Below are 144179 nucleotides of genomic sequence, written 5' to 3'. Positions count from 1 at the left end.
GGTGGTGCCAACAAGGACTTGTGTGGTATCGTAAGAGACATAAACTGTGTTTTGTGAACAGTGGTCTAAGGAGACCTGTAGAACGGACATGGGGAGATCCTGAAAGGGGGTGGAGTCCCAGAAGGGGGCGATGATCCAAATCGGGGTGGTAGCCCAAAAGGGGGTGGAGTCCCAAATTGGGGTGGTAACGCAAAAAGAGGTGGAGTCACAGAGGGGGCGGTGACCCAAGTTGGGGTGGTGACCCAAATTGAGGTGGTAGCTCAAAAAGGGGTGGAGTCCCAGGAGGGGGCGGCAACCCAAAGTGGGGTGGTGGTCCAGAAAGGGGCCGAGTCTGAAGAAATGACAGCACTGGGTACCTCAGTGGGTATGTCTGGGGAACCGCAGTGTGTGTGTATGACTTGGTCAGAATGTGGGATATTCTTTCTGGATAGTAACGAAGGGCCGCAGGTGTGTACTGTGATGTTGCGCCGGAAAAGAGTCTCTGGTCGGCTGGACTCAGAGTCAGGTGACTCTGACAGGAACTTCGCTCACTTTCTGGCTAGCCGAGAAAATGGTCCAGGTTCGCTGTAAACATGGAGTCATGGTGAACTATGCGGTAGACAGAGTAATGTTTGACCCGTCCCATAGCGTTGAGTGCCAAGGGGGTGGTATACAACCAGACTTAGTGTATGCCATCGAGATACGCCGGGACGTGATGGTGTTTGATGACGTATGGTCGGACGATGGAGACGTTTCGACTGTGGGGCCAGCAGATATTGAGATGGTGACTGCTCCTGACATGGACAGGTCAGAGGTAGAACTGACCGGAAGAAGAGGTACATCTGCCCAACTTACAGACCTGATGTGTCGTGACATGATGGATGGTGGGCTGGGTGATGAGACGACTGGACGAGACAGATTGGTGGACGGTAACTGGAGGGTTCACTCGACTGATAGGGCTGACCCAGTGGTACCCGTTGAAGATATAATTAGAGAAGTGGTGGTGCGAAACGTGATGGCCAAAAAAGAACAAGACCATGTGATACAGTTGATAAAAGAGACAGTGGAAGAACATCTCGAACGAAAAAGGGTCCTGAGTAGAGTTGAGCGAAACAGGTCGGTCAATTTCAAAAGTCGCCGACTTTAGCAAAAGTCGGGTTTCATGAAATGAACCCAACCACAGCATGAGGTCGGCCACGAGGTCGGCGATCATGGCACCAAAGTCGCGTTTCAAATGATGCTTCAGCGCCCTTTTTCAGCCAATGATGGAGGATGCACACTGTGGGCAACGCGATGACATAGGCAGCGGTCACCGCCATATTTGAGAAGTGCATGCAAGTGATTGGCTTGCTTTGTGTGGCATCACAGGGGCTATAAAAGGGCGTGCACGCCAACCGCCATCTTACTTCTGCTGATCTGTTATGAATGAGTCACCGAAGGAGGAAAAAACAAAAATACAAGCTAAGTCCAGAAAACCGGAGAGGTTGGTAGCTATCGGATTGCAGACCCCTGATCCTATCCACAACAACTAACAGTAGCCGTGGGGGGTTCCTATGATGCCCTAGACCCCTCGAACGCAGCCGGAGAACTAAATAGGCCTAAAGAAAGAAAGGGGAAATCTAAACTGCCCCAGAGCAGACCCCAAAGCAATTGGCAGCCCCCAACATATAATGACGGTGAAGCAAGATGAAAACACTAACACAGATAGAAAGATAGGTTGAGCAAATGATGGGGCCCAAGCTAACTAAAAAGGACAGGATAGAAAAGCTGCTGTCTGCAATCCGTAAAAAGCCCTACCAAAAAATGTCCCAACCGTCTGATAGGAAAAACAGGCCCTGAAGTCGCTAGGACTTCAAAAAGACTATATCTGCACTCAGGTAAATTCTGAAGACAGAGCAAAGAGACAAACTGATCACAGACAAAAAATGGAACTCAGCACACCCCCGACCAGGGATGGCTGAACTCCAAAAAACAAGGTAAGCAAAACAAAACTAATAAGTTCAATAGCAGAGCAAAAACTTATCTTTGGGAAGCAGGAATCAGACTGGTCTCCAAGAATCCAGCAGAGAATTCACCAGCGACTCAGAAGGGCGTCGGCTGCCTTATATCCAGTCAGAATTTCCTGTTACCCAGTCATCATCTACCAGATCAGGTGTTTGGTAATCAGCCTCACTACCTTCCTTCATCAGAAGAGGGAGTTCATCAGACATCAACGGTGAAGGGGAAAATGAACTCACAACACTGATCTCAGAATAGGGAGAGCTGCTGATGATGATTCTGTAAGGAGAGCGTTAGGCAGGGAAGAAGATACAAAAAACTGCTTCTGCTGCTAGCGATTTTGCCTGTACAACACACCAGTTAGTGTGCAGTGCAAGGGGAGGCTATATTTTGGTGCATGAGCTCTGCTGGTTATTAGGCTGCCTTATAAGGCTCCCTGATAGCTGCATTGCTGTTTTCACACTGCTGTGCAAACTGCTTTTTTAAAAGCAAAAATACTTTTCATCCTCTTTTTTGCCCAGTTACCAAGCGTTCATTTTTCCACACTTTTGTGTGCAGCAGTCCTGCTTATTAGGCTGCCTGCTGCCATACTTAGGACTGAGAACATCATTGTCAGCTTGCTAAAATCTCTAGGGAGATTCAAATTCTCCCCAGTCCTATATAGACATTTTATACACCATCCAATTTCAGCCTGTTATATTGAGGTGTAATCTACACTGGGCCTAAGATAATGGTTCAGTGCCCTCAAGTCTGTAGGGAGATTCAAATTCTCTCCAGTCCTATATAGACATTTTATACACCATCCAATTTCAGCCTGTTATATTGAGGTGTAATCTACACTGGGCCTGAGATATTAGTTCAGTGTCCTCAAGTCTGTAGGGAGATTCAGATTCTCCCCAATACTATATACACCTTGTACCTTGTTTTACAGTACCATATTGCCGGTGGTATTTTGGGTACATTTGCCCAAAAATGAGGAAGTGTGTTGGAAGAGGCCGTGGAAGTGGGCAGGGGTTGCCAGCTGGTAATGATGGTGTTGGTGGTGGATCTGCTGGTAGTGGAAAAAGCACAATAGCACCTAATGCAGGAGGTGTTGAGCCTGCATCATCGTCTGGCTCCACAAGGCTTCGAAGGCTCCCCTTTCTGGGAGTAGGTAAACCGCTTTTAAAGCCGGAGCTTCAGGAACAAGTTTTGGCTTACATTGCTGACACAGCCTCCAGCTCTATCGCCTCCTCTTCTGAAGTTTCAAAAAATAAAAGCACTGAGTTGTCATTGGAGGCTCATGGTCAGGAACCACACCTTTCCTTGTGTCCTTCACCCCTACCAAAAGTAAAGGATGCGGCAGGCCACACTACAGATTACTCCATGGAGCTCTTTTCTCATATATCATGCCTGGGTTATCAAGTCAAATCGTGAATTACCCAGTCCAAGAAGAATCTGACATGGAGTGCACTGATGCACAGCCACTGCTAGATTTATCTGTTGGTACATTCACTAAGAGCACTACATTGTCCTCACAGTGTACTGAGCCAGAATATGACCCTGATGAAACTCAGGTGCCCCTTCCCGCATACTATACCACCTTACATGGTGACACAGAGGAAGGTGCACATGACATTGAAGAGGAGGTGATGGATGACCCAGTTGTTGACCCAGATTGGCATCCATTGGGGGAAGAGGGTGCCGCTGCCAATAGCTCAGAAGAGAAGGAGGAGGATCCGCAGCAGGCATCGACATCGCAACAGCTGTTATCTGGCAGGCCCGGAGTAGTCCAAAAACGGGTTACAAAAACCAAAAGAATTGCAGGACAGCTAGGCCAGACGGTTAAATTAGCACAGCGTGCAAGGCCTCAAAATGTCTTCCATAGTAGGAAGAGAGCAGTGTGGCACTTTTTTGAACAAAATCCTAATGATCAGGCAAAGGTTATCTGTAAGAAGTGCACAAAGACCTTTAGCCGAGGGAAAAATCTGAGAAATTTGAATACCAGTTGCATGCTTAGACATTTAACCACCATGCACTTGCAAGCGTGGACGGACTACCAAACCTCACGTACAACATGTGCAACTGCTCCCAATGAAGGTAGTCAGCAACGCTACATCGTTTCCCCCACTGTAAGCCCACCGGTTAGCACACCACCAGCAGCAAATGTTTTAGGTGTTATTGCAAGGCCAAAGCAGGCAGGGAATCACAATGTTATTGCTACGAAAGACTGTATCTAGGCCATCAGAAAGAACACCAACTCCATCACCATCATCAACCCTCTCTCAGTCAGCCATGTCCACCACTAGTTCCACCATATGCAGCTCTCAAGTCCAGCTCACGCTACCAGAGACTATGAGTAGGAAAAGAAAGTACTCATCCTCTCATCCGTGTACACTGGGTTTGAATGCCCACATTGCCAAACTAATCTCGTTAGAGATGATGCCCTACCGATTGGTTGAAAGCGAAGCTTTCTGCGAACTCATGGCCTACGCAGTACCACGCTATGACCTACCCAGTCGGCACTTCTTTTCTCGCAAAGCTATCCCAGCCCTCCACCTTCATGTGAAAGACCGTATTGTCCATGCACTCAAGCAATCAGTGAATGGAAAGGTGCACCTCACAACAGATGCATGGTCCAGTCGGCATGGCCAAGGCCGTTACGTGTCCATCAGTGCGCACTGGGTTAATGTGGTGGATGCAGGGTCCACAGGGGACAGCGGCGGTGGGACAGTGCTGCCTAGCTCACGATATAGGAAACAGTTGGGTGTAGACATTTGACCCGCCTCCTCCTCATCCTCCAGAAGCGAAAGCTCGTCCACAGAGCGCAATCGCACGAGCACTCCATCCGCAGCTGTCAGTGTTGCACACTCGGTGTCCCACTATCGAACAGCTAGTGGTAAGCGTCAGCAGGCTGCGTTGAAGATGATGTGTTTGGGCGACAACAGACACACCGCAGAGGTACTGGCCGACTACTTGCAGCGACAAACTGAGTCATGGCTGGGCAGTCTACATCTTGAGGCAGGCCAGGAAGTTAGTGATAACGGACGGAATTTTGTGGCAGCCATAGCCCTTTCAAAACTCTGACACATACTTTGAGGGTAGACATGGAGTTGTCGGGTGTGCAGTGGTCGAAGCTGAAAGACCTCTGTAAAGTCCTTCAGTGTTTTGAGGAATGCACACGACTTGTAAGCGCAGACAACGCCATCATAAGCATGAGCATCCCACTTATGCGTCTGCTCATGCAAACTTTGACCCACATTAAGGAGCAGGCGTCTGCAGCCGAGGAGAATGAGGAAGAGGAGGAGGGAAGCCTTGATGACAGTCAGCCATTGTCTGCTCCGGGACCTCTCCTGGACGAGGTGGAGGAAGAAGAGGAAGAGGAGGAGGATGATGATGCAGATGATTATTTAGGGGAGGAGGATGCTTCTCGTGGGGCAAGAGAAAATGTTGGCGTGGCAAGGTCTGGTACAGGGTTTGTGCGTGACTGGAGGGATGTGGATTTGCCAGAAAGTGCTCCTCCACCCAGCACCCACAGTGCATTATTGACACCTGGAACATTGGCCCACATGTCAGATTATGCCTTGCAGATCCTAAAAAGGGACCCCCGCATTGCCAAAATGATGAACGATGATGACTACTGGTTGGCCAGCATCCTGGATCCCACTATAAAGGCAAATTCCAAAACATCATGCCACAGGAGAACCTTGACCTAATATTGGCTAACAAACAAGCAACTCTGGTAAACCGTTTGTTTGAGGTATTCCCAGCACACAGCAGCGGTGATGGTTCTCCAAAGAGCCGTAGGGGGCATCATGGAAGAGGTGTTCGTAGTGCACACATCAGAAGTGGCATTGGAGACAGGGGTTTCATGACCATGTTGTGGACTGATCTTTCAAGTCCCGCTCACACGACTGGTAATACTGCATCGATTGAAAGTGACAGGAGACAGCAGTTGTCAACTATGGTTACAAACTACTTCTCGTCCCATATCGATGTTTTCCCTCACAGGTCATTCCCCTTTGACTATTTGGCCTCTAAACTGGACGCCTGGCCTGAATTAGCACAATATGCCTTACAGGAGCTTGCTTGCCCTGCTGCTAGTGTGCTATCGGAAAGAGTCTTCAGTGCTGCTGGCTCAATCCTGACAGAAAAAAGGACCTGTCTGTCGACCCAAAATGTTGATAATCTAACCTTGATTAAAATGAACCATGCATGGGTTTCAAAGGATTTTGTCCCACCTTCCCCTGATGACACATAGGTTGCCAGAAAAATGGCTCGCTTTTGTCCTCTTCCTCGGACTTCTCCAATTCCTCCATTTGCAGCTGCTGAATGTCCAACATCAACATATGCCATTTTTTAAACCTCCCTAACTGGGCTGCCCCCCCCCCATGGCCGGGGTCACCACCTAGCGCACGCAACCGTTCGAGTGCCATTGCCCTGGACAGGTGGGTGGGCCGACTCTTGGTCGCCGACACTGGCACAGGGTCCCTCATAGTTCAATCAAGTATCTCTGACGGTGGGGGTACTATGAGGGCCCCAGTGCCAGTACCAACTCCCACGAGTGGGCCCCCCTTGCTTGGGCAGGGCCCCAGCATTTGCAATATGTACCTCTCCCTGCTCCTCTGCTGTGTAGTCTGGGCTGTCAAATCCTTCCCTGAGACTGCCACTACAAATTTGGTGAACTGATAGATGATGGTTAAGACGTAGCTATGCCCTGTCCTGCTGGCTGGGCTCTAGCTTCAGATGATCAATGGCTTCCATTTCTTATGGACGTCGACTCACAATGAGATGCAGTGGTGGTTTATCATTAGCTTTCACAGTTTTCCTACTCACAGACGTGTGACATTCCTGCCCACATTTTTAAATGTGCCCTCTCATGCCAATCCAATAGAATCGCCTACAGCCTGTGGCTTCTGTCTTTTGCACTCCAAAGTTACCTGACAGATCATGATAGGCAGTGAGGACCATGTCTACATCTCTCCCTGTGATCAAAATTTGATGGAGATGAGTAATGGTGATGGGATCAACGGTACTGCGATACAGCAACCCTTTCTTCACAAAGAACTGTTTTCGCTGTCTACACACACAAAGTAATTGAGGGTCAGCATTGCCTCTGAGAACTCTCCAGGGAGTTTTTCCCGTGATTAGTAATTCCTAAATTTCTGCAATCACTCGACTTTATGTCTGTACTTTTATCCATCTCGTTTCCTCTTGCGGAGAGTCTGGACTGTCTTACTGAGACAGAAATATATATGAAGATTTAAAAATACCCCAACAGTGTATACTGGTGTACGCTTCAAAAACATTTCCTTTTTTCTACTTTTCAGATTGTTGTCTAATCCATACTGAGTCTGTGAGTGTCTTTGTCGTACTCCAGAAATAAACATGGAGATTTTAAATGTTTAAACTATGCTATATATACCTGTTATCCGGTGATACTGTACCCTTTCTCAACTTTCTGCAATCTTGTTGAATCCATACTGTGCCTGAGACTGTCTGAGTCTGCCTCCTGATTACAGATGATGGTGTGTGTTTGAGTGTGGTGTTTGAGTGGAACTGTTGGCCAAGTTCAAATTCTAGCTGTTTTGGGCGGTGTTAGAGCCGTTCGTCGAACTACAACACTTTGATTAAAATTCGGCTGTTCGAGTTTCCGTTCGAGAACGTTTTGTTAAACAAAAGCGTATCTTTTTTTCTCATTAATAATGGTTTTCAATGATAATTGACAGTTTTAGGGCATAGTAGCAGTGTCTGGTATCCAGCGGTGTAGTGCACCTGTGAAAGAGCTACACCGTGTGTGTTTCTAATAATTTTTTACCACATATTGTCCTGAAAATCCTTTTGGGCCTATTAACTGTGTTTGCTACTCAGAAGAGGAGCCCACCCGTGAACCGAGCTATGCCGCCTGTTTATGAAAGAACCAGTTTTTGACTCGATTTACACCACTTAATACTTTGGGCCTCGTAACTGTGTATGCTACTCAGCAGAGTTGGCCACCCGTGAACCAAGCTATGCCGCCTGTTTATGTAAGAACTGTGTGCTACTCAGCAGAGGAGCCCAGCTGTTAAGCAAGCTACAGCACCTGTGGTTTGGACACTTAATTTTTTCACATTCTTTCTGGAATGCCATTTAGGCCTAATTCCGGAATTACGGTTGACCTGCACTTACTGGGAAATGCTTGTTCGCGGGGAAGAATTGTAATCCCAGATCCCCATCACTAATGGGGTTCAGCGTGTTATTCGCACCTGTAAGCGATACACGCTGGTCCTTTCATTGCAGCACGCGTGCAGTCCCGGACATGTAAGGGCATGACAGACCTGTTATTGGCCGATCTCGTGTGCCAGAGCCTCGTGTGTCCCTCTAGTAAGCTGGACGCGGACCGCGGGGGCATGCCTGAGTCTCATTCGTTAACGGAATTAAGCTTGCAATCTGTGCAGCTTTTTTGTGGATGGCATGGTTGAGGTTGCCCGTGTTGAGTCCAGGTAAGCCGCAGGCTCCACTCCTGGTGGTGCCCTTCTGAACATTCCTTTAAGGTTCAGCTTTGCAACCATACTGCCTCCGGAAACCAACCACTTTTCCTGACAGTGACATTCTGGTCAAAGAGCGCGATGACATCACGTCTGTACGCCCTCTGCCTAAACAGTCCAAGTGCAGAGAGATGGAAGATGGGGATGACAAGGAGTCCAGAGTACAGGGATTCCCTAGCGAGGAGACTTATTTAATTGTTTTAAAGGTTGGGAGCAATTTTTGGGGAGCACGATACTCTGGAGAATGATATCTGGGGCCCACCATACACTGGTGCATTCCAAAGGTGGACATCAGTCACTGGAGCAGCATTTACAGGGCCCATTATACACTGGAGCATTAGAAATGGGGCCCATTATATATGGAGCATTATTTGGGCCCATAAGACACCGGAGCTTCATCCATGGTGAACAACATATACTGTAGCATTATGTGGAGCTCAACATATACTGTATGGAACATTATATGGGACCAATGATTCTGTATGAAGAAATATATGGGCCTCATTACTCTGTATGGCGCACTATGCGGTGGCCATAATACTGTATGGAGGAATATACTGTCTGTTTTTGGAGCTATTGGAGAATTTAAAATGGACATCAGTCATGTGATGTAAGAATTAAAGTATTTTTCATTGTACTGTACCGCTATTTCTCTGCCGTATCAAAGGATCATGAATTGTGTCATGTGTTAAAGGAGCCCAGTGACACTCTTTGGCCCTGGGCCCACGAAAATCTGGAGCCAGCACTACCCCCCCACAACTTTAGCCAAATAACCCCCAGTTTTCAATGCCTAACTATTATTATAAAGTAAATTAAGGTTGACAAGCTTAAGGAATAAGAATTGATGTTTTTGGCATTAAAATGGGCACTGTAGGTGTGTTTCCTGTCCTCCACTCACTGCCGACTTTTCTTCCCCATTGACTTACATTGGGTTTCGTGTTTCAGTCGGACTTCGACTTTTCACAATAATCGGCTGATTTCGTTTGACCCGACTTTTGCAAAAGTCGGGTTTGGTGAAACCCGACTCGACCCGAAAAAAGGCAAAGTCGCTCATCTCTAGTCCTGAGACAAATGGCCGAGCACAGGGTGGAGGGGCTCGAGAATGAAGTCTTGGAGCTCAGAGGTCACCTGTCAACGTGGCAAAACGTGAACAAGACCCTTAGGGAAGAGATGGAAGAACTCAGAGGAGTAGTAAAAGGTCTTCGGCAGGAGAGGAAGTTGGACGAAGACCTACTGCGGGTGAGCACGAGTGATAACAAGACGGAACTGCCAGTATCCATCTTGGCAAAGGGTCGTGAAGAGATAAAATCTTGTGAAGTTGGTGAGCAATGAACGGAAGAAGACAGTCACCCGGTCGGGTCAACTGTAGTGAGGGAAGTGTCCGTGGTAAAGCCAGAGTCTTCTGTCCAGGAAGAGAGCAAGACCATGACCTTCAAATCTGTGATCGAGGTACCCGAAGACATGCAAGAAGCCTGTGCGGAGGAAGCTGTACATGAGGCTTTCAAAGAGGCGGTCAAGGCATGTAAGGTGCACTGGGCACATGAGACTCGGCAGTTGGTGATTGTATCAGCCAGAGAAGATACTGCAAACCGCGTAGCTGTCCTGAAAGAGATGCATTTACAATGTCTCCACGCCAAACAGCTGGTCAGGCGGAGTAATATGAAGGCTGCTCGACGCCTAGAGTTAGTGAAGGAGGCTATGGATCGGCTGGGTTTGCGGAAAGATGTGGTTCCGGTACCCAAAGGTCTGATTGGGAGGATCATTGGAAGATTCGGGAAGGTAATGCAAGACCTTGTAAATATCTCCAGTGTGGTGAGGGTGAGGATCCCTCCTGATGATGAAGATCAGGTATCCAGTGAAGAGGGTAGGATTCACATCATGGTGGTTGGCTCCATGAAGAGCCTGAGAGACTTTCGGACGTGGAGTATCGAGTGGGGTACCTGCAAGAAATTGAGCAGTTGAGGCTGGACCATCGGCAAATTAATAAAGAAGTACGGAATACCAGGTGGCGGCCGCCTCCAACCCAAGATGTAAGGACCCGAAGGGTTCCTCCAAGTAGTGACACGGCAGGTGGCTGAAGAATGTCAGCCAGTGGCAGTTCGACGGGCCATATGAGGCTGAGAGACATTAGTTCCTGTGAGACGCTGAATGGGTCAGACTCAGGCCAGACAGTAGGCCCAATTAAGACTGATGACCGCACCAACCGGGAGAGCCGGTCAGTGGGAGAAAGGTCAGGTGACGAAGTGCACTGTAGGAGGGTGGTGACTAAACAGTGTCTGATGACGCAGACAGACTGTAACTGGAGGGCCAAAGATCAGGGCCGGTATTCTGACCACTGGGGGCGGGGGAGGCCTAACGTAGAGATGAGGCTGTATGACAGATGGAGATGGTTCTCTCGACCTGTGGGGCAAGGTGTAATGAGTGCCCGGTCTCGAGATCCTGGTGTAATGTTGTGTGTTCAACCCCACAAGTTTGAACAGAGGGGAGAGGTATGTGGTGTAGTGACCACTGTGTCCGCTAGGGGGCGCTGTGTGGATGTCCCAAGAGAGAGGATGAGTGGCAGAATCCTGAAGGACCGTTAAGTATCTCAAGGTGGGTGGCCTTGAGATGGAGACTTATGTGTGTGTGTTGATCAGCAATGATATTGCTGAGGTGTTGTTTCAATGTGTCAGGGAGAAGTCTCCAGGTAACTGGGGAGATGGGTGGACCCAGTTACCTACAAACCCACCCAGGGGGTGTTTTTGACAATGTTGGGATAAAAGTGTGTAAATGGTTCAAGGACCTGTGATGAAGTCATAGCCATGTGACCCGGTGGGTGTGGCTACGGACCGTATAAGGTGGCCAGGGTAGGTCACATGTGGTGAATGCAGGGACCTGGTTGGTCCGTTTTGGAAGGCCCTGTCTGGGAGAGATAGGGGCTGTCTTCCTGACAGCAAGGAATGCTGTGTTGAATGGCTGCACATGCCAGATGATTCCTAAGAGGGAATGGATGTCTGCAGCATGATGAAAGAACCATGAGGTTACCCTGACATGGGTGAGATAGCTGAGGCTAGAAAGCCTCTGTATGCATAACCTGTAACCTGTATGACTACAGGGTAACAGAGCTGAACTCTGTCATGGACACTATGCTGTTAAGTGAACTTTATGTTGCTGTTATGGGTTTATGCTGCTGATTAAACTGCGTGGACTGTTATGATTTTATGGAAAACCTGTGCCGGATCTGATTTTGTGGCTGCTGAGCAAGTATCCCCTATTTGAATGACAGCGCTACCTCACAATATATACACATAGGATAGGTAGACATATAGATGTTAGTGACACACGTGTATGTATAAATATTATATATATATATATATATATATTGTAAGGTAGCGCTTGTTATTTAGGTTGGGGATACTCGCTGTGCAGCCAAATAACCAGGAGGTCCGGCACGGGTTTTTCATAATACATCAACAGTCCATGCGGTTTATTCATCAGCATAAACCAAAATAAGCATGCAACAGTCTTATAGCAGACAACAGGGTATCTTCATAGTGGAGCTCTGCTTCCCTTAACCCTCTGGTCCCACAGGCTGTGCTTTACCCAGCCAACAGGCTTTACAGTCTCTCAGTTACTCTCCCCGTGTCCGGGTTACCTCTTAGCTGCTTCACACTGCAGACGTCCGTTCCCTCCAGGGAACTGTCAGACATACGTAGCCATTACACACAGCGTCCACACGTGCTGTTCTGGAAGGCAGCCACATCTTCCCGAAGTCGGCCTCATGAGAACTTCCATACGGACCAACCAGGTCCAGGCATTCCTTCATGTGACCTACCCTGGTCACCTTATATGGTCCATAGCCACGCCCACCGGATCACATGGCTATGACCTCATCGCAGGGCCTACAACCATTCACACACATACAGTTTCCTATGGGTGTTTTTAGACACACGCCCCTGGGTGGGTTTGTAGGTGGCTGGTTCCACCAGTCTCACCAACCACCTGAAGGCTTCCCTGACACACTGTAACAGAACATCAGCAATGTACATGTGTTTAATTAATAAAAGATGTGGGTGACCGAAGCCAGAGATCGTCACAGTCGAAGTCTCGCAGTCCTACGCAAGATCTTCATCGCAGTCAGGTGTTCTCCCAGCCTGCATCATCGGATGGTGCCGGCAGCTCTTCAGCATCGCTTTGAAGTGAAAATTCCGGAGTTCCGGTGCACAGAAGAGACGCTTACAAAGCATCTAGCCGCCGCAGCCTTAAAAGCGCTGTGGTGGCTCAGGGATCACCGGTGGCAACAGGTCGTCATATTGGAGGGGGTTCAACATCGGAAGCTTCTGCCGCTCGTGCCGCTGCCAGGTCCTGGAGAAATGCATCTCCTCCATCCGAACAGGAAGATCAGCTGTCTACTCCACAGCCACATTCGCCTGCTACGTTGGGCTTGAGTGCTGGCAATCCCATGGACCAAGATCTCCTATGACAGCCAAGGGGTGAGATTTTAAATGTGCCCCTGTCTGTCCCCCCTCTTAATTTGAAATCTTTAGTTAAGGAAGTTTTGGAGGAATATTTGGGCATTAGTGATTCTTCGATATTGCCCGGATCTTCTGTCATGAATCCCAATGCAGGCAGCTGTAATTTTGTTTTGAAACCTGAGCTGCCCGAAGTTCATTTAAAATAATCGCTTACTTGTGATATATCCCCTTTGGGTTTTCATTTAAGCGTTTCAGTTAAGAAGCAGATTTGGAACAGAGATTATGTGGTTGTATTTTCTCTGTTACCATCTGCCAGGGAACAGCAGTATAGGTATGAGGAAAATGAAGAAGCAGATGATAGGAAGAGAAATAGCACCGTTAAATCATTTAATAATTGGATTCAGGCTTTCTCTTTCTATGCTGCTGTACTAGGTGAAATACCCCAACTTATGTTCTGGTCTTTTTCAACATCTGGATGCAATCCTAGAAGCATACCGTAATTTTGGAGGTATGGCTTGGTTACATTACGACACGTAATTTAGGCAGAAATTGACCATGTATCCAAACCTAGCTTGGGGAAAAAAACATGTAGGATTATGGATAAATTTATTGTTACCCCAGAAATTTCCGACAACCAGACAGGGTTTGAGTGCCCCTAGCAAAAAAGGAGTTTGCTTTGCTTTTAATGAGACGAGTTGTAAGCGGTCTCTGTTACTGTTACCGTGGACGGTCAGGTGAGGAAAATCTCCAGGTGTGGACCCTCTAGATCGTGGCACCGAGGGGACCCCGGGCGAGCCGCCAGGTGGAGCCGACCCCTATACAGGGATCGTTAGGAGCAGGCCCAGGGGTTCGGGTACCACGATAGCCGGTACCAAGAGGGGCGGCTCAGAACGGACTGAAGTAGGACCACGGGACTGTAGAAGACAGGACCAGAGTAGGATTGCAGGACTGGAACACAGATGGCAGGTCGGAGCAGGGACACTGGAGTAGGACTGCGGGAGTAGAGCACAGACAGCAGGACGGAGCAGGAACACGGAAGGCAGGACTGGAGTAAGACTGCAGGACTGGAGTACAGATGGTAGGACGGGACAGGAACACCAGAGTAGGACTGTGGGACTGGAGCACAGACAGCAGGACGGAGCAGGAACACAGAAGGCAGGACTGGAGTAGGATTGCAGGACTGGAGTACAGATAGTAGGACGGGACAGGAACACCAGAGTAGGACTGTGGGACTGGAACACAGACAGCAGGATGGAGCAGGAACACAGAAGGCAGGACTGGAGTGGGACTGCAGGACTGGAGTACAGATGGCAGGATGGGACAGGAACACCGGAGTAGGACTGCAGGAGTAGAGCACAGACAGCAGGACGGAGCAGGAACACAGAAGGCAGGACTGGAGTAAGACTGCAGGACTGGAGTACAGATGGTAGGATGGGACAGGAACACCAGAGTAGGACTGTGGGACTGGAGCACAGACAGCAGGATGAAGCAGGAACACGAAGGCAGGACAGGAGTAGGACTGCAGGACTGGAGTACAGATAGTAGGACGGGACAGGAACACCAGAGTAGGACTGCGGGACTGGAGCACAGACAGCAGGACGGAGCAGGAACACGGAAGGCAGGACTGGAGTAGGACTGCAGGACTGGAGTACAGATGGCAGGACGGGACAGAAACACGAAGATCAGGCGCCTCCATCAAAGGAGGGTGGCCTGATATACCCCTGCCTGGTCTGCCATTTGTGCGGCGTGCTTCCGGGTCAGGGCACCGCCGGAGCACAAGTGACAGGAGGGAGGCGCGGTCCTGTCTGAAGGTGCCACCGCGGCTGCCGAACGGCAGGGGGCTGCGGCGCGGGAGCGGAGGCCGGGTGAGTATACAGCGGCGGCATGACAGTCTCATAATTGTCGCTTTCGACATGAGTGCTCCTTTTGTGGGGGCGCTCACCCAATGTCTAAATGCTTCAAAAAGCAAATGCAGAATAGTCAGCAAGGAATTAGTAAGGAGCCTCTTTCAAAAAGCAGTGACTCCAGTGACCCTGGAAAGAATGGCTCATTGACTAGGAATTTATCCAGATCAGGAGAGTAGCGCTCTTCTATATGAGGGTTCTTATAATGGCTTTTATGTGCCTCCCTTTAAAGGTATGGGGTGTACATTACTCGATAATTTACCTTCAGCATTAAAATTACCTCATATCATTGAGGAGAAGATTGTAAAGGAATTGGAGGTGGGTAGGGTCGCTGGGCCTTTTGATTCCCCACCTTTTGATAATTTTAGGATTTCCCCACTTGGGGTAGTTCCTAAAAAAGATCAAGGGTCTTACAGGCTGATTCATCAATTGCCCTATCCTAAAAGTTTTTCTTTGAATGATGAGGTAAATAGCGATACCTGCTCGGCTAAATATACTTCATTTGACATAGCTCTAGAATTGTTGCAAATATTCAGGCGCAATTCCCTCATGGCTAAATCTGACATCAAGTCTGCATTTAGGCTTTTACCTGTCAATCCGGTAGGATTTACTTCTTTAGGTTTTGCGTTTAACGATAAATTCTTTTTCGATAGATACCTCCCTATGGGTTTTTCACTATCTTGTTTTTATTTTGAGACATTTTCTACTTTTTTACAATGGTTTGTTGAATTTAATTCTGTGAGTGGGGGAGTCTTGCACTATCTGGACGACTTTTTATTCATAGGCCCTAAGGACTCCGACATTTGTTATTTATTGTTAGATAAAGTTATTAAAGTTTGCAATCATTTCGGTGTCCCTATTGCAGACGAAAAAAACATCTCCCCTTGTACTTCTCTTGAGTTTTGGGTATATTAATTGATTCAGAAAACATGACATGTTCTGTCCCCTTTGAAAAACTTTCTAAACTCCATTCATCCATCAATCTTTGTTTAATGAAAGATAAAGTCACTTTAAAAGAGTTGCAATCTTTGCTAGGGCTGTTAAATTTTGCTTTGAGAATCATTCCTATAGGCAGTGTTTTTTCTAGTCGTCTGTATGAGGCAACTTAAGGCCATTCTTCCCCAAATGATCACATAAGGCTAGGCAAAGAAACAAAAGAGGATTTAAAAACTTGGTTGAATTTTCTGTCTAAGTTCAATAGTAAAGCGGTATGGCAGAGCCCCTCTGTGTTTGCAGATGATTTATCACTGTCATTTTTTGCGGAGGAGCACAAAGGCCTTGGGATAGCATTTGCTTCCCATTGGGCTTCAGAGAAGTGGCCAGCGTCATGGGTTCATAATAAAATTACAAAAAATCCAGCAGTATTGGATTTATTTTCAATATTCTTCTGTATCCATCTTTGGGGTCCATCACTCAGAGATAAGCGTATAATATTCCGCTCTAATAATCAAGGTCTGGTTTTCATGATAAATACACTATCATCAAAAAACAAGTGGGCTGCTCCGATTCTTAGGAATTTGATCCTTCTTTGTCTGGAATTTAATATTTAGTTGAAGACTTCATTTTCTCTGAAAGTGAGCAATAATAATGCTAAATTTATTTGTCACCACCAGTGGCTACAGTTCCTGAGTCAAGTTCCAGAAGCAGACAACGAAGGAGCAGTATGCCCACAATGGCTGTGGAACATAGTGCAGGTTTAATCCTGCACTTTATTGAGAAGTCTCTGGCTAATAAAACTTGGACTGATTAGTCGGTCGCTTGGCGCATGTGGGTGAATATTTGTTTGCATAATAATTGCCCTCATACTGAATGTGGTACCGAGGTGACTTTAAGGGTGCCGTCACACTAAACGATGCACCAGCGATCCCGACAACGATACGACCTTTTCAGGATCACTGGTGCCTCGCTACATGATCGCTGGTAAGCTGTCAAACAGGCAACTCACCAGTGATCAGGACCAGCGAGGACGCTCGTATGCAAGATAAATATTGGGTAACTAAGCGAGTGCATCACTTAGTTACCCTCTGTGTACCTTGGATACCAGCTCCCAGCGTGAGCACGCAGGTATCCAAGGTACACAGTGGGTAACTAAGCGAAGCGCGCTGTTGTGAGCTCTCTTGATCCGACTTTTGAGGCAAGGTGCCCTCTGGTGGATACTGCTGGTAGTGGTGCTGGTCAACATGATGTTAACCTAACAGCTGCAGAAGATAATTGGAGGAGAGGTGGTAGTGACTGGGATTACATAAGCGAGCAGACTTCTCTCAGTGACTGCCGGTGATACTCCTTTCTTTGCTTACTGAGGATTTCTGTCTGCTGCCTGATCCTGCATTTTTTCAGATAAGTGTCATTTGCTAAACCCTTTGCATCTGTTTTTTCCTTGTTGTCAGGGGCCAGCTTGCTCCCCCTGGGGCTGCTGTCTCTTGCCCTGTATTTTTGTATCTTGTGTATGTTTGCTCAGTCCCCTGCTGTATTAGCCTGTTGCTAGCTGCCAGTTCACACCTGAGTGCTGATATAGTGGGGGCGAGGTTGTTCAAACCTCAGTATTTTTGTACATCAGTCGTGTTGGAATTATTAGGGTTTTTGCGTGATTGCAGACAGTGCCTTTTCTGTCCTGTCCTATCTAGTCAGTGTGGGCCCCATCATTTGCTCAGTCTATTTTCTGTCTGTGTTTGTGCTTCATCTTGTCTCACCGACAATATATGTTTGTGGGCTGTCTATTCCTTTGGGGATCTGTTCCGGGGCAGTTTAGATTTCACCTTTCGGTCTTTAGGCTTAGTTAGTCCTCCGGCTGTGACGAGGCGTCTAGGGCAACGTAGGAACGCACCACGGCTACTGCTAGTTGTGTTGTTAAGATCAGGGGTCTGCAATCCGCTGAACGACCAACCTCTCTGGTGTTCTGGTGGCATAGCCTATTGCACTCTCCTCCTCGGTGACCCATTCATAACAGCTTAGTTACCCGATATTTACCTTGGATACCAGCTCCCAGGGTCTCAGGGTACAGCATTGGTCTCCCGCTGCCACACGCAGTGATGTGCGTGAGCCAGCGGGAGACCAAGAATCAAAAAATGGCCCAGGACACTCCTGTATGAACAGCGATACCCGGCGGGGGGGCCGGTCGCTGATGCATGTCACAAAGAGCGATATTGCTGGCGAGATCACTGTTGCGTCACAAAATCAGCAATCTCGCTAACAATCTCGCTGTGTGTAATGGTGCCTTAAGATTTGCTGACCACTTAGTATTAAGAGGTTAATCTTATTTAGCATTAGCAAAAAATGTTGCTGGGGTTTCATATTTTCTTAAAATTTTAGGTAAAAAAAAAGTTGTCTGAGTTATTTCCGGTTAAACAGCTTTTGAAAGCCTTTTAGAAAGGCTAATTTTAAACCTGCCGACCGTTGCCCTATATCTTTTCAGTTACTTAGGGACCTTTGCTTGACTCTCTCCTCAGTTTGTATTAATAGTTTTGAATCTTGTCTTTTTTCTGCAGCCTTTTCCTTGGCATTTTTTGCAGCGCTGCAAGTGGGTGAAATCATCTCCCATAAGAAATATATGCCTTCTTGTTTGTTTTTGGATGATATTAAAATGTTGAAATCTCATATTATGTTGTTTATTGGGAAGTCAAAACAGACCAGTTAGGCAGAGGTTCTTCATTATGGCTGAATTCCATCCCTAATAGTATTATCTGTCCTGTGATGAACGCAAAGATGGTATGCAATTAGACCAAAAAAAGATGGCCCGTTTTTTATGCATATTAATAGTGAGCCCGCAACAGTCTTTCAATTTAATTCCATACTTAAAAAATGTTTAAAAAAATTAGATTTGGATGATCAAAAACTTTCGTCGCACTCCTTCCGAATTGGAGCTGCAATAGAGGCCTCTAGGTTAGGCTTAAAAGAAAGTACTGTAATATTAAAATAATTGGAAGGTGAGATTCAAAAAGATTTAAATTGTATATATGTCCAGATTTGTATGACTTTTAACATATTATTCATCTTATAGGTCTGTTTACGGTATGGATCATCGGACAATCCTATATATTTTGGGCCGAAAAAGGGCTAACGTGAGATCTTATTTGGAAAATCTTTCCTTTAACACCTCTTTTCTTCAGATTTTTGGGCGTAGTAGGCGAGGAATGCTTTGGAAGAACTTAATGTCTGATATGCGTAAGTTAGCGCAAATGTTGCCTAATCCAGACCTAGTAATCTTACACTTGGGAGGAAATGATCTGGGTAAAGTTAGCACTCTTGATCTTTTAGCAGTTATGAGAAGGGACATTTCTATATTGAAAACAGAGTATTTCAATTCAGTTTTTGTTTTTTTTGGAAATTATTCCTAGGTTTTTATGGTACAATCACAATATGTTTTTTTTGGAGAGGATTAGGAAAAGGATCACTAGGAATATGGAAAAATTTATGCCATTAATTGATGGTTTTTCCTTTAGGCACACAGAAGATGTTATGCCAGGCATATACAGGATGGATTTGGTGCATCTTTCCGATATGGGCTTGATATCTTCAATCTGGATCTCCAAGCCATTATCAAAAAATGGCTTTGGCGCTTTGGGGGGTGGCGAAGCCCTGTTAACCCCTTACTGCCATGTGACGTACTATCCCGTCCATGTGCACTGGGATTTAATTCCCAGGGGCGGGTTAGTACGTCACAGCGATCAGCGGCGCCCACGTGGTGAGTGCCGCTGATCGCGGCCGGGTGTCAGCTGATTATCACAGCTGACACCCGGCACAATGTGTCAGGGGCGGCCATGGACCACCCCGACACGTTAACCCCTTGTACACCATGATCAAACACAATCGCGGTGTACCGGGGGTTAAAGGGAAGCATCGGTAGCGAGGGGGCTCTCTCCGTGCTTCCCTGAGCCCCCCCACAGCAGCGCAATGTGCAGAGCTGCTGTGGGGGGCTCCATCCCTGCAGGTCCCTGAATCCAAGATGGCAACGGGGACCTTCGGGGGCCTGCAGGGAGCTGGCTTCCTCATGCCTGCAAAGCGTAGGCAAGGAGGAAGCCTGAGTAGTGCCTGTGACAGATTGCTGATCTGTCACAGTGATCTGTGATGTGACAGATCAGCGATCTGTCACAGGACAGTGATGTCCCACCTGGGACAATGTAATAAAGTTAAAAAAAGTGTAAAAATAATTTTAAAAAAATCGCTAAATAAATTAAAAAAAATATTCCCTAATAAATTCATTTTTTGGAAATAAAAAAACAAACAAACAATAAAAGTACACATATTTGGTATCACCACTTCCGTAACAACCCGCCCTATAAAACTGTCCCATTAGTTAACCCCTTTAGCGAACCCATTAAAAATAAAAATAAAAAACGAAGCAAAAAATAATGATTTTGCTTCGTTTTTTACATCATCAGCAAAAAAATAAAAAAGTTATAGCTCGCAGAATAAAGCGATGCAAAAATAATTATTTTTATATAAAATTGTTTTCATTGCATAAAAGCGCCAAAACATAAAAAAAGACATAAATGAAGTATCGCTGTAACCTTACTGAACCGAAGAATAAAACCGCTTTATCAATTTTACTGCAGGCAGAACGGTGTAAGCGCACCCCCAAAAAGAAATTCATGAAACGCTGGTTTTTGTTCATTCTGCGTCCCAAAAATCAGAATAAAAAGCAATCAAAAAATGTCACGTGCCCGAAAATGATACCAATAAAAACGTCAGCTTGTCCTGCAAAAAATAAGATCTCACATGACTTGGTGGGTCAAAATATGGAAAAATTATAGCTCTCAATATGTGGTGATACAAAAACTATTTTTACAATAAAAAGCGTCTTTTAGCGTGTGACAGCTGCCAAAAATAAAAACCGCCATAAATAGTAAATCAAACCCCCGTTATCACCCCCTTAGATAGGGAAAAATAATAAAATTAAAAGAAAATGTATTTATTTCCATTTTCCCATTAGGGCTAGGGTTAGGGCTGAGATTAGGGTTAGGGGTGTGTTGGAGTTAGGGTTGGAGTTATAATTGGGGGGTTTCCACTGTTTGGGCACATCAGGTGCTCTCCAAATGCAACATGGCGTCTGATCTCAATTCCAGCCAATTCTGTGTTGAAAAAGTCAAATGGTGCTCCTTGCCTTCCAAGCTTTGCCATGCGCCCAAACAATGTTTTACCCCCACATATAGGGTATCAGCCTACTCAGGACAAATTGCAAAACAACTTTTGGGGTCCAATTTCTCTTGTTACCCTTAGAAAAATAAAAAATTGGGGGCAAAAATATCATTTTTGTGGAAAAAAATGATTTTTTTTATTTTCACGCCCGGGCGTAATAAACTTCTGTGAAGCACTTGGGGGTTCAAAGTGCTCACCACACAACTAGATAAGTTCTGTGGGGGGTCTAGTTTCCAAAATGGGGTCACTTGTGGGGAGTTTCAATAGTTTAGGTACATCAGGGGCTCTCCAAAAGCAACATGACACCCACAGACCATTCCATCAAAGTCTGCATTCCAAAACGTCACTACTTCCCTTCCGAGCCCTGACGTGTGCCCATACAGTAGTTTTCTCCCACATATGGGGTATCAGCGTACTCAGAACAAATTGGACAACAACTTTTGGTGTCCAATTTCTTCTGCTACCCTTGGGAAAATAAAAAAAATTGGTAACTAGAAGATCATGTTTGTGGAAAAAATACGATTTTTTTATTTTCATGCCCGGGCGTTATAAACTTCTGTGAAGCCCATGGGGGTTCAAAGTGCTCACCACACATCTAGATAAGTTCCTTGGGGGGTTCTACTTTCCAAAATGGTGTCATTTGTTGGGGGTTTTCACTGTTTTGGTATGTCAAGGGCTTTCAAACGCGACATGGTGTCCGATCTCAATTCCAGCCAAAAACGTCAAATGGTGCTGCTTCCCTTCTGAGCTCTGCCATGCCCCCAAATAGTCATTTACACCCACATATGGGGCATCAGCGTACTCAGGAAAAATTGCACATTAACTTTTAGGGTCCTGTTACCCTTGGAAAAATAAAAATTGGGGGTGAAAAGATCATTTTTGTGGAAAAAATATGATTTTTTAATTGTATCACTGTACGTTATAAACTTCTGTGAAGCCCTTGTGGGTTCAAAGTTCTCACCACTATCTAGATAAGTTCCTTGGGGGGTCAAGTTTCCAAAATGGGGTCACTTGTGGGGGGTTTCCACTGTTTAGGTACATCAGGGGCTCTCCAAACGTGACATGGCGTCCGATCTGAATTCCAGCCAATTTTGCATTGAAAAAGACAAACAACGCTCCTTCCCTTCTGAGCTCTGCCATGCGCCGAAAGAGTGGTTCCCCCCCACACATCAGGTATCAGCGTACTCAGGACAAACTGCATAATAACTTTTGGGCTAAGTGCACACGTACTTTTTTGCCCTGTGAATTTTTCCCTGCAGAATTGAAGAAATCTGCAGGTCAAATGACCTGCATTTTTCATGTGGATTTCTTCCTGTATTTTTGCGGTTTTCTTGCAGTTTTGTGCTGTTTTCCCCTGCGGATTTCCCCCTGCGGATTCGGAGAATGGAGCAGGGGGAAAACCGCACAAAAGAAGTGACATGCTGCATATTTTGAACCACAAGAAAACCGCGCTGAAAAATCTGCAGCGTCTGCACAGCGGTTTTCTTTTTCTATTGATTAACATGCTTCTGTACATCACAATGCGGATATGCAGCGTTTCTGTGCGGTAAAATCCGCTGCGGATCCGCTGGAAATCTACATCGTGCGCTCATGGCCTTGCAGTCCAATTTCTCCTGTTACCCTTGGTAAAATAAAAAAAATTGAACCTGAAGTATTTTTTTTGTGAAAAAAAGTTAAATCTTCATTTTTTTTTTTAAATATTCAAAAAATTCCTGTGACGCACCTGAAGGGTTAATAAACTTCTTGAATGTGGTTTTGAGCACCTTAAGGGGTGCAATTTTTAGAATGGTGTCACTTTTGGGTATTTTCTATCATATAGACCCCTCAAAGTGGCTTCAAATGTGATGTGGTCCATAAAAATAAAATGGTGTTGCAAAAATTAGAAATTGCTGGTCAACTTTTAACCCTTATAACTTCCTAGCAAAAAAAAATTTTGGTTCCAAAATTGTGCTGATGTAAAGTAAACATGTGGGAAATGTTACTTATTAAGTTTTTTGTGTGCCGTATCTCTGTGATTTAAGGGCATAAAAATTCAAAGTTGGAAAATTGAGAAATTTTAAAAATTTTGGCCAAATTTCCGTTTTTTTCACAAATAAACGCAAGTTATTTGAATGAAATTTTACCACTAACATGAAATACAATATGTCCCAAGGAAAAAATGTCAGAATTACCAGGATCCATGGAAGCGTTTCAGAGTTATTACCTCATAAAGGGACAGTGGTCAGAATTGTATAAAATTGGCCCGGTCATGAACGTGCAAACCACCCTTGGGGGTTAAGGGGTTAAGGCCTGGCATATAGAAAATCGCCCGTTTTTTCTGGATGGATTTGGTCTTGGTTGGTTATTATTTTTTTCAGTTTTTTAAAGTTAAACGGATTATCTTTTATGGTTGAATGAATTATTTAAAGTAACTCAGAAATAAACGCCATGGCCATGTTATTCTACGATTATTCCTGTGTGCTTATTTTACAATTGGGTGGGGCTTGTGTTACCATGGATGCCCTCCCATTGAAAAAATGAAAGGGGGGCTACATGATAACACAGTTCCCCATAAAGTTTTATTGTCATGATCCCAGTGCAGGTTTTGACCTGCACGTCAGGGGTTAATGTCTTGATCTCAGTGCACACCTGCATACCTGGAGTTAATTATTGTGGCCTCTCTTTGGTTCAGGCAGAGCTTTTTATTGCCCTGAGATACTCCAATCCCTGTCAGTTATACTTTTGCCTTTGGCCGAGTGTTGTGACCACTGTGTGCCTGTTCGTTGTCTTATAGCTTGCTTATATGGTTCTGATTCGGTTCTGTCCCCCGTTGTGAGTTTGCCTGTTGATTCTGTATTGTATATCTGCTTCTCTAGTTTCTGACTTCTTGGCTACGTCTTGACTATCCGTTCTGTCTTGCCCTTTGGTAATTGTCGTGCTATCTCGTGCTTTGACCCCGGCCTGATCTGGTTTATTTCCCTGTCTATGCCAATTAGTAACTTTTTTCCGTAGTTACCATTCTACTTTAGGAGTTTTCCTGCAGCTCCTAGCTCTCGAGAGTCTAGGCCACGCCCCCAGCAGTCACATGCTTCAGGTCCTGTGGGTCTGAAGCACGCATCTTCTCTGCTGCTGCCCGCTCCGCAGGTATCTCTGAGCACAGGTTGCCTTACTCAGGACACGCGCATTGGCTCAGTGAGCAAGTACAGTGCGGTGTTCCTGACATAACTGACCGTGAACTTTTTTTTTTCTTCTCACTTCTGCAGCATGGACCCAATGCATGCCTTATCTGAGCAGGAGAAATGCTTGACTCAGTCGCTGCAGAAGCTAAGTTTGGAACACCAAGCTCTGGCCCAGCCCCAACGGCAGGTTGCGGACTCGGTTCAGGGGGTGCTTTCCGCAGGCTTTCAGCAGGTGGGGAATAGAAATGTCATTTTGGTCCCACCCGAATCCCCGGTTAAGTTACCAGATACGTTTCTGGTGACAAAAATGAATTTAGAGCGTTCAAAGAGGGCTGTAAGCTCTTTTTCTCCTTGAGACCCCGCTTCTCTGGGGATGAGAAACAGAGGGTGGGGGTAGTTATGTCCCTCCTTAGGGGGTCCCCACAAGCCTGGGCATTTTCTCTTTCCTCTTCTGCCCCAGAGAAAATGTCTGTGGATGCGTGTTTTGAGGCCTTAGGGCTTATTTACGATGAGCCAGATAGAGTGCATTTGGCTGAGGACAAGGTGATGAGTGTCTGTCAGGGGAAGCACTCGGCTGAGTGGTTTTGTTCTGAATTTAGGTGTTGGGCAGCTGAGGTTTCTTGAAGTTATGCCGCCCTTCGGGGGCTGTTCAGTAGAGGCCTATGTGAATGTCTGAAGGATGCCTTGGCACTCCATCCTCCACCTGACTCCCTGGAGGATGCCATGACCCAAGTTGTTTGCATGGATCGCAGACTGCAGGCAAGAGGTGTTATGCAACTTGAAACATCATTATTCTCCAGTGGAGTTGAGACCCGGACTCCTCTGGTGGCTATGGAGGTGAGCGCTGTCACCTGTGATGAGAAGGAAAGAAGATGCCGCCGGGAGAAGCAGTTGTGCTTCTATTGTGGGGAATCTGGACATTGGAAGAAGGAGTGCCCCTCCTGTCCATCATCCTCCAAGATGGCGGGAAATGACTAGGTCTGGGTAGTAGTCGAGGAGGCTACCCAGACCTTCAGGTACCATTTTTCCTCACTTGCAAAAATTGTGCTTCGGGTGGAACTGGAACTTGGTGATGGTCCTGTTCAGACTACCGCCTTTGTTGACTGTGGCTCTGCTGTTAACCTGGTTGATGCCCGGATCATGACTCTTAATAAGATAGGGACAGTCAGGCTTCAGGATCCTGTTAACTTGTGGCAATTAACTCGTCCTCTCTTACCCAGGACGGTATCTGTTTCAGGTCTGAACTTTTTTCTCTAAAAGTGGGTTCCACTCATGTGGAAAAATTAACTTGTCTTGTGTTAGATAACTTGCCTGCAGGACTGGTACTGGGGATGCTTTGGCTACAACGCCATAATCCTACCATTGATTGGGTGACGGGGGAGATCACTCAATGGGGATGTAAAGATAAGTGTTGTAACTTGGGGCCTTTTGTTAACTCTGTTAAAACCGTATCTGTGTTGTCTGTCGGTCTGGAAGGTATTCCGGAGTACCTGAAGGATTTCAAAGACGTATTTTCCAAAAGTGAGGCTGAGGCGCTGCCACCACATAGACCCTACGATTGTGCCATTGATTTAGTACCCGGAGCCAAGTTACCTAAGGCTCGATTGTTCAATTTGTCCGGGCCTGAGCGCCAAGCCATGAAGGAGTACAAAGCTGAGAGTCTCCACAAAGGGCATATCAGGCCTTCTGTGTCACCCGTGGCAGCAGGATTCTTCTTTGTGAAGAAGAAAGATGGTGGTTTGCGGACGTGCCTCGACTTTTGGGAACTTAACAAGATAAAGGTTAGGAACACTTATCCATGTCCCCTCATCCCAGACCTATGTAGCCAGTTATCTGGGGCCCAATGGTTCTCCAAATTAGATCTCCAGGGGGCCTACAACCTGATAAGGGTTCGGGAAGGGAACGAGTGGAAAACTGCATTCCTCACATCTGAGGGACTCTTTGAAAACCTGGTTATGCCCTTTGGGTTAACTAATGCCCCGCTATTTTCCCGAACTTTATCAATGTTGTGTTTTCTGACCTGATAGGCCATTTTGTTGTCATTTATTTGGATGACATTTTGGTGTATTCCCCGGACAGTCAGTCTCACTTACAACATCTACAGACAGTTCTCCAGAGACTCAGGGAGAACTACCTGTTTGCTAAATTTGAAAAATGTTCGTTTTTTGTACAGGAACTGTATTTTTTAGGGCTGATTGTATCTTGTGAGGGATTTCGTATGGACCCTAAGAAGGTGCTGGCGATCGCAGACTGGGGTCAGCCTCATGATCTCAAGGGGCTCCAGCGCTTCTTGGGATTTGCAAACTATTACCGGAGATTCATTAAAGGTTTCTCTCAAGTGGTTAAACCACTCACAGATCTTACCCAGAAGGGGGCTGATGTAAAAAAATTGGTTGGAACTAGCTAAGGAGTCCTTCTCAGCTCTTAAGAAATGTTTCATGTCCGCCCCGGTGTTGGTCCAGCCAGACCCGTCCAAACCATTTATTGTGGAGGTGGATGTTTCTGAAGTAGGGGTGGGGGCAGTGTTGTCACAAGGTCAGGCCACCCTAACTAATCTCAAACCCTGTGCCTTCTTCTCCAAGAAGTTCTCATCCGCCGAGAGAAATTATGATGTAGGCAATAGAGAACTTCTTGCGGTCAAGCTGACATTTGAAGAATGGAGGCACTTTTTGGAAGGGGCGGCTCACCCTATCACTGTTATCATGGATCACAAAAATTTGGCATACCTTGAATCTGCTAAGAGGCTTACTCCTAGACAAGCCTGTTGGTCACTTTTTTTCACGCTTTCAATTCTCCATTACTTTTCGACCAGGGTCCAAAAATGTTAAAGCGGATGCTTTGTCCAGAAGTTTTGACCCGGTGTCTCCCCCCGAGCCGCCGTCCTCCATTCTTCCTCCTAGGGGTGGTAGTGGCGGGGGTCTCATCAGAGTTGGAACAAGAAATTTTGAGAGCTCAGTTCCTAGCTCCGACGACCAGGCCAGGGGATAAATTGTTTGTTCCGGATTTATTGCGGCCTAGACTTCTGCAGGAGTTTCATGAGTCTAGGCTGAGTGCTCATCCCGGTATCACGGCCACTACAGAGGCAGTAGCCAGGAGTTTTTGGTGGCCTTCACTGGGGTCTGATGTCAAGAAATTCATTGCTGCTTGAGGAGTTTGTGCCCGTTCCAAAAGCTCGCATAACCGGCCGGCTGGGGAACTCATACCTTTACCGCTTCCTGATACGCCATGGACTCATCTCTCCATGGATTTTATTACCGGTCTTCCACCTTCCAGGGGCAATACCGTGATCTGGGTGGTGGTGGATATGTTTTCAAAACAGGCCCATTTCATTCCCTTGGCAGCACTACCCTCAGCAGAAACATTGTCAAGGTTGTTCGTGCAGCATGTGGTCCGATTGCATGGGGTACCCCTGAATGTGGTGTCTGACAGAGGTGTGCAGTTTGTGGCCAAATTTTGGAGGGCATTCTGTATTAAATTGGGCATCTCACTCTCCTTCTCGTCGGCATATCACCCGGAGAGTAATGGTCAGACGGAATGCACCAATCAATCCCTGGAACAAATTCTCAGGTGTCTGACCTCTGCCAGACAGGAGGATTGGTGTGATGCGTTACCATTGGCGGAATTCGCTTTTAACAACCGGGTGAGTCAGTCTGCCAACATGTCCCCATTCCTAATCAATTATGGGTTTAATCCTCATTTTGGGGAGTTTTCACGGGTGGATTCCGGTTGTCCAGGGGCAGAGGGGTCCGTCCAACTGTTAAAAAACCTCTGGGCTGAAGTCCAGCGTAATATCTCTCGGGCCCAGGGGAGGTACAAATATTTTGCTGACAAAAAGAGGTCCCCGGGACACATGTTTCAGGTGGGGGAGAAGATTTTCCTTTCCACACGTAACATCAACTTGAAGGTACCGTGAGCTAAATTGGGACCAAAGTTCATTGGTCCGTACAAGATTGTGGAGATAGTCAACCCGGTGGCATATAGGTTGCGTCTCCCCGCCTCCTTAAAGATATCCAATGTGTTCCATAAATCTCTGTTGAAACCCGTGGGGTCAGTCAAGGAGGACTCCGAGTCTGTTGTTCCTCCAGTGTTAATCCTTAAGGATATAAAGTTATTCTCGGGCTTACTGTGCGCAAACCCTGACTGATGAAGGTTTTGCGCACAGTAAGCCCGAGAATAACTTTATATCCTTAAGGATTTGCATTGGAGGTCACGCAGTGGACCTTCGGGCGTGCAGCAAGTTGACGGCGAGTTTATATGCTTATACCTCTCCTGGAAAGGGTGAGTAGACTTTTTTCATATTTATTCCATTTATCACCAGATAAGACCCTATTGCGCTCTTTTGTTTCCTAGTTTCATTATATTAGTTCCTCCAGTGTTGGTGGAGGGTCACTTGGAGTATGAGGTTGGACATATTGTGGACTCTCGGCGGGTGCGCCGCTCTTTGCAGTACCTGGTCCACTGGAAGGGATATGGACCGGAGGATCGCTCATGGGTCCCTGCTCACTCTGTACATGCAGATCGCCTGGTTCGGGCTTTCCATGCCAAGTACCCGGGGAAGCCTGGGGGTCCAGAGGCCCCCCTTTGAGAGGGGGGTACTGTCATGTTCCCAGTGCAGATTTTGACCTGCACGTCAGGGTTAATGTCTTGAGCTCAGTGCAGGCTTTGAGCTGCACACCTGGGGTTAATTATTGTGGCCTCTCTTTGGTTCAGGCAGAGCTTTTTATTGCCCTGAGATACTCCAATCCCTGTCAGTTATACTTTTGCCTTTGGCCGTGTGTTGAGACCCCTGTGTGCCTGTTCATTGTCTTATAGCTTGCTTATATGGTTCTGATCCTGTTCTGTCCCCCGTTGTGAGTTTGCCTGCTGATTCTGTGCTGTATATCTGCTTCTCTGGTTTCTGACTTCTTGGCTACGTCTTGACTATCCGTTCTGTCTTGCCCTTTGGTAATTGTCGTGCTATCTCGTGCTTTGACCCCTGCCTGATCTGGTTTATTTCCCTGTCTATGCCAATTAGTAACTTTGTCCCGTAGTTACCATTCTAGGAGTTTTCCTGCAGCTCCTAGCTCTCTGGAGTCTAGGCCACACCCTCAGCAGTCACATGCTTCAGGTCCTGTGGGTCTGAAGCACGCATCTTCTCTGCTGCTGCCCGCTCCGCAGGTATCTCTGAGCACAGGTTGTCTTACTCAGGACATGTGCACTGGCTCAGTGAGCAAGTGCAGTGCGGTGTTCCTGACCTTTATATTGTGATTTTAGGTCTGTAGCTTTAAATGAGTTTTGATAGGGTTAATAAACCTGTGGTAAGCTGTGTTAATGCAGGAGCAGGTTCTAACTGGTTATAACTGTCTGGCTGCCCGCCTTTTTCCTTTAATTTGATTGGTTGCCAGTGCAAAGTGCGTGAAAAAAAGGAGTTATAAATAATCAGCTTTGGAGCGGTTTTTACATCAGTCATTGCAAGAAGATTGAAGATCCCTCCGTACCCCCCTTATTTATATTCTTACTTTATCTGTCATGTCATTTATTTTGTGGGAAAACTGCCTGGTTTTTCTGGGTGGATTTGGTCTTGGTTGGTTATTATTTTCTTCAGTTTATTAAAGTTAAACGGAATATCTTTTATGGTTGAATACATTATTTATAGTAACTCAGAAATAAAAGCCACAGCCATTTTATTCCACTATTATTCCAGTATTCCTGTGTCCTTATTTTACAATTGGGTGGGGCTTGTGTTACCATGAGGTGTACTCTGGTTGGAATTCTGCTGACTCTGGAATGGAATGGCTGTCAGACATGTAGAGAAGCTGATTTTTATAAAACTGTGCAGTGGTCTCTTAATTTTTGCCAGATCTGTATATATACAGGTATATATGTGTGTGTCACTGACATCTATAGATCAATGCATTCTATTTGTATATATCTATTCTATTCTAACCTGTCAGTGTGATCTTACTGTACACGGCAGATGAATTGCCGGCTTTTCAAAGGACACCGGAGCACAGAAATCGGACAGCACTCGCATGGTCCGAGTGCTCTGCGATTTTTTTCGTGCAACCATGGGCTTGCATTGGCGAGTCTCGGCGACAATCACAGCATGCTGCAATTTTACACGCATGCCAGATACAGCTGAGAAAATAAACGGTGATGTGAGCTGCCCCACAGATTAACACTGGGTCGAGTGCTATGTGATGTTTTCTCCCATAGCACTCAGCCGTATTCTACAGTAGTGTGACTGCGACCTAAAACTTAACAATGTCTATATACAGTATAATAATGTAGTTTAGCCAAACCCTGTGACTGTGGCAGGATTAACCAACTGTCTAATGTGTTTGGGTGTCGCTAGATTCTCCCATGACTGCTGATATGTTGGTACAAAGGATCCCTTGCTGTCATGGGTGAGAAGTCACTGTCTGAAATGTCTCATTCCTTCTGCTCATTGAAAACCTATGCACTCTCAGCTTAGTGTGCATGTGTATGGGGCTGTCGGGAAGGATAGCACATGGCTGACTGCTATTTGGCCTCCGCTTCTGTATGTATGACTACTCACCAATGCCTTGAGAGAAAGTTAATCGGCAGTGCACCAGTGAAAATACAACAGGGCATATGGTTAGAACCACTGTGCTAAATGATAAATTGGCTTATCTTAGTATCCATACTATATTCAGGTGTACTGAAAAGTAAAAGATGAAACCTTTACTTCATGCAAGGCCGGGGACACACTGGCGTATAACACAGCAGAGTGCTATCCAATGTTTTATCAGATAGCACTAGGCCCAGTGTTACACTATGGTGTGGCGATGTAGTGATCAGCAATTATTTTCTCATGTCAATTCAGCATGAGAGCACAATGGCACCATGCTGCGATTGGCAGAGCGACTTGGCTCACTCGCACGCATACAAGTCTATGGGTGGGTGTGAAACATCGGACTGCACTCGGATGTCATCCCAGTGCAGTTCAATAAACGTCTAGACAGGAGATGGAGAAATGTTAATCCCTAGTGTGACCCTGGCCTTAGGCATGGAGTTTCCATGCAGCTGGCAGGATCAGTGCACACAGGTGGGGACTGTATTACATCATTCTGACAGTTCACTGAAGCTCACATTCTGAAAGCCTGCAATATAAAATGTGCCCAAAAACTAGCACTTCTTAATGAGGCCATAGGTAAATGATATCTGATTTAATTACAAAATAGGATTGCATGTTGTTGTAATTTCAGACTGTTGGGAGCAATGGATTTTTTTTCTATGTTCCATGTTCGCATTTCATAATAGGCTAATCTGTTTCCACCCTAAAGTGTATACTCTCTACGTGTGTAAATAACATGTACAACAAAGAGAATAAAAGTCATTATCAAATGATGCGACCTTCAATTTCCTGCTGTAATAGAAAGCATTGCCCTTCTACAAACACGTATTAGTTACTTATCTCCTTCGCTGTTTTCCCTGCCATGGCCAGACTTGCCTTGGAATGTGCATGGCTTATGTTTTGTATCTGCAGGTGCCTAGCAGTGACGTCTGTCCAAAGCAAAGTATACACTGGGCAGCAAATTATTTTCACTGGCAGGCTGTGCTATAGACATACAGTATGTTTACACAAGCATTAGATTGTAGTAAGTGTATTTTATCTATTGCAATATATATAAGTTCAATGGTGGAAATTCTTTAAAACGCCTTTAAATAAGTTGTTTCACAAAGACAGTTCTTGTCCATGTGACTATTAGAGTTTATGTTCAAGCAAAAAAGGAAGCACACTGTAGCGCCTTAACATGCAAACATGAAAATTGAAAAATTAATTGCATTACTGCATTAGAAATATGAAAAATTGAGAAAGTTTAGCGCATAAAATGGCCAAGTTACTGTATGTGTACCTGGAAGCCACGTTAAGGCATTTCTCATTTTCCAGGACCCTAACCTAATGCCAATCCTCACTAAGACTGAAGTCTCCATCTGAATGGGAACCTATGAAAAATCCTCTGTGAAGTCTATATCTCTGTGGAGGGGAAGTGGCCCTGGTTTGATTAAAAACGCCTACAGCTAACAGGTGGAGTGCTCAGTCAGAAAGTAAATGAATACAAATTTCAAAAACTGACCGTCACATCCAAGCATAAACATTGTGTGAACAGGTGCTTAACCTAGAGTCACCACCTCACATACATTCAAGCAAAAAAGGAAGCACACTGTAGCACCATACCATGCAAATATGAAAAATGAATTGCATTACTGCATTAGAAATATGAAAAATTGAGAAAGTTTAGCGCATAAAATGGCCAAGTTATGTGTACCTGGAAGCCCGTTAAGGCATTTCTCATTTTCTAGGTCTCTGTCTATGCCAATCCTCACTAAGACTGAAGTCTTTTTCATATTTCTAATGCAGTAATGCAATTCATTATTCATTTTTCATGTTTGCATGTTATGGCGCTACAGTGTGCTTCCTTTTTTGCTTGAATGTATGAGTTGGTGACTCTAGGTTAAGCACCTGTTCACACTATGCTTATGCTTGGATGTGACGGTCAGTTTTTGAAATTTGTATTCATTTACTTTCTGACTGAGCACTCCACCTGTTAGCCGCAGGCGTTTTTAATCAAACCAGGGCCACTTCCCCTCCACAGAGATATAGACTTCAGTCTAAACAGAAGATTTTTCATAGGTTCCCATTCAGATGGAGACTTCAGTCTTAGTGAGGATTGGCATAGACAGGGACCTGGAAAACGAGAAATGCCTTAATGGGGCTTCCAGGTACACATAACTTGGCCATTTTATGCACTAAACTTTCTCAATTTTTCATATTTCTAATGCAGTAATGCAATTCATTTTTCAATTTTCATGTTTGCATGTTATGGCGCTACAGTGTGCTTCCTTTTTTGCTTGAATATATATGAGTTGGTGACTCTAGGTTAAGCACCTGTTCACACTATGCTTATGCTTGGATGTGACAGTCAGCTTTTGAAATTTGTATTAGAGTTTATGAACAGAATAATATGGAGAGTAGTCTCCCGCTTGGGTCCCATTTTGAGTCCTAATTCAAAACCGACTTGTAAGAACGACTCCTAATCCATTGAATCTTAAAAGGGTTGTCCACTATTAGGACAACCCCTTTTCAATCTTAATGTTTGCCTTCTTTAAAATAAAAACACTTATACTCAACTCCCGTGCCGGCGCCATTCCAGCAGTGTCGGCACTTGCATTCACGGGGCTCACTTGATGTTGTTACGACAATCGAGCCATGTGTTCCATCAGCATTACTGTCCCCACCTTTGGACAAATAGAGCAGCCAGACCCATGACTTCCTGTTGATGTTCAACCCTCAAGGAAATCAACAAGGGGTGAGGTGAGAGCATATTGAATCCACAGGTGGTTCACAAAATTTTAGAACATTGGGACGTGAAAATGAAAATATTTTTTCCACAAAAATATTGCCCCAAATTTTTCATTTTCACAAGAGTAACTGAAGACAAAATGGATAGCACAATTTGTTGTGCAATTTCTACTGATTACGACAATACCCTAAAAGTGCTCAGAGACTACTGTTTGGGCACATGACAGGACTTGGAAGGGAAGAAGCGCCAATGGAATTCTGGATCACAATTTTGGCTGGAATAGATTGTGGATGCCATGTTGCATTTGTAGAGACCTTGATGTGCTTAAACAACAGAAATGCCACACAAGTGACCCCTTTTTGGAAACTACACCCCTCATTGAATTCATGTATTGTGAGAATCTAGGTCCCACAGGTGCTTCACAGATCTTTATAACCCTGGGAACTGAAAATGGAAAATTCATTTTTTTCCTCAAAAATTTTGCTTCAGCCCCAAATTTTTAATATTTGCAAGAGTAGAAGGCGAAAATGGACCACATAATTTGTTGTGCAATTGCTCCTAAGTGCACTAATACCCGATATGTGGTCAGAAACTACTGTTTGGGCATTAGGCAAGGCATGAATTTTGGAGTGCCATTTTTGCTGAAATAGATTGCAGACACCATGTCACGTTTGAAGAGCCCCTGACATGCCAAAACAGCAGAAACCCCCACAAGTGACCCAATTTTGTACAATACCCAAATCGAGGAATTCATCTATGGATGTAGTGAGCATTTTTAAACCTCAGGTGACTCACAAAATTGTGTAATATTGGGCTGAGTAAATGTAAAATTACCAATTTTTCCACTGAAATGTTGCTTTAGTTTTTAATTTTCAAAAGGGCTAATACAAGAAAATGAACTGTACAATGAAAACTACTTTTAAAGCACAGTGTAAAGCTGAGAAGGGAAGGAGCGCCATATTTGAATATTTGCTGGAATGGTTTGAGGGTGCCATGTCACATTGACAGAGCCCCTGAGGTGTCAAAAAATTACATTTCTCAATGAATGTATCTAGTGGTGCAGTGATCATATTGACACCACATGTGCCTCACAGAATTTTATACCATTGGGCGGAGAAGAAAGAATAAATACATTTTTACCACTAAAATCTTGTTTTATCCCCATGTTTTTCATTTTGATAGGAAAAAAAATGGACCTCACAGTTTGTTGTGCAATTTCTTCTGAGTGTGCCAATGTAAGGGGTGGTGTTGTTATGGACAGTAAGAGACACGCTGACACTTTAAGAGACAGCACCCCCTTGGTTGGTGTTTTGTTCTGCTTTCTCCACTGCAAAGACTGTATGTGTTGTTTTGCCAGCACTGGAGAGGGGAGGGGCTGTTTCCTGTGTGAATGTTCTGAGCTGCAGATGCTGCAGGAAGCTGGCGTGTCTGGATCTGTGAAAAGAAAACGCATAGCCAGATACTGACTGAACTTATGAGATTGTGTAAACTCTTCTGGGGATAACCAAAGGTGGCTGTCCAGTGTTATTGTGAGAGGCCACAAAGAAATACAAGAAAGGAATCTGCCGTTTTCCAGGAGCAACTCCAGTACCCTTAAGCAAGTAGAAGACCACGTTTTACAGAGTTTCCAGAAAGACGTGCACACCATCTTATAGGATTGCTGGGGCCCCCACTGGACTGAGACTCCAACGTTACTGTGAGTTTTAACCCCATTATGTGCACATGCTAGGGCTTAGGATAGGCTGCAATAGACAGAGCATGGCAGCCATGTGGCCGATGTAGCAGAGGCCAGTTAGGCTACGGTTAGAGTAGCATCATACTGCATTTATTGTGTTGCTTTGCCTGTTGAATGTATATCGATCTGTTGTAGTTGGAGCACCGTGCTATTTAATGGCCCAGCTAAGGAATATCACTCTTGTAAACTGTCTTTTGTTACTGCATAACCCTGTTTACACCTTCCTATCACTGCATTCCTTGCTTTTCAATAAATTAACCCTTTGTTGTTTGCACCTCATCTTGTGTACCGCAGTCTCCCTGCACGGTGGTGGCTTCCCTGGTCATCGCTTCAAGTGGAGCTGCGAGCAGGGTGACTGTCACCAAGATGCAGGCAGCAGGCAGCAACGACGAGAATGCTAGTGGTAGTGGGGATGCTGTGGGCATTGGTGGAACCCCTGCAAGGACCCTCCCTATGGGCACCATATTTAGTGTGCTTCCAAAGTTTGACGGCAATAATATGCCCCTGTCTGATTCGGTGTCCCGGCTGCAAAGCACCCTGAAGATTTATAACATCAGCACAGACCTTGAAGTGGACATTGACTGCCTTGGAGGGAGAGGCCCATAAAAACGCCTGTGTACAGCCAGAACTCACCCGTAGTACCCGGAAGGAGTTAGGGAAATTCCTGGAAGAGATCTACGGTGAGACTGCTAGCGCAGGACTCCTTTGCGCCAAATTTTTCTCTAGACTGCAGCGGGAAGAAGAAGGGATCTCTCAGTATGCAACAGCACTGCAAGAAGTGTTAGCTGAAGTGGAGAGAAAGGAGTTGGATGGGCTTGGTGGCATGGGCTCTAAAGACCGGATACTCCGGGAACAATTCATTCTGGGATTGCACAGCAAATCCTTGAGGAGAGCACTGTCAGAACGGGTCTGTGCAGATCTGGCTCTTTCATTTCGTCAAATCTTTGCAGAAGCAGTGGCCCGAAGTAAAGAAAATAGTTACACGTCTGGGGAGATGCGTGTCCAGGGTGCCAATACCACAGGGGACCCAAATCATCAGGAGGCGCTGGTCCAGGTGGTGCAAGACTTGCAGCGGTCTCTTATCAGTATGCAAGACAAATTAACCCGGATGGAGCAAAGAATGGGAGAACAACAGTGTGACCCATCGTACTCATACCACCATTCTTCGGCCCGACCTATACGGAATCTGTGGGTGCAAGCTCCCTCCCGTCAGAGGCACGAAGACAGGCTCGGGGTGTCCCTCGGCGAAGAGGAGGCATCCAATGCTGGGAATGTGGAGGACGGGGGCACCTTGTCAGAGACTGCCAGAATTATGCTAGCCGCAGCATCGTTAAACTACCAACCCCCACAGTAACGCGGCACTCTGCGGGCGGAGGCAAGAAGAGAGGCCGCTCCTTATCACAATCACAATGAACACTTGATCGCTGGGAGTCTCATCCAGCGTGCTGAATGTGAAGATGTTCCAGTGGACTGCTTGATAGATACAGGGTCACAAGTGACAACGATGCCAGAAGCTTATTTCAAACAGCATTTTCGGGCCCTGGCCAAGCCAGAGAAGGAGACATTGATCCGGTTGTTTGCTGCCAATCGACAATCGATCTCAGTCACAGGGGCTGTGTGGATGAATATTCACATCTGTGGGCAAGAAGTGGGTAAAAAAGGGATTCTGCTAGTCCCTGAGCCCATCAAAGAAGATGTGCCTGTAGTACTGGGAATGAATATCCTACGAGAACTCGATCAGATAATGTTTACCAAACGGGGACCCAGTTATTGGAAGAAGGCTGCTAAACACAAGCCCACTCAAGAACCCTTCAGCGACTGATCCGCATGTTAGGCATCGGGTTCCTGCTTCTGCACAGCAGGAATCCCAGGCCTTGCCTTCTGTGGTCTCCCATTCCTCTCCAGCCACAGAGGAGCCTGCTCAGCAAAGACGGCATTCCTGGCATTTTGATCAGTCTACTACTGTTGGCTTGGTTGCTGGTGCCAATCAGGGTACAACTATAGTAACCTGCAATAGCCAGCAGCGAGCAGCTCTTGGGACTAAGCCCTTCTTTCGGCCCACTGAGCATCCTGTGGGAAGTCCTCTCATAGGAGGTCTGGGGTCACATGCTCAGGTCCTATTGCTGCTCCCATTGGACCATTAGGAAGGTCCCGGAAGGATGCTGCTATAAAAGGTTTGCATGGCCGCTCGGCCATGCGCTAGTATAGACTCAAATACTTATGGTATGGAGATGTATGATGATGGATGCATGTAACTGGTGACTGACTCCTTATGAAACCCCTACCCTTGTTTGTGTCTGTTGTCCTGGTCTCCGGTCGCCCTGGAGTCTGTACCTCCGGGCAAGACTTTGGTCCCTGCCCGTCTGCGACCGGAGGTCCTCTCTTGGGCTCATTCGTCCAGGGTGGGTGGACATTTTGGGATGAAATGGACCTCTGAGCTTCTGGCGAGGACGTACTGGTGGCCGAATATGGCCCGAGATGTCAGGCGTGCGTCTTTTGTGCCCAGAATTGGTCCTCTCGGCAGCGGTCTGCTGGGCTACTCTACCCCCAGACGGTAGCGGACAAGCCCTGGGAGATGGATGGTAAGGACTTTGTGGTGGGACTGCCCAAGTCCAGTGGCAGCACGGGCATTTGGGTTGTCACTGACCATTTCTCCAAGATGGTGCATCTGGTACCACTCTCTTGGTTACCTTCTGCACAGGGTCTGGCAGCGTTGTTCATTAAGCAAGTCTTCCGCCTACACGGCATGCCGGACAAGATTGTCAGCGACTGGGGACCCCAGTTTGCAGCTCGGTTTTGGAGAGAGCTATGTCACCTGCTCAGTATTGAGCTGAACCTCTCCTCGGCCTATCACTCCGAGACGAACGGGCTGGTAAAGAGAGCCAACCAGACCGTGGTCACATATCTACGGCATTTTGTCTCGGCCAGGCAGGATGACTGGGCATCCTTGCTGCCGTGGGCGGAGTTCACTTTGAACAACGCTGTGGCCGACTCCACCGGTCAGACCCCATTCTGTTGTGAACTCATTTTCTGGTTTACGTCTGACTTCTGGTGAGGGTGGTGGAGCTGGCTGTGTTGACAGAGGAGTCGTGAGTTCTCCATCCGGGCTCCCTCTAGTGGTGACAGTAGGTAATGCAGCTGATCTAAATGGCAGAGACCTGCCACCTGAGGAGGAGGACTGTGAGTGGACATCAGGAGTCTCTGACTGGATTTAAGACAGCCGACTCCCTAATTTTGTGCTGGTGATTTTTTCCTGCCGTGAGGTTCTGGTTTCCAGTTCTGTTCCTGCCTTCTCAAGCTAAGTGTGCTCTGCTATTTTTTCACATGAGATTTGGTCTGGTTTACTCAGTTTTTGTGGTCAGCCAGTCCCTGCTGGGGCTGTGCTGAATTTCCATTCTTATGTCTCTGTTTATGCCAATTTGCTTTTTGTCCCTGATCAGATTGGTCTCTTTTTGCTCTGTCTTCAGAATATACCAGAGTGCTGATATAAGGATTTGAAGTCTAGCGACTTCAGGGTTTTTGTTATCAGAAAGTGTTGGACATTTTTGGCAGGGTTTTGTGCGTGATTGCAGACAGCATCTTTCCTTTCCTGTCCTTTCTAGTTAGTGTGGGCCCCATCATTTGCTCAGCCTATTTTTCTATCTGTGTTTGTGTTTTCATCTTGTCTCACCGACAATACATGCTTGGGGGCTGTCTATTGCTTTGGGGTCTGCTCTGGGGCAGTTTAGATTTCCCCTTTTCTTGCTTTAGGCTTATTTAGTTCTCCGGCTGTGACGAGGCGTCTAGGTACGCTCCACGGCTACTGCTAGTTGTGTGGATAGGATCAGGGGTCTGCAATCCGCTTAGTTACCAACCTCTCTGGTTTTCTGTGGCTTAGCTTGTTTTTGTTTTTCCTCCTCGGTGACTCATTCATAACACCATTCCTCCTTAATTACAGCCAGCATCCGCGTGTTCCTGTGCCCATGCCAGTGTCGTCCACCGACTCTAGGGTGGCAGACTGGTCAGTGGAGGCACGTGATATTTGGGAACCGCACTCAGGATGCCATCTGGGCATCCAAGGAGAGAATGAGGGTTTCCGCTGACACTCACTGGCGCCCCGCTCCATCCTTTGCTCCCGGCAAATTGGTGTGGCTATCCGCCCATAACATCAGGCTGCGGGTTGAGTCCACTAAGTTGGTGCCTCGCTTTATAGATCCCTTCAAGATCCTCGAGCAGGTTAACCCTGTGGTCTACCATCTGGCTCTTCCTCCACACCTGGGTATCACTGACACCTTCCACGTGTCCCTCCTTAAGCTCATTCACATGTCCTGTTTTTGGAGTCACCTACCTGCCATGCGCTAGTATAGACTCAAATACTTATGGAGTGTATGATGATGGATGCATGTATCTGGTGACTGACTCGTTATGAAATCCCTACCCTTGGTTGTGTCTGTTAGGGTTTAGCGGTTAGATTTAGCACCTGTCTGTGGCTAGTGTATAAGCCACAATGCATTCCAGTCTCCTGCACACTAGCATCCGATGGTGTCACCCACTGCAGGGCACTATCGTACCGTGGCAAGTGACAGCCATGCCTGTGCAACGCCTTGTGCAACGCCTTGTGCAACCTGTGCGCTTATCTGGCCTAATCCTGGGTGATTAGTGGCATCCACCTAAGAGGCACTGTGCACACTTTCATGCATTATCCATTGTAGTAACTCTTGCCGGCACCGCTGTCACGGCGCCGAGCGCTAGTGGTCTAGAGGGACTCCAGTCCTGCGGTCTAAGGGCCGAGTCCTGTGACCTTACGCTATGCGCTTCCTCTGCCGAGTCCGGTGGGGTTAACAGGCTCCAGCATTTGTTTCAGCGACTCTGTGAAGTAAGAGATTTCACTCCTGTGCACACCGGGTCAGTGGTTAACCTGCTGGTGTTCACTTAGTACTCCGCCATTACTAAGCAGCAGTTTTCCATCTCTGCAGGTGGACCCCGGGTTGCGATCGCACTTCCTTACATTTTATATATAGTGCGATCCGCAACCCTAACACCGCGTCTGTGGGACACAGAAGAGTGTGCCATTTTATCAGACAGTAGGGGTCATCAGGGCCCCTGAGAAAGAGCCTGTAATCCTGCCTCCTGAGTGAGAAAGTATAATACACCTTCCAGTGGGGACTCATCGCAACCTTAATGTGTTGGAAGTGATTGTTCAACCTGTAGTAGGCGGAGGAGTGGACCAAGAAGTCATGATAGCTCGTATGATAGCTGTTGTCCAGCAAGGACACGTCCACATAAGGGCTTTGAACGTGGGCCCTGGGGAAGTCACCTTGCCACAAGGGACACATCTACATAAGGGAGAAGTGTAGAGTCAGAAGGAGATGTTTTTATCACCAATAGAAGGTGCGGGGTGGACCCTGGCAGTCGCAGCGGGGCCTGAAGAGACGCCATCCCCAGAGTGGAATGGGCAGGTCATCTGTTGTGAATTCACTTTCTGGCCTACCTCTGGTTACTAGTGAAGGTAGTGGAACTGGTTATATTGACAGAGGGGTCGCGAGTCCTCTTTCCGGGCTCCCTCTGGTGGTTACAGGAGGTAGTGGAGCTGATCAAATTAACAGAGGTCTGCCACCTGATAATGAGGAGGACGATTGGACATCCGGAGTTTCTGATTGGATTTAAGACAGCCGACTCCCTCTATCCCTGCTGGTGATTTTTCCTGCCTCCTGAGGTCTTAGCTTGAGCATGCACGGACTGAGCTGGAAACTAAGTGTTCTTTTGCTATTGTTCACATCTGATTTGGTTTTGTATATTTCAGTTTTGTGTGGTCAGTGCTGAATTTCCATCCTTATGTTACTGTTTGCGCCAGTTTGTTTTTGTCCCTTATTAGATTGGCCTCTCTTTGCTCTGCTTTCAGAATATACCAGAGTGCTGATATAGTGGGCGAAGTCTAGTGACTTCAGTGTTTTTTCTATCAGACGTGTTGGGCATTTTTTGCAGGGTTTTTTGCATGATTGCAGACAGTGTCTTTCATTTCCTGTCCTGTCTAGTTAGTTTGGGCCCCATCGTTTGCTCAGCCTATTTTCCTACCTGCGTTTGTGTTTTCATCTTGTCTCACCAACAATATATGTTTGGGGGCTATCTATTCCTTTGGGGTCTGCTCTGGGGCAGTTTAGATTTCCCCTTTTTTGCTTTAGGCTTATTTAGTTCTCCGGCTGTGTCGAGGCGTCTAGAATCATGGTAGGTATGCTCCACGGCTACTTCTAGTTGTGAGGATAGGATCAGGGGTCTGTAATTCACTTAGTTACCAACCTCTCTGGTTTTCTGTGGCTTAGCTTGGTCTTGCTTTCCTCCTCGGTGACCCAATCATAACAGTCATCCTTGATCAAATGGAAGTGGATGTGAAGGCTCTAAGCCCTGAGCGTGTACAGGCAATAGTAGCTATGCTATGGGAAAATCAGGCTGCATTCGCCCATCACGCCGAAGATTTCGGCTGTACTGAAGCGATCAGACACGAGATACTGACCGGGGACGCTCGTCCAGTTCGAGAATGATACCGGCAAATCCCACCCAAGATGTACCAAGAGGTAAAGACATTACTGAGGCAAATGCTGGAGTCAGGATTAGTGCAGAGTAGTCAGAGTCCTTGGGCGGGCTCGGTAGTGCTTGTCAAGAAGAAGGATGGGACCATCCGGTTCTGTGTAGATTACAGGAATCTCAATGCCTGCACTGTGCGAGACTCATACCCGTTACCCCGCATCAAGGAATCCTTGACAGCATTGGGGAAAGCCAAGTACTTCTCCACCTTGGACCCAGCAAGCGGATACTGGCAAGTAGCTGTGGCAGATAAAGACAAGGCAAAAACCGCCTTCATCCTCCCTATGGGATTGTTTGAGTTTAACCGAATGCCCTTCGGGCTCTCCAATGCTCTGGGCATGTTTCAATGGCTGATGGAAAAGTGTTTGGGAGACTTAAACTTTGAGGCTACCCTGATCTACCTGGATGACATCATTGTGTTTTCTGCCTCGTTCGAAGACCATCTTGCCCGGCTTGGACAGGAACTCGGAAGACTGCGGGCTCATAACCTGAAAGTGAAGCCAAAGAAGTGCCACCTCTTCAAGAGGGAGATCGAGTACCTGGACCACATAGTGTAACAAGATGGAGTCCCACCCTCACCTGAAAAAGTGGCTGCTATCCAGAAGTGGCCAGTCCCACGAACAGTGAGGGAACTCCAGGCCTTCCTTGGGCTCGCCGGATATTACCTACGGTTTCTCAAAGATTTTGCAAAGATGGAAGGTCCTCTCAATGAGCATTTGAGGGGGACCACTGGAGTGCTGAAGAATCAGTGCATCCCTTGGGATCAGAGACAAGATGAGGCCTTCCAGACTATAAAGAATGCTCTTACTTCAGCCCCGATTTTGTCCTACGCAGATTTTGATCAACCATTCCTGTTGTACACAGACAGTAGCCTTCATGGACTCGGTGCAGTACTTTCTCAAATACAGGATGGACATGAGAGAGTCATCGGGTATGCCAATAGATCCCTGCGAGACAGTGAAAGAAACCCCCACAATTACAGCTCTTTCTGGTTAGAGCTCCTGGCCCTGGTGTGGGCCATGACAGAGAAGTTTGCAGGTTTCCTGACAGGGACCAAGATTCAAGTTCGAATGGACTAAAATCCCCTGCCCCACCTTGAGAATGCTAAATTGGGGGCTTTGGAACAACAGTGGGTGGCCCGCCTAACCAAGTTTGACTTTACCATCCAATATCGCTCTGCTACCGAGAATGCAAATGCCAACGGGCTGTCACGAGTGAGTAGAGTAGAGTAGAGACTCCAGTGGGGGATCTTGATGAACAAATCGAAGAGGAAGAAACCCCAGACTTTCTTGTTTAGGTCCCCAGTGGTTGCAGTCCAGTCAAGTAGGGAGGCCCGCACACTACCCCGATCCCTTGGGAGAACCAATGAGGAATGGGGACATGTTCAGGACGAGGACGAAGGGCTGAAACAGATGAAATGGTGGGTAACGCAGAAGTGGAAGCCGAGCAAACAAGAAAGAGATGGTCTGGACGCTGAGATGAAGAGTGTCTTACACCAGTGGGATAGACTGGAAGTGCGAGAATTGGTGTTATATCGCAAGAGACAACAGCCAAAAGATATGGAAGTAAAGTGGGAGGTGGTCATCCCAGGAGGAATGGCGCAAGAAGTAGCTAAAGAAGCCCACAAATTCTGAGCTCACTTCGGGTCCACAAAGACCTACCAGTGGTTACAGCGGTACGTGTACTGCCCCCGGTTGGAGTCTGCAGTGGAAGAGGCTTGCTGGCAATGTCATGTATGCGATCGCATTAAGAGTACCAAACAAAGGGCACCCATTCAGACCATACAAACTAAGGAACTGCTAGAAGTCTTGATAATTGACTATCTCCTTGTGGGACACTCGGCCCGGGAATTACAGTACTGTTTGGTGATGCTCGATCATTTCTCCAAGTTCGCAGCTGTCACAGCAACTAGAGATCGAACTACTAAGTCGGCAGCGCGGGCCATCTATCAAGATTTCATCCTAATGTATGGGTGCCCAAAGAACATCCATTCTGACCAAGGCGCATGTTTCCAAGGCAAGGTGATGAAAGAACTGCATTGTATGTATGGCATCGAGCGGTCCCGGACAACCCCATACCATTCTCAAGGCAATGGAGCATGTGAACCCTTCAACCGAACCCTACTTCAAATGCTGAGAACATTGGAGGAGGATAAGAAGGCATGCTGGCCAGACTACCTGCCAGAGTTGGTCTGGACCTACAACAATCGGGTCCACTCCACCACGGGTTACACCCCATATCTGCTCCTCTTTGGAAGAGCTGGACGAGAGATCATTGAGTTGAAGTTGGAACAGTCAGAGGAGCTGATGGAGCGAAATGTCACTTCATGGGTGAAAGAACATCGGCAACGATTGCAAACAATACGGCGGTTGGTGGGTCAGCAGCTACAGGAAAAAGAACATACGGGGCCGTAAACCGATACAAGAGATACCGCTTCAACCCGGGGACTGAGTATTAGTCAGAGAGAAACGCCCCAAGGGTAAACTAAGCAAGAGATGGGAAGTACAGCCTTACATGGTACTCCAGCGAGTATATGCTGACGGCCTGGTCTACATGGTGCAGAATGAGAGTGGGGCGTCTGCCCCTAGAGTACTCCACAGAAATATGCTGCGGCTATGCCGGTCTGAGGTCCGTTCTGTGCCATCGCCGTCTGAAGGCACTACTCCACTTCCTGAACCTGCCTTGCCTGCTGGTGAAATCAATGATGACTGGTGGACCGTCCCTGGCACCATGGGGGGTCCCCAGCCGGACAGAGATGGTAATCTTTTAGATGTACCACTACAGCCACGTGAGGACGAGACCCAACACGAGCCTACTACGTCTCCTGCAGCAAGTGTTCCTCTGGAAGATAGTCCGATATGTACAGTGGGGAAAAAAAGTATTTAGTCAGTCAGCAATAGTGCAAGTTCCACCACTTAAAAAGATGAGAGGCGTCTGTAATTTACATCATAGGTAGACCTCAACTATGGGAGACAAACTGAGAAAAAAAATCCAGAAAATCACATTGTCTGTTTTTTTTTCATTTTATTTGCATATTATGGTGGAAAATAAGTATTTGGTCAGAAACAAGCAATCAAGATTTCTGGCTCTCACAGACCTGTAACTTTTTCTTTAAGAGTCTCCTCTTTCCTCCACTCATTACCTGTAGTAATGGCACCTGTTTAAACTTGTTATCAGTATAAAAAGACACCTGTGCACACCCTCAAACAGTCTGACTCCAAACTCCACTATGGTGAAGACCAAAGAGCTGTCAAAGGACACCAGAAACAAAATTGTAGCCCTGCACCAGGCTGGGAAGACTGAATCTGCAATAGCCAACCAGCTTGGAGTGAAGAAATCAACTGTGGGAGCAATAATTAGAAAATGCAAGACATACAAGACCACTGATAATCTCCCTCGATCTGGTGCTCCACGCAAAATCCCACCCCGTGGGGTCAGAATGATCACAAGAACGGTGAGCAAAAATCCCAGAACCACGCGGGGGGACCTAGTGAATTAACTGCAGAGAGCTGGGACCAATGTAACAAGGCCTACCATAAGTAACACACTACGCCACCATGGACTCAGATCCTGCAGTGCCAGACGTGTCCCACTGCTTAAGCCTGTACATGTCCGGGCCCGTCTGAAGTTTGCTAGAGAGCATTTGGATGATCCAGAGGAGTTTTGGGAGAATGTCCTATGGTCTGATGAAACCAAACTGGAACTGTTTGGTAGAAACACAACTTGTCGTGTTTGGAGGAAAAAGAATACTGAGTTGCATCCATCAAACACCATACCTACTGTAAAGCATGGTGGTGGAAACATCATGCTTTGGGGCTGTTTCTCTGCAAAGGGGCCAGGACGACTGATCCGGGTACATGAAAGAATGAATGGGGCCATGTATCGTGAGATTTTGAGTGCAAACCTCCTTCCATCAGCAAGGGCATTGAAGATGAAACGTGGCTGGGTCTTTCAACATGACAATGATCCAAAGCACACCGCCAGGGCAACGAAGGAGTGGCTTCGTAAGAAGCATTTCAAGGTCCTGGAGTGGCCTAGCCAGTCTCCAGATCTCAACCCTATAGAAAACCTTTGGAGGGAGTTGAAAGTCCGTGTTGCCAAGCGAAAAGCCAAAAACATCACTGCTCTAGAGGAGATCTGCATGGAGGAATGGGCCAACATACCAACAACAGTGTGTGGCAACCTTGTGAAGACTTACAGAAAACGTTTGACCTCTGTCATTGCCAACAAAGGATATATCACAAAGTATTGAGATGAAATTTTGTTTCTGACCAAATACTTATTTTCCACCATAATATGCAAATAAAATGAAAAAAAAACCAGACAATGTGATTTTCTGGATTTTTTTTTCTCAGTTTGTCTCCCATAGTTGAGGTCTACCTATGATGTAAATTACAGACGCCTCTCATCTTTTTAAGTGGTGGAACTTGCACTATTGCTGACTGACTAAATACTTTTTTTCCCCACTGTATGTTCCACCAGTCCGATATGTAGAGTTTCCAGAAAGACGTGCGCACCATCTTATAGGACTGCTGGGGCCCCCACTGGACTGAGACTCCGTTACTGTGAGTTTTAACCCCGTTTTGTGCACATGCTAGGGCTTAGATTAGGCTGAAATAGACAGAGCACGGCAGCCGTGTGGACGGTGTAGCAGAGGCCAGTTAGGCTACGGTTAGAGTAGCATCATACTGTGTTTATTGTGTTGCTTTGCCTGTTGAAAGTATATTGATCTGTTATAGTTGGTGCACCGTGCTATTTGATGGCCCAGCTAAGGAATATCACTCTTGTAAATTGTCTTTTGTCACTGCATACCCGTATTTACACCTTCCTATCACTGCATTCCTTGCCTGTCAATAAATTAACCCTTTGTTGTTTGCACCTCATCTTGTGTACCGTAGTCTCCCTGCACGGTGGTGGCTTCCCCAACCATCACTTCACCAATACTATACATGTAATTGAGAACTACTTTTCCGGCACATTGAGAAGAACAGAAGGGAAGGAGCACCATATTATGGTGCAGATATTGCTGGAATGGTTTTCGGTTGCCATGGCCGACTGGAAGAGCCCCTGAGATGCCAGTATCCTCATAAGTGACCCTATTTTACAAACTAGCTCAATGAATTCGTCTAGGGGTACAGTGATCATATTGACACCACGGGTGTGTCACAAAATTTTAAACCACTGGGCAGTGAAGAAAAAATAATCACATTTTCACCACCAAAATTTAGTTTTAGCCCCAGATTTAATATTTTTCCACAAAGGTAAATGGGTAAAAATAGTGCCAAAATTTGTCACAGAATTTCTGCTAAATATGGCATTACCCCATATGTACAGTACCGCTTAGCCACATGGCAAGACTTGGGAAGGACAGAGTGCTATTTGCCTCCTGGAGCACAGATTTTCTAGAATAGTTTGTGAACTCCATATAAAGAGCCCCTAAGTGTTAGAAGAGCAGAATCCCCCCTCAAGTGACCCCATTTGGGAAATACATTTCCAGAAGCGTGTAATCTACAGGTGTAGTGATAATTTTTACTCCATGGGTGTTTTAAAGAAACGAGCTGCAATGGATGTTACTGAGTGAAAATTGCAAATCTGCCATTGTAGTGCCCAATAAGTTGTAGTACATTATGCTCATTTCATGCCTCTGAGGACACACACCCTGTAAATTTGATGGGCTATTATCACTACAGAAATGCCAAACATGTGGACCATAATGTGGATTAGGCACACTGGGGCATTTGGATTTGAGAGTGCAGACTTCGCTGGATTTCATAGAATCATAGAATCGTAGAGTTGGAAGGGACCTCCTGGGCCATCTAGTCCAACCCCCTTCTCAAAGCAGGATTCGCTAAATCATCCCAGACAGATGTCTGTCCAGCCTCTGTTTGAAGACTTCTATTGAAGGAGAACTCACCACCTCTCGTGGCAGCCTGTTCCACTCATTGATCACTCTGTCAAAGTTTTTTCTAATATCTAATCTGTGTCTCCTCCCATTCAGTTTCATCCCATTGCTTCTAGTCTTTCTTTATGCAAATGAGAATAAAGATGATCCTTCTACAATGTGACAGCCCTTGAGATATTTGTAGACAGCTATTAAGTCTCCTCTCAGTCTTCTCTTCTGCAAGCTAAACATTCTCAAATCCTGCAACCTTTCCTCATAAGACAGGGTTTGCAGACCGGTCACCATTCTGGTCTCTCTATTCTGAATTTGCTTCAGTTTGTTGATGTATTTTTTAAAATGTGGCGCCCAAAACTGGACACAGTATTCCAGATGAGGTCTCACCAAAGAGGAGTAAGAGGGCAATAATGATTTCACGTGATCTAGACTGTATGCTTCTGTTAATACATCCTAGAATTGCATTTGCTTTTTTTGCTGCATCACACTGTTGACTCATATTCAGTCTGTGATCTATTAGTATACCCAAGTCTTTTTCACATGTGCTGTTGCTTAGCCCTATTCTTCCCATTCTGTATATGCTTTTTTCATTTTTATTGCCCAGATGTAGTACTTTGCATTTTTCCCTGTTAAAAACCATTCTGTTAGTTGTTGCCCACTGCTCCAGTTTATTTATATCTTTTTGAATCCTCTCTCTTCTCTAGTATTAGCTATCCCTCCTAGCTTTGTGTCATCAGCAAATTTAATCAGTTTACCCTCAATTCCTTCACTAAATCATTGATAAAGATGTTGAACAATACAGGGCCCAGGACAGAGCCCTGTGGTACCCCACTTGAGACATTCTTCCAACTGGATGTGCAGCCATTTACAACCACTCTTTGGGTCCGATCACTAAGCCAGTTATGAATCCACCTAACAGTTGCCATGTCCATTCCATACTTAGCCATTTTTTCCATAAGGATTGTGTGAGATACTTTGTCAAATGCTTTGCTGAAGTCAAGATGTTAGTACAGATGTTATCTACAGCATTTCCCTGATCCACCCAATCAGTGATTCTGTCATAGAAGGAAATTAAGTTAGTCTGACATGACTTATTAGTTACAAACCCATGCTGACTCTGTTTAAGCACTTCATTCTTATTCAGGTACTTACATACATGTTGTTTAATAACATGTATGTAAGTACCTTTCTTTTTATGGTGAGGGGGGAGGGGTAAGGAGCCATTTCTCTTTTCCATAGACTTTGTGTTACCAGTAACATGGAAGCCCCCTATAGTTCCATTGACAGATGACAGATCTGAGTGGGGACTTGTTTCCTTTTTTTTGTGGATTAAATTGAAGCTTTAATTGGGAACATTTTACAGAAAATTTTGGATCACATTTATCCTGTGTTCTTGGAGCACTTGCATCGGGGTTTCCATCAGCAGTGACTGAAACCCAATTTATTTTTCTTGTTGTAGCATTATAAACCTGCAGATTAACTCCATATCTGCAGCTTAATAGCGTTTTTTCTAGTGACGGGTAATATTATTATTATTATTATAGCACCATTTATTCCATGGTGCTTTGCAGGATCCTTTTAAACAAACAAAAACAGAAATCATTTGCAATTTTCACATTGGACACTAGGTCTATTACTAGACTAATACATTTTGTCCTGTACAGATACCTTTTCAAAAGTCTGATTATCAATGGCAGAATTACAATGAGGCTATGTGCACACAATGTGTTTTTGATGCGTTTTCGCAGCGTATTTTACGCGTTTAAATTATCCAAAATGCAACGGAATCCATATGCAAGGTAATTCAATGTCAATCCTGAAGAGTTGTGCAATCAATTAGTAAATTTTCTTTGAGTATTTGCAGTGCGTTTTTTTCTGCAGCATGTCAATTCTTTTTGCGTTTCTGCAGCGTTTTTCACCCATTAACTTCAATTGAGAAGCGCAGTTAAAAAGATTTGTGGATTTGCTGAGTTTTTGTTTTGGGTTTTCCAGCTTCCTATGATGTTTCCCACGCTGTCAGTTCTTATCAGCGGTAACGCTACTGCAGGTAAGGCTGGTTTCACACTTGTGTTGTGTAGCGCTGCAGATGTCAGCCTACTTCCTCCTTTCTTCCTCTGTTAAGCCCCGCCCACTGCCGCACCTCATCCTTCTGCTCCGCCTACATCTGTATGCATCCTGCGTACCTATTTTTAACATTGGATATGCAGGGCATGCGGATGTATGCTGATGCATCCGCATGCGTCGTTTTGACACTGCGCTGAGCTGCGCCAAACGCAACATGTTGCATTTTGTTGCGGTTAGCAGGCGCATCAAAATGACTCAGTGCCACTGCTCATTTTTAAAGTCACTCTGGCGACAGGGTATCCCTGTGGATATAGCGGATGCCCACATGTTTCCCTGGGGTCAACTGGTGGGGGAGTGTGACCCTTACCAAGGTCACCAAACTCCCTGAGTCCAAGAGTCCCGACACCACCAGTATTCCATTTATTGTCATGCCTGCGGTCCCTCACTAAGATGATAGTCCATACTGCAGGTGGGATAGGCATAGTATGGACATCACCTCCCTATACTGCAGCCTATCTGTTCAGAGTACATAGGACAACAGGCGGTTATGTGTCCAGGACCATGACATCTCTAGCAAAGTAAGTCTTTACTAGCAGCCTTTGGCAACCCCTCAACAGCCACTTGGACCTCAGATTTCCCCCAGCGGTGACTCTACTATCCCTCTTTTGAGATTCAGGCTCCTTCTGGGTACCCCAGTAAGCGGATACAACACTGCCCGGCTTCCTTAGGGACCTCTCAACCACCTGGTACCATTCACTAGGCCAACCAGATTGTCCATATTTAGGGGGGCCCCTGAGAAGGATAAATCTGTCCATTATGACCCTCTCTACCATCTGGGCTGGGATGGAGGACTCTTGGGAAATTTCCCGCACTTCTAGTACCAACTGTGGTAGATCGGCTCACTCGGCTGAACATAGAAGTAGACACAGGAACACTTTTTCTTTAAATCTTCTACTGGTTTATTATATACATGCGGCATAAATCAGTTTGAAGTAAAAATAAACACGGCCTTTCAAGCAAAACAGGAAAGCAAAACAAAATGTAATACAGTATATATATCACAATACATTACAATTCACATGACACAATAAATATATATATATATATATATATATATATATATATATTGTGAGGTAGCACTGTCATTCACATAGGGGATCACTCGCTTGCAGCCACAAAACCAGATCCGGCATGGGTTTTCCATAAAACAATCATAGTCCCTTCGGTTTATTCAGCATCATAAACCATCAAAGCAACAGGAAACAGCATATAGCCAGCATAGCATCCATTACAGAGTTCAGCTCTGTTATCCTGTAGTCATACAAGTTATGCACTGTTCAATGCGCAGGCTTTCTAGCCATCAAGTTGTCTCACCCTGTCAGGGTTTCCACATGCTTCTTCACCATGCTGCACACGTTCATTCCCTCCAGGGAACTAACAGGCACACGTTGCCATTACTCACAGCCACTTCACAGGCTGTTAGCCAGGAAGCCCCATCTCAGCGGGACCTTCCACACTGGACCAACCGGGTCCCAGCATTCACCACAGGTGACCTACCCTGGCCACCTTATATGGTCCGTAGCCACGCCCACTGGATCACATGGCTATGAGCTCATCACAGGTCCTTGAACCATTCACACACTTTTATCACAACGTTCTCAAACACACCCCCGGGTGGGTTTGTAGGTAACTGGGTCTGCACGTCTCCCCAGTTACTTGGAGACTTCTCCCTGACACATTGAAACAACCCCTCAGCACTATCGTTGCTGATCAACACACACACATAAGTTCCATCTCAAGGCCACCCACCTTGAGATACATAACGGTCCTTCAGGATTCTGCCACTCATCCTCTCTCTTGGGACATCCACACAGCACCCCCTAGCGGACACAGTGGTCACTACACCACTATATATATATATATATATATGTGTGTATATCCAGTGGGTATGGAAAGTATTCAGACCCCTTTAAATTTTTCACTCTTTGTTTCATTGCAGCCATATGGTAAATTCAAAAAAGTTAATTTTTTTTCTCATTAATGTACACTGTGCACCCCATTTTGACTAAAAAACAAAAATGTAGAAATTTTTGCAAATTTTTTAAGAAAGAAAAACTAAAATATCACATGGTCATAAGTATTCAGACCCTTTGTTCAGACACTCATATTTAAGTCACATGCTGTCCATTTCCTTGTGATGGTTCTACTTCTTCATTGGAATCCAGCTGTGTTTAATTAAACTGATAGGACTTGATTTGTAAAGGCACACACCTGTCTATATAAGACCTCACAGTGCATCAGATCAAATGTGAATCATGAGGTCAAAGGAACTGGCCAAGGAGCTCAGAGACAGAATTGTGACAAGGCACAGATCTGGCCAAGGTTACAAAAGAATTACTGCTGTACTCAAGGTTCCTAAGAGCACAGTGGCTTCTATAATCCTAAAATGGAAGAAGTTTGAGACCACCAGAAGTCCAGCCAAACTGAGCAATCGTGGGAGAAGAGCCTTGGTGAGAGAGGTAAAGAAGAACCCCATGATCACTGTGGCTGACCTTCACAGATGCCGTAGGGAGATGGGAGAAAGTTCCACAAAGTCAACTATCACTGCAGCCCTCCACCAGTCAGGCCTTTATGGCAGAGTGGCCAGACGGAAGCCTCTCCTCAGTGCAAGACATATGAAAGCGCACATAGATGTCATGGATTATTCAGAATGCTGGGCAGGCGGTGTAGGGGTTAATTGGTAGAACCTCCTTCTGGGTCTGGGGAGGGTTTTTATAGCTTCAGGTGAGGACCCTCCCCTGTCGTTTATACTCCTAGTTTGAGTGTGCCCGACCCTGCTCCGTTTGTGCTCTCGCCTGTCCTGGTACGATTGTTTGGTGTATGATCTGGTTTGACCTCAGGTAACGTCTCTTGGATTCTGATTTTGTACTTGTGTGTCCATCCTGTGTATGACCCCTGGCTTTGTCCTGACCTCCCTGTGATCACCCCTCTGGTACTTCTGCCTCCAGCTCGTGAGTGACCTCTGCTACGCCTGACTATTCTCTGACTCACGATTCTGTACCTCGTTTGCCCGTATTGTGTATGACCTCCGTTTTGCCCGACTCTGAGTTTTCTACCATCTCTGAAAGCAGGACGCTAAGCCCCGCCCCCTTGCTGTCACATGACCTACGGTCATGTGCCTACTTGCTAAAGCTTCAGCGTTCAGGTCCTGTGCATCAGTACCTTCTGGCTATTCCTGTCCCCGGGGCCCCTACAGTACGGGTGAGTCCCTGCTCAACGGAGGCTGCACGCTGGCGCTGACAGGAGCCTGATATTATAAACGACCCATACAGTTTTTTTTTTTTCTCTCTCTCCTCTGCTCCCTCTGAACGAAAGGTGGTTTCTGTGTGGCTGGATCCGCTGTAATCATGGACCTTATGCAGGCTCTATCTGAGCAGGTAAAGCAGCTTTCTCAGATGTTCCAAAAATTAAATATGGAACAACGTTCTATGGCTCATACCTAGCAACAGCTGGTCAACACTGTACAGGGGGCTATAGGTCCTGAGAATAGGGATGTGCCCCTTTCTTCTCCAGAATCTCTGGTTAAATTACCCCACTCCTTTTCTGGGGACAAAAGGGAGTTCAGGGCCTTTCGAGAGGGATGTAAATTATTCTTTTCCCTAAGACCTCGTTCATCCGGGGGAGAATTCCAAAGGGTAGGGGTAGTTATTTCCCTGCTGCAGGGTGCCCCACAAGCTTGGGCATTTTCTCTAGCATCTACAGCCCCTGAACGCATGACTGTGGATGCATTTTTTGAGGTTTTGAGCCGCATTTATGACGAACCTGACAGGGTTCGCTTGGCGGAGGACATGGTGATGAGTGCACGTCAGGGTCGGCACTCTGCGGAGTGGTCTTGTTCGGAGTTTCGACGGTGGTCGGCCGAGGTTTCCTGGGATGATGCTGCTCTCAGGGGGCTATTTTTGTAGGGGCCTGTCTGAACGCCTTCAGGACGCTCTGGCCCTGCACCCACCTCCTGATACTCTGGAAGAAGCCATCACCCAAGCGGTGCGAATGGATTGCCGGCTGAGAGCCAGAGGAGTGATGCATTCTGAAACTTCCTTGTTCTCTGGAAGTAAAGAGGTGGAGGCTAGTCCTATGCCTATGGAAATTGGCGCCACCTCGATCAGAGAGAAAGAAAGGAGGCGCCGCCGTGAAAGGCAATTGTGTTTCTACTGCGGGGAATCAGAACACTGGAGAAGAGAGTTCCCGTCCTGTCCTGTGACTTCCAAGCCGTCGGGAAACTACTAGGTCTGGGTAGAGTTGAGCGACTTTTGGTTTTTTAGGGTCGCGTTTCGTTTCGTGAAACCCGACTTTTCCAAAAGTCGGGTCGAGCAAGATCGTCCGATTATAGGGAAAAGTCGGGGTCGTCCCGAAACACGAAACCCAATGTAAGTCAATGGGGAATAAAAGTCAGCAGTGAGAGGAGGACAGGAAACACACCTACAGTGCCCATTTGAATGCCAAAAGCATCAATTCTTCTTTCTTAAGCTTGTCAACCTTAATTAACTTCATAATACAAGTTACGCACTGAAAAATGGGGGTTATTTGGCTACAAACTGTGGGGGGGAGGGCTGGCTCCAGGTTTTCATGTGCCCTGGGCGAAAGAGCGCCCCTTTAACACATACCACAACTCATCATGCTCCGATACGGCAGAGAAATAGCGGTATAGTCCAATGAAAAATACCTCACTTTTTACATCTCATGACGAGGCCCATCTATTTCTCCATACAGAATCATTGGTCCCATATAATGTTTGAAACAGTATATGATGAGCTCCACATAATGCTACGGTATATGTTGGTCCCCATGGATGAAGCTCCACTGTCTTATGGGCCCAAATAATGCTCCAAACATAATGGGCCCCATTTCTAATGCTCTAGTGTATAATGGGCCCTGTAAATGCTGCTCCAGTGTCTGATGTCCACCTTTGGAATGTTCCAGTGTATGGTGGGCCCCATCTATCATTCTCCAGAGTATAGTGCTCCCCAAAAATTGCTGTCCCAACATTGAAAACAATCAATAAGTCTCCTCGCTAGGGAATCCCTTTACTTGTCTGGACAGGTGCTGTAGCTTGCTTAACAGCTCGCCAGCCGTTCTCACGCCCAGTATGGATTACACGTGATTGCACAAAGGTGAGAAAGGGTACCGTATCCCCAGATAACATGTATGGATAGCGTACACATTCAAAATATATGTCTCAGGAGGCAGGCTCAGACGGTGTTAGGCCCAGTATGGATTGCACGTGATTGCACAAAGGTTAGAAAGGGTACCGTATCACTGGATAACATGTATGGATAGCGTACACATTCAAAATATATGTCTATACAGCATGAGGCAGGCTCAGACGGTGTTAGGCCCAGTATGGATTGCACGTGATTGCACAAAGGTTAGAAAGGGTACCGTATCCCCAGATAACATGTATGGATAGCGTACACATTCAAAATATATGTCTCAGGAGGCAGGCTCAGACGGTGTTAGGCCCAGTATGGATTGCACGTGATTGCACAAAGGTTAGAAAGGGTACCGTATCCCCGGATAACATGTATGGATAGCGTACACATTCAAAATATATGTCTATACAGCATGAGGCAGGCTCAGACGGTGTTAGGCCCAGTATGGATTGCACGTGATTGCACAAAGGTTAGAAAGGGTACCATATCCCTGGATAACATGTATGGATAGCGTACACATTCAAAATATATGTCTCAGGAGGCAGGCTCAGACGGTGTTAGGCCCAGTATGGATTGCACGTGATTGCACAAAGGTTAGAAAGGGTACCGTATCACCGGATAACATGTATGGTTAGCGAACACATTCAAAATATATGTCTATACAGCATGAGGCAGGCTCAGACTGTGTTAGGCCCAGTATGGATTGCACGTGATTGCACAAAGGTTAGAAAGGGTACCGTATCCCTGGATAACATGTATGGATAGCGTACACATTCAAAATATATGTCTCAGAAGGCAGGCTCAGACGGTGTTAGGCCCAGTATGGATTGCACGTGATTGCACAAAGGTTAGAAAGGGTACCGTATCACCGGATAACATGTATGGTTAGCGTACACATTCAAAATATATGTCTATACAGCATGAGGCAGGCTCAGACGGTGTTAGGCCCAGTATGGATTGCACGTGATTGCACAAAGGTTAGAAAGGGTACCGTATCCCCAGATAACATGTATGGATAGCGTACGCATTCAAAATATATGTCTCAGGAGGCAGGCTCAGACGGTGTTAGGCCCAGTATGGATTGCACGTGATTGCACAAAGGTTAGAAAGGGTACCGTATCCCCGGATAACATGTATGGATAGCATACACATTCAAAATATATGTCTATACAGCATGAGGCAGGCTCAGACGGTGTTAGGCCCAGTATGGATTGCACGTGATTGCACAAAGGTTAGAAAGGGTACCGTATCACCGGATAACATGTATGGATGGCGTACACATTCAAAATATATGTCTATACAGCATGAGGCAGGCTCAGATGGTGTTAGGCCCAGTATGGATTGCACGTGATTGCACAAAGGTTAGAAAGGGTACCGTATCACCGGATAACATGTATGGATAGCGTACACATTCAAAATATATGTCTCAGGAGGCAGGCTCAGACGGTGTTAGGCCCAGTATGGATTGCACGTGATTGCACAAAGGTTAGAAAGGGTACCGTATCCCCGGATAACATGTATGGATAGCGTACACATTCAAAATATATGTCTATACAGCATGAGGCAGGCTCAGACGGTGTTAGGCCCAGTATGGATTGCACGTGATTGCACAAAGGTTAGAAAGGGTACCGTATCACCGGATAACATGTATGGATGGCGTACACATTCAAAATATATGTCTATACAGCATGAGGCAGGCTCAGATGGTGTTAGGCCCAGTATGGATTGCACGTGATTGCACAAAGGTTAGAAAGGGTACCGTATCACCGGATAACATGTATGGATAGCGTACACATTCAAAATATATGTCTCAGGAGGCAGGCTCAGACGGTGTTAGGCCCAGTATGGATTGCACGTGATTGCACAAAGGTTAGAAAGGGTACCGTATCCCCGGATAACATGTATGGATAGCGTACACATTCAAAATATATGTCTATACAGCATGAGGCAGGCTCAGACGGTGTTAGGCCCAGTATGGATTGCACGTGATTGCACAAAGGTTAGAAAGGGTACCGTATCCCTGGATAACATGTATGGATAGCGTACACATTCAAAATATATGTCTCAGGAGGCAGGCTCAGACGGTGTTAGGCCCAGTATGGATTGCACGTGATTGCACAAAGGTTAGAAAGGGTACCGTATCACCGGATAACATGTATGGATAGCGTACACATTCAAAATATATGTCTATACAGCATGAGGCAGGCTCAGACGGTGTTAGGCCCAGTATGGATTGCACGTGATTGCACAAAGGTTAGAAAGGGTACCGTATCACCGGATAACATGTATGGATAGCGTACACATTCAAAATATATGTCTATACAGCATGAGGCAGGCTCAGACGGTGTTAGGCCCAGTATGGATTGCACGTGATTGCACAAAGGTTAGAAAGGGTACCGTATCCCCGGATAACATGTATGGATAGCGTACACATTCAAAATATATGTCTATACATCAGGAGGCAGGCTCAGACGGTGTCAGGCACAGTATGGATTTGACGGCCCAGATTACACAGCGAAGGAGCAGGGAGAGGTAAATATTGCAAATGCTGGGGCCCTGCCCAAGCAAGGGGGGCCCACTCGTGGGCGTCGGTACTGGCACTGGGCCCCTCATAGTACAGCGGTGTGTCTGACGGCGGGTGTGCACCACCACCGTCAGAGACACTTGATTGCACTATGAGGGACCCTGTGCCAGTGCCCGCGCCCAAGAGTCGGCCTACCCACCTGTCCAGGGCAACGGCACTCGCACGGTGTCGTGCGCTAGGTGGTGACCCCGGCCATGGGGGGGGAGGCAGCACAGTTAGGGAGTTTTAGAAAGTGGCATATGTTGATGTTGGACATTCAGCTGATGCAAAAGGCGAAATAGGTGAAGTACCAGGAAGAGGTGGACCAAAGCAAGCCATTTTTCTGTCACCCTATGTGTCATCAGGGGAAGGTGGGACAAAATCCTTGGAAACCCATGCGTGGTTCATTTTAATGAAGGTTAGATCATCCACATTTTGGGTTGACAGACGGGTCCTTTTTTCTGTCAGGATTGATCCAGCTGCACTGAAGACTCTTTCCGATAGCACACTTGCAGCTGGGCAAGCGAGCTCCTGTAAGGCATATTGGGCCAATTCAGGCCAGGTGTCCAGTTTAGCGGCCCAATAGTCAAAGGGGAATGACCTGTGTGGGAGAACATCGATATGGGAGGAAAAGTAGTTTGTAACCATAGTTGACAACTGCTGTCTCCTGTCACTTTCCATCGATGCAGTATTACCAGTTGTGTGAGCGGTATTTGAAAAATCAGTCCACAACATTGTCATGAAACCCCTGTCTCCAACGCCACTTCTGCTGTGTGCACCACGAACACCTATGCCAAGCTGCCCCCGGCCCGTACGGCTCGTGTGAGAACCATCACCGCTGCTGTGTGCTGGGAATGCCTCAAGCAACCGATTTACCAGAGTTGCTTGTTTATTAGCCAATATTAGGTCAAGGTTCTCCTGTGGCATGATGTTTTGTAATTTGCCTTTATAGCGTGGATCCAGGATGCTGGCCAACCAGTAGTCGTCATCGTTCATCATTTTGGCAATGCGGGGGTCCCTTTTTAGGATCCGCAAGGCATAATCTGACATGTGGGCCAATGTTCCCGGTGTCAATGATGCACTGCGAGTGCTGGGTGGAGGAGCACTTTCTGGCAAATCCACATCCCTCCAGTCACGCACAAACCCTGTACCAGACCTTGCCACGCCAACATTTTCACTTGCCCCACGAGATGCATCCTCCTCCCCTAACTAATCATCCCCATCATCATCCTCCTCCTCCTCTTCTTCCTCCTCCTCGTCCAGGAGAGGTCCCTGAGCAGACAATGGCTGAATGTCATCAAGGATTCCCTCCTCCTCTTCCTCCTCATCAACATTGGCTGCAGACGCCTGCTCCTTAAGGTGCGTCAAAGTTTGCATGAGCAGACGCATAAGTGGGATGCTCATGCTTAGGGTGGAGTCGTCTGCGCTTACCAGTCGTGTGCATTCCTCAAAGCACTGAAGGACTTTACAAAGGTCTTTCAGCTTCGACCACTGCACACCTGTCAACTCCATGTCTGCTCTCAAAGTGCCTGGCCGTGTATCCTCCCACAAATGCATTATGGCCTGCCTCTGCTCGCACAGCCGCTCCACCATGTGCAGGGTGGAGTTCCACCTTGTTGCAATGTCGATAATGAGGCGGTGGTTGGGAAGGTGGAGCAATCGCTGCAGCTTCTGCATACGAACGGAGTGTACAGGCGACCGGCGGATGTGCGCGCACAGTCTTCGCACCTTATGGAGCAGGGCTGTTAACTCCGGATAATTTTTGAGGAAGCACTGCACCACCAGGTTCAAGGTGTGAGCCAAGCAAGGTATGTGGCTGAGTTTTGAAAGGGCTATGGCTGCCACAAAATTACGGCCGTTATCACTAACTACCTTGCCTGCCTCAAGATGTACACTGCCCAGCCATGACTCAGTTTGTCGCTTCAAGTACTCGGCCAGCACCTCGGCGGTGTGTCTGTCGCCCAAACACATCATCTGCAACACAGCCTGCTGACGCTTTCCACTAGCTGCTCGATAGGGGGACACATCGTGTGCAACAGTGGCAGCTGCAGATGGAGTGCTCGTACGACTGCGCTCTGTGGACGAGCTTTCGCTTCTGGAGGAGGAGGAGGAGGGTCGAACGCCTACAGCCAACTGTTTCCTATACCGTGGGCTAGGCAGCACTGTCCCACCACCACTGTCCCCTGTGTATCCTGCATCCACCACATTAACCCAGTGCGCAGTGATGGACACGTAACGGCCCTGGCCATGCCGACTGGACCATGCATCAGTTGTGAGGTGCACCTTTCCGCTCACTGACTGCTTGAGTGCATGGACAATGCGGTCTTTCACATGATGGTGGAGGGCTGGGATGGCTTTGCGAGAGAAGAAGTGGTGACTGGGTAGGTCATAGCGTGGTACTGCATAGGCCATGAGTTCGCGGAAAGCTGTGCTTTCCACCAACCGAAAGGGCATCATCTCAAACGAGATTAGTTTGGCAATGTGGGCGTTCAAACCCAGTGTACGCGGATGAGAGACTGAGTACTTTCTTGACCTACTCATAGTGTCTGGGAGGGTGAGCTGGACTTGAGAGCTGCATATGGTGGAAGTAGCGGCGGACAGGGCGGACTGAGAGAGGGTTGATGATGGTGATGGAGTTGGTGTTCTTTCTGATGGCCTAGAATCAGTCTTTCGTTGATATAACAGTGGGATTCCCTGACTGCTGTGGTCTTGCAACGACACCTCAACATTTGCTGCTGTGCTAACCGGTGGGCTTACAGTGGGGGAAACAATGTAGCGTTGCTGACTACCTTCGTTGTGATCAGTTGCACATGTGGCACTTGAGGTTTGGTGTTGTGTCCACGCTTGCAAGTGCATGCTGGTTAAATGTCTAAGCATGCAACTGGTATTCAAATTTTTCAGATTTTTCCCTCGGCTAAAGGTCTTTGCGCACTTCTTACAGATAACCTTGGCCTGATCATGAGGATTTTGTTCAAAAAAGTGCCACACTGCACTCTTCCTACTTTGGCAGACATTTTGCGGCCTAGCACGCTGTGATCTTTTGACCCTCTGGACAAGCTGTCCAGCAACTCTTTTGATGTTTGGAACCTGTCTTTGGAGTGCTCCGGGCCTGCCAGATAACAGCTGTTGCGATGTCGATGTCTGCTGTGGATGCTCCTCATCTGAGCTATTGGAAGCAGCACCCTCTTCCCCCAATGGATGCCAATCTGGGTCAACAACTGGGTCATCCATCACCTCCTCTTCTATGTCATGTGCACCTTCCTCTGTGTCACCGTGTATGGTGGTATAGTGTGCGGGAAGGGGCACCTGAGTCTCATCAGGGTCAGAATCTGGCTCTGTATGCGAGGACAATGTAGTGCTCTGAGTGAATGTACCAGCAGAACCATCCATCAGCGGCTGTGCATCAGTGCACTCCATGTCAGATTCATCTTGGCCTGGGTAATTCACCATTTCACTTGATAATCCAGGCATGGTATGTGAAAACAGCTCCATGGAGTAATCAGTAGTATGGCCTGCGTCAACCTTCAATCTTGGTTGGGTGAAGGACACAAGGAAAGGTGTGGTTCATGAACATGAGCCTCCAATGACGACTCAGTGCTTTTACTTTTTACAACTGAAGAAGAGGAGGCGATAGAGCTGGAGGCTGAGTCAGCAATGTAAGACAAAACTTTTTCCTGATGCTCTGGCTTTAAAAGCGGTTTGCCAACTCCTAGAAAACTAAGCCTTCGAGGCCTTATGTAGCCAGACGATGACGCAGGGTCAGCACCTCCTGCATTCGGTCCTATTTTGCTCTTGCCACTACCATCAGATCCACCACCAACACCATCATTACCAGCTGCCAACCCCCGCCCAATTCCACGGCCTCTTCCACCAGCCTTCCTCATTTTTGGTAGAAATGTAGACAAAATCCAACAAACTATATAGTAATGTAAAACAAGGTACAAGGTGTCTATAGGACAGGGGAGATTTTGAATATCTGCACACACTTTTGGACACTGGACACTTTTGGATTGTGTGAGGCCCACTGATATCTGAGCGCTATGTGACAGGCTCGATGGCACTGCTGTGACAAAAGTGACTAGAGGATAAGGGAGATTTTGAATATCTGCACACACTTTTGGACACTGGACACTTTTGGATTGTGTGAGGCCCACTGATATCTCAGCGCTATGTGACAGGCTCGATGGCACTGCTGTGACAAAAGTGACTAGAGGATAAGGGAGATTTTGAATATCTGCACACACTTTTGGACACTGGACACTTTTGGATTGTGTGAGGCCCACTGATATCTGAGCGCTATGTGACAGGCTCGATGGCACTGCTGTGACAAAAGTGACTAGAGGATAAGGGAGATTTTGAATATCTGCACACACTTTTGGACACTGGACACTTTTGGATTGTGTGAGGCCCACTGATATCTCAGCGCTATGTGACAGGCTCGATGGCACTGCTGTCACAAAAGTGACTAGAGGATAAGGGAGATTTTGAATATCTGCACACACTTTTGGACACTGGACACTTTTGGATTGTGTGAGGCCCACTGATATCTGAGCGCTATGTGACAGGCTCGATGGCACTGCTGTGACAAAAGTGACTAGAGTATAAGGGAGATTTTGAATATCTGCACACACTTTTGGACAGTGGACACTTTTGGATTGTGTGAGGCCCACTGTTATCTCAGCGCTATGTGACAGGCTCGATGGCACTGCTGTGACCTAAGTGACTAGAGGATAAGGGAGATTTTGAATATCTGCACACACTTTTGGACACTGGACACTTTTGGATTGTGTGAGGCCCACTGATATCTCAGCGCTATGTGACAGGCTCGATGGCACTGCTGTGACAAAAGTGACTAGAGGATAAGGGAGATTTTGAATATCTGCACACACTTTTGGACACTGCACACTTTTGGATTGTGTGAGGCCCAATGAATATCTGAGCGCTATGTGACAGGCTCGATGGCACAGCTGTGACCAAAGTGACTAGAGGATAAGGGAGATTGGATTGCTTTTAAAAAAGCAGTTTACGGAGCAGTGGGTAAACAGCAATGCCAGCCTGTCAGGAAGCCTTAAAAGGCAGCCCAACAACCAACACCACTGATACACCACTATATAGCCTCCCCTTGCACTGCACACACAGTGACTGGTGTGTTGTGCAGGCCAAATTGCTATCAGCAGCAGAAGCAGTTTTTTTTTTCTTCTCAGCAGGACAAAAAAAAAAAATTGGGATTGCTTAAGCAGTTTGAGGCCCAATGAATATCTGAGCGCTATGTGACAGGCTCGATGGCGCAGCTGTGACCAAAGTGACTAGAGGATAAGGGAGATTGGATTGCTTTTAAAAAAGCAGTTTGCGGAGCAGTGGGTAAACAGCAATGCCAGCCTGTCAGGAAGCCTTAGAAGGCAGCCCAACAACCAACACCACTGATACACCACTATATAGCCTCCCCTTGCACTGCACACACAGTGACTGGTGTGTTGTGCAGGCCAAATCGCTAGCAGCAGAAGCAGTTTTTTTGTCTTCTTCCCTGCCTAACGCTCTCCCTACAGAATCAGCAGCAACCTCTCCCTATGCTAAGATCGGCAGAAGTAAGATGGCGGTCGGCGTGCACGCCCTTTTATACCCCCTGTGACGCCCACCAAAGCAAGCCAATCACTTGCATGCCCTTCTGAAAGATGGTGGTGACCCGTGCCTATGTCATCACGTTGCCCACAGTGTCCGTGGATCCTGATTGGCTGAAAAAGAGCGCAAAACAAACTTTTGAAATGCGACTTTGGCGCGTAAGTCGCCGACCTCGTGGCCGACCTCATCCTAGGGTCGGGTTTCGTTTCATGAAACCCGACTTTGCCAAAAGTCGGCGACTTTTGAATTTTTTCGACCCGTTTCGCTCAACTCTAGGTCTGGGTAGTGATCGAGGAGGCTGCCCAGACCCTCAGGTACTTTTTTCCTCATGCTCTAAGATTTTGCTGAATGTCGAACTGGTAGTAGGCAACTGTCATTCTATTTCTACAGCCTTGGTGGACTGTGGTTCATCCCTTAACTTGATCAGTTCCAGTACCGTCTCCAGGGTCAAGATAGGGACAGTCAGGTTGGAGACCCCTCTGAAAATCGTAGCTATTGACTCTTCCCCTCTCACCCGTTCAGGGATTCGTTATGTTACCAACAATTTTATTTTACATGTGGGTTACTCCCATTTTGAGGAGATGAGATGTTTTGTTATGGACAATGTGCCCGAAGGGATGATATTGGGTATGCCGTGGCTCCAACAGCACAACCCAGTTATTGATTGGGAGAGAAGAGTAATCGTTAAGTGGGGTCCAAAATGTATTGACTGCTCTTATAAATCTGTGTTCTGTGTTTCACCCGCAAAACCTGTCTCTGAGTCTTCTGTCTGTCTGGAGGGTATTCTGGAATACCTGATGGAGTTTGAGGACGTTTTCTCCGAAAGCGAGGCCGAGGTTTTACCCCCACATAGGTCATTCGACTGCACTATTGACCTGATCCCAGGGTCCAAATTGCCCAAAGCCCGTTTATTTAATTTGTCGGGACCTGAGCGTCTGGCTATGAAAGATTATATAACGGAAAGTCTCCATAAGGGGCATATTAGACCTTCAGTCTCTCCGATAGCAGCAGGATTTTTCTTTGTCAAAAAGAAAGATGGTGGCCTGCGCCCCTGCCTCGACTTCCGAGAACTCAACAAGATTACCGTCAAAAATGCATATTCTTTACCCTTGATCCCAGATTTGTGCAACCAACTCTCGGGGGCAAAATGGTTTTCCAAATTGGATCTCAGGGGGGCTTATAATTTGATAAGAATCAAAGAGGGGGATGAATGGAAAACGGCTTTCCTCACTACTGAAGGGTTATTTGAAAACCTAGTGATGCCGTTTGGTCTCGCTAACGCACCAGCAGTTTTTCAGAACTTCATCAATGTGGTGTTTGCAGACATGATTAGCCGGACGATATTTTGATCTACTCGACTGACAAACACTCTCATTTGATACATGTGAAAACTGTTCTTCAGAGACTCAGGGAGAATCAATTGTTTGTTAAATTGGAAAAGTGTACATTTTTTGTCCAGGAGTTGACCTTTCTAGGACTTATTATTTCTCTACAGGGGTTTCGGATGGATCCCAAGAAGGTGCAGGCCATTGCAGAGTGGGTTCAACCCCAGGACCTAAAAGGGCTGCAGCGCTTCCTGGGATTCGCTAATTATTATCGAAAGTTTATCAAGGGCTTTTCACAAATAGTAAAGCCCCTCACCGACCTCGCATGTAAAGGGGCCGATATAAAAAATTGGTCTCTCCCGGATAAACAATCCTTTTTGGTTTTGAAGAATTGTTTTATGTCTGCTCAGATACTGGTGCAACCTGACCCATCCTTACCATTTGTTGTGGAAGTCGATGCTTCCGAGGTGGGGGTGGGGGCTGTTTTGTCTGAAGGGCCAGCTACTTTCTCCAAAAAATTCTCTCCGGCAGAGAGAAATTATGATGTTGGGAACAGAGAGCTCCTAGCAATTAAGTTGGCATTTGAAGAATGGAGGCATTTTTTGGAGGGGGCAGAGCATCCAATTACGGTTATCACGGATCACAAAGTACATTAAGTCAGCAAAAAGGTTGACTCCCAGACAGGCTCGGTGGTCACTTTTTTTTCTGGGTTTCAGTCTTCTATTACTTTCCGGCCTGGATCTAAGAACGTACAGGCAGATGCTCTATCATGAAGTTTTGAACCATTGTCTGCCCCCGACCCAACGTCATTCATTCTTCAACCCAGGGTGGTTATCGCAGAGCTATCATCGGAGTTGGAGCGGGAGATTGTGGGGGCTCAATCTTTAGCTCCAAGATCCAAACCTGCTCATAGATTGTTTGTACCACAGCATTTATGTTCTGATCTCTTACCAGAATGTCACGACTCGAAGTTGGGGGCTCACCCAGGTATTGCAGCCACATGTGAGGCAGTGAAGAGACTTTTTTGGTGGCCATTAATGTCTGCAGAAATTAAGAATCATGTCACAGCCTGTGGGATTTGCGCCCATTCAAAGAGCTCTCATTGCCGGCCGGCCGGGGAATTGGTACCTTTGCCTATTCCTAGAAGACCTTGGACTCATCTGTCCATGGACTTCATCACCAATGTCCCTCCATCCCGGGGTAACACGGTAGATTGGGTAATTGTGGATAGATTTTCTAAAATGTCACACTTCGTACCCATGGCCAAGTTACCGTCAGCTGAGGTTCTTTCGAAACACTTTCTTTCCCAAATCGTTCGTCTCCATGGTGTACCTACGAATATTGTATCTGATAGGGGGACACAATTTGTAGCAAAATTCTGGCAGGCTTTTTGCAGGAAGTTGGGGATTTCTTTATCTTTTTCCTCAGCCTACCACCCAGAGAGCAATGGACAAACGGAGCGCACCGATCAGTCATTGGAACAGATCCTCTGGTTTTTTACTTCGAAGTTGCAGGATGACTGGTGTGACGCATTGCCGTTGGCGGAGTAAGCCTTTAACAACCGAATTAACCAATCCACGGGTAGGTCACCTTTTTTTGTTAATTGTGGATTAAATATTCATTTTGGTGAGTTTTCACGCCTGGATTCAAACTGTCCGGGGGGCGAAGATTCAGTCAGCAGAATGAGTGAGCTTTGGTCAAAAGTTCGAGTAAGATTGGCAAAGCACAAGAAAGATACAAACACTTTGCTGATAGTAAAAGGGACCCAGGTCAGACTCTACATTGTGGGGACAAGGTATGGCTCACGACTAGAGTTGAGCGATACCATCCGATACTTCAAAGTATCGTATCGGATGGTATCGGCCGATCTTTAAAAAAAGTATCGGTATCGCCGATTCCGATACCGGAAGTCCCATTCAAGTCTATGGGACTTCCGGTATCGGAATAAGAAAAACCCTTTCCTGCCCTTGTACAGCCTCTCTGGGGTCTGTACGGGCCTTTCGGGGGGCTGTGCCGGCCTGCCAGGGGGTCTGTGCAGGCTCCGGTGGTCTGTGCCGGCCTGCCGGGGGGCTGTGCAGGCTCCGGGGGGCTGTGCCGGCCTGCCGGGGGGCTGTGCCGGCCTGCCGGGGGGCTGTGCCGGCCTGCCAGGGGGTCTGTGCAGGCTCCGGTGGTCTGTGCCGGCCTGCCGGTGGTCTGTGCAGGCTCCGGGGGGCTGTGCCGGCCTGCCGGGGGGCTGTGCCGGCCTGCCGGGGGGCTGTGCCGGCCTGCCGGTGGTCTGTGCAGGCTCCGGGGGTCTGTGCAGGCATCGTCCGATGGGACTACAAGTCCCATCTGGCGATGCCTGCTACCATGACAGTGATTGACACATTAGCCAATGATGGGACAGTAGTAGTCCCATCATCCGGCTAATGTGTTAAATGTAAAAAAAAAAAAAAAAAAAAAAATTACATGCTACATTCATACTACATACTACATACATGCTACATTCATACTACATGCAACATACATACTACATATATACTACATGCATGCTACATATATACTACATGCATGCTACATACATACTACATGATACATACTACATATATACTACATGCATGCTACATACATACTACATATATACTACATGCATGCTACATACATACTACATGCTACATGCATGCTACATACATACTACATATATACTACATGCATGCTACATACATACTACATGCTACATGCATGCTACATATATACTACATGCATGCTACATATATACTACATGCATGCTACATACATACTACATATATACTACATGCATGCTACATACATACTACATGCTACATGCATGCTACATACATACTACATATATACTACATGCATGCTACATACATACTACATGCTACATGCATGCTACATATATACTACATGCATGCTACATATATACTACATGCATGCTACATACATACTACATATATACTACATGCATGCTACATACATACTACATGCATGCTACATACATACTACATACATACTACATGCTACATACATACCACATATATACTACATACATACAATACATTCATACAATACATACATAGACATACAGTACATATAACATAGAGTAACATACTTACCAATACTTGTCACATTGTTCCCCGAAGCCATTGTCTTTCCGGAATAAATATTAACATAACAAACCACAAAAATACTCACCCACGATCCGAAGCAGTCCACGAGTGTGTCCCACGACGATCTTGGGTAGAGAACTGCAGCATCAGCTGATGCTGCCGTTCTCTACGGGCTGCAGGAATCCAATGACGGAAGGTAGGTATCCTTCCGCACTGTATTCCTCCGCCACTTAAAAAAAAAAAAAGTCCCTAGTCTCACTTTATGCCATTGCTGTGTGGGAAATTCCCACACAGCAATGGCATAAAGTGAGACTAGGGACTTTTTTTTTTTTAAGTGGCGGAGGAATACAGTGCGGAAGGATACCTACCTTCCGTCATTGGATTCCTGCAGCCCGTAGAGAACGGCAGCATCATCTGATGCTGCAGTTCTCTACCCAAGATCGTCGTGGGACACACTCGTGGACTGCTTCGGATCGTGGGTGAGTATTTTTGTGGTTTGTTATGTTAATATTTATTCCGGAAAGACAATGGCTTCGGGGAACAATGTGACAAGTATTGGTAAGTATGTTACTCTATGTTATATGTACTGTATGTCTATGTATGTATTGTATGAATGTATTGTATGTATGTAGTATATATGTGGTATGTATGTAGCATGTAGTATGTATGTAGTATGTATGTAGCATGCATGTAGTATGTATGTAGCATGCATGTAGTATATATGTAGTATGTATGTAGCATGCATGTAGTATATATGTAGCATGTATGTAGTATGTATGTGGTATGTATGTAGCATGTAGTATATATGTAGCATGTATGTAGTATATATGTAGTATGTATGTAGTATATATGTAGCATGTATGTAGTATATATGTAGTATGTATGTAGTATATATGTAGCATGCATGTAGTATATATGTAGTATGTATGTAGTATATATGTAGCATGCATGTAGTATATATGTAGTATGTATGTAGTATATATGTAGCATGTATGTAGTATGTATGTAGCATGCATGTAGCATGTAGTATGTATGTAGCATGCATGTAGTATATATGTAGTATGTATGTAGCATGCATGTAGTATACACTCACTGGCCACTTTATTAGGTACACCATGCTAGTAACGGGTTGGACCCCCTTTTGCCTTCAGAACTGCCTCAATTCTTCGTGGCAGAGATTCAACAAGGTGCTGGAAGCATTCCTCAGAGATTTTGGACCATATTGACATGATGGCATCACACAGTTGGCGCAGATTTGTCGGCTGCAAATCCCTGATGCGAATCTCCCGTTCCACCACATCCCAAAGATGCTCTATTGGATTGAGATCTGGTGACTGAGGAGGCCATTTGAGTACAGTGAACTCATTGTCATGTTCAAGAAACCAATCTGAGATGATTCGAGCTTTATGACATGGCGCATTATCCTGCTGAAAGTAGCCATCAGATGTTGGGTACATTGTGGTCATAAAGGGATGGACATGGTCAGCAACAATACTCAGGTAGGCTGTGGCGTTGCAACGATGCTCAATTGGTACCAAGGGGCCCAAAGAGTGCCAAGAAAAAATTCCCCACACCATGACACCACCACCACCAGCCTGAACCGTTGATACAAGGCAGGATGGATCCATGCTTTCATGTTGTTTACGCCAAATTCTGACCCTACCATCCGAATGTCGCAGCAGAAATCGAGACTCATCAGACCAGGCAACGTTTTTCCAATCTTCTACTGTCCAATTTCGATGAGCTTGTGCAAATTGTAGCCTCAGTTTCCTGTTCTTAGCTGAGAGGAGTGGTACCCGGTGTGGTCTTCTGCTGCTGTAGCCCATCTGCCTCAAAGTTCGACGCACTGTGCGTTCAGAGATGCTCTTCTGCCTACCTTGGTTGTAACGGGTGGCAATTTGAGTCACTGTTGCCTTTCTATCAGCTCGAACCAGTCTGCCCATTCTCCTCTGACCTCTGGCATCAACAAGGCATTTCCGGCCACAGAACTGCCGCTCACTGGATTTTTTTTCTTTTTCGGACCATTCTCTGTAAACCCTAGAGATGGTTGTGCGTGAAAATCCCAGTAGATCAGCAGTTTCTGAAATACTCAGACCAGCCCTTCTGGCACCAACAATCATGCCACGTTCAAAGGCACTCAAATCACCTTTCTTCCTCATACTGATGCTCGGTTTGAACTGCAGGAGATTGTCTTGACCATGTCTACATGCCTAAATGCACTGAGTTGCCGCCATGTGATTGGCAGATTAGAAATTAAGTCTTAACACACAGTTGGACAGGTGTACCTAATAAAGTGGCCAGTGAGTGTATATGTAGCATGCATGTAGTATGTATGTAGTATATATGTAGTATGTATGTAGCATGCATGTAGTATGTATGTAGTATGTATGTAGTATGTATGTAGCATGTAGTATGTATGTAGTATTTTTTTTTTTTTTTTTTTTTTTTTTAACATTTAACACATTAGCCGGATGATGGGACTACTACTGTCCCATCATTGGCTAATGTGTCAATCACTGTCATGGTAGCAGGCATCGCCCGATGGGACTTGTAGTCCCATCGGACGATGCTTGCACAGACCCCCGGACATCAGCACAGCCCCCCGGCAGGCCGGCACAGCCCCCCGGCAGGCCGGTACAGACCCCCACAGGGTGCACAGCCCCCCGGCAGGCCGGCAGAGACCCCGGGCAGTCCACACAGCCCCCCGGGCAGTCCACACAGCCCCCCCGGCAGGCCGGCAGAGACCCCCGGAAGGCCCGAAATGACGGCGCATCATGATGCGCACACACCGCGCATCATGATGACGTCAGGCCGTCAATCAACTGAACTTCCGATTCCGATGCCGAATTCCGATATTGAAAAAATATCGGAAGTCGGTATCGGAATTCCGATACAGCAAGTATCGGCCGATACCCGATACTTGCGGTATCGGAATGCTCAACACTACTCACGACACAAAACACAAGCTTGAAACTGCCTTCCGCCAAGTTGGGTCCCAAATTCATTGGTCCCTATGTGATAACAGAAGTGATCAACCCGGTGGCTTATCGCTTGCTCCTCCCATCATCTTTGAAATTGCATAACGTGTTCCATAGATCCTTACTCAAACCTGTAGGTTCGGTGGTAGAGGAACCCTCATCGTTACCGCCTCCAGTATTGGTGGACGGTCACATGGAATTTGAAGTACAAAACATTGTGCAGTCGCGATGAGTTCGCGGTTCACTGCAGTATCTCGTCCTTTGGAAGGGGTATGGTCTGGAGGATCGATCATGGGTACCGGCCAGGTTGGTGCATGCGGACCGCCTGGTCAGAGCGTACCATGCTCAATATCCGGAGAGGCCTGGGGGTCCTGAGGCCCCCCGTTGAAGGAGGGGTACTGTCATGGTTTATTCAGAATGCTGGGCAGGCGGTGTAGGGGTTAATTGGTAGAGCCTCCTTCTGGGTCTAGGGAGGGTTTTTCTAGCTTCAGGTGAGGACCCTCCCCTGTCGTTTATACTCCTAGTTTGAGTGTGCCCGACCCTGCTCCGTTTGTGCTCTCGCCTGTCCTGGTACGATTGTTTGGAGTATGATCTGGTTTGGCCTCGGTTTACGTCTCTTGGATTCTGATTTTGTACTTGTGTGTCCATCCCGTGTATGACCCCTGGCTTTGTCCTGACGTCCCTGTGATCACCCCTCTGGTACTTCTGCCTCCATCTCGTGTGTGACCTTTGCTATGCCTGACTATTCTCTGACTCACGATTCTGTACCTCGTTTGCCCATATTGTGTATGACCTCCGTTTTTCCCGACTCTGAGTTTTCTACCATCTCTAAAAGCAGGACGCTAAGCCACACCCCCTTGCTGAAACGTGACAGTAGGTCTTGTGCCTGCTTGCTAAAGCTTCAGCATTCAGGTCCTGTGCATCAGTACCTTCCGGCTATTCCTGTCCCCAGGGCCCCTACAGTACGGGTGAGTCCCTGCTCAGCGGAGGCTGCACGCCGGCGCTGTCAGGAGCCTGATAATAGAGTTTGCGAAAAAAAATACATGAAGGACTCCCAGACTATGAGAAATAAGATTCTCTGGTCTGATGAGATGAAGATAGAATTTTTTGATGATAATTCTAAGTGAAATGTGTGGAAAAAAACAGACACTGCTCATCACCTACAAAACCAAAAATATTCAACTAATTCCAAAGAGCATGTATACTTGCCAATAACGTTCTCGAATGGGTGCTGCATCCCCCATTGGTATTTCGTGAGTAATAGCCATAGTACATCCAAAGTCATCCTCTGGATTCGTAAACACGGACTTTTATCGCCCCAGTAACGCTTCCACTTGTTGTACTTGGGCAGGTGTGAGTTCAGATAGTTCGGCGTGCATCTGATCTAGTATGCATCGCCCCTCCTGGATGTATTGAGGTTCTGTTGTCAGAGAAGTGGTAACCTTCACCGACCACGGGTCTTCTGGATTAACCGCCAACTGTATGGTCTGGGGCGGCATGGTTTCCTCAGGCATGCCAACTATCCCTGCCACTACGCCCCTGTGTAGGATCACAACTTTCTGATCTGTCAAATTAACGCAGCGTACAAGCACCGTACCTTCACATACAGCGGCCAGTGTCCATGCCACTAAGAGTCCTGCAGTCAATTGTTCAATTAACCCCTTTCCTACAATGGACATAATATTCCGTCCATGTGACCTGGGACCTAATTCCCATGGATGGAATATTACGTCTAGCACGATCAGCTGCGCTCACGGGGGGAGCGCAGCTGATCGCGGCCGGGTGTCAGCTGATTATCACAGCTGACACCCGGCACAATGTGTCAGGGGCAGTCACGGACCACCCTCGACACGTTAACCCTTTGCACACCCCGATCAAACACGATCGTGGTGTACCGGGGGTTAAAGGGAAGCATCATCAGGGAGGGGGCTCCCTCTGTGCTTCCCTGAGCCCCCCACAGCAGCGCAATGTGCAGCGCTGCTGCGGGGTCTCCTTCCCTGCAGGTCCCCGGATCCAAGATGGCGACGGGGACCCTAGGGGGCCTGCAGGGAGCTGGCTTCCTCAGTGCCTGCCAAGCGCAGGCAAGAGGAACGCTGCTTCAATGCCTGTGACAGATCGCTGATCTGTCACAGTGAGACAAATCAGCGATCTGTCACAGGACAGTGATGTCCCCCCTGGGACAACCAAATAAAGTTAAAAAAAGTGTAAAAATAATTTTTAAAAAATCGCTAAATAAATTAAAAAAAAAAAAAATATTCCCTAATAAATTCATTTTTTGGAAATAAAAAAACCCAAAACAATAAAAGTACACATATTTGGTATTGCCGCGTCCGTAACGACCTGCCCTTTAAAACTGTCCCATTAGTTAACCCCTTTAGCGAACCCCTTAAATAATAAATATAAAAAACGAAGCAAAAAAGAATGCTTTATTATCATACCGCCAAACAAAAAGTGCAATAACACGCAATCAAAAAGACACATATAAATATCCATGGTACCGCTGAAAACATCATCTTGTCCCGCAAAAAACGAGCTGCCACACAGCATCATCAGAGAAAAAATATAAAAGTTATAGCTCGCAGAATAATGCGATGCAAAAATAATTATTTTTTATATAAAATTGTTTTTATCGCATAAAAGCGCCAAAACATAAAAAAATGACATACATGAGGTATCGCTGTAACCGTACTGATCCGAAGAATAAAACCGCTTTATCAATTTTACCGCATGCGGAACGGTGTAAACGCACCACCCAAAAGAAATTAATGAAACGCTGGTTTTTGTTCATTCTGCGTCCCAAAAATCGGAATAAAAAGCGATCAAAAAATGTCACGTGCCCGAACATGATACCAATAAAAATGACAACTCGTCCTGCAAAAAATAAGACCTCACATGACTCAGTGGGTCAAAATATAGAAAAATTATAGTTCTCAATATGTGGTGATGCAAAAACTATTTTTACAATAAAAAGCATCTTTTAGCATGTGACAGCTGCCAAATATAAAAAACCGCCATAAATAGTAAATCAAACCCCCCGTTATCACCCCCTTAGTTAGGGAAAAATAATAAAATTTAAAAAATGTATTTATTTCCATTTTCCCGTTAGGGCTAGGGCTAGGGTTAGGGCTGAGATTAGGGTTAGGGGTGTGTTGGGGTTGGAGCTAGAATTGGCGGGTTTCCACTGTTTGGGCACATCAAGTGCTCTCCAAACACAACATGGCGTCTGATCTCAATTCCAGCCAATTCTGCGTTGAAAAAGTCAAAATGGCGCTCCTTCCCTTCCAAGATCTGCTATGCGCCCAAACAGTGTTTACCCCCTCATATGGGGTATCAGCCTACTCAGGACAAATTGCAAAACTACTTTTGGGGTCTTATTTCTCCTTTTGCCCTTAGGAAAATAAAAAATTGGGGGCAAAAATATCATTGTTGTGGAAAAAAAATGATTTTTTTATTTTCATGCCTGGGCATTATAAACTTCTGTGAAGCACTTGGGGGTTCAAAGTGCTCACCACACATCTAAATAGGTTCCGTGGGGGGTCTAGTTTCCAAAATGTGGTCACTTGTGGGAAGTTTCAATAGTTTAGGCACATCAGAGGCTCTCCAAGCGCACATGACACCCGCAGACCATTCCATCAAAGTCTGCATTCCAAAACGTCACTACTTCCCTTCCGAGCCCCGACGTGTGCCCATACAGTAGTTTTCGCCCACATATGAGGTATCAGCATACTCAGGACAAATTGGACAACAACTTTTGGGGTCCAATTTCTCCTGGTACCCTTGGAAAAATAAAAAAATTGGGGACTAAATGATCATGTTTGTGGAAAACTACGATTTTTTTATTTTCACGCCCGGGCATTATAAACTTGTGTGAAGCCCTTGGGGTTTCAAAGTGCTCACCACACATCTAGATAAGTTCCTTATGGGGTCTAGTTTCCAAAATGGTGTCATTTGTGGGGGGTTTCCACTGTTTAGGTATATTAGGGGCTCTCCAAAGGCAACATGACACCCACAGACCATTCCATCAAAGTCTGCATTCCAAAACGTGCCTACTTCCCTTCCGAGCCCCGACGTGTGCCCGTACAGTAGTTTTCTTAGTTTTCTCCCACATATGGGGTATCAGTGTACTCAGGACAAATTGGACAACAACTTTTGGGGTCCATTTTCTCCTGGTACCCTTGGGAAAATAAAAAAATTGGGGACTAAATGATCATGTCTGTGGAAAAAATACGATTTTTTTATTTTCATGCCCGGGCGTTATAAACTTCTGTGAAGCACTGGGGGGTTCAAAGTGCTCACCACACATCTAGATAAGTTCCTTAGGGGGTCTAGTTTCCAAAATAGAGTCACTTGTGGGGGGATTCCACTGTTTAGGTACATCAGGGGCTTTCCCAACACGACATGGTGTCCGATCTCAATTCCAGCCAAAAACGTCAATTGGCACTGCTTCCCTTCCGAGCTCTGCCATGCGCCCATTTAGTCATTTACACCCACATATGGGGTATCAGCGTACTCCGGACAAATTGCACAATAACTTTTAGTGTCCTGTTACCCTTGGGAAAATAAAAATTGGGGGTGAAAAGATCATTTTTGTGGAAAAAATATGATTTTTTAATTGTACCGCTGTACGTTATAAACTTCTGTGAAGCCCTTGTGGGTTCAAAGTTCTCACCACATATTTAGATAAGTTCCTTGGGGGGTCTAGTTTCCAAAATGGGGTCATTTGTGGGGGTTTCCACTGTTTAGGTACATCAGGGGCTCTCCAAACGTGACATGGTGTCCGATCTAAATTCCAGCCAATTTTGCATTGGAAAAGTCAAACGGCGCTCCTTCCCTTCTGAGCTCTGTCATGCGCCGAAACAGTGGTTCCCCCCTACATATCAGGTATCAGCGTACTCAGGACAAATTACACAATAACTTTTTCAGTCCAATTTCTCCTTTTACCCTTGGTAAAACAAAAAAAATTGAACCTGAAGTATTTTTTTTGTGAACAAATGTTAAATGTTCATTTTTTTTAAATATTCAAAAAATTCCTGCGAAGCACCTGAAGGGTTAATAAACTTCTTGAATGTGTTTTTGAGCACCTTAAGGGGTGCAGTTTTTAGAATGATGTCACTTTTTGGGATTTTCTATCATCTAGACCCCTCAAAGTGGCTTCAAATGTGATGTGGTCTGTAAAAATAAAATGGTGGTGCAAAAATGTGAAATCACTGGTCAACTTTTAACCCTTATAACTTCCTAACAAAAAAAAATTTTGGTTCCAAAATTGTGCTGATGTAAAGTAAACATGTGGGAAATGTTACTTATTAAGTTTTTTGTGTGCCATATCTCTGTGATTTAAGGGCATAAAAATTCAAAGTTGGAAAATTGCAAAATTTTCACCAAATTTCCATTTTTTTCACAAATAAACGCAAGTTATATGAATGAAATTTTATCACTAACATGAAGTACAATATGTCATGAGAAAACAATGTCAGAATCACCAGGATCCATGGAAGCGTTCCAGAGTTATTACCTCATAAAGGGACAGTGGTCAGAATTGTAAAAATTGGCCCGAGAGTTAGCGTACAAACCACCCTTGGTAGTAAAGGGGTTAAGGAGGGTTCCAGCTGCACTTCTACTCCCTCCAACGGGGCATGTGCTTGGACTGGCAGAGTCAGTACGGTCTGTCCCGGTGGTAGGGTGAGCTTAGTGGAGGGCAGCATAACCACTTTTCCCAGCGTTTCCCAATGGCTAGAGGCCTCCTGGGCTCGAGCTGTACGAATTAGCCGTTGAAACACTTGTCGCTGGGGGGTATGCGAACTCCACTGTTTCAAGGACAAATGAGAAGGTTCATCGATGAGCAGTTTTCCGAACTCTTTCAGGACCACACCACCCCTGCGACTGGGATAGGCAAGTGATTTGCCGCTCTCAGCTTTACTACCAGGCCCCTCTCAGGCCGTAGTGTCTCTGGGAAGTGTTGACGGAAATAAGCTTTGGGCATCGTGGTCACTTGAGACCCTGTATCCACAATGCATGGCCTGACCATCGAACTCAGCCCAGACCAGCGGGCATATAGACACCAGATTTGTGGGACTTTCACTACTCCATCCTTTCCATTCTGGCTCTGGGCGACAACCCCCAGGCTCGGAGTCCTCCGGTTTAATGGGCGGTGCGGCCGGGGCCCGTTCTACCGTGGACATTCCCTAGCCATATGTTCTATTTCCTCGCAGTTAAAGCAAGCGAAGGGCCTCTGTCGGCGGAACCTTCTGGCATCGTTAAGGGCATCTGCATCACTTTGGCCCCCTGCTGCGTACTGGCCGGTTTCCACTTTCTCCTTCACCTGAGCCAATTCCCTTTGAATATTCACCAGCTCCTTTCTCATCTCTTCAACCCATTGGGGTTCAGCAACTGTCTTAACTGCTGCCTCACCACTTTGAACCTTCCCTACCGGGACCGTCACCCTCTGGTCCTGTTCACGTAAGTGGGCCTCTTTTCCTATGTCAGCAAAAGTGGTCTGCTTGGCCAGAGACGTGGTGTACATGGACTTTTCAAAAGCTTTTGATACAGTGCCACACAAAAGGTTGATACATAAAATGAGAACAATGAGGGTAGGGGAAATATGTGTAAGTGGGGTAATAGCTGGCTCAGGGAGAGGAAGCAAAGGGTGGTTATTAATGAAGCACATTCGGACTGGGTCACGGTTAGCAGTGGGGTACCACAGGGGTCAGTATTAGGCCCGCTTCTTTTTAACATATTTATTAATGACCTTGTAGGGGGCATAGAGAGTAGAATTTCCATATTTGCAGATGACACTAAACTCTGCAGGGTAATCAATACAGAGGAGGACAATTTTATATTACAGGAGGATTTATGTAAACTAGAAACTTGGGCTGATAAATGGCAAATGAGCTTTAATGGGGATAAATGTAAGGTCATGCACTTGGGTAGAACAAACAAGATGTATAATTATGTGCTTAATTGTAAAACACTGGGTAAAACTGTCACTGAAAAAGACCTGGGTGTATGGGTGGACGACAAACTCACATTTAGCGGCCAGTGTCAGGCAGCTGCTGCAAAGGCAAATAAAATAATGGGATGCATTAAAAGAGGCATAGATGCTCATGAGGAGAACATAATTTTACCTCTATTTAAGTCACTAGTGTGACCACACTTAGAATACTGCGTACAGTTCTGGTCTCTGGTGTATAAGAAAGACATAGCTGAACTGGAGCGGGTGCAGAGAAGAGCGACCAATGTTATTAGGGAACTAGGGGGTCTGCAATACCAAGACAGGTTATTACACTTGGGGTTATTTAGTTTGGAAAATCGAAGGCTTAGAGGTGATCTTATTACTAGAGTTGAGCGACTTTTGCTTTTTTAGGGTCGAGTTTCGTTTCATGAAACCCGACTTTTCCAAAAGTCGGGTCGAGCAAAATCGGCCGACTATAGGGAAAAGTCAGGGTCCGACCGAAACACGAAACCCAATGTAAGTCAATGGGGAATTAAAGTCGGTAGGGAGAGGAGGACAGGAAACACACATACAGTGCCCATTTGAATGCCAAAAGCATCAATTCTTCTTACTTAAGCTTGCCAACCTTAATTAACTTCATAATACAAGTTACGCTCTGAAAAATGGGGGTTATTTGGCTAAAGTTGTGGGGGGTAGGGCTGTCTCCAGGTTTTCATGTGCCCTGGGCGAAAGAGCGCCCCTTTAACACATACCACAATTCATCATGCTCCGATGCGGCAGAGAAATAGCGGTATAGTACAATGAAAAATACTTCACTTTTTACATCTCATGACGAGGCCCATCTATTTCGCCATACAGAATCATTGGTCCCATATAATGTTTGAAACTGTATATGATGAGCTCCACATAATGCTACAGTATATGTTGGTTCCCATGGATGAAGCTCCACTGTCTTATGGGCCCAAATAATGCTCCAAACATAATGGGCCCCATTTCTAATGCTCTAGTGTATAATGGGCCCTGTAAATGCTGCTCCAGTGTCTGATGTCCACCTTTGGAATGTTCCAGTGTATGGTGGGCCCCATCTATCATTCTCCAGAGTATAGTGCTCCCCAAAAATTGCTGTCCCAACATTGAAAACAATTAAATAAGTCTTGTAGCTAGGGAATCCCTGTACTAGTCTGGACTCCTCGTCGTCCCCATCTTCCATCTCACTGCACAGTATTTCAACCTTGCAAGTGCTGTGATCCTGAGCAAGCAGGGGGGGCCCACTCGTTGGCGACGGCACTGGCACAGGGCCCCTGATAGTACGGTGGTGTGTCTGACGGCAGGTGGGCCGAACCTGCACTTTCATCTGCAGCTTCCTCTTTGTCACCGTGTAAGATGGAACTGTATATGGGAAGGGTAACCTGAGTTTCATCAGGGTCAGATTCAGGCCGTGTAGCGTGTGAGGGGAATGTAGTGGTCTGGGTCAATGTACCAGCAGATTCATCGAGCAGTGGCTGGGCATCAGTGCACTTGTGTCGCCCCCAGGAGTACGGTCGCCACAGTGGCATTACCTTCCTCCTAGGGAGTGTGATGTCATGCTTGGGAGCAACGAAGGATCTCTCTAGCAGGTTAACTGATTGGGCGGCATTATTCCCACGAGTCATGACCCTCCAAACAGCGTTCATGAAGGCAAAGTGTTTGTTTTACGTGGGCAGTATGGTTGCAAAGCTGAACCTTAAAGGAATGTCCAGAAGGGCACCACCAGGAGTGGAGCCTACGGCGTAATTTGACTCAACACGGGCAACCTCAACCATCAAGCAACAAAAAGATGCACTCATTGCAAGCTTAATTCCGTTAACGAACGAGACTCCGTCATGTCCCGCGGTCCGAGTCCGGCTTACTAGAGGGACACGCGAGGCTCTGGCACGTGAGATTGGCCAATAACTGGTGTGTCATGCCCTTACATGTCCGTGGCTGCATGTGCGCTACACTGAAAAGGCCAGCGTTTGTCGCTTACAGGTGCAGATAACCCGCTGAACAACGTTAGTGATGGGGATCTGTGATTACAATTATTACCCGCGAACGATGATTTCCCAGTAAGTGCAGGTCAACCGCAGTTCTGGAATTAGGCCTAACTGTCATTCCTGAAAAAATGAAAAACTTACGTGTGCAAACCACAGGTGCTGTAGCTTGCTTAACAGCTCGCCAGCCGTTCGCAGGCCCAGTATGGATTACACGTGATTGCACAAAGGTGAGAAAGGGTACCGTATCCCCGGATAACATGTATGGATAGCATAGTGTACACATTCAAAATATATGTCTATAGATCAGGAGGCAGGCTCAAACGGTGTCAGGCCCAGTATGGATACACGTGATTGCACAAAGGTGAGAAAGGGTACCGTATCCCCGGATAACATGTATGGATAGCATAGTGTACACATTCAAAATATATGTCTATAGATCAGGAGGCAGGCTCAGACGGTGTCAGGCACAGTATGGATTACATGTGATTGCACAAAGGTGAGAAAGGGTACCGTATCCCCGGATAACATGTATGGATAGCATAGTGTACACATTCAAAATATGTCTATAGATCAAGAGGCAGGCTCAGATGTTATCAGGCCCAGTATGGATTACACGTGATTGCACAAAGGTGAGAAAGGGTACCATATCACCGGATAACATGTATGGATAGCATAGTATACACATTCAAAATATATGTCTATAGATCAGGAGGCAGGCTCAAACGGTGTCAGGCACAGTATGGATTACATGTGATTGCACAAAGGTGAGAAAGGGTACCGTATCCCCAGATAACATGTATGGATAGCATAGTGTACACATTCAAAATATATGTCTATAGATCAGGAGGCAGGCTCAGACGGTGTCAGGCCCAGTATGGATTACACGTGATTGCACAAAGGTGAGAAAGGGTACCGTATCCCCGGATAACATGTATGGATAGCATAGTGTACACATTCAAAATATATGTCTATACATCAGGAGGCAGGCTCAAATGGTGTCAGGCACAGTATGGATTTGGCGGCCCAGACTACACAGTGTGGGAGCAGGGAGAGGTAAAGATTGCAAATGCTGGGGCCCTGCCCAAGCAAGGGGGGCCCACTCATGGGCGTCGGTACTGGCACTGGGCCCCTCATAGTACGGCGGTGTGTCTGACGGCGGGTGTGCACCACCACCGTCAGAGACACTTGATTGCACTATGAGGGACCCTGTGCCAGTGCCCGCGCCCAAGAGTTAGCCTACCCACCTGTCCAGGGCAACGGCACTCGCACGGTTTCGTGCGCTAGGTGGTGACCCCGGCCATGGGGGGGGAGGCAGCACAGTTAGGGAGTTTTAGAAAGTGGCATATGTTGATGTTGGACATTCAGCTGATGCAAAAGGCGAAATTGTTCAAGTCCCAGGAAGAGGAGGACCAAAGCAAGCCATTTTTCTGTCACCCTATGTGTCATCAGGGGAAGGTCGGACAAAATCCTTGGAAACCCATGCATGGTTCATTTTAATGAAGGTTAGATCATCCACATTTTGGGTTGACAAACGGGTCCTTTTTTCTGTCAGGATTGATCCAGCTGCACTGAAGACTCTTTCCGATAGCACACTTGCAGCTGGGCAAGCGAGCTCCTGTAAGGCATATTGGGCCAATTCAGGCCAGGTGTCCAGTTTAGCGGCCCAATAGTCAAAGGGGAATGACCTGTGTGGGAGAACATCGATATGGGAGGAAAAGTAGTTTGTAACCATAATTGACAACTGCTGTCTCCTGTCACTTTCCATCGATGCAGTATTACCAGTTGTGTGAGCGGTACTTGAAAAATCAGTCCACAACATTGTCATGAAACCCCTGTCTCCAACGCCACTTCTGCTGTGTGCACCACGAACACCTCTGCCAAGCTGCCCCCTGGCCCGTACGGCTCGTGTGAGAACCATCACCGCTGCTGTGTGCTGGGAATGCCTCAACCAACCGGTTTACCAGAGTTGCTTGCTTATTAGCCAATATTAGGTCAAGGTTCTCGTGTGGCATGATGTTTTGTAATTTGCCTTTATAGCGTGGATCCAGGATGCTGGCCAACCAGTAGTCATCATCGTTCATCATTTTGGCAATGCGAGGGTCCCTTTTTAGGATCTGCAAGGCATAATCTGACATGTGGGCCAATGTTCCCGGTGTCAATGATGCACTGCGAGTGCTGGTTGGAGGAGCACTTTCTGGCAAATCCACATCCCTCCAGTCATGCACAAACCCTGTACCAGACCTTGCCACGCCAACATTTTCACTTGCCCCACGAGATGCATCCTCCTCCTCTAAGTAATCATCCCCATCATCATCCTCCTCCTCCTCTTCTTCCTCCACTTCATCCAGGATAGGTCCCTAAGCAGACAATGGCTGAATGTCATCAAGGATTCCCTCCTCCCCTTCCTCCTCGTCAACATTGGCTGCAGACGCCTGCTCCTTAAGGTGCGTCAAAGTTTGCATGAGCAGATGCATAAGTGGGATGCTCATGCTTAGGATGGCGTTGTCTGCGCTTACCAGCCGTGTGCATTCCTCAAAACACTGAAGGACTTTACAGAGGTCTTTCAGCTTCGACCACTGCACACCTGTCAACTCCATGTCTGCTCTCAAAGTGCCTGGCCGTGTATCCTCCCACAAATGCATTATGGCCTGCCTCTGTTCGCACAGCCGCTCCACCATGTGCAGGGTGGAGTTCCACCTTGTTGCAATGTCGATAATGAGGCGGTGGTTGGGAAGGTGGAGCAATCGCTGCAGCTTCTGCATACGAATGGAGTGTACAGGCGACCGGCGGATGTGCGCGCACAGTCTTCGCACCTTCTGGAGCAGGGCTGTTAACTCCGGATAATTGTTGAGGAAGCACTGCACCACCAGGTTCAAGGTGTGAGCCAAGCAAGGTATGTGGCTGAGTTTTGAAAGGGCTATGGCTGCCACAAAATTACGGCCGTTATCACTAACAACCTTGCCTGCCTCAAGATGTATACTGCCCAGCCATGACTCAGTTTGTCGCTCAAAGTACTCGGCCAGCACCTCCTCGGTGTGTCTGTCGCCCAAACACATCATCTGCAACACAGCCTGCTGACGCTTTCCACTAGCTGCTCGATAGGGGGACACCTCGTGTGCAACAGTGGCAGCTGCAGATGGAGTGCTCGTACGACTGCGCTCTGTGGACAAGCTTTTGCTTCTGGAGGAGGAGGAGGAGGAGGGTCGAACGCCTACAGCCAACTATATCCTATACCGTGGGCTAGGCAGCACTGTCCCACCACCGCTGTACCCTGTGGACCCTGCATCCACCACATTAACCCAGTGCGCAGTGATGGACACGTAACGGCCCTGGCCATGCCGACTGGACCATGCATCAGTTGTGAGGTGCACCTTTCCACTCACTGACTGCTTGAGTGCATGGACAATGCGGTCTTTCACATGATGGTGGAGGGCTGGGATGGCTTTGCGAGAGAAGAAGTGGCGACTGGGTAGGTCATAGCGTGGTACTGCATAGGCCATGAGTTCGCGGAAAGCTGCGCTTTCCACCAACGGATAGGGCATCATCTCTAACGAGATTAGTTTGGCAATGTGGGCGTTCAAACCCAGTGTTTGCGGATGAGAGACTGAGTACTTTCTTGACCTACTCATAGTCTCTGGGAGAGTGAGCTGGACTTGAGAGCTGCATATGGTGGAACTAGCAGTGGACAGGGCGGACTGAGAGAGGGTTGATGATGGTGATGGAGTTGGTGTTCTTTCTGATGGCCTAGATTCAGTCTTTCGTTGATATAACAGTGGGATTCCCTGACTGCTTTGGCCTTGCAATGACACCTCAACATTTGCTGCTGTGCTTACCGCTGGGCTTACAGAGGGGGAAACAATGTAGCATTGCTGACTACCTTCTTTGTGATCAGTTGCACATGTGGTACTTGAGGTTTGGTGTTGTGTCCACGCTTGCAAGTGCATGCTGGTTAAATGTCTAAGCATGCAACTGGTATTCAAATTTTTCAGATTTTTCCCTCGGCTAAAGGTCTTTGCGCACTTCTTACAGATAACCTTGGCCTGATCATGAGGATTTTGTTCAAAAAAGTGCCACACTGCACTCTTCCTACTTTGGAAGACATTTTGCGGCCTAGCACGCTGTGCTATTTTGACCGTCTGGACAAGCTGTCCAGCAACTCTTTTGATTTTTGGAACCTGTCTTTGGAGTGCTCCGGGCCTGCCAGATAACAGCTGTTGCGATGTCGATGTCTGCTGTGGATGCTCCTCTGTTATGATGAGTCACCGAAGGAGGAAAAAACAAAATACCAGCTAAGTCCAGAAAAACCAGAGAGGTTGGCAGCTATTGGATTGCAGACCCCTGAACCTATCCACAACAATTAGCAGTAGCCGTGGGGGGGTTCCTACGGTGCCCTAGACCCCTCTAGGGCATCGTAGGAATCCCCCACGGCTACTGCTAGTTGTGTTGATAGGTTCAGGGGTCTGCAATCCGATAGCTGCCAACTTCTCTGGTTTTCTGGACTTAGCTAGCATTTCTGTTTTTGCCTCCTACGGTGACTCAATCATAACAGAATCACACGCCATACCCCAGATCCTAGGGTACTCAATAGCAGGGAAGAATTGTGTTTTAAAAAAAAAAAAAAAAAAAAAAGTGTGTGTATATTCTTTCCTCTATATCTCTGAGGCCGTAGGGGGAATTTTTTTTTTTTCTCTCTCAATGGAGATAAAGCAATTGTCTGATCGTGTGGAGCAGCTCGCGGGGAATTTCCGCCTACCTTGCTCGTTCGCATGCTGTTGAACCAAAGATCCCTACACCTGATGTATTTTTTGGGGATCGATCTAAATTTTTGAGTTTCAAAAATAATTGTAAATTATTTTTTGCCTTGAAGCCTAACTCGTCAGGGAGCTCCGCGCAGCAGGTTAAAATTGTCATCTCTTTGCTGCGTGGCGATCCCCAGGATTGGGCGTTTTCTTTGAAACCAGATGATCCTATTCTGACTAATGTGAACGCATTCTTTCAAGCTTTGGGGTTGTTGTATGAACCTAATGCTATTGATCAGGCTGAAAAGACCCTGTTGGCATTGAACAAGGGTCGAGATTCTGCAGAGTTGTACTGTCAAAAGTTCCGAAAGTGGGCGGTCCTTACTACCTGGAATGATAATGCCTTGGCTGCTCTCTTTCGGAAGGGTTTGTCAGAAGCCGTAAAAGATACTATGGTGGGATTTCCTGTTCCCTCTGGTCTGGACGATTCTATGTCATTAGCCATTCAGGTTGATCGGCGTTTACGTGAACGCAGGATTGCACGAGAGGTGTTGCCACCTGTTGAACAGACGTCTGAACCTATGCAATGTGATAGAGTTTTGTCTAAGGCGCAACGTCAGGAGTTCAGAAGGCGTAATAAGCTGTGTTTTTTCTGTGGAGATGCCTCGCATATTATTTCTGTTTGTCCTAAACGAGAGAAACGCTTTGCACACACGTTTTCTGTTGGTGGTGTTCAACCTAAGTTTCTTCTGGCAATTACTCTGATCTGCTCCCTGTCCACATTTTCCGCCAAGGCTTTTGTGGATTCGGGAGCAGCGCTAAACCTAATGGACTTGGATTTTGCTAAACGTTGTGGATTTCCGATGACACCTCTGCAGACGCTTATCCCTTTGAGGGGGATTGATGCTACTCCTTTGGCTAAAAATAAACCTCAGTTTTGGACCCAGGTGGTCATGCGGGTCACCCCAGACCATCAAGAAAATTGCAGATTTTTGGTATTGCATGGTCTGCATGATGCCGTTGTTCTGGGGTTTCCCTGGTTGCAAATTCATAATCCAGTTTTGGATTGGAAATCTGTGTCTGTGGTGAGTTGGGGTTGTCGGTGTGCCTTTAGTGAGGCTCCGGTTTTTTCCACCTCTCCTCAGTCGCATGATGTTCCTGACTATTTGGCGGACTTTTATGATGTATTTAGTGAGAATGAGTCTGCGTCCTTTCCTCCTCATAGGAGTTATGACTGTGCAATTGAACTAAGCCCGGGGTGTAAATTTCCCAAGGGTCGGCTCTTCAATTTATCTGTACCCGAACACGAGGCTATGCGGTCCTATATTAAGGAGGCGTTGCAGAAGGGTCATATTAGACCATCCTCTTCACCCTTAGGTGACGGTTTGTTTTTTTGTGGCCAAAAAGGATGGTTCTTTAAGGCCTTATATTGATTATCGTGCCCTCAATAAAATTACTATTAAATATCAGTATCCGTTACCCCTGATTTCGGATCTATTCTCTAGAGTTAGAGGTGCTTGCTGGTTTACCAAGCTTGACCTCAGGGGGCGTATAATCTTATCCGCATTAAGCAGGGGGATGAATGGAAGACGGCGTTTAATACTCCAGAGGGACATTTTGAGTACCTGGTGATGCCTTTTGGGCTCACTAATGCCCCTTCTGTCTTCCAGTGCTTCATGAACGATATTTTCCGAGACTTTGTCGATAAATTTTTGATTATCTATCTGGATGATATTTTGATCTTCTCCAAGGATTGGGATTCTCATGTGGAACATATTCGGACTGTGTTCCGGATCTTGAGGGAGAATTCCCTGTATGTCAAAGGATCGAAATGCCTTTTTGGAGTACAGAGGATTTCTTTTTTGGGATTTATTTTGTCTCCGTCAACTATTGAAATGGACCCGGCCAAGGTACAGGCCATTTATGATTGGGTTCAGCCCACTTCTTTGAAGGCCCTCCAGAAGTTTTTGGGTTTTGCTAATTTTTATCGGAAATTTATAGCAAAATTTTCTAGTATTGCCAAGCCATTGACTGATCTGACTAAGAAGGGTGCTGATGTGTTGAATTGGTCTCCTGAGGCTGTTGCTTCCTTTCAGGAGCTGAAGCGAAGATTTACCTCCGCCCCGGTTTTGCGGCAACCTGATGTCTCACTCCCGTTCCAGGTAGAGGTGGATGCTTCTGAGATTGGTGCAGGAGCTGTTTTGTCCCAAAAGGATCCTGTAACATATAAAATGAATCCCTGTGCTTTCTTTTCCCGAAAGTTCTCTCCATCTGAACGTAACTATGATGTGGGGAATCGGGAACTGTTGGCCATGAAATGGGCATTTGAGGAGTGGAGACATTGGTTGGAGGGAGCTAAACATCAAGTTGTGGTCCTCACTGACCACAAGAATTTGATTTACCTAGAGTCGGCTAAATGCTTGAACCCTAGACAGGCTAGGTGGGCCTTGTTTTTTACACGTTTTGATTTTGTGGTCTCTTTTCTTCCTGGAACTAAGAATGTCAAGGCAGACGCCCTCTCTAGGAGTTTCTTTGCTGATTCTCCTGTGGTGACCAAGCCTGCTCCCATCTTAGGCGAAGGGGTAGTTCTTTCTGCCATCTCGCCCGATTTGAGACTTGCTCTGCAAGAGTTCCAGGAGGACAAACCTGAGCATTGTCCCAGTGGAAAGTTGTATGTTCCTGACCAGTGGAAGAAGAGAGTGATATCTGAAGTTCATTGCTCTGCATTGGCTGGTCATCCAGGAATTTTTGGTACTAGAGATCTGGTGAGTCGCTCTTTTTGGTGGCCCACCTTGTCTCATGATGTCAGGAATTTTGTGCAGTCCTGTGGGACTTGCTCCCTGTCTAAATCTTGTTCTCGCTCTAGTGGGTTGTTGATGCCTTTGCCGGTCCCCAGGAGGCCATGGACCCATATATCAATGGATTTCATCTCTGATATGCCGGTCTCTCAAAGAATGACTGTTATTTGGGTGATTTGTGATAGGTTCTCTAAGATGGTTCATCTTGTACCACTCCCTAAGTTGCCATCTTCCTCTAAGTTGGTGCCCCTGTTTTTGCAACAGGTGGTTCGCTTACACGGGATTCCTGAGAACATTGTATCTGACAGAGGAGTTCAGTTTGTGTCTAGATTTTGGAGGACTTTCTGTTCCAAGCTGGGAATTCAGTTGTCCTTCTCCTCTGCTTTTCACCCTCAGACCAAAGGGCAGACAGAGAGAACAAACCAGACTTTGGAGTCGTATTTGAGATGTTTTATTTCCGCTGGTCAGGATGATTGGGTTTCATTTTTGCCCTTGGCCGAATTTGCTTTAAATAATAGAGCTAGTTCTGCCACTTTGATGTCACCTTTTTTTTGTAACTTTGGGTTTCATCCTCGATTTTCTTCAGGGCAGGTGGAGCCTTCTGCCTGCCCAGGTGTTGACACTGTGGTGGAGAGAATGCACCAGATCTGGGACCAAGTGGTGGATAAGTTATCTCTCTCCCAGGAAAAGGCCCAGCGGTTTTCCAATCGACATAGGACCATTGGTCCCCAGTTTAAGATTGGTGATATGGTGTGGTTATCATCAAAAAATATTGCTATGAAGGTGGCTTCTCCTAAGTTTAAGCCTAGATTTATTGGACCTTACAAGATTTTGGAGATTATTAATCCGGTCTCTTTTCGTTTGGCTCTTCCTGCCACATTTAAAATCCATAATGTGTTCCATAAGTCCTTGTTGAAGAGGTTTGTTGAACCAGTTGTTCCTGGGGTGGCACCTCCAGACCCTGTATTGGTTGAAGGTAACATGGAATATGAGGTAGAGAAAATACTGGATTCCCGTCTGGCTAGACGGAGACTCCAGTATTTGGTTAAGTGGAAGGGTTATGGTCAGGAGGATAATTCCTGGGTCTCTGCCTCTGATATTCATGCCAAAAGATTTGTGCGTGCATTTCATCGGGCTCACCCTGATCGCCCTGGTGGCATGGTTGAGGGTTCGGTGACCTCTCCTCAAGGGGGAGGTACTGTTGTGAATTCATTTTCCCCTTCGTCACTGGGGTCTGGTGACCTCCCTATTCTGGTAAAGGAAGGTAATGAGCCTGATTATCAGGCACCTGAGTCTAATGAGAATGACTGGCTGAGTGGAGTCACGGACTGGATATAAGGCTGCTGACGCCCTTCTGCCATGCGGGTGATTTCTCTGTGGACTTCTAGGACACCAGTCTGATTCCTGCTCCTCTAAAGCTAAGTTTTCTGTTTTGCCTGTTAGCTTTTTTGTTTCGTTTTTTGTTTTCCTTGCTTTTCAGTATTCTGCCATTCCCTTCTGGGGTGAGCTGAATCTCCTTTTGCCTGTAGCTCTGTCTTCAGTATATTCCTGAGTACTGACATAGCTTTTTTGAAGCCTAGCATCTTCAGGGCCTTTTTCACTGTCAGTCTGTTGGCTCTTATTTTCATAGGGTTTTTCACGGATTGCAGACAACAGCCTTCCTGTCCTTTTCTATCTAGTTAGCTTGGGCCCCTCTTTGCTCAGTCTATCTTTCTGTCTGTGTTAGTATTTTCATCTTGCTTCACCGTCATTATATGTTGGGGGCTGCCTATTGCTTTGGGGTCTGCTCTGGGGCAGTTTAGATTTTCCCTTTCTTTCTTTAGGCCTATTTAATTCTCCGTCTGTGATCGAGGGGTCTAGGGCATCGTAGGAACCCCCCACGGCTACTGCTAGTTGTGTTGATAGGTTCAGGGGTCTGCAATCCGATAGCTGCCAACTTCTCTGGTTTTCTGGACTTAGCTAGCATTTCTGTTTTTGCCTCCTACGGTGACTCAATAATAACAGTAAGCCAAAACTTTTTCCTGATGCTCTGGCTTTAAAAGCGGTTTGCCAACTCCTAGAAAACTAAGCCTTCGAGGCCTTGTGGAGCCAGACGATGACGCAGGCTCAACACCTCCTGCATTCGGTCCTATTTTGCTTTTGCCACTACCATCAGATCCACCACCAACACCATCATTACCAGCTGGCAACCCCCACCCAATTCCACGGCCTCTTCCACCAGCCTTCCTCATTTTTGGTAAAAATGTACACAAAATCCCACAAACTATATAGTAATGTAAAACAAGGTACAAGGTGTATATAGGACAGGGGAGACGTCGAATTTCTGAACACTGGAGAGCTTGAGGTCCAATGGATTGTTAAGGTGGATTGTGTTCGTCCTAAGGGACTTAATGAAGCTCTTAGCTTTGTTCCTTTTATGTGTCCTTGTGTTGTCTTTGTCTTGTATTTTAACTCTCACTTTTTTATTTCAGTTTCTGGTTTTTCGCGATGGCCTACAATATAAGGACCTTTATTTATTTTTTTTTCCTTTTGGACCCCCCTTGATGTTGGATATCATCATTTTCATCTATCTATTCATTTTATTCATGATATTATACTTGTCCATCATTACACTATTCACTGTCCATGATCTTTGATACACATCCTTTTTGCTCCTTTTAGTGTATTTTATTTACACATGTATATTATTGATAATTTCACTTATATAAATAATTGTTTGCACACAATAATTTGTGCACTTTACACCCGCACGTTACTTTATCTGTACATGTGTGCTGGTATTATTTCTTATCTAAACATATATGTACATGTACTATGCATATGTAAATCACCTTTATATGTTTTTTCACATATAAATAATATTTTTTGCATATTTTTGTATATTTTATTTTATATATATTATCATGATTTCTTTTTGAAAGGTATACGCATTTTTTATGTGTTTCTTTTCTTCACATGCAATCCAGCATTTACTATCTATTCTAGGGGCGCTCATTATTTTTTGGTGTAAAAAAACTATCATTTATTTTTTATATTTTATTTTTTGTTTTCATTATTTTTCATTTTTTATTCATGTGCATATATGCGGATGCGCTTCCACACAGTGGTCTGCGTTTGTGTTTTGCACTCTGTGGAGGGAGTAGGCCCCTCACTCATTCTTTGTATATTTTTTATTTTTGCATGGTCCTTTTTTATGATGGCCTTTTGTCTTTTGTGCCCGCTCATTTTAAAGAGGCCCGACACAACGTGTCTCAACTGAGATTCCAGATAATTGAAAAAGTACCCAGGCCCAAGAGAGGTGGCAATCATATCCGCATACTCAAACAACGGGAGACCTTTTGGATTTACACTCTGGACACCCTACATCCCAAAGGCCTCAACCGTGAGATAGATTGGCTAACCTAATAATTTTTCTTCCCTTCAGACCCATTGAACAGTCACCCCTATGAGTCTATTCTGACACCTTCCCTGGCGGTAAGATATTAAATATTATTTGTTTTTTTCAATTTTTTTCATTTTTACATTGTTCTCCATTTTTTCATTTTTTTCAATTTCATTTTTTTCAATTTCTTTTTTTCTATTTTTTCTTTATTTTCATTTATTTATTTTTATTTTATTTTTTTTACATTTGTTAATCTCATTAAAATTTATTTCCTAATTTTTCACATTTATTTCCCATTTTATTTTCAATCTCATCCATTCACCTTTTCCTTTATGTATTTTTCTTTCATTTCTTTTTTCTTTTTTTCCTTAATTTCCTTTATTTCAGTTTGGACTCCTACAATGTTTCTTATTTACTGTGTCATTTTACTGTAATTAATTGTTTGTCATTTGCAATTATTGTCTTATACATTTTGTTCCAGTTCCTAGTGCCTCTAAATACACACTTCAGCTGTAGATTATTTCCACAGACTGAACCCTGATTCCTTGTGTTCCCTGACATCGCTTTGCACATAGTGATGTGTCCACACTCTTATATCAGCCCTTGGGCGCTCCCAGCCATGATAAACCTCTCAAGTCCAAAACTGCGCTTTACTGCGCATGTGCGGACATCCGACGCCATCTTTTTGGTGGTTAACCCACACTGAGCGACACCGCGGCGCTTTATTGCGCACGCGCGGGCGTCTAACATCATTTCCAGTCATATGACCGATCGAGGCTCATATATGAACGCTATGTGTGTCACAGCGCTCACTCATTGCTCAGGCACGGTGTTGCCTGCATCCCCCACTGAGCCACCAATGATCGTAAGTACTATTTTTCTTGAGCAGCAACCCCAAACTTACCAGGGATCACATATATTTATCCGGCCATGTTTTCTGTTCCATACAGCTCTGGCACACTCTCACATCTTCAGATCCTCTGGAACCTGAACCACCAGCCATATTGGTATGCAATATCCATCAGACTAGGCACATTAGTGATACCCTTTAAAAAGCTGCACTAGCTTTTACATTCAAATATGATCTCTCCAAACAGCAGTGCTAGCCTCTTGTACTTTATAAGACATGTTTTCCTGACTTTTTCAAATGTCTACATGCCTATAAGATAAGAGTCCATTTGCATATTTTACTAAATAATCATGCCTCCCTTTATCCTCACCTACAGGATAACCCTCATCTTTTGAAATATTGCCTAGCAATGACTCTATTTTCTGGTGATCACAGACCCTCTACCTTAAAGGGGTATGACATTATTACACTTAAATCTTTTATATGTTAATATCAGCCGCCACTTTATCCCTTTTTCTTGTATAAAGTGTTTCTCTACCCTCTAGTGATCCTATTGCATTAATACTTGTTAACAAAAATGCTCTTTTTTGGATATATTTGCTCTATGTATATATTGTATATTCTGTATATATTATTTTGATTCTTACTGTAATTTTTTATTATTTCAGCGACTATGTGATAAAGGCCGCTATCAGGCCGGAACATCAGCTGTCGCTTCATCACCGTTAAACAATTAATAAATATCCACTTTAAGCATATTCTACGTGTGCAGTGATTCTATTGAACTTATGACTACGGGACCCCAGGCTCCTTCTCACTAGCACCGTATATTCAACTCTTCAGTCGAGTGCTAACCATCTCTATTATCTATTGAATTTACTTTGGTTATCAGCACCGACTCAATATCCATGACGTCTGAAACCTACATGTACGATGATGCCTTACGATCTACAATCTTATCAAAAATTAGATCTGGTAAAGATTTTCTCCACATCCCTAGCAGAGACATCAAAACAAGGGATTGGGAAAAAGAAAGGAAGAGACTCACAGCCTATGACCTGCACTGCGCAACATTGGGCGAATATCACAGACAAGGGAAGATACCCCGTGGGCTTCACAGCAACCTACAACCCACCCTCTTCTCGGATAACACCAAGTATTGTGCTACGTTCCAGAAAATCCTTAATAAATGCTCATTTGATATAATCCTACTGACAATTGAGCACCTTCAGGAAGCAATAAAGGAAACTGAAGAAAAAATTACCACCATAGAGACTCAACTAACTTCCACTCTCAGTAGCACTGAGTTTAATCCTTTGAAAAGTAAAGTAGACGCTGTCCTACTAACACATCAAAAAAATCTAGAAGAGAAAAAAAAATCCAAATTCCAACGCGACACAGAAGACTACCTCAATAATAGAGTATACAAATGGGAAGACCCAGCCCCAAGACGCTTCCGAACAAGATCCCATCGCCAACCAGGAGGATATACGGCCTCAGGGGGATCCTCTCCTGCGGGGGGTTCCTCACCAGGATCCAGGAGCGATGCTGGTGGAACATCCATTACAAGAGTTCCTTTTTAGGCCAAAGCACATGCCAATCAGGCGGTCAAGGAGGAGGAGAACAAAATCGGCAGATGGTTCTCCAGTCACAACAGGTAGGAATCAAAACTTAGTCGTTAACATCTCTGACTATTCTCTTTCTCCCTTAGAGCTTAAAGTCTTGAACTTGGGCCTCTCATTTTGTCAACCACCCAGATGGGATGCTTTTCAGCTAGAATAGGATTTACAACAATTTTACCGAAGCATTAGATTAAAGGTACACTTTGAGGATTCCTCACCACGAATAGCCAATACCGTAGGCCGAGTCCTTATGTGGTAGGGGGCCGGGCTTGGGGGGTGGACCACTGCTTACCCTGTCCAGATGACACAGACACCAGGCGATGCAAGGACGAGGCAGAGACAGATTTCAATAGTAACAGTTCCGGATTTTTTCATCGTCCTCCTGACAACCACAGCCACGCACCGCAGCCTCTTTACAGTTCTCTGTCTCCAGGCCCGGGTACCTGCACCTTTGCTCCAGTTGAAGTAACGTCCCTTGCAGATCTTGCACTGGGGCTGTCCTAGACCAATCTACCGCCAGCGCTTCACCTGCCCCAGAGGGTGCCTTTTGTGGTCCCTGGCTTCGTAAAACGGGAGGTGCTTTGGGGGCGGGTGGAGTTAGATATAAAAGAGAGGGAAGGTGTAGGATTTCAGGTCAGTCTGACAGAAGGTCAGTGGAGTAGGAAGTCACTCAGACAGGAGTGAGGATAACTGGAAGAGGGATGGAGGTAGCAGTGCTGCAGCTGCCTCAGTGACCTGAGCCAGCTGGCACGGGAAGGAAGAGAAGGAGAAAGAGACTGGAGACTACAGATTCCATACGAGAGAGAGAACAGATCGGAACGAAGGAGAATAGAAGGACGGTGGGAATCAGGTTGAGAAAGAGGGAGAACCCTTCCAGTCCAGAGCGCAAAGGCCGGGGCCCGGTCCCCGAGGTTGATTGGATCTTTATGTCCAGCAACAGACACCGGAGGAGTAGTGAACCACTAACGCCTTACTCCCATCATAGACTTGGGACACAACAGCAACTGGATAGTGAGCCGGGGCGCAGAGAGGAGTCCCCAAAGCAGGCTACAGCTGTATGTCATACAAGTAGAGACTAGGAACACCTAGAGAGAGGCATTCCAGGGTAGCTAAGTACTAGAGTGCTTCGCACCTAAAGGCGCATTGGAGGAGTCGTTCAGTAAGGTACATATTGGCGGAGTGTGGAGGGGAGAATCCTATCCTGCCTGGAGGTTGGCTGGAGCCCTGACCTGGAGAACACAGTACTGAGGCAGGCAGTTGTGTGAACTGCAAACAGTGAGTAAAGCTTTGGAACTGCATACTCTGGTGTCCTCCAGTTATTCTAGCACCGCTACACCTGGGTACCAGCATCTATACCATTCTGAGCCTCTCCTCATCCATTGCACCTACACTGCCCTGGGACTACAGCTCCACCTGTGGGGAGCTACACCATCTTTGCTGCACCACACCATCAGTCCCAGTGGATCTGCATGCAGCGTTGGCTCAACATCTTACTTGCCAAACACCACGGGTGGCGTCACGAACTATCCAAATAAACTATTACACCATTAACATCACCGCCATTGATATTGGGCGCCCAGGGCCATGGACCGGGTCGCCGCTGCTGTGACACACATTCCCCCTGACACCGGCCTGGTACCGAGTACCCCACTGCCCTGGGTGTGAGGGGCGACCCATGGGCACATAGCCTAAAGCAATTAAAATAATCTAGTATTCCTGTTTTCTGCCTCCAATTTGACAATGCCGCTGTACTGTACAGAATGAGGAAATCTTCCCATTATGTTTTGTGCATGGGTAAGTTAATGACTGCTCTTTAGTTCTGTTGAAAGCCTAGAAAGAGTAGGATAGAAACACTATACACACAGATAAGGATCTGTAAACATTTTCCCTGGTAAGGTCCCATTAAAGTCCTCCATAAACATTAATGTCGACCAAATGCACTGATATTGACAGGTTCAGATGATGTCCTAATGTGTATAATGTCTGCAAAGTGCTGTGGAATTACTGGTGCTATATAAGTGAATAAAATAAATAAAATATGGGGACGTCGTCCGACTGATGGTTGGGGAGATTTTGACTGCACATATCAAATTTTGGACTTCTAATAACATTGTTCATAGAGAACACAGGAGCACTGGGCTGTACGAGCGCTCCGCTGTATGAGAGAGACAGCTGAGATGGCTGATGGACAAACGATGCATCTAACATGTAGTGTCAGTTTTAGACTGCGGTTATACCCATAGCTTAAACATAACCTTTCCCTCTTAATCAATACAATTAAAAGACAAACAATTTGACCTTTTTGTGGACGGGGTCGGCCACAGCTTTTATTATTATCTTTGTTTATCAACAAACTTTTAACCGTTCTCTCATATTTCCATCAATTTTTAAAACTCTCCAACACGGTATGTAAGGCTACTTTCACACTTGTGTTTCTTGGAGCTGCGGAAGGATGCGCACAGCCGCCGTGAAGCTCCGCCCACGGCTGCACCTCCTCCGGTCAGCTACACCTATGGTCGCATGCGGTGCATTTGGCACAGGTCGGCGCACCTTCAAAAAGACGCATGCGCTGGCAAACGCATACCTGTGCACGGCCTGCATACCCAATGCTAAAGATAGGGTACGCAAGTCGCATGCAACGTCATGCGCCCATAGGCGGAGCTGACCGGAGGAGGTGCGACTGTGGGTGGAGCTTCACGGCGGCCGTGCGCATCCCTCCGCAGCTCCTGGAAATGCTAGTGTGAAAGTAGCCTAACTCCGGACTCCCGGAAGACAAGTACGTCGTTGTACCAAACTCTGAACTTGCCTGGGATATTATTTCAGTGCTCCACACTTTCAAATCCTCTTTCATGGACCTGCTAAATGTGGTGTCCAGGTTGGGTAAGGCCCTTGGTAGTGAGTGACAATCACCTAGAAAAAGCCCTCTGTTGTGAACTCATTTTCTGGCCTACCAGTTGTGAGTTCTCCTTCCAGGCTCCCTCTAGTGGTAACAGGAGGTAGTGAGGTTGATTTAATTAGTAGAGATCTGCCACCTGATGATGAGGATAATGATTGGATCTCTGGAATCTCAGACTGGATTTAAGACAGCCGACGCCCTATTCTGGTGCTGGTGATTCCTTCTGGCTTTTCAGGTCTTGGTTTTCAGCTCTGTTCCAGTCATCTCAAGCTAAGTGTTTCTGATAATGTTCACACTTGATTTTGTTGGTCTATTCAGTTTTTTGTGTGGTCAGCCAGCCCCGGCAACCATAGATCAGTTGCTTTAACACCCCAGCCGATATCAGGTTGTAGCTCCAACCTACGGTGGAACTCTTCATCATACCGGTACCAAGCACTGCCACCGAAGGATTTATACACGTTGCACATGGAATCCAAATAGATAAATAACTCTGTGCAGTGCACGGGGTGCCTCTGGCCCATAACGCAGCCAAGAACGGCAAAGGCTTGAAGCCAGTTTCTCATTGTACGTGCTACCTTTGGACGTTGGTCGAACATGCGATCGCCAACCGATGGTCTGCGCTTCTTATTGACAGTGTGCTGGTCAGTAGAAATTAAAGACCAAATGTCAGCATACTTATTATCCCAAGTTTTCTCTTTGGTTTCAGCACTCAAGTGAGATCCCAGTGGGCTAACTCCACAGAAAAAGGCTTCCTTATGCAAGCTAACCTGTGGTCCATGGGCTACCGGCACTGCAAGCGACGATGGAGGGGGTGGTTCGCACTTTGCCAAAAGAGTCTTCAAAAAAGCAACCAAGCCACTGCCTACACCACCCTCCTCCCATGGCCCAGCAAAGTTAAACTCACCGGATCCTGTTGCAGCATTCTTAGACCCATGCAGGGAAATTGGCACCGCGAAATGACCCACTGGCGACACTTGCAATTCCCGCCATTGACTCACTCTCTCCGGACTTCGAAAACTACCCGACGTAGATGGAGACCTCCATCTTGATGATCTTGAACGCCTTGACCTCCTGCTGCTATGGGACCGACCACAGCAGCGTCTGCAATCCATAGACCTGCTCCTATCCCTTCTTTCAGGCCTTCTTGACCTGGACCTGCCCGCGGCAGTACCTGGAGCAGATCGGGGAATGACTGCCTGAGTGTTATGCTGAGTTAATTGTGGGGGCAAGGGGTGCAGTGTTTCAGAGGCTTCCTGGTAGTTGAACGCCCCTTCATTTGAATGCTGCTCACCAGGGGCTGACAACTGTGCTGTGTCTTGAGTTGCAGGAGGGGTTAATAAATCCTCACTTGCAGATGAACTCTGCCTGGTACCCATAATTAGGTCTGCAGCACGCTGTCCAGCACAAGCTCTTGAGGACAGCTCCTATACGTTCAAAGATGGTGCTGGGATAGAGGGAGGCGTGTCCTGTTCGCTCGCTCTCTAAACCGTCCTAACATTCCTCTGCCTGCTATCCTGTTCCTACCCTGCCCCTCCTGTGCCCTGAGACTCATAATTCATGACTAAAGGGCCCGTTACACACAGCGATCTCGCTGGCGAGATCGCTGATTTTGTGACACATCACTGCGATCTCTCCAGAGAGATCACTGTGTGTGACATCCAGCAGCGATCAGCCCCCCCGCGGGGTATCGCTGATCGTGCTGGATCATCCTGGCCCGTTTTTTCATGGTCTCCCGCTGGCCAGCTCGCATCGCTGCGTGTGGCAGCGGCAGCCAGCGATGAGCGACGGCTGCACGCTAGTTACCAAAGTAAACATCGGGTTTCTAAGGGCCGCAGGGCCCTTAGAAACCCAATGTTTACCCTAGATACCAGCCCCTCCAGCGATCAGGACCAGCGAGCATGCTGGTTACCAACGTAAACATCAGGTTTCTAAGGGCCACGGGGCCATTAGAAACCCGATGTTTACCCTAGATACCAGCGTGCACTGCAGGCAGGGCGGGAGGTGGAGGCAGAGCGGCGCACAGACGGGAGTAGCTCTTGTTATGAATGAGTCACCGTAGGAGGCAAAAACAGAAATACTAGCTAAGTCCAGAAAACCAGAGAAGTTGGCAGCTATTGGATTGCAGACCCCTGAACCTATCAACAACAACTAGCAGTAGCCGTGGGGGGTTCCTACGGTGCCCTAGACCCCTCGATCACAGCCGGAGAACTACATAGCCTAAAGACAGAAAGGTAAATCTAAACTGCCCCAGAGCAGACCCCAAAGCAATAGGCAGCCCCCAACATATAATGACGGTGAAGCAAGATGAAAAAACACTCACACAGATAGAAAGATAGGCTGAGCAAATGATGGGGCCCAAGCTAACTAGATAGGACAGGATAGAAAAGCTGCTGTCTGTAATCCACCAAAACCCTATCAAAACAAGAGCCAACAGCTGATAGGGAAAAAATCCCTGAAGACGCTAGGCTTCAAAAAGACTATATCAGTACTCAAGTATTTTCTGAAGACATAGCAAAAAGGAATTCAGCTCACCCCAGCAGGGAATGGCAGAAATCAAGGAAAACAATGCAAAACAAAACCAAAACACAAATGCAAGAGTAGAACAGAAAACTTAGCTTTTGAGGAGCAGGAATCAGACTGGTCTCCTAGAATCCCTCAGAGAGATCACCAGCAAGGCAGAAGGGCGTCGGCTGCCTTATATCCAGTCAGTAATTCCCGTCACCCAGTCATCATCATCCTGCCCAACTGCTTGGTAATCAGCCTCACTACCGTCCTTCACCAGAAGAGGGAGTTCATCAGACCTCAATGGTGAAGGGGAAAATGAACTCACAACAGTACCTCCCCCTTGAGGAGGGGTCACCGAACCCTCATCCACGCCACCAGGGCGATCAGGGTGAGCCCAATGAAAGGCACGCACCAATCTTTTGGCATGAATATCAGAGGCAGAGACCAAGGATTATCCTCCTGACCATAACCCTTCCACTTAACCAAATACTGGAGTCTCCGTCTAGTCAGACGGGAATCCAGTATCTTCTCTACCTCATATTCCATGTTACCTTAAACCAATACAGGGTCCGGAGGTGCCACCCCAGGAACTACTGGTTCAACAAACCTCTTCAACAAGGACTTATGAAACACATTATGGATTTTAAATGTAACAGGAAGAGACAAATGAAAAGAGACCGGATTAATAATCTCCAAAATCTTGTAAGGTCCAATAAATCTAGGCTTAAACTTAGGAGAAGCCACCTTCATAGCGATATTTTTTGATGATAACCACACCATATCACCAACCTTAAACTGGGGACCAATGGTCCTATGTCGGTTGGAAAACCGCTGGGCCCTTTCCTGGGAGAGAGACAACTTATCCATCACTTGGTCCCAGATCTGGTGCATTCTCTCCACCACAGTGTCAACACCTGGGCAGGCAGAAGGCTCCACCTGCCCTGAAGAAAATCGAGGATGAAACCCAAAGTTACAAAAAAAAGGTGACATCAAAGTGGCAGAACTAGCTCTATTATTTAAAGCAAATTCGGCCAAGGGCAAAAATGAAACCCAATCATCCTGATCAGCGGAAATAAAACATCTCAAATACGACTCCAAGGTCTGGTTTGTTCTCTCCGTCTGCCCATTGGTCTGAGGGTGAAAAGTAGAGGAGAAGGACAACTGAATTCCCAGCTTGGAACAGAAAGTCCTCCAAAATCTAGACACAAACTGAACTCCTCTGTCAGATACAATGTTCTCAGGAATCCCGTGCAAGCGAACCACCTGTTGCAAAAACAGGGGCACCAACTCAGAGGAAGATGGCAACTTAGGGAGTGGTACAAGATGAACCATCTTAGAGAACCTATCACAAATCACCCAAATAACAGTCATTCTCTGAGAGATAGGCATATCAGAGATGAAATCCATTGAAATATGGGTCCATGGCCTCCTGGGGACCGGCAAAGGCATCAACAACCCACTAGAGCGAGAACAAGATTTAGACCGGGAGCAAGTCCCACAGGACTGCACAAAATTTCTGACATCACGAGACAAGGCGGGCCACCAAAAAGACTGACTCACCAGATCTCTAGTACCAAAAATACCTGGATGACCAGCCAATGCAGAGCAATGAACTTCAGACATCACTCTCTTCTTCCACTGGTCAGGAACTTACAACTTTCCACTGGGACAACGCTCAGGTTTGTCCTCCTGGAACTCTTCCAGAGCACGTCTCAAATCGGGCAAGATGGCAGAAAGAACTACCCCTTCGCCTAAGATGGGAGCAGGCTTGGTTACCACAGGAGAATCAGCAAAGCTCCTAGAGAGAGCGTCAGCCTTGACATTCTTAGTGCCAGGAAGAAAAGAGACCACAAAATCAAAACGTGTAAAAAACAAGGCCCACCTAGCCTGTCTAGGGCTCAAGCGTTTGGCCGACTCCAGGTAAATCAAATTCTTGTGGTCAGTGAGGACCACGACTTGATGTTTAGCTCCCTCCAACCAATGTCTCCACTCCTCAAATGCCCATTTCATGGCTAACAGTTCCCGATTCCCCACATCATAGTTACGTTCAGATGGAGAGAACTTACGGGAAAAGAAAGCACAGGGATTCATTTTAGATGTTACAGGATCCTTTTGGGACAAAACAGCTCCTGCACTAATCTCAGAAGCGTCCACTTCTACCTGGAACGGGAGTGAGACATCAGGTTGCCGCAAAACCGGGGCAGAAGTGAATCTTCGCTTCAGCTCCTGAAAGGAAGAAACAGCCTCCGGAGACCAATTCAACACATCAGCACCCTTCTTAGGCCGGTTTCACATTAGCGCTTTTTCAGCGCACGCACGGCCGGGGGTAGCTCCGCCCCCGAGCCGGCTCTCTGCCCGGCGTGCCCGCCCCTTGCTTGTAACGCCGCCTACTAGCGGACAGCGGCGCCTGCGATCGGCGCACCCTATCTTTAGCATAGGGTGCGCAGATCGTGCGCAGGCCATGCGCTAGTTGCGCTTTGACCTGCGCTGCGCACTTTTGACGGTGCGCCGTGCGCGCCAAAATCAAACTTTTCGGATTTTGGCGCGCACGGCGCACCGTCAAAAGTGAGCAGCGCAGGTCAAAGCGCAACTAGCGCACGGCCTGCGCACGATCTGCGCACCCTATGCTAAAGATAGGGTGCGCCGATCGCAGTCGCCGCTGTCCGCTAGTAGGCGGCGTTACAAGCAAGGGGCGGGCACGCCGGGCAGAGAGCCGGCTCGGGGGCGGAGCTACCCCCGGCCGTGCGTGCGCTGAAAAAGCGCTAATGTGAAACCGGCCTTAGTCAGATCAGTCAATGGCTTGGCAATACTAGAAAATTTTGCTATAAATTTCCGATAAAAATTAGCAAAACCCAAAAACTTCTGGAGGGCCCTCAAAGAAGTGGGCTGAACCCAATCATAAATGGCCTGTACCTTGGCCGGGTCCATTTCAATAGTTGACGGAGACAAAATAAATCCCAAAAAAGAAATCCTCTGTACCCCAAAAAGGCATTTCGATCCTTTGACATATAGGGAATTCTCCCTCAAGATCCGGAACACAGTCCGAACATGTTCCACATGAGAATCCCAATCCTTGGAGAAGATCAAAATATCATCCAGATAGATAATCAAAAATTTATCCACAAAGTCTCGGAAAATATCGTTCATGAAGCACTGGAAGACAGAAGGGGCATTAGTGAGCCCAAAAGGCATCACCAGGTACTCAAAATGTCCCTCCGGAGTATTAAACGCCATCTTCCATTCATCCCCATGCTTAATGCGGATAAGATTATACGCCCCCTGAGGTCAAGCTTGGTAAACCAGCAAGCACCTTTAACTCTGGAGAATAGATCCGAAATCAGGGGTAACGGATACTGATATTTAATAGTAATTTTGTTGAGGGCACGATAATCAATACAAGGCCTTAATGAACCATCCTTTTTGGCCACGAAAAAAAACAGCACCTAAGGGTGAAGAGGATGGTCTAATATGACCCTTCTCCAAAGCCTCCTTAATATAGGATCGCATAGCCTCATGCTCGAGTACAGATAAATTGAAGAGCCGACCCTAGGGAAATTTACACCCCGGGCTCAGTTCAATTGCACAGTCATAACTCCTATGAGGAGGCAAAGACGCAGACTCATTCTCACTAAATGCATCATAAAAATCTGCCAAATAGTCAGGAACATCATGCGATTGAGGAGAGGTGGAAAAAAACGGAGCCTCACTAAGGGCACACCGACAACCCCAACTCACCAAAGACACAGATTTCCAATCCAAAACTGGATTATGAATTTGCAACCAGGGAAACCCCAGAACAATGGTATCATGCAAATTATGCAACACCAAAAATCTGCAATTTTCTTGATGGTCTGGGGCGACCCGCATTACCACCTGGGTCCAAAACTGAGGTTTATTTTTCGCCAAAGGAGTAGCATCAATCCCCCTCAAAGGGATAGGCGTCCGCAGAGGTGTCATAGGAAATCCACAACGTTTAGCAAAATCCAAGTCCATTAGGTTCAGGGCTGCTCCCGAATCCACAAAAGCCTTGTCGGAAAATGTGGACAGGGAGCAGATCAGAGTAATTGCCAGAAGAAACTTAAGTTGAACACCACCCACAGAAAACGTGTGTGCAAAACGTTTCTCTTGCTTAGGACAGACAGAAATAATATGCGAGGCATCGACACAAAAAAAACCACAGCTTATTACACCTTCTGAACTCCTGACGTTGCTCCCTGGACAAAACTCTATCACATTGCATAGGTTCAGACATTTGTTCAACAGGTGGCAACACCTCTCGTGCAGTCCTGCGTTCACGTAAACGGCGATCAACCTGAATGGCTAATGACATAGAATCGTCAAGACGAGAGGGTACAGGAAATCCCACCATAGTTTCTTTTACGGCTTCTGACAAACCCTTCCGAAAGAGAGCTGCCAAGGCATTATCATTCCAGGTAGTAAGGACCGCCCACTTTTGGAATTTTTGACAGTACAATTCTGCAGAATCTCGACCTTGGCTCAATGCCAACAGGGTCTTTTCAGCCTGATCAATAGCATTAGGTTCATCATACAACAACCCCAAGGCTTGAAAAAATGCGTTCACATTAGTCAGAATAGGATCATCTGGTTTCAAAGAAAACGCCCAATCCTGGGGATCGCCACGCAGCAAAGAGATGACAATTTTAACCTGTTGCGCGGAGCTCCCTGATGAGTTAGGCTTCAAGGCAAAAAATAATTTACAATTATTTTTGAAATTCAAAAATTTAGACCGATCCCCAAAAAACACATCAGGAGTAGGGATCTTTGGTTCAGCAGCATGTGAATGAGCAAGGTAGGCGGAAATTCCCCGCACTTCCGCAGTGAGCTGCTCGACACGATCAGACAATTGCTTTATCTCCATTGAGAGAAAAAAAATTCTCCCTACGGCCTCAGAGATATAGAGGAAAGAATATACACTTTTTTTTTTTTTTTTTTTTTACAATTCTTTCCTGCTATTGAGTACCCTAGCATCTGCGGTATGGCTGGTGATTCTGTTATGAATGTGTCACCGTAGGAGGCAAAAACAGAAATACTAGCTAAGTCCAGAAAACCAGAGAAGTTGGCAGCTATCGGATTGCAGACCCCTGAACCTATCAACAACAACTAGCAGTAGCCGTGGGGGGTTCCTACGGTGCCCTAGACCCCTCGATCACAGCCGGAGAACTACATAGCCTAAGGACAGAAAGGGAAATCTAAACTGCCCCAGAGCAGACCCCAAAGCAATAGGCAGCCCCCAACATATAATGACGGTGAAGCAAGATGAAAAAACACTCACACAGATAGAAAGATAGGCTGAGCAAACGATGGGGCCCAAGCTAACTAGATAGGACAGGATAGAAAAGCTGCTGTCTGTAATCCACCAAAACCCTATCAAAACAAGAGCCAACAGCTGATAGGGAAAAAATCCCTGAAGACGCTAGGCTTCAAAAAGACTATATCAGTACTCAGGTATTTTCTGAAGACATAGCAAAAAGGAATTCAGCTCACCCCAGCAGGGAATGGCAGAAATCAAGGAAAACAATGCAAAACAAAACCAAAACACAAATGCAAGAGTAGAACAGAAAACTTAGCTTTTGAGGAGCAGGAATCAGACTGGTCTCCTAGAATCCCTCAGAGAGATCACCAGCAAGGCAGAAGGGCGTCGGCTGCCTTATATCCAGTCAGTAATTCCCGTCACCCAGTCACCATCATCCTGCCCAGCTGCTTGGTAATCAGCCTCACTACCTTCCTTCACCAGAAGAGGGAGTTCATCAGACCTCAATGGTGAAGGGGAAAATGAACTCACAACAAGCTCTGCTATCTGCTACTCCAGTCTGTCAGACCGGAGTAGCAGATAGCAGAGCTACGCCGGTCTGTCTGCGCTGCTCTGCCTCCACCTCCCGCCCTGCCTGCAGTGCACGCTGGTGTCTAGGCCCCGCGGCCCTTAGAAACCCGATGTTTACGTTGGTAACCAGCGTACTCGCTGGTCCTGATCGCTGGAGGGGCTGTCTATTTGACAGCTCACCAGCGATCAGCTAACAATGTCCCAGCGATCTCATCCACGTCGGATCGTTGGTGGGATCGCTGAGACATCGTTATGTGTAACGGTACCCTAAGACGCTGGGGACATTTATTAGAGCACTGAGGGAAGGGGGGGGTTATCTCGCACTTTACCCACAGTCAGGGACCACATCCTTATACAGCTCGTAGTCCCACAGGCAAGCCAAGCTGATCATTGCTTGATAGTCCGTTGGCCCATTTTGACAAGATGATCAGAATTCTATATGCACAAAATGATCTTATGTGCGATAGTTTTCTACACACAGAATACACAGGTTTGAAAAAATAAAATTTCAAGAGCTGTTTGGGTTATTCCATGTAATCTTTGTTTTTTGGTGCGCTGAATCCTAAACTGACCTTCGTTTTGTCATAGGACATCACGTTTCCTGACAATTTAAGTAACTATGTTAAATAAGGCAATACCGCAAAATAAATGAAAATACTTTTAAAATTAATTTTTTATTACAAATTTTTTATGAAAATCATTTCATGAAAATAATTTTTGAACTGAAATGAGCTCACTAACAATCAGTAAAATCAATGTTTTTTCCCTGTGAGGCTCCTCGTGGTACATTTACGCTTGTGAGTAGCATCTGGAATGTCTCTCTGAAGCATCCAATCATTACCATCATTGTAATGCTCCATTTTCCCTGGTTTCTTCTTTCCATCTCTTTGATATCCTGGTGGAATTTATCACCTTGCTCTTCACTCACTGCTCCCAAATTTACAGGAACTCATCAGGCAATCTAAAGCCTGAAATGCTTTCAGCATTCATGACTTTTGTAGTCAGGATCTTTTTTTATTGCCTAAAAAATTCTATTCGACCTCTTTAAATGCAATCCACCCTTCTTGTTGAGGATCTGTCATGGCATTGACAAAGTCTTTATAAGCTACAAGTCTTCTGATGTCTGGTCCGACGAACACACCTTCCTTCAATTTTGCCTTCAAGAGGCTTGGAAACTTGGTGACCACGTATTTGAAGCATTCCCCATCTCTTGGAAGTGATTTTACGAATTTCTTCATCAAGCCCAATTTTATGTGGAGAGGTGGTAGAAGAACTTTATAGGGAGGCACCAAAGTTTCTTGGAGGACATTTTTTAACCGACTGTGAGCACCCTCGGCTGCCAACTGTTCTTGGTCCAGTGATTTTGTCGATCTCGACTGTCCCACAGACACAGAAAACAAGGGTATTTGGCATACCCAGCTTGTTGTCCAAGCAGCGTGCACAAGACCATCAAATCCCCACACTCTTGCCAACCATGGTCTTCATATTTACGTTTTACGAAGAACCAATTCCAAGTTCTTGTAGGTTTCCTTCAAGTGTAAGGAATGACTTACAGGGATGGAAGCATAAAAACTGCCATTATGGAGTAAAACTGCTTTAAGACTACTTTTCGAAGAATCTATAAAAAGACGCTATTGCACTGAATCATATTGGATTTTGAATTGACCCATCAAACCTTCGACATTGATGCAATAAATCAACTTGTCTTCCTGGGCAAATGAAGTAACAAACGCCTGTTCACAATGTTTGAACGATGAAAAAGACACTCCTGGTAACATTAAATCCCTGCTTTTGATCCTTGATCTGAGTAACTCAGTGGCATCTTTGGGAAGATTCAAGTCTCTTACTAAATCCTTAATTTCCTCCTGGGAAAAAAATGTTGGTCTTGTATCATCTTCAAAGTCAGAACTTGATTTGTCAACTGGTTCAGATATGATTCCACCTTCATCGGAGTCAGTTATCTCTTCCAAGGTAGCAGGGGCCTTGGGACCTAGTGTATCTGTTCCATGGGGGATGGGACAAATTGCTGAGTGAATATTGGGGTATGAAATTGTAAGGAGATAGACCGGACCGTGGGTACCTGCATGCCTGGTCCGGAACTGAGGGGGCTGCATCCTCTGTTTCCAGGGGGAAGCCTGAGAGAGGTGAACCTTCCCCTGCTGCAGAAGGGAAGGGATGCAGAGCTTCCTGCTGACAAGAGGGGGTGGGGAGAGCCCAGGGAGAGCACGCTGACTCGGGGGAGAGGAATGAAAAGTGCACGCTGCAGGAGAGATTGGCGCCAAGTAAGTGCAGAGCGCAGAGCAGTGAAGAGGGTGCTCTGCTTCCCTGACCTGAGTGTGCTGGTCCTGTGAGAGGTCATGCTGCAGCTGTCCAGAATAGAAGCTGTGTTGCTGGGGGAATTAGCCGTGTCAGCAGAGCGGAGTGTGTGGAGCTGTGCCATCAGAACGGAGTGTGCGGAGCTGTACCAGCAGAGCGGAGCTAAGCCAGGTGCCATACACTAGGAGACAGTGAATACTGCACCCGCTCTGCCCAAGAGTGACTGCATACTCAAAAAAGCCTCCCTGCTGAGGACTGAGACAGACCGACAGTATGCAGTGAGCGCCCTCTGTGTAAACGTGGACCCACCAGCCTCCGTGACCGGAGGAAACTCCCAAACTCCCTTGACAAGCCTGAAATAGTCACTAGTGTGTGCAGGCCCGGCGTGCGCAGTGACAGACCTGAGCCCCTGAGAGTGGCAGCTGGACTGACCGAGGAGAGCGGTATTGTCCCAGCGGTGACACGTTCTGAGTAGAGTTGAGCAAAACGAGTCAGTCATATTCAAAAGTAGGCCACGAGGTCGGCGACCAAAGCGCCAAAGTCACGTTTCAAAAGATGCTTCCAGCGCCCTTTTTCAGCCAATGATGGAGGACGCACACTGTGGGCAACGCGATGACATAGGCATCGATCACCACCATCTCTGAGAAGGGCATGTGGGTCACCCTCCCAGGGCTGTGGGGTACTCGGTACCGGGCTGGTATCAGTGAGATGTGTCACAGCAGCGGTGACCCGGACCGTGGCCCTGGGCGCCCAAGTAATAGGGTAAGTTGTGAATGGTGGAATGTAGTTAGATGAATAGTTCTTGATGCCACCTGTTGGGTGCCACATACCCCCCCGTTAAACATAGCACATCCGCGGGCTGCAAGGTAAACAAAGTTGACAACACAGGAACATTCAAATTTTTGCAATGCTGAATAAACATTTCTTATACTAAACTTCCCAATGTGACAGGCACTCATTCTTGAACGTTACCAACAATTCTTAATTAGCTTTCTAAAATCCTAAGTCAAAGTGAAATTTTCCATACAATACTTAATTCACAGTGCTATTGTCTGTTACTCACTACCACTTCAGTATTCGTCATCTTTCCATCTCTAGTGCACATTTTCTACTTTCTTTCAACTCTGAGCGACAACCGTGGTGCATCTACATTTTCAATTCTTTATTCAAATCTCTCATCTCTTTATCAAAACATTCTTAATTCTATATAAAAGCCATTTCCTAGTTACCAATACTCTCATAAGACACATCATTTTCAAATACTTCACATTAAAACTTTCAACAATTCTTGTAAGTGCTGGACACCGCTCCCAGCCAGGATATCTTGCAGTGTCCTTTGATTGGAGTCATGCTCCAAATGAGGTAGACGTTATCTTCGCAAAGTGTCCTATGTAAAACCAAGAGAAAGCACCTAAAGAGGTGCAAACTATTTACAAACACAGTTCTGGACCATTCAGCGTTCATGATCTCCTTAGTTCAATTGGAAAAGACTGCCAACAAAACAGGGCAAAACACTGGAAAAACAAAACTAAAACATAATGGAAAAACAAAGCACAACTGTGCAAATACCCTCCTGGGTAACGAGAGTTATTTTACTGCAGGTTACTAGTGATGGTCCCCTCCTGGGGTTCTGGAAGCTGGTGACTGGGAACTGCTACCAGATGGGATACTTTGGGTGTCTTCATCCTGTTGCTGGTTGCTTGCTAAGCGCATGTACTCCGCCTCCCACAGGGAGAGATAGGGACTGGTCGGGGTAATTGAAAGGGCCATGGAAACGTCTACTGCCTGCGGGGATGGCATATCCGCTGCCACCGATGGCACTTCTGCTGCTGTTGGTGACTCAGCCAGCGCTGCCGCTGGTTCCTCGTAATCCGATTCTTCAGTGTCCATCGGGACCTCGGCTGGCAGCACTGCAGCCTGGGGCTGCCGGCGGAGGTCAATTGGGCCATTTTTATTTGTGGGTTCCGTTCCCAAGACTAGGGTCAGGTCGGGGGCGGCGGTCGTACCTTGTGCCTCCAGGTGAGGTTCCAGTCCCAGCACCTGGTAGTGGAAAGCGGCAGCCGCAACTCCCGGAGTTGTTGATGGGGTGGACCGCAGTTGGATTCGGGCCGGGGCAAGGCCGGTTTCGGCCGGGGTCGTTGGTGGAGGCCGGTGCAACCGCGCCCGGTCCAGACGGGGACGCGGTCCCGGCCCTCCGTTCTGCTCCAGAGCCCTCATATATCTCCTCCGGACGGGACTCATCCAATGGCAATATCAGATGTGAGGTGGTGGCGGCCGCTGCAAAGGGTGTATCAGCGGTCGTAGCCTCCGCAGGGGCGACCTGGGGGTGAGTGGCTTCTCCTCCCCCCGTTCTTCTGTCTTCTTTTCTTTTTCCATCATGGCGTTCTGGCGTTCTTTTCCCTCCTCTCTCGGCCCCTTTCCCGCCACTGGCTTCAGCCCCTCATTCTTGGGGCGGTGTCTTCTTCCAGTGCCTCCATACCAAGCCAGTATACGAACCCCTCAGGGAGTGGGCCATGTTGCTGTCACATAGTAATTCAGGCAGGGGAGGCACAAGACTGTTCGCAGTCTTTTCCTAGGACCTCCCATCTCGTCACGCCCTTCTTCTCCACGCCAATGGGCATTTTTGATGTTCATTTTACAGTCTATTAAATTAGGTCTTCTGCACATTCTCAAAAGTCCCAAGTCCAACAAATCTTAGGCACACAGAACCCAATAGCATCGGGTCTCGTCATCCTGTTCGTGACGCCAAGTTGGGTCGCCCTCCCAGGGCTGTGGGGTACTCGGTACCGGGCCGGTATCAGTGGGATGTGTCACAGCAGCGGTGACCTGGACCGTGGCCCTGGGCATCCAAGTAATAGAGGAAGTTGTGAATGGTGGAATGTAGTTAGATGAATAGTTTGTGACGCCACCTGTGGTGTTCGGCAAGAGAGGTTTTAAGCCGACGCTGCAGACAGATCCTCCGGGACAGATGGTGTGGTGCAGCAATGATGTTATAGCCCTCCACAGGCAGGGCTGTTGTCCCAGGGCAGTGTAGATGTGGAGACACTTAGATGGTGTAGTGTTTGGCACAGGGGATGTAGCAGTGCCAGGCGGACGGACGCAGGAAGGAATGGAGGACACCAGGGCATGTAGTTCCAAAGCTTTACTCACAGTCTGTAGTGCCCGCTTCTGTGCCGTGTCCTCCGGGTCAGGGACTCAGTCAACCCCAAGGCAAGATGGAATGCTCCCTTCCACACTCCGCCAACTTATGTGCCTTTTCTGAACGTCTCCTCTATAGCGCCTTTAAATGTGAAGATCTCCTAGTACTGAGTTACACTGGAGTGCCTCCTGACAGATGTTCCCAAGAACTCTACTTGCATGGCAGACAGCTGTAGCCTGCTTCGAGGACTCTCTACTCCTAAGTCCCGGCTCTCTATCCGTGTTGCTGTTGTACCCTCAAATCTTAGATGGGAGTAGTGCATTTACAGCCCACTACTCCACCGGTGTCTGCTGCAGAACCATTAGTGTCCATACAACCTCGGGGACCGGGCCCCGGCCTTGCGCTTAGAACTTCTAGGCAGGGTTCTTCCTCTAACCCACGTCCTCTGTGTTCCCTTTTACTCCTACGTTCCATACTTGTCTTTCTCTCCAATGGAAGCTCAGGCTTCAGTTCAATGTCTTTCTCCTTCTTTCCTTTCCCGTGCCAGGTGGCTCAGATCACTGAGGCAGCTGCAGCACTCCTTCCTCCATCCCTCTTCCAGGGATCCCCACTCCTCTCCGAGTGGCTTCCTCTCTCAGCCTCACTCACTGACTGACTAGCCGACTGACCTGTAATCCTAAACCATCCCGCTCTTTTATGTATTCTCAACTCCACCCACCTCCCAGCACGTCTAGTGTTCCAAGCAGGGAACCACCAAAGGTGCTCTGCTTCTCTCTAAATAAGGTGCCGCAATGAGGTTTTGCTGAACTACTCTATTGTGTGAGGTGTGAGTGTTGAAGCGTGGTCAGGAGCCTCCAACTTACCTGGATGGTGGGGCACCGCACCTTAGGAGAAGGTGCAGTACCTCTGTGGTGACCGAGCCTCAGGGGCGCCACACATGCAAGTGATTGGCTGGCTTTGTGTGGCGTCACAGGGGCTATAAAAGGGCGTGAACGCCGACCGCCATCTTACTTATGGCGATCTTAGCATAGGGAGAGCTGCTGCTGCTGCTGATTCTGTAGGGAGAGCGTTAGACAGGGAAGAAGAACCAAAAAACTGCTTCTGCTGTTAGCGATTTCCACTTACAACACAACACTTTGTGTGCAGTGACAGGGGAGGCTCTATTTTTGTGCATCAGCTCTGTTGGTTATTAGGCTGCCTTATAAGGCTCCCTGACAGCTGCATTGCTGTTTGCACACTTCTGTGCAAGCTGCTTTTTTAAAAGCAAAAATATTTTTCTTCCTCTTTTTTGCACAGTTACCAAGGGTTCATTTTTCCACCCTTTTGTGTGTGCACTGTGCAGCAGTCCTGCTTATTAGGCTGCCTGCGTCCATACTTGGACTGAGAGCATCATTGTCAGCATCCTCAAATCTCTAGTGAGATCCAAAATCTCACCAATTCTATAGACACCCTCCACCTTGTCATACACCATCCAATTTCAGCCTGTTACATTGAGGTGTAATCTCTCCTGGGCCAGAAACAATAGTTCTGCGTCCTCAAATCTATAGTGAGATCCAAATTCTCACCAATCCTATAGACACCCTCCACCTTGTCATACACCATCCAATTTCAGCCTGTTACATTGAGGTGTAATCTCTACTGGGCCAGAGACAAGTTCTGCGTCCTCAAATCTACAATGAAATTGAAATTCTCACCAATCCTATAGACACCCTACACCTTGTCATACACCATCCAATTTCAGTCTGTTACATTGAGGTGTAATCTCTACTGGGTCAGAGACAATCGTTCTGCGTCCTCAAATCTATAGTGAGATTCAAAATCTCACCAATCCTATAGACACCCTCCACCTTGTCATTCACCATCCAATTTCAGCCTGTTACATTGAGGTGTAATCTCTACTGGGCCAGAGACAATAGTTCCGCGTCCTCAAATCTATAGTGAGATTCAAAATCTCACCAATCCTATAGACACCCTCCACCTTGTCTTTCACCATCCAATTTCAGCCTGTTACATTGAGGTGTAATCTCTACTGGGCCTGAGACAATAGTTCTGCGTCCTCAAATCTATAATGAGATTCAAATTCTCACCAATAGTAGATACACCTTCTACTTTGTTTTACAGTACCATAAAGCTGGTGGTATTTTGGGTACATTTTCACAAAAATGAGCAAGTATGGTGTAAGACGCCATGGAAGTGGGCGGGGGTTGCCAGCTGGCCCCGATGGTGGTGGTGTTGCATCTGTTGGTAGTGGCAAAAGCACAATAGCACCTAAAGCAGGAGGTGTTGAGCCTGCGTCATCGTCTGGCTCCACAAGGCCTTGAAGGCTCTCTTTTCTGGGAGTAGGTAAACCACTTTTAAAGCCGGAGCTTCAGGAACAAGTTTTGGCCTCCTCTTCTGAAGTTTCAAAAAATAAAAGCACTGAGTCGTCATTGGAGGCTCCTGGTCAGGAGCAACACCTTTCCTTGTGTCCTTCACCCCTACCAAAAGTGAAGGATGTGGCAGGCCACACTACCGATTACTCCATGGAGCTCTTTTCACATACCATACCTGGGTTAGCAAGTCAAATCATGAATTCCCCAGTCCAAGATGAATCTGACATGGAGTGTACTGATGCACAGCCACTGCTAGATTTTTCTGCTGGTACATTCACTCAGAGCACTACATTGTCCTCGCAGTGTACTGAGGCAGAATCAGACCCTGATGAAACTCAGGTGCCCCTTCCCGCATACTATACCACCTTACAGGGTGACACAGAGGAAGGTGCACATGAAATTGAAGAGGAGGTGATGGATGAACCAGTTGTTGAGCCAGATTGGCATCCATTGGGGGAAGAGTGTGCCGCTGCCAATAGCTCAGAAGAGGAGGAGGAGAATCCGCAGCAGGCAACGACATCGCAACAGCTGTTATCTGGCAGGACCGTAGCAGTCCAAAAACGTGTTACAAAAACCAAAAGAGTTGCAGGACAGCTTGGCCAGACGGTCAAATTAGCACAGCGTGCAAAGTCTCAAAATGTCTTCCATAGTAGGAAGAGTGCAGTGTGGCACTTTTTTGAACAAAATCCTAATGATCAGGCAAAAGTTATCTGTAAGACGTGCGCAAAGACCTTTAGCTGAGGGAAAAATCTGATAAATTTGAATACTGTCACGGTCACGCGTGTCTGGATGCAGCGAGTACCGCAAGGCGAACCCATGTGACGCACGTGACCCTGGATACACCGCCTCCAGTGGGGCGAATTTAAACAATAAGGGAAACCTGGGAAACATTAACAATGGTGGGCCCTGCGATAGGGAATAGGGAAGTGGAGACCTCCTGAGCTCCCCTGAGCCAGTGTCCCTGCACTCCTAACGTTCCCTATGCCGGTTCCGCACCGGGCACGCGACACGAACCTAAAAACCCTAGCTCGCCCTGACCTAAACCCTCACTAGGGAATTGGTCTTTGCGGAAACTAATTCCACCACTGCACTAAAACACACATGAGGAAAGATGACAAAACAGGGGAAACACCACTTAGCTTTGCTCTGCTGCGTACGCTCCTAGCAACAGAGCCCACCACCTGCGTGCATCTTCTCCTCCACCCGGATCCATCACCATAATCGGATCCATCACCATAGTGCAGCCTTGGAGCAGAGTCCACCACCAATTGCAGCAGTCCAGTAACAGAGTCCCAATGATGAGTTCAGCTTCTGCCCAAAAAGCCAAGCATGCTTGAGTCCAGCTCTCAGCAACCTGGTCCAGCATGGTGAGTGCAACTCTCATCATCGTCGCCACTCCACCAAGCCATGCAAACACCTCCTGCCGACACCATAAACTGTGACTCCACCACGCCTTGCCAGCCCTTCTTGCAGACCACATAGCTGCCACTTGTCCCCTCTGGCTGGGCTGCGCAGGACTCATGTTCAGCTCCTTCCTCCCCCAGGCTTACTTGCAAAATGACACACAATATCACCAACAGTCATCAAACCCACCTGACACTCAGTTATAGAGCATCACACCTGTCTTGTAATAACGTGCACATTAAACCAAAGAAACTAACGTGCACTACCACTCACCACCACCGGGGCAACTCAGAATGAACGACACCACGTGTGATAATTCTAATGGCCACCGGGGGCAATCACATCACTTTGGCACCAAGCCAAAAGGAAAAAAAAGTTCAACTTTGTCCATTTAAACTGTCAGATCCAGCCTGGATCATGACAAATACCGGTTGCATGCTTAGACATTTAACCACCATGCACTTGCAAGCATGGACGGACTACCAAACCTCACACACAACATGTGCACCTGCTCCGAATGAAGGTAGTCAGCAACGCTTCATCGCTTCCCCCACTGTAAGCCCACCGGTTAGCACACCACCAGCAGCAAATGTCGAGGTGTCGTCACAAGGGCAAAGCAGTCATGGAATCACAATGTTATTGCTATGAAAGACTGAATCTAGGCCATCAGCAACACCACCAACACCATCACCATCACCAACCCTCTCTCAGTCCGCCATGTCCACCGCTAGTTCCACCATATATCCTGAACTAAAAAGTAAAAAAAAATATACTGCAAATAATGCAATAAAGGTAATAATAATAATAGGGGTATTTAGTAAACATAATTTTGATCAAAATAATGTACAAGACATCCCGCCACATCACGGCAACCTTTGTGGGACAGTCCCTACTCTAGTATTTAAAACCTTTTCACTTGCCAAGTGACGTGAATGTGAACAAGGATCGAGCGAGCGGCTGAACCACTAGTAAAAGCTTAGGCTAGGCAGGATGGTTTTCCAGCTCAGAAAGAGGGCGGTCACACTCATATATGGGCCTTCGACTTTTCACGATAATCGGCCGATTTCGTTCGACCCGACTTTTGAGAAAGTCGGGTTTCATGAAACCCAACTCGACCCGAAAAAACGCAAAGTCGTTCATTCTAGTTCTAAGTGTGGACTTGTGACTAAGAGTGGTGCGGGCAGAACTCCCTCTCACTGCCCAGCATCCTGTTGTTTTCCCCAGAGGCTGTTTCTTCATCATAGACAGAGACTTGAGAGACTGCATGTTGTCATTGACACCATTGTATTCCTGCCTGTCAGAGACTACGACGAGACGACCATTGCCGCTGTTGTTGGTGCCATCGCTGGAACCCTGTACTTCCTCACAACAGAAGACTTCAGTCCGATAAGTTTAACCTCTTTATTACTGAACTCTTGTTCATCCCTCACCTACCTTGCCAACCTTCCAGTTTTGCCCCATTCCCCACCGTCACCCTACAATCCCTCACTCCCTGCGTGGAGTACATTTCCCTGTAAATAAACCTGTTTAACCCTTGCTCTGCTTCCACGTGTGTGACTGCATCCCGCGTTCCTGCAGGTTATTACAAAATGGAATGCTTTTTCATTTGGAATTATACCCTTTCACATTGCATGAACAAAAGTAACAGTTGTCACTATGGTTCTTTTTCTCTCGCCATACCATAGGAATCTCATAACTGAAAGGTTTCTTCTTACCCTTGAACCAATTTTGGAGGTCCTCCACACACCGTTTGCACACTTTATGAGATGCCCAAACTTTATCTTGATCTCCAAGTTTTAGTCCGAAGTATGCTTTTTTCACAAAGTGTGTAATATTCAGCTGTTGATTCAACACTGTATATTCACCACAAATAAAGCAGAAATGATCAGGCAGATTAATACACTTCCACAAAACCATAACGCTAATTTGGGGAAACATGGTTGATGAATGAAATTCCAATGCAAGTTTCTTGAAAGCATAAGGACTACTTATGAGAGAATACATTCGCCACTATTTGTTACTTGCACAAATAGTACGTACGGTATTCGGGCTATTCATTACTCGGCGAGTAATTACATATTTGCCTCGGTGTATTCGAGTGATCCGCCCAGCATTTTTGGTGCTTTATTTGCAGCCAATGAACATGCTGGACTGGCTTGCCAATCACAGTAATGCCGGCCCCATCTTTGGTGTGGCATTACTGTGATTGGCTGACTTTCCAGCGTTATAGGGGATATTTACCCCTTTAATGACACTTTGTGTTTTCATTTTTCGCTTCCCTTCTTCCCAGAGCCATAACTTTTTTATTTTTTCCATCAATATGGCCATATAAGGGTTTATTTTTTGCTGGACGAGTTGTACTTTTGAACGACATCATTGGTTTTATCATGTCTTGTATTCGAAAATGGTAAAAAAATTCCAAGTGCGGTGAAATTACAAAAAAAGTGCAATCCCACACTTGTTTTTTGTTTGGCTTTTTTGCTAGGTTTGCTAAATGATAAAACTGACCTGCCATTATGATTCTCCAGGTCATTACGCATTCATAGATACCAAACATGTCTAGGTTCTTTTTTAGCTAAGTGGTGAAAAAAATTTCCAAAATTTGCTAGAAAAAAAAATTGTGCCATATTCCGACACCCGTAGCGTCTCCATTTTTCATGATTTTGGGTTGAGTGAGGGCTTATTTTTTGCACGCCGAGCTGTCATTTTTAATGATACCACTTTTGTGCAGATACGTTCTTTTGATCGCCCGTTATTGCAATTTAGTGCAATGTTGCAGCAACCAAAAAACGTAATTCTGGCGTTTCGATTTTTTTCTCACTACGTCGTTTAGCGATCAGGTTAAACTTTTTTTATTGATAGAGCGGGCGATTCTGAACGTAGCAATACCTAACATGTGTATGTGTGATTTATTTTTATTGTTTTACTTTGAATGGGGCGAAAGGGGGGTGATTTAAACTTTTATATATTTTTTTTAAACTATTTTTTTTTACTTTTGGCATGTTTGAATTACCATAGCTTGATCGCCTCTGCCACACACAGGCGATGCTCAGATGGCCTGTATGTTGTAGAATTCCTGCATTGCTATGAGCGCCGACCACAGGGTGGTGCTTATAGCAATCGAGTATCAACAACCATAGAAGTCTCAAGGAGACCTCTGGTTGTTATGCCGATGCACTGATGACCCTGATCACGTGACAGGTGTCAGCGGTGAGCGCATTTCCGGCCAGATGGCTGGGAACGCTTGTTAAATGCCGCTGCCAGAGTTTGACAGCAGCATTTAACTAGTTAATAGCAGATTGTGGATCACGATTCTCACCGCCGGAGCCCACATCAAAGCAGGGGTGCTGCCATCGGACGTACTATTCCGATGGCAAAAAGGGGTTAAAGGTTGCCAGCGCCATCTTATGCAAATTGCAGGGTGAAATAGGGAGAGTTTATAGTAACATCCATTTTAAAAGCTAATTGTTAAATAATATTCCTCGTCTATTGTTTAAATAACAAATATTTGTCTAGCAGTTGTGCGACTGGCGCAAAACCTCTTGAGCTACGGAAACATCATTATTTAACATGAATTTCCCTGAGTCTGCTGTTGGCATCTCTCGTGAAGGCGATGTAAATAAAAGTCCCCAAAAAATTATATTTGTTAAAAAAATAGCGTATCTTTATCTAGCAGTTGTGCAACTAATGCAATCCGTGCAAAGATAATCAAATGTCACAATTTAGTAGTGGAAATAATTTTCATTAGCCCGTATTTGGAGTGTGTCTGCAAGGCGAACTTAAAAACAATCATAATTTTTTATTGGTTTAATAAATAGCATTTGTGTATCTAGCAGTTGGGCAAGTGACGCAATTCGGGTAGAGATAATCTTACATAACAATTTTAATTACTCCAGTGTTTGAGTCTGTCAGCAAGGGAATTGATAGGAAGTACAAGTTTCACAATAGTGCAAAGTTTTCAAAAAATTACCAAATGGGTCTGTATCAGACCACTTGAAAGATGCTGTGATGGGGGACAACACAATACACTTTGCAGTTATCACAAGAGGTATAGATAGGGATTACAAATTTCACCATTGCACAATGTGCCAAGTTTTCACAAAGTACAAAACATTACCCACGTGGGGTATACATACATGACCACTAAGTACTTGTTGCATCAGCAGGAGGAGGAGGAGGTGATTTCTTGAACAAAATGGGTTTGGATGGTAAGGGATGGACATTAAGACATTTTACCCCCGAAAAATTGAGCTGCTTTGAAATTACATTGCTGTCATCCATAGGGCTTACAAAGTCGCTGGAAATCCAGCACTTGTTCAATTTTAGAAGCTTCAGCCTGTTAGCATTTTCTGTTTACAGGCATATGTGCCTATGACTGCACCAGCTGAACTAAAAACCAGCTCAGACAACACACTTGCTGCAGGGCATGGCAGCACCTTCAAGGCATACAAGGAGAGGTTAGGCCAAATGTGCAGCTTGGATATCCAATAGTTAAAGGGCACTGAAGAATCAGGAAGGACGCTGGTATGGTCACTTAAGTAGTCTTTCACCATCTTGGTCAACTTCTCCCTCATTGTCATAATTACACCCTCAGATAGCCCTTGCTGATGTGACGGCCTCATGAAAATGTCCCAGTTGGTGGACATTTTTCTCCCCTTGAGTTGCACCTGGGGTGCATGGCCCTCCCCTGTAATCCCTGTGGGTGAAAAGATTCGGTACCTCTGCCAGCAGCGTTGTCTGAAAGTAATCTTTTTAGCAAGTCTTACACAACGGCCCTCTGTCATGCTGTAGGGGATTGGGATAGAACATCCCTTTATTGCCTCCTCCCCTTTAAGAGCTTTAATGTAAATATACTGTTATGCTTCGGTTATGCTACACGGCTGTGTATTACCGACTGTTTTATTGGTATTGCCACATTATGTGTTACCATACTGTACATACTGTAAGATATTATGCTTTATTATGTCTTTTGTATTGTATTTCTGTACAGATTAGGGTAAGATAGTGCTTCCTTTGGGAACATTAGAGGAGGGCACTTATAGTATAAAGTTCATAGATGTGGCTAAGTGTAATATTGGAGCGAGCCACAAGATGGGGCATACTAGTGGGTCCTTGATAGGTATAGCTGGTTAGGAAGTTTCTAGATGGTTTAGTAAGAGCACACACATAGTTAATTGTAGGAGGAACTGCTATGGGTTAAGCAAGTGTAGGTGATAGGAATTAGTCAGAAGGGTAAGCACGCCCGACAGGCCCACAAGGGCTCTAAACCCAGGACAACATAGCAGCTATGCAATATTGTTTAAGTGAAGAAGCACGGGCACAGTCAGATGGGTACTGGATAAGACCGAAGAACCCGTGGAAGTAACAGTTCACGTCAGCAGCAGGAACGGAGAAGGAAACTTTGTCCAAAAGTTGTGCAGGGTTCCAAACGTTCATGATGTGGCAGATCCTCAGGGCGGCACCGTGGCTCAGTGGTTAGCGCTGCAGCCTTGCAGCGCTGGGGTCCTGGGTTCAAATCCCACCAAGGACAACATCTGCAAGGAGTTTGTATATTCTCCCTGTGTTTGCGTGGGTTTCCTCCGGGCACTCTGGTTTCCTCCCACATTCCAAAGACATACTGATAGGGAATTTAGATTGTGAGCCCTTGCTAATGTGTGCAAAACTGTAAAGCGCTGCGGAATTTGTTAGTGCTATATAAAGATTATTATTATTATCCTCAATTGGGCTGAAGCTGGCAAGTCCGGGGCGAAACCCCTATGTACTAATGTGAAGCTGCGGTACCGCCAAGGGTGCTACTACCCCGTAATGTACATGAGGGCGAAGAAAGTAAGAAAGGGAAAGAGCAGGAGGAATGCTGTGTGGACTGTGATGTAACTGATGTGTCCGAGACCGTTGAAGAAAAAAGTAAAAGCATTGATTTTGCACCAGAACCAGTATCTGTGTCCATTATTTCATCTTCATGCACTAGAATCAAGTGTGCAATAGCTGGGTCGCACCGCAGTGGAATCCCTGACCGTGGACTAGCAACAAGAACAGGTACACCAGTAGATGCTGATGGTATTTCTGTGGGAGGAGGTCAGGACACCAGAGCCCCGGTGTCCTCGGCTACGACTACCGTACTGGCCCCCTCTTACAATGCATTCACTTTAAATGGCACGTATGCCTCCGGCGAGAGAAGAAAATGTGTTTCACATGAGGGTCTTGGGGAAGGCATCTGGGCATGAACTCTGTCATGTGTGGAAGAGATACAAAGAGTCAAATGTTCAGTGTCCTCACCAGGAAGAATATGAACCTTCCTCTCCTCCTCCTCTTCAGGCCAGCAATGCTGGACAGGAATGAATCTGGGACTGTGAGTCCCCTGTGTAGCACAAGCCAAAAACTCCTGTTCCTCCTCCTGTTCTTTGTCATCACCCAATGTGGCCTGAGAATATTGTGTGAGGCTGAGCTGTGTGGTATTAGCCACCGTAAAATCTTATTCCCTATCCACCACCTTGGCATTTAAACCTTCCTCTTTGAGATTCTGCAGTGAACGTTTTAATATAGCAGCAGGATGGTTACGCTGACAATAGTGTCATCAGTGCTCATCATCTTGGTGCAGTACTCAAAGTTTTGAAGAATTTCACATATGTCAGCGATCCATCCACTTGGCACTTGTCATGTGTGGGGAGCTGAGTGATACTCTGACGGGCATTGAGAAGTTGGAATTCAGACACTCTGCTGCTCACTAAGCCTTGCCAACATCTGAACCACCTACCGCCTCAACACATTTATCTAACTATCCCTGTGTTGCCCATGTATGAGGGAGAGTCCCCACTGTGTAACCGGACTAGAATCAAGGAGACTGTCACTAAGGTTCCTATGGAAACTGTTTCTAATGAGAGGATGGACCAGAGACAGTTCTAGAAGGAGTGGGGGCGCAGCAGGTATAAATGGAACTGAGAACGCCAACAGGGGGCATTCGACAGAGCGGGAGAGAAGGAGCAGGAAGCCTAGGTGGCGCCAGAGAGCCAGAGCCAGGAGTGAGTGATGACCAGAGAGATTGGAGGGGGACTCACCACGGTCAGGGAGGAGACAGCACCGAGCAGCCCAGCCGAAAGACACTGACCGTACGACCGTGCTCCCACTCCCGTTACTCCAGCCCGCGGTCGCAGCCTGCTCGCTGGCACAGGCGGCCACCACTGCACGACTCCAGCCTGCGGTCGCGGCCTGCCCGCTGCCAACCACGGCCGCCACTGCCCGACTTCAGCTCGCGGTCGCGGCCTGCCCGCTGCCACCCATGGCTGCCACTGCCCGACTCCAGCCCGCAGTTGCGGCCTGCCCGCTGCTGCCCGCGGCCGGCACTGCCCTACTCCAACCCACGGTTGTGGCCTGCCCATCGCCGCCCGCGGCCGCGACTGTCCGACTTCAGCCGGCGGCTGCGGCCTGCCTGCCACCACCCTACATGTCCAGGTCCCTGGCCACCGCCATCCCGCCTTCGCTGGGAGGCACAACACAGAGGAACTCTTCAGGGGCCTGTTGTGCCCTCGCTCCACTTGGGTGTAGGAACGCCAGAAGCGTACGTCAACTCCTCGTCGGCTGGGCCCAGCGGCTGAGACACCGAATAGACACCGACCATCACTCTGCCGGATGTCAGAGGAGGATAAGTGACACTGTGTAGTTGATCAATCGTACTTCTTGGACGCATCGTTGATCAGCAGAGCCAGTGTGTTAGGGAGAAGCCTTCAGATGTTTGGTGAGACGGGCGGACCAGCTACCTACAAATCCACCCAGGGGTGTGTTTAAGAACACCATAGTCAAGTGTATATGAGTGTGTGAAGGACCTGTGATGAGGTCATAGCCATGTGACCGACTGGGCGTGGCTACGGACCATATAAGGTGGCCAGGGTAGGTCACATGGAGTGAATGCTTGGACCCGGTTGTGGAAGGTCCCACTGGGAGATGGGGCTTCCTGCCTGACAGCACGTGAAGTGGCTGTGTGTAATGGCTGTCGGTATCTGAGAGTTCCCAGGGGAGGGAATGAACGACTGCAGTGAGCTGAAGCAGCCATGAGGTAACCCTGACTGGGTGAGATAACTGTGAGGCTGAAGAGCCTGAGTACTGGACATTGCGTAACCTGTGTGACCACAGGGATAACAGAGGGAAGCTCTGTCATGAACGTTATGCTATGGATATGAACTTTATGTTGCTGCTATGGGCTTATGATGCCTGAATAAACCGCATGGACTGTTATGGTTTTATGGAAAATTCGTGCCGGATCTGATTATTTGGCTGCCAAGCGAGTGTCCCCAACATGAATGACAGCGCTACCTTACAATATATATATATATATGTAAATATATATGTTATATGTAGCATTCTAAGCTTACTCTGGCTCCACTCTCGTCACTGCATCCCGCGTACCTGCGATAACTACATCCATTCAAAATTTTCTTCATAACCAGGATCCTTACATCATGTTCCCGTATGCTTTATGCATTTAATAGCCCTCTGTGTCTGTACTTTTACACATACTGTTTGGTAATCAGTTGATACATCATTTCATGAACACCCGATTTATTATAATTATTGTCCATTCACAATGGGCTTATCTAAATTGTATTATCCAGTTTGTATTGCTTATTTGCCGGCACTGGAAAATTGTATGATACTTTATTGTCAGTGTAGTGATTAGTTATATTTGCACTATAAAAGCACTCTTTGCACTTTCAATGTGGCCTGATTATGTAATGAGCCTATTTATAAAGTTGAAAATTGTACTACATATGCTAATATTGAAATACTTTAGGATGCTTGTATGCTGATAGTATATGGTTTCAGCTATTTTACACTATCTGTACTGTCTATTTTGGATTAACCCCTTGTTAGCCTGCATAGTGGGAAACTCTGTTTATTATATATATTTTTTATATATTTCAATAAAATTGTTTATATATTCTTTCATAAATACTCGTTGTTTCTTTCTGCTATAATCAGCTAGAAGAATTGTGTACTATAGCATTGTATCTGGAGTTAAAGAGGTGATATTGTTATATCCATAATTTTTTGGGAATATTTGTGATAATATTACACATGTCAGAGTGTATGCACCTGAATGGAGAGTGTGTAAGGTCCTGGAAGGTCTATGTGTTGGAAGGTCCCAGGTGGGGGCGGACTTCCTGAAGAGAACATGGTGAGGCCTTGGACCTGGAGGCCTGTGTGTTGGACGGTCCTAGGGGGAAGGACGTCCTGAATTGCGCATGGAGAGGCCATGTATGCAGATTCTGTAACAACACTGCATTGGGGGAGCTACCGTCCGTTTGAGGATATGGAACTGTCAGGTGGCCGGATGAGCAAGGCATTATCCCGGACAGTGATCCCAGTTCAGCAGCTTCCCTGGGAGAGAGAGTACTGACAAGAATCAGCATGTGGAGCAGGAGCTCCTGGAAGGTAACCCAGAGTATGGGGAACTGTAAAGTCTGTGATGGGTAACATGGCCTACAGCGGTTTATGATGCTTGAATAAACCAAAATAGACTGCTTATGTCTGCATTTATCCTGTTGACAAGCAAGTGTGCCCCAACATACTCAGTAAACACTGTCTTACATATGGTGCTAGACTGCGGGCACGGTCCAGGAAGCACGAAAAATTCTTCTGGACAGCTTGCTGTAACTTGGCAGGGTTACAAAGATTTGCTGTGGATCAGCCGGACCACAAAGACCTCTCTGACCTTTCCCGGCGCCTGCGTACTGCAGTACTTTACTCTGCCCTCAACAGGGCAGATATAGTACGCCTGCGCAGGAGCCGCAGCAGAAGCAAGAAGGAGGACGTCATCACTAGAAGATGGGAGGCAACAGACCAGACCACGATTCCCACCGCACCGGACCACACCCCCCCCCGTGAGTATAATCTAACTCATTTTTCTTATCTTTCAGGTTACATCGGGGGCATATCTACAGCTTTACAGAATGCTGTAGATAAGCCCCTGATGGCTGTGGCCACATCTTATAGGCCAAAAATGGGGTGACAGATTCCCTTTAGGCTGTGTGCACACGCTGCGGATTAGGTGCGGATTCATCCGCGCGGATTTTGTAAAATCCGCAGGTGAAACCGCAGGTCAAAAGACCTGCGGTTTTACCTGCAGATTGCTCTGCGGTTTGGCCCTGCGGTTTTTCATCTCCTCAATGGAGGAGATGGCAAACCGCAGGGGAATCCGCAGAAAGAATTGACATGTCAATTCTTTCTGCGGATTGAAAACCGCAGATAATCCGCGCGGAAAATTCCGCACCGCCTGCACTGCGGTTTTTGATTCCCATAGGGAATCATGGTACTGTACACCGCAGCAAAAACTTCTGCGGGTCCGCAGCGGCCAAAACCGCTGCGGAACCGCAGCAAAATCCGCAGTGTGTGCACACACCCTTAAGGGAAGATGTGGAAGTGCTCAGAGAAGCATTAAGAGGTCTTCTGCAAGAGGATAAGTTGATGGTCGAAGACTTACAGCGGCCGTGCCTGAGTGGTAACAAGGAGGAGCTGCAAATGCCCATATTAGCGAGGGGTCTTGAAGAGTGTAAAGCTGAGGAAGAGTGTGCGCTAAGAGCGGAACAAGACAATCACCCGGTCGTGGCAGAGGTCTTGCTGGAAAGGTCCGTGGCAAAGAAGAAGCTGTCCGTCCATGGAAAGAATGAGACTTCGCTCTTCAAGTGCGTGATAGAAGTACCCGAAGAGGTGCAAGAAACATGTACTAGTGAGGATGTGCATCAGGCCTTTAAAAAGGCGGTCGAAGCGTGTAATGTGCACTGGGCGCCTAAGGCTAGTTTCACACTTGCGCCTTTTTGCGCAGCGTATCGAGTGCACATGAAACGCATGTCAAAAGCGCATGCAAACGCTTGTAAATGCTGCATTTTTTTGTAGCATTATTGTGCGCATTACGACAAAAAATTGCAGCGTTTTTATGCGTTTGTAAGCATTTTTCATGCGTTTGCATTTTTTATGCGCAATGGTGTCACTTCACAGGAGGAAAATCCTTGAAAAATTCTTGCAACACACTCCACTAATGGACCAGCAGTGGGCGTGTCTTATGGAAATTCTTTATATAGACCCTGTTTACAGCTGAATTCTTCACATTTGCTTGCATTTGCCTTGATAAACATGGATCTGCGCTGGAAGAGGTTTTACTTTGACTTGGATCTGGACATGAGGATGGCTCAGGCTTATGCAGTTGCTTGCCATGAACAGAGGGAGAGAGAGAGGCAGCGAAGATGGCAGCGGCGGCGTTTGTGGATACATCCCATTATTGAACTCCGGGAGAGCCGTGGAGCGTACCACACCCTCTACAGTGAGCTACAGGCAAACCCGGAGAAATTTACGGATTATACCTGGATGTCCCAAGAAACCTTTAACTATTTGCTTGGTCGGGTCCAAGGAGTCATCCGGAGACAGGACACGCAGCTCCGGCGTGCGATTACTCCTGAGGAACAGCTCCTGGTCACATTACGGTATGTAGTTTTGCAAAACCAATGCCTGCCTAATTTTCTTTGTTGTGACATGTACTCTTCCAAATCTGGCAGAATTATAGTTCTGCCATGTAGTTAACAAAAGGCTGCGGTAATTTTTTTATGGCATGTATTGAACAAAAGGCTGCAGATATATATTTTTTTTATTGAATTTTAGGTGTGTACAAAAATCCCTATACACAAATATTATTTTTTTTTTCTTTGTGTCACAGATTCCTGGCTACTGGAGAGACCCTCTCTTCACTGCACTTCCAGTACTGTATTGGAATCTCCACGTTGTCTGGAATTGTAGCGGACACCTGCCGGGCTTTGTGGAACGTTCTTTGTCCAGAATTCATGCCCCTGCCCACCGCAGAAAAGTGGATGGAAATCGCCGAAAGATTCTGGACTGTCTGCAATTTCCCTAACTGTTTGGGACGGTGGATGGGAAACACATTTGGATTATCAAGCCCAAAAGAACAGGCTCTGAGTACTACAACTATAAAAAGTACTTTTCTACTGTACTTATGGCCATTGCAGATGCAGACTGTATGTTTATTGCTGTGGACATTGGGGCATTTGGCCGTGGGAATGACTCCCTGGCTTTTAAGAACTCGGACAAGGGCAGGAGGTTGTATGGCAACCACTTCAATTTCCCCATGCCACGGCCTCTTCCCAACACCGAAGGTCCTCCACAGCCCTTTGTAATGGTTGGTGATGAAGCATTCCAGATATGCCAAAACCTGCTCAAGCCCTACTCCAGCCGGGACTTGGACCACAACAAAAGAATTTTTAATTACAGGCTGACCAGGGCCAGAAGAACAGTAGAGTGTGCATTTGGTATACTTGTATCTAGATGGCGCATTCTTGGCACAGCCATTAATCTGAAACTGGAAACAGTGGATGAGGTGGTGAAGGCGTGTGTCGTTCTACATAATTTTGTAATTGCCAGAGAGCACCGGAACTTAGATCTTGATGATATTGCTCCTAACCCATTGCCTGAATTTACTCAGCACCCTCTCAGGTCATCCGTTGAAGTTGGCCAAATGAGGGACCAATTTGTGGCCTACTTCAACTCAGATGTAGGACGGGTGGAATGGCAAGAGCAAATGGTGTAAAATAAATTGTCTTGTTGGTATGTTAATAAAAAACTCTGTTTTGATACCTGTACTGAGTGCATTCTGTGTTTTTACACTCCCAATACTATTAGCAAGTAGCCAGGTGTATCAGTGAATTTATTATGCTGTGTTTTGTGCATCATGAATTCACTAATACTCCTGAGTAGGTAACTATACATACACACACAAGTTGTATTACCTTTATAATCTCTACAGTGTGTGTTCAATTAACAGCGACCGTGGAGATAATACAACTAATATTTGTGTCACATGGGGCGATTTTACAAATAGTGATTTTTGGATTCACTGGCATACTTCACTTTTTATGACACCGAAACATTTGACTATAAATATTATTTGTAGGATCAGCACTGTGGCTTGGATTTTGAAAGCACACTGGTAAAATACCCAGGCCTGGTGTCATGCTGAAGTGACGAATACTTCACAAATTTATCACAATTGGGCAGGACAATACACATTAAACTGCAGCATCACTACACTGTTCTTCAAATATATGGAGAGTTAAGCAACGCTGCAGGTTCAAACTCATGTGTACCTGCCCAGGTGTGATAGTGATGATGATACAAGGTCAGGGTATTTGTGAAGTATATATAACATTTATTTTCACCATCATTAATCAGTTTCTTCAACACACACGTAATAGAGTATGTGGTTAATTACAAGGTATATCTACAGTTCCTTGCCTTATCTCTAATAGTTAAATGATGATGGTACAAAATAGGCAAGGTAACAATAGATATGCCTTGCACTCAACACCATCCTCTATGCCAGGGTTTCCAAAATCTAGTCCTAAATGTCCACCAACAGATCATGTTTTAAGGATTTAATTTTTTTTTTCCTCAGGTGATGCAGTTATCACCAGAGTAATGGAATTACTTAAAACATGATTTGTTTGTTGGCCTTGAAGACTGGAGTTGGGGAACCCTGCTCAATTCAGTCTGTGCAAAACACCAGATATCTCCATTACTGATGTTTCTTGTGTCAGTCTAGAACTAAATTGTTGTAAAAAAAAAAAAAAAAAATCTATATGACTTGTCTTTTCCACAGCAGTCTCTACATTCTTGGGGTATTGCACAGACTGGATCCAGCAGGGTTCCCCAACTCCAGTCCTCAAGGGCCACCAACAGATCATGTTGTAAGGAAATCCATATCTCCATTGATAACTGCTTCACAAGAGTAAAGAAAAGGAATTCCTTACAACATGATCTGTTGGTGGCTCTTGAGGACTGGTGTTGGGGAACCCTGCTGGATCCAGTCTGTGCAATATTACAAGAATGTAGAGGCTGCTGTGGAAAAGAAAAGTCATATAGATTGGTTGCTTTGACAACACATATCTCCAAGACTGACACAAGAATCTCCAAGACTGACACAAGAAACATGTCTCAGTAATGGGGATATCTGGTGGCAAAAAAGTGTATGGTGCAGTGTGTGTAGCTGGCGATTGACACAGTAACCAATCCAAATATTTTGAAAGCAGAATTGCACATTTATTTTTACAACAAAAAAAAAAAGATTTTATTAGGAATGACGTTTGGGGGAAGATTGGGATACTTTTGGGGTGTGGAGAGATGAGGAACGTCTGGAGGTTGAGGAAGGGGTTCTAGGAGAAGGGGCGATGAAAGTACTGGGGGAAGGGAGCTCTGGAATGGACATGGAGGCAGGTTGAGACACATTAGGAGGAGAGGGTGGATGGACGAACAAAGTTTTTTTTTCTTTTCTTTGGCGCAGGAGTATCTTGCCTGGACCGACTTCCACCGTGTGACCGCCTTACTTTGCACGACCACTTGGAGATGGTGGACCGTGGCGTTGACCTGTAAAATATTGAATGCGGGTCACCACTCTGCTGCTCTGTGGTGGCGGTGCTCCTAGAAGTGGCAGTGGCGGTGCTCCTAGAAGGGGACAAAGTTGTGTCGGTGCTCATAGAAGTGGCGGCGGTGGATGTCATACGAGGAGACGAAATCATGTCGGTGCTCAAAGAAGTGGCGGTGGCGGTGATCCTTGGAGATGTAGTCGTGTCGGTGCTCCTAGAAGGAGGCTGCGTGTCGGTGATCTGAGCAGAAGTTCTGGCGGGACTCCGAGGAGGAGAATTGGTGGCGGTGCTCTTTGGATGAGGAGTGCTGGTGGTGCTCCTTTGATGAGGAGTGCTGGTGGTGCTCCTTTGATGAGGAGTGCTGGCTGTGCTCTTTTGATGAGGAGTGCTGGCTGTGCTCTTTTGCTGAGGAGTGCTGGCGGTGCTCCTTTGATGTTGACTGGTGATGTCGGTGGCCCAAGCAGGTTCTGTGGTGGTTTTGCTCCAAGCAGGTGGTGCTGTGGCAGTGGTGGTGCTCCATACAGGAGCAGCGCTTGCCATAGTGGTGATGGCAGAGGAGTGTCCAGCAGCACTCAGACTTGGGGTGGTGTAGTGGTGTCCGGCTTCGCTGGGAATGCAGGTGGCCGTGCAGTGGTATGAAGACGTGGGTAGGGAGTTGTAGCGAGTCAGCGGTGGCACTGTTGGAAATGACACCACTGACTGCTGCACATACCGATTCTGCTGCATGGCCTGCAAGTAAGCAGTGTTGCAGGCCTGTAACACACTCAGCTGTTGCTCAGGACTAAGGTGCTCCGCCATGCCCTGTTCAATTTTACTTAAAAAAATGGTGCACTGGTCTGTTGGGGTCGGCCTCCAGATGGTCAAGGCGCTGGTCGACAGAGTGGAAGTGGTGTTCCATGTGGTTAAAACCACGTTCCATCAGGGAAAAACCGCTTTCCATTCTGGCAGACAGCGCCTTGAGGCTGGCCTGAAAGGCCTCGCTCAAGTACATGAACTCGGGCATGACAGGCCTGTCGGAGGCCCTCTGCCACTGGCGAGTAGTGCCCGCATAACCGGTGACAGAGACCTGGGACAGGGGAACACCTGATGGACCAGCTTCCTGGTCACCAGCTGTCTGTGTTGCTGACCTGCAAGATGCTTCCTGGCTGTCGGATGGCTGGGACGGGTCCGAGGTCGATCGATGAAGAACCGCTCCTGGGACAGGTTGCAGGGTGCTGCTCCAAGTGCTGTGGAAAGAAAGGGAAAACATTAGTATCATGCATTAACAAGAAGCATCAGCTGTGGAATAGAAAAGCACATAGTAATAAAAAAAAAAAAAAAAAAAAAATACTTACGCTCTGCTGGCAAGGACCGGTCTCAGGAAAGCCAACTCGCGATGATAGCAGTACTTTCTTCTGCGCCTTGCCGCTGAACCACTGCGAACCTGTCCCTCAGCACGAACATCAGTGTTGAAGCGGTCCTTCATCGAGCGCCAACGTGTGCGGATTTTGTTCACTGTTGGGAAAAAAAGAAAAAACGTTAGACAATGCACTGAAGGCAACATAATTATCAGCACACACACCTGATAGAACTTTGCAAACAGTCAATGCTGCAGCACAAAAAAATTCTATACACAATGCAGTCACTGATGATCCTGAGGACACTGTTATGTTTCCTGCTAGAATATATGTAGCAGCCAAAACAACAGTGTCATCAGGCGCAAGAGTGAAAACAGGATCAAGACAGCAGTTCAATACAAAAAGCAATCACTGTTTTCCAGAAGGCATAGGTGTGTTTGATGCAAGAATATATCTTGCCACAAACACACCAGCACCATCAGGACCATAAATCAATGCAGCTTCAAGACAGCAGATCAATACAAAAAGCAATCACTGTTTTCCAGAAGGCATTGGTGTGTTTGATGCAAGAATATATCTTGCCACAAACACACCTGTACTATCTGGAGCAAAAATCAATGCAGCTTCAAGACAGCAGTTCAATACACAAAGCAATCACTGTTTTCGAGAAGGCATTGGTGTGTTTGATGCAAGAATATATCTTGCCAAAAACACACCTGTACCATCAGGACCATAAATCAATGCAGCTTCAAGACAGCAGTTCAATACACAAAGCAATCACTGTTTTCCAGAAGGCATTGGTGTGTTTGGTGCCACTGTTAAATATTAATCAGTTGATTTCTCATTACACTCAGTTCTGTACTGAATGCATTGCTTTCGCTGACACTACATGCTATTTTTGTAAGCTAAGCTCATGGCAAATGTCAACTCCATATATAGAGACCACGTACTTTGAGAGACGTATATTTAAGGTGGGGGCTTACTCTAGGGGGGGCTCTCTCTCCTTCCTTCACCACCATGAGACACACACTCGAGGAGTCATCTTGTGCTCGGCCATTACGTTGAATGGACAGCTGGCATGTAACTTAATCACCATGTGTGAACTTCAAGGGAAGCTCTTAACAGAGACAGAGGCCATTTACCATTCAGAGTTCCAGGAAAAGAAGGATGCAAGTTAGCTATGAACAAATGGACAATCTCTTTATAATCATTTATGTTTTTCTGTAATAATCTTTTTGATGGAAGAATCCAAATAAACCACTACATTTTTTTTATAAGAACATTGTCATATTTTAGTGTATGACATCTGGTAATAAGTCCTGAATAATATACAAGAATATGCATTTTTAACATTGGAGAGCCAGCCAGAACTGAATTTTTGTACTTTTTTGCGGATTTCCCTCAACTTGCCCTAAAGGGGGAATGAACTTTGCTAACGTCAGATGTGCAAGTTATCAGGACCTCCACTATTATGTACAAGTCACAAGAATAAGACAGAACCTAGAAGTGAGGACTAAGAATTGCCAGATGGATTGAGAAGTACTACAAGTGCCAGACGTGCTGAAGATAGACGTGTGAAGACAAAAGCCCAGCGTTGTCCATCAAAGGAACTACAAGCTGAGATATTTCAAGGTAAGAAAAAGGGATGTCATTACATCTTTTTCTAAGCAAAGTAAATTGAAATTTAAGTCTGTAGACGAGTCTAATTTAGACGTTTTATGGCTCAGCTTATATGCAGAATGTGAAATGGAAAATCTAAAGTTAGATTCTACGCTGGTGTCCTTTAATAGAGAAAGAGAGAAATTGAAAAATATTTTACAGATGACTGATGTATTTCACAAACTTGTATCAGAGAAATCCAAAAATGATTGTTGTGTAAAGGAAAATAGTGATGTTCCCGAGATTCATTGTAATGTGGAGAAGCAGTTACAAGATGAAAGGCAAATAGCAGCAGCCATTCAAGGTGACCTTGCAGACTTGGAACAAGATGGAGAAGCAGGAGTCTTCAGAACTGATGTAGATGCCGTACAAGGGAAAGACGTACCACTAAAAAAACACTCAGAGGTCCAACTCCCAATTAAAGTTAGGAAAAATTTGTTAAAGTTATGCAAAATCATTCCTGCATAAGATAACAAAATCTATGTGTGTAGAAACTCTGAGGTTTTTGAAAGCTGTGTTGACAAATTTGATTTAACTAACGAGGAAAAAAACAGTTGTTTAAAATGTGGATCCCTGTAACCTTTTCCAGGCGGTTATCTTTAAGGATATCTAGTGAAACACATGTGAACTTAAATATTAAAGACAGATTAGAAATTCTGATTTTTTTTGTGCATCAAATGAAAATTATCCAGATATTGATATTCTTCAAAAATTAAGGATTGGTCGGAAAGAATGTACTTTTACATTCATGTCCATATTTGATCACTTGTACACAATACTCTTTGAGAATGTCAAAACACAGTCCCTGATAAAGACTTTTGTAAACAAATTTGGTTTTCTAAATCCTGCATCTCGTGTTATTGCGTCACAAAAAAGATTCTTTATTTGAATGTGCGCAATCCCTTGATTTTGCTAGGAAATGTGAAAATCATGAAAGGAGGATAAATCATGCTAATTTTGTAAAGACAGGCAGAGTAAAATCTTATCAGAAGCCTGTATCAAAGCGTACTAAATTGAGTTATCCCCGAAATCAAATCTATGAAGATCGAAGAAAATCACGTTTGCTTTATGCCTTATGGAATGATGAGTTCTGACCTTTCTGTAAAAAAGATGGCGGAATTTGACAGACAGAAGCAGGTGGTGAGTGAGATCATTGGCTGAAAACTGAACACTTTGCTCAGAGAATCCATCAGCTTCAAAATGGCAAGAACTCTTTTCAGGACATTTTTTACAGAGAAATAAGATTGGGTTTAGGAATTGGCTAAAAATGTAATTATATGTTGTGTAAAAGTGTTATACAATGTATTAGTCAGTTATATGAAATTATTTTATAGAGTATAATTCTGTAGTTCTATAGTTTTGTAGATATACATATTCATACAGTATATATAGAGTGTTTGTAGAAGTAGTGATTGTAGAACTGTATTTTTTAGTGAAAATTAAAATCTACTCCAGTAATAATATTTAGAATTATGAATATGATATTAACCTTATATTTTATTTTTCCTTAGAATTTTCATTTCAAAGCAGGACTCAATCGGGAAAAGTTCTCTTACATGGATTTATGCCTTTATTTACACAGGAAGTTGTAATAATTGCATGATTTTATACATTTAACACTTAAATAATATTCATATAACTAATTCTAAAATTAGTTTTCTGTGTGCTGCATGGCATGACATAACGTCACAGCATGTGAAATCTGAACTTTGTTCTAATAATAGGTATACCATGTCCCTGTAGCCTTAGTAAAAAGAATTTTTGAGAGACCCCAGCCTTTGCAAGACAAAGGAATGCCCAAGTTTCAAGTATAGCTATACAACACATATTTATGTTATGTGTATTTGGGGAATATTCAAAGAAATATTAAGATACTAAATTTAATAGTTTTCAATGCGCATTGATTAGGACAATAATTTTTTTCGGGTTGTATTCATGTATTCACACCTCTGTATGTGGAATAATTTGGTTTGAACTTATACTGTATGTGACAAAGTCTGAGTGACAGATGACAGATGCATGTATGAGCAGCTGCTAATGCCTCTTTCACACTTCAGTTTTTTGCATCAGTCAAAATCCGCCAAAAGGACGGATGGCGGATCCGTTGTAGTACTGATGACAACGGATGCCTCCGGTCCGTTTTTTTGACGGATCCGACAAATGAAGAATTTTAAAGGAATCGCAGCCTGGAAAAGGAGAGGAGAGAGAGAGAGAGAGAGAGAATTTTTTTTTTTTCCGGCAGCCAGAAAGAATTTCGGGTTAAATGAGTGTCTGGAGGATCCGTCAGAGAAAAAAACGTTGCAAGCTCCGTTTTGAAATCTTTGAGGATGCTGACGGACAGCAACTTTTGGCGGATCCGCAAAAAAACGGATGCAACGGACGGCAATCTGTCACAATCCGCCAATAATGGAAGTCAATGGGGAAAAAACGGATCCTCAAAAGAAAATTGCGGATCCGTTTTTTTCAAAACCTGGCGGATTGTGACTGATTGTAAAAAACTGAAATGTGAAAGAGGCCTAAGGAGTAATGTGATACGTTTGATGTATGAAAGGGGCCTCAAGACTATGTATGTTAGAAAAAAAAACTGTCTTTATAAGAAATATGCAGATCAGCTAAATTATTAGAATATTAAGATACATAATGAAATATTATCTACACAACATATATTTTCTATATTTCTTTAGTAATTATTTCTTGATTTAGCTAATTGTGGATAAGTGCAATCGCACATCAAAATGGTTTATTAAGAAAATCTACATTTAAATTAATTTTTCCAAAGGATAATTTTATGATATTCAAATTAATTTTAATGGTTACACATCTTCAGACAAATAAATGGTATAAATCAAGTATAAAATTTACACAATTTATAAATTAATTATTTTTAATTTTGGTTTTGATAAATGAATTATTTCATGAAACAATATTTTTCGGTATTAACACTAGAACTACCGCATGTTTCATAATACCTATAACTACCATTAGTGGTCATTTTGACCCCCATTCAAAAGTACTGGCTCTGGAGTAAAAATAACTTTTTTGTTGCCAACAAATTAAAGAACATGTATTTTAAATTAGTAGGAACAGTGTTAAGATCAAGTACAGCACGCATTTTCCTTTTACGTGGTCATAGCATGCGGTGTCCAACAGTTAACACAAACAGTACTTTCTTCCACTTTCCCAGTGCATTTTCCACAAACTGGTTTGTTACAGCTTGCGCAAGTTTTAGTTGTTTTGTTTTCGTTGCATCTTCCAACTCCACATTTTCGACGCTTGCGGATTTGTTGTCCTTTTGCTTGTGGTTCAGACATTGCGGATGATGGGCCACTTCTTCTGACTCATTTTCAGATAAATTCTGAAGACATTTCAAAATTTCATCACTTGTCAGACCCTCTGCTTACTCATGCTTCAAATATACATCACAAAAAGGGACTTGTAAGATCGCAGAAGTAATAAAACGACACTGTACAAACATGCAGAGTTGTAGCTTCAACTGTAATGTTTGCTACTGAAGTGCAGACAGAAATCGCTACAAGAGACATGGATCAAACATGTTCAGACAAGTTTAGACAAAACAAAATGCTGAATCATCCCTGATATGCAAAGATACAATTACACTCTACAACTAGGGAGAAGCACTGTGATTTTCTGTACTCTGTAATATTAGGTGACTTGCCTACTACTACTTTTATGTATGGGGTCAAATTGACCCCTTCAGTACTTATAGGTATGAATTGTAAAATCCGGGCCCCTGAAAAAGTTACAATTCATTTTTGTGTCCTAAAATATACACTACCATGAATAAATAAGTCACAAAAAGTCAGAACTCATTTGTTAAAATTTTAGAAATGATAGGAAAATGAAATAGCAAAAGGGTCAAAATAACCCCTCCGGTAGTTCTAGTGTTAAGGGGGAAATGTGTTTTTGATCCTGATTACATCATCACATTTGATTAATACCTCGTCTTCACAAATTTTAATAAAGAAGAAATATTAATAAGGTACAATGGTATAAGTATTGGGTATAATAACATTAAGTATTATAAAGAGTCATTTCTTAAGAGTATTTACATGCAAAGTTGCATAATTTGAATATTTATTCTATTATTTGAATATTTTATTTCTATTCTTATTTTTATTTTTATTCTTATTTTTATTTTTCATTTTCAATTTTTATTATTCTATTTTTATTTTTAATTCTTAAATTTTTATTTTTTCTGTCAATTAAGAAAAAAACCATCACTATTTAATAAAGTAATATCTAATATGAGAATATTGCTTCATTAAATATAGCAGTGATTTGGCTCCATTACAAAGGAAAATGTTTCAATTCTGAGTTATATGCAACAATTCTTTCATTCATTTATTCGCTCACTCATGTATTCTTATTTTGGTTCATGGCTATACATTCTTACATATTATTTGTATAGTAAATATATTCCTTATTAATAAAGATGAAAACACTTGTTACATAAAACACACTGACACCTATGGGTTGAAAAAGGTAATTACACCTATTCTGACTCATGGATATGTAGAACGTATGGTGCCTGGATAGACCTCTCTTTCTGGGCCCCTTCCGTATCGACCTGTACTCACGTTCATACCGATTAATCAGACAGCTTAACTCAGCCACGATCTCATGTAAGAAGACTCCAGGAAAAGAGGGATGCTTTAACTGAAATTCTTGTATTATGATGAAAGCAGCAGGTAAAAAGGAATATTCTTCAGAGGACATGTAACAGGATGCATACAGATGGAGGGACGATCACAAAATGGAGAATGAAGGAGGGAACAAACATACATCACAGGACTACAGGGAGAGAGTTGGAACAAAATACAGGGAAAGGCAAACTTCTGCCTAGCAACAGAGATGCAACACAAACAATGCAAATATTAAATGATTTCCCAAGTCGTGGGACATGACACTCCCCATCTGAAATCCTTGGATTTCACGATGTCCGTAATTCTTCGAAGTCGTTCGAACCTGAAAAACAAGAGAAAAGAGAAAAACATGTATGCAATAATAAACATCAAACATTTTTAAAGTCCAACTCGTTGTTGTTGACCCGTAGATCACACCGGAAGATAAGTCCAAGACTATAAACCCATCTTCGGATTGGGGAAGCCGGAAACATGCCAACTCTTCCACCAACCCAATGGAAAATGTCAATGTTCAATAAAAATCTGGGGAATGAGGAGGAATGCTCCCCGCCGTGAGCAACGTCCAGGAGCAATGTTCAGTTCATGTGACGTCCTCCTTTGGCAGTAGCAGCACGAGATCGGTGACCGGACGGAGGAAGGTTCGGGTAGAGACCCCTTTTGTCACCTTAACTTCTGTCTTACGAGTCTTTCCGTCCTCGCTGGGCATGACCTTGGTGATAAGACCCATTGGCCAGTCGTTACGATGAGCCTCTTTGACTTTTAAGAGAACAAGGTCTCCTTCTTGGAGATTGGGACTGGGTGTCTGCCATTTGTGACGGTTTTGAAGCAGGTGCAAGTATTCGGTCTTCCAACGGTGCCAAAACACGTTGGCTATGTGTTGTACTTGCTTCCACTGACGTTTGTAAATGTCCTTGTTATCGAAATTCCCGGGAGGAACTGTAGCAGCTCCAATCTTCTGTGTAAGAAGTGTAGCTGGGGTAGGAATCATTGGAGAATAACAACGTGGGACTTGGAGTTGCTCTAAGAACTTCAAGGACTTCTTCCATGTCTCCCACCTTTGCTGTTTCTGAGTCGGAAGCGGGGTGTCCCAATCAGTGTTCCCGGCAGTGAGCTGTCTTAACAGTATCTTGCCTTGAATAGTGATGGATGCTACAAACCCGAGAGGATCGTAGATGCTGTTTATGATGGCTAGGACTCCTCGTTTGGTAAAGGGTTTGTCACAGGGCGACACTTGGAAGGTGAAGGTGTCCTGTTTGATATCCCACAGTAGACCAAGGCTGCGCTGTGTGGGAGGAACATCAGAACCTAGGTTGAGGTCCTTTAGGTTTGTGGCATGGTCCTCAGATGGAAACGCGCTCATTACTTCTTGACTGTTAGAGATGATCTTGTGGAGTCTGAGGTTTGATGTGGATAGCATTTCCTGTGTCCTGGAGAGTAGGTCAATTGCCTCTTCACTTGTGGGCAAGGACTTGAGCCCGTCGTCTACGTAGAAGATCTTCTCTACGAATTGACGAGTATCGGATCCGTACTCTCTCTCACCTTCCTGGGCTGTCCGTCTCAGTCCGTAGATCGCCACAGCAGGTGAAGGAATGTTGCCGAAGACATGGACCTTCATCCGGTAGTCTATGACTTGATTGTTGACATTGTTGTCTTTGTGCCATAGGAACCTAAGATAGTTTCTGCTGTCTTCCTTCATGATGAAGCAATGAAACATCTGCTGGATGTCGGCCATTATAGCAACAGGTTCTTGTCTGAAGCGGATCAATACTCCAAGGAGGCTGTTGTTCAGGTTGGGTCCAGTTAGTAGCAGGTTGTTGAGAGAGAGGCCTTCATACTGAGCACTGGAGTCAAACACCACTCTCATCTGGTTAGGCTTGCGAGGATGATAGACACCAAAGAATGGAAGGTACCAACATTCTTCTCCTTCCTTCAGTGGTGGCGCAGGTTCAGCATGATCTTTGTCAAAGATGTTCTGCATAAAGTCAATGAAATGCTTCTCCATTTCTGGTTTCCTCTTTAGGGTATGTTTTAAGGATGAGAACCTTGCAGTTGCTTGCTGCAGGTTGTTTGGCAACCTCGCTCTTGGGAAACGAAAGGGTAAAGGAGCTACCCAACTGTTGGAGTCATCTTGAACAAATTCTTTGTCCATAACCTTTATGAATTCTTCATCTTCCCTTGTGGGTGCTAACTTGTTGTCTTCACTTGTGGAATCGAACACTGTTGACCCGAGGTTTTCATCCCAGGGCTGGAGCATGTTCATGTTGTTGAAGGATTCCTGTTGCCTCTTGGTGTTGCTCACTTTCTCTTTCACCCAGTAATGATGTGGGCATGGCTGAAAATGAGTGCTGCGACCATTTGGCAAGATGTGTGTTTTGTAAGAGGAGATGTTATTAGGTCTCTTCATCTTGTGTATGCAAACATCGCCTATAATTACCCAGCCTAGATCAAAGCATTGGGCAAATGGTGCGTCGTGTGGTCCGTTAATTTGCTGACGTACCTTGTGCAGCCAGAGAATGTCTCTGCCAAGCAGAATCAGGATATCTGCACTGTTGTTGAGGGCTGGTATCTTGTTTGCTATCCCCTTGAGATGTGGGTGATGAAGAGCAGCCTCTGGTGTTGGGATCTCTTCTCGATTGGATGGAATTTGGTTGCACTCGACAAGTGTGGGTAAGGGTATCTCAACGGTGTTGTCGAGAGATGTCGCTATAAGACCACTGGCCCTTCTCCCAGAGACCTCTGTAACACCGCTGCAGGTACCTAAGGTGTAAGGGTAAGCATTTCCCTTTAAGTTAAACATATCAAAGAGTTCTGACCTTGCAAGTGATCGGTTGCTCTGATCATCCAAGAGGACGTACACCTTCGCGGCTTTCTCTGGGTGACCATTGGGATATACGTTCACCAGGCAAATCTTCGCACAGGACTTGTCCCAGAGACCTTCTCCGCAGACTTCTGTGCATGAAGAAGATATTGTGGTATGACTTGCAGTTTGAGCTGCGTCCTCCCTGCCATGGCTCGTGGTGGGGGAAGGAGTACGTATAGAGTCAGGACGGTATGGGTGGAGTGCTTGTACGTGATCCTCACTGTCACACTCCATACACTTAATTGTAGTTTTACAGTCTTTAGCAAGGTGTTCAGTAGAAGCACAACATCTGTAGCATACCCCGAACTTCTTTAGAAGTTCCTTGCGTTCTTGGAGCGGTTTCTTCCTGAAGCCGATGCACTTTTTTAAGGGATGTCGCTTCTTGTGGATGGGACACTCACGATTTGGGTTCACTATCTTTTCACCCTTGTTGCTCTTGCCTGGGGCTGATGTTGGTAAGGGAAGAATATCCGTCTTCTTCACTGACACTGGACCCCTGCGGATTCTGTCATTCGAGCGTGTGCTCACGTATTTAGAGGGAGGTGAAGCTGGGCCACTGGATTCTCCGTAGGAAAAGCTTGGGTCGTTCTTACGCTCTGCAATGTCTTTTATAAACTCACAGAAGTAGGAGAACGGAGGAAATGACACTTGATGGTCTTTCTTGTATTTTGACCCTATTGCAGTCAACTTCTCTTGTACATTGTATGGTAGCTTGGAGATAATGGGGTTTACGCCACGAGCAGTGTCCAGGTAGCTAAGGCCAGGTAGGTGGGTGTCTGCCTTGGCCAGCTGGAGCTGTAACAGCAGGTCACTGAGCTCTAGGAACTTTGAACTGTCCTTGCTGGATATCTTTGGAAAACTCTGTAGTCGCTTGAACAGTGCATCCTCTATGGCTTCTGGACTGCCAAAGTTTCTCTCTAGCCTTTCCCATGCAGCCATGAGACCAGCCGTTGGATTACTGATATGTACAGACCTGAGTCTCTTGACACGCTCTGTGGATTGTGGTCCTAACCATCTGATCAGCAGGTCCAGCTCTTCCGCAGCAGTGATGCCGAGGTCACCAGTTACGGTTCTAAAGGCACTTTTCCAACCTCTGTAATTTTCAGGTTGGTCGTCGAACCTTGTGAGACCGGTTTTAGTAAGTTTACGGCGAATCATGTACCTTGCGAAGTCGGACATGTCTGTTTTTTCTGACTTAGGATGCACAATTGTAGGCTGAGCGGTGTTGTACATAGAGGTGGAGACGTCTTGGCCTTGAAACATGGGGAAGTATGGAGTGGCATATGCATTTAGTCCAGCAACTGGTTTGGTGGGTATAGTTTCTGCTACATGTGGAGGTGGCACTGTGTGGTTGTCGAGGGTATAATGACCTTGAATGCAGGATTCTGTAAGTGGATCGGCATCCTGGTGCTCTAGAGAAGCATCAACACCATCAAGAGTGTTAGTGATGATCTGCGGTTCGCCATCTTGGCTTAGCACGTAGTCTCTTGTGCGTTCAATAGGGTCTTCTGCCTCCATTTCACACAAACTGACGCTGTCTCTTTGACTCCCACTGACAGCCTGCTCGAGTACCTTTAATTCTGCCATGGCTGTTGCATGCTCACATTCCTTCTCTAGAGCTTCCTTTTCCGCTTTCACGCGTGCCGCTTCTGCATCCATTTCTGCTCTATTTTGTGCAGCAGCTGCATCCATTTCTGCTCTCTTTTGTGCAACAGCTGCGTCCATTTCTGCTCTCTTTTGTGCAGCAGCTGCATCCATTTCTGCTCTCTTTTGTGCAACAGCTGCGTCCATTTCTGCTCTCTTTTGTGCAAAGGCAGCTTGTACCTTAGTAGTTTCAGCCTTAGCACGTGCTCTTATAAGCTGCTCAGTAAGAGTAGAATATTTTGATGAACTTGACCTAGATGAACGTTTTGAGTGCTTACACGATTTGGATGAGCGAGTTGATGCATCTGGTGTTCGTGCGATTCTAGCCTCTATCTTGGCTTTAATGTCACGTACAGTGCAGTCTCTTTCAGAATTAAGCTGCTGGAAACCTTGCAATTCGTTTAAAGTCTCTGGGAGATTCAGTTTCTTCAGAAGAATAATGTATTGGTCACTCTTCTCCATATACATTTGGTATGCTGTGCATAATTGTTCTAGGACTCCCTCTGGTGGTAACTCATGAGAAGCAGGCCTTGATGCAGTGTCTATATGACTCAGCACTTTCTTCCATACTGAAGACACATCACTATATAATTCACATTTTGCAGTCTCTAAATTCTCCATGACTTTCCATGTGGGTTTGACTGTACGTTTTCCCCTTTCGCTAGATGGTGGATGGGGGTCTGGGTCTCTTTCCTGTGCTTGTAAGTCTGGTAGGGACATTGTATTCCTTGCTTCAGACATGATTAGGTTGCAGGCAGGAAGAGTTGATGATGAGGGTTATACTTCCCACTGTTCAGCAACAGGAAATACACAGAGACTCTGCACAGAGTTGATACTTTGTATCTAATGCTGGAGCGGCTGCAGGGTCCTGTGTAATGATGGGAGTTATATTCCTCTCTGTTCAGCTGCAGTGTGTGGCTTCAATGCACGCTGGGGTCTGGCTGGAACTGGGTTACAGTCTATCTGGGAAATGTCCTTTTCCACTGAGATTTAGCACAGACCTTGAGTTACTGACTCTGAAGGCAGGTTATTCCTTTTTACTATTCTGACTCATGGATATGTAGAACGTATGGTGCCTGGATAGACCTCTATTTCTGGGCCCCTTCCGTATCGACCTGTACTCACGTTCATACCGATTAATCAGACAGCTTAACTCAGCCACGATCTCATGTAAGAAGACTCCAGGAAAAGAGGGATGCTTTAACTGAAATTCTTGTATTATGATGAAAGCAGCAGGTAAAAAGGAATATTCTTCAGAGGACATGTAACAGGATGCATATAGATGGAGGGACGATCACAAAATGGAGAATGAAGGAGGGAACAAACATACATCACAGGACTACAGGGAGAGAGTTGGAACAAAATACAGGGAAAGGCAAACTTCTGCCTAGCAACAGAGATGCAACACAAACAATGCAAATATTAAATGATTTCCCAAGTCGTGGGACATGACAACACCTATGACACAAAAATGTTCTATCACATGAAGAATATGGTTAATAATGTATTATCACTTATTATTGTTTTATTATTATTCCAAACATTGAAATCCATATATGGTACAAATTCTGATAATAATTGTTAAATATTAATAATCCGTTAATTTCTTATAAGACTCAGTTCTGTACATTGCTTTAGCTTACACGACATAGGCTATTTTTAAGCTTGGCTCATGGTAGAAAGACAGCTCCATATATGTAGAGACCACGTGCTTTAGGAGACGTATATAATTCATGGCTAACTGTAGAGGTCGCTCTTCTTCCCTCACCATCATGAGAGACAGACACGAAGATGTCATCTGTTCTGGGCCATGACATGACATAACAGCTGGTATGTTACTTTACTACGAAGAAGCCGAACTGAGAGACAGACGCCATTTGCCACGTGAGATCCCGGAGAGAAAGAAGAATACATGCTGCTTTGCTATGAACAATGGACAATATCTCTTTCACTTATTTTTATTCACCTGTTTTTCTGTAATAACCTTTCTTTGATGGAAGAATCCAAATAAACCACTATATTTTTATCTGGTAACTAGTCCTGAGTATTTTACAGGATAATTGCATTATTTTACATTGGCGAGCCAGCCAGGATCTGAATTTTTGTACTTTTTTGCGGATTTCCCTCAACTTGCACACAAGGGGGATTGGACTTTGCTAACGTCAAATCATATGTGCAAGTTATCGGGAATTCCACTACTTACAAGAATCACACAGAACCTAGAAGTAAGAATTGCCAGATAGATTGAGAAGTACTACAAGTGCCAAAGTGCCAGACGTGCTGAAACCAAGACAAGAGCCCAGCGTTGTCTATCAAAGGAACAAGCTGAGAAATTTCAAGGTAAGAGAAATGGATGTAATTAATTCTTATGCTAAGCAGAGTAGATTGAAATTTAAGTCTGTAGACAATTCTAATTCAGAAGTTTTATGGTTAAGTTTATATGCCGAGTGTGAACTCGAGAATCAAAGGTTAGATTCTAAGTTTTTCAATAGAGAAAGAGAGAGATTAAAAAATATTCTACAGATGGTAGATATATTTCATAGATCTGTGTCAGAGAAATCCAAAAATGATTGTTGTGATGTTCTCGAGATTGGTTGTAAAGTTAGGGAGATTGACTGTAATCAAGTGTCTGTAGCGGCCATTGAAGGTGACCTTGCAGACGTGGAACAAGATGGAGAAGTAGGAGGAGACTTCAGAACTGACGTAGAGGACGTACAAGGGAAAGACGTACCACTAAAAATAGACGACTCACAGGCCCAAATCCGAAGGCAAGTAAGGAAAAGTTTGCTTAAGATATGCAAAATAATTCCTGCATATGAAAACAAAATAGATGTTTGTAGAAACTCTGAGGTTTTTGAAAGTTGTGTTGATAAATTTGATTTATCTAACGAGGAGAAGAATCAGTTGTTCAAAATGTGGATCCCTGTAAACTTTGCTAGGAGATTGACTTTAAAGTTATCTGGTGAAACACATGAGAATTTAACTGATAAGGACAGATTAAAAATTCTCATTTTTTGTTCATCAAATGAAAATCATCCAGATATTGATATTCTTCAAAAATTAAGGATTGGTCGGAAGGAATGTATTTTTACGTTCATGTCCATATATGAACGTTTGTACAAAATCCTGAATGAGAATGTCAAAACACCGTCCCTCATAAGGAGTTTTGTAAGCAAATTTTGGTTTTTAAATCCTGCATCTCGTGTTATTGCGTCACAAAAAGATTCTTTGTTTGAATGTGCGCAATCCCTTGATTTTGCCAGAAAACACGAGAATCGTGAAAGGAAAGTAAATTGTGCTAATTTTGTGAAGACAGGCAGAGTAAAATCTTATCAGAAGCCGGTATTAGCAAAGCCTTCTAAAATGAGTTTTCCCCAAAATCAAATCTACGAAGAAAGAAAAAGAAAATCACATGTTTGTTATAAGCCATATGGAATGATGCAAAAGAACACCGAAAAGACACAAATTGAATTAAGAAAAATGATGAGTTTTGATCTTCTTTCTGTAACCAAGATGGCCGAATTTGACAGACAGAAACAGGTGGTGAGTGACATCATGGCCTGTAAACTGAATACTCTGCTCCAAGAATCTATCAGCTTTAAAATGGCAAGAACCTTTCAGGATATTTTTTGCAGAGAAATAAGTATGGGTTTAGGAATTGGCTAGAAAAAGTAATTATATATATTGTGTAACAGTGTTATACAATTAGTGAGTTATATGTAATTATTTTATAGGTTATAATCCTGTAGTTTTATGGTTTGTGGATATATACATATTCATACTGTATATATAGAGTGTTTGTAGAAGTAGAAATAGTAGAACTGTATTTTTTTTTTAATGAAAATTAAAATCTACATCAGTAATAATATTTAGAATATGAATATGATATTAACCTTATTTTTTATGTTTCCTTAGAATTTTCATTTCAAAGCAGGACTTAATCGGGAAAAATTCTCTTCCAAGGATTTATGCCTTTATTTACACAGGAAGTTGCAATAATTGCATGATTTTATATATCTAACCCTTAAAAGGAAATAACTAATTGCATTTTTAAATGTGTTTTGGGTGTATGCCTTTTCCGCATGGCTTGAATGACTACCACAGCATATGGAATTTGTACCTTGTTCTAATAATAAGTATACCAGACCAGTATACTATGTCCCTGTTCCTTAGGGAAAGAATTTTTAAAGGGATCTCAGCTTTTGCAAAGCAATGGAATTTTTTTTCCAGGCCTAAATGTCAAGTATAGCTATACATATATTTATGTCA

Source organism: Dendrobates tinctorius, unplaced genomic scaffold (genome assembly GCF_039654945.1).
Source record: "Dendrobates tinctorius isolate UK_male_01 unplaced genomic scaffold, ASM3965494v1 ptg000015l, whole genome shotgun sequence".
In the NCBI taxonomy this organism is placed as follows: Eukaryota; Metazoa; Chordata; class Amphibia; order Anura; family Dendrobatidae; genus Dendrobates; species Dendrobates tinctorius.
The sequence above is the reverse complement of the archived record's forward strand: the minus strand, read 5'-3'. Positions refer to the sequence as shown.